At 42.8% G+C, this 144,179-nt stretch overlaps 3 protein-coding genes across 3 annotated transcripts; 1 reads left to right on the plus strand and 2 right to left on the minus strand.

Annotated features, from left to right (window-relative positions):
• Positions 1-13,982: 13,982 nt before the first annotated feature.
• On the minus strand, positions 13,983-74,444 carry Acss1 (acyl-CoA synthetase short chain family member 1). Its single transcript, XM_047539142.1, has 14 exons — positions 74,079-74,444; positions 61,270-61,366; positions 41,909-42,108; positions 33,057-33,232; positions 32,451-32,603; positions 27,823-27,970; positions 26,456-26,593; positions 24,906-24,998; positions 23,478-23,590; positions 23,022-23,148; positions 21,103-21,230; positions 20,894-20,957; positions 17,307-17,425; positions 13,983-15,633 (listed from the first exon to the last, which is right to left on the minus strand). The coding sequence occupies exons 1-14, from the start codon at positions 74,410-74,412 to the stop codon at positions 15,454-15,456; spliced, it is 2,070 nt and encodes a 689-aa protein (XP_047395098.1). The 5' UTR covers positions 74,413-74,444; the 3' UTR covers positions 13,983-15,453.
• Positions 68,554-68,862, plus strand: LOC124976225 (10 kDa heat shock protein, mitochondrial-like). Its single transcript, XM_047539143.1, has one exon. The coding sequence runs from the start codon at positions 68,554-68,556 to the stop codon at positions 68,860-68,862; it is 309 nt and encodes a 102-aa protein (XP_047395099.1).
• A 20,811-nt stretch (positions 74,445-95,255) lies between the features above and the next one.
• Vsx1 (visual system homeobox 1) lies at positions 95,256-101,524 on the minus strand. The gene is made up of 5 exons (XM_047542059.1): positions 101,101-101,524; positions 98,791-98,869; positions 97,708-97,831; positions 96,648-96,828; positions 95,256-95,545 (listed from the first exon to the last, which is right to left on the minus strand). The coding sequence occupies exons 1-5, from the start codon at positions 101,522-101,524 to the stop codon at positions 95,256-95,258; spliced, it is 1,098 nt and encodes a 365-aa protein (XP_047398015.1).
• Positions 101,525-144,179: the final 42,655 nt, after the last annotated feature.

The following is a 144,179-nucleotide window of genomic DNA, read 5'->3' on the forward strand; positions in this document are numbered from 1 at the left end:
CTGCCATTTCTAATTCTATGCCTCTCTTTCCTTATCATATTATTCATTCCTCCTTGTCATACATATTTTTTTACCTCTCCAGACTACCATTCTTATCATTCAGAGCCCACTTCACATATCATTGTTGAAAATCCTTACCCCAATTTCCCAAGTAAACATCTTTCTGTTTCAAAGTACTTTGAACATACCCTGACTGTAGCTATTAGCCTACTGCATCGTAGTTATTTATATTCCACACACAGTGTTAAAATCCAGTAACCAACCAGGAACACATCCACTAAAAAAAGTAAGTTGGGTTTATTGAAATTGCAGTGGCAAAGGAATGCACCAGAGGACATGGGGGTGTTCCTTAAAAGTGGGGAGTTATAGAAGGGTACTTATGGGGCCACAGAGCTTGACTTAGTCATAGTCTTGTCAGAATTCATAAACTAGGAGAGTGAATGGAGGAGCAATGGTCTTATCACTGGAACACATGAGTCCATGCAGAGTAACTGGGAAATGAACTCATGGTCTTATCTCAGAGCACATAGGTCATAATGACTTGGTTTTAAAGTGCTCTTAGATAACTTTTATGTTGAACAACACAGCTTAGTACAGTTTTTCTGTTTTCAAGTCATGCCAAAGTCCACTTTGCTTGTTGTATCTTGTTTCAGTTCTCAGTCTTCCCACCCTACCCTCCAGCCTAGCTGCCCACCAGATCAACTTTGCTTTCTCATCATGCCAGTTATTGGCAGAGGGATGGGACCACTATGAATGGTCACATCAGTTTCTCAAAATAAGCATTATTAGCATTTTGAATTAGATAATCCTTTATTGAGGAGGTGGAAGGGGACCTGTCCTGTCTATTGTAGGATGTTAACAACATCCTGGCCTCTATCCACTAGATGCCAATAGCATCCCACCTGGTTGGGTGCTACAGTTTGGATCTAAAACCCCATAGACCTATGTGGGAAAGGCTTGGTCCCCAGCTTGTGTCAATATTGGGAAGCACTGGAACCTTTAAAAGGTGGGGCCTAGTAGGAGACCTTTTGATTATTAGGAACATGTCCTTGAGGGGCCTCACCCCAGCCTCTTCCCCTTTCTCTTTTTTGTATCCATACCATGATGCAAGTGGTTTGCTGATTTTCTCAGGCATGTTAAGATGACAGAAAGATATCTCATTGTAATAATCAAAAATGCCAGATGCCCCCTAAGGGACAAAATTGCTTGGTTGAGAACCACTAAGAGCTAGATGGGTGTCAAGGGTGGTAGCACATGCTTGTAATTCCAGCTACTCAGGAGGCTGAGGCAGGAGGTTTAGAAGTTCAAAGCCAACCTGGACTGGGCAACTCAGACCCTGTCTCAAAAAAAAAAAAATAGACTGGGATGTAGCTCAGTAGTAGAGCACCCCTGGGTTTAATCCCTAGTATCACAAAAGAGAGAGAGAGAGAGATAGAACCAATAGGTTAGAACACTTTCCACCCTGGGACTCAATATGAGGCTCACTTCCAATGAAACACTGGCCCACAGGACAGCATTTGTCTCAACAAAATCAGAACTTTGCCAGCAAGGAAGAAGGAGCATATGACACTGGGCAGGCCGCCAACAGTGTGCCTTGGAGCTAAAACTAGAAACAAGCCTGACTTCTAGTCCAGTGCTTTATCCTGATCCCATGCTGTTTCAATACTTTGCACAGTTATCTCTGGAAAGCCTGCCAAATACCAAGTGCTGTGACAAACAAAGGGAACTAAGGTGAACCAACCTGCATGGGCGTTATAATCTTGGAGGGTAGTTAAAGAAGCTTAATAGCCATTATAAAACTTTGCTACCGAACAGCAGTGTACCTAGGAGACCTCAAGGGAGAGCAAGTGCCATCAGGTGGGAGTGATCAGAGAAAGCCTCTTGGAGGAAGTGACCTCTACACCAAGTCTTGAATACATAAGATTATAGTGGGCAGGTGGCAGGGGGATAGGGAAGAACAAGAGGCAAGCTAAGTGGGAAGAGTGGGATGCCTGAAGTTGATAAACAAGGAGGTAGACTTCAAGATTACTGAGATCAAGGAAGAATAATCTGTAAGGGGCAAAGAAGGGCAAGAAGTGGGCTGAGCCCTCCTTTCTGCCCAAAAGTTCTGTAACACAGCTACCCTGGGAAAAGATTTCAAGGTAAGTTGTGTCATCGCGGGAAACTGATTTCAATTCAGGTGGGAGAGTAAAGAATGTGAAGTTAGAGAGCATAGAAGAGCTTGTATACAGCAAAGAAAACATCTTAGACATCATGTGGTTGCCAGAGTCAGACACACACAAAAGCCACTTATGACATGGTGGTGGTCATCTATAGTCCCAGTCACTCTGAGGCTGAGGCAGGAGGATCCTTGAGCCCAGGAGTTCCAGGCAGCCTGGACAACGTAGTGAGATACTGTCTCAAAATAAAAGGGTTGTGGTTGTAGCTCAGTGGTAGAGCACCCCTGGGGTTAAATTCCCATATGCATAAAAAAAAAGACAGAGAAAGAGATACAGAATTTCTTGAAAGAAGCTGGGATACCTCATAGAACCAGGAGCAAAGCAAAGTTGCTATCGTCCACACCCCACCCCACCCGCCTCCAGGTGTCTTGCCTCTACATCCTCTCCATGTTCCTTGGCAACCCTTCTGTATGACTGACCCCCGACTCCCACACACACAAACTCCACTATATAACTTGAAAATACAGATTGCACTTTGCCAGTTGATGAAGTTAATGTAGCTACAGGCAAGGTTCTGGCCATGCAATGAAAACAGGAATCTAGTAGTTCTCTTGACTTTTTCTGATATAAAAGACAAATGGAACTGATTGTCCCTCCTTCCCCTGAGTGATCTTGGAGCATACATCTTTGGGGCTAAACAACACACTGAGAGCAGAAAAGCCCAAGTCAGTGGTGCTACAGACCCCACTTCCAACAACCACCTACATCTAGGCTACTTGTTCACTAAGGAAAATAGTCCCTGTATATCTGCCCCTGAGTTTGTGCTGCCCCTAAGTACCTCCTGTCTGACATGTTGGCATCCTCTGCTTGAAGATATGTCCATGGCAAAGGAGCATGACCTCAAACTTAGCTCTTCACTAGAATCCACACCCTATGACTACGTCCTCTTTATCCAAGTCCAGAGTCCTAGGCTAAGATCTGATGTGCCCAGTCAGTAAGGTACTGGGCTAATGTTTTGTGTTAGAGGACAGGATCCTGTGGCCTCCAGGAAACCACAGAGCTGATGAGGATTTGCAGGCGTAGGCAGGGCAGAACTGGCACATTGAATATATGTATTTTTGTCCCCATATGAAGCAGGTGGGTTAGAAGTAGGATTAAAAAATAGGCTGACTGGGAAAATTGACTTAATTGCCCTATTAGGGAAGATTTATAAGTCAGCCCAGACTCAATAGGAAGAGTTACTCAGTAGGAAAGACATTTTAGCAGCCAGCATCTACCAGTGTTGTGGATATCCATATTTGTTATGTTTTATAAAGTGAATTCAGCACCACTGTTCCCTCAATACTGACTTTTCATGATGGGCACAAGTCACTCATTAATCACATCCCAGAAACCATTGCTTGAAAGTAAAGTATCCTTTCCCATTTTGATGATTACCATTCTTTTTTTCTTTGGCTAAACAAACTTACACACACTTGTGGAAGTTCAATGTTTCTTTGACTCTCAATAATAAAAAGACCTGTGGTTTGGGTGAGGTAATGTCCTTTAGGATAGGAATTGGTCCCAGCAGTATTGGTTTATCCAGAAAGCTATGTGGCAGAACTTTGGGTCCAAACTTCTAGAAGTGTGGACTAGGAAACTCAAGATTACCCAATTGGTGACATTCAACATGAAAATTTCACCCTTTTGCAAGAGAAGTTGGTGATGCTCATTACTTCAACTGGTTTTTAAAGTCCTTAGGTTCTTACTGGTTTATTAATAGTGTGCTAAGACTGCCAACATCCAATTCTCTTCTCTACTTCTGGGCTGATTTAGAGTAGGATTCTTGCCCTCCAGCTTGTCATCTTTTTTGGTGTAAGTTGGCACCTTGTAATCAGGGTTCCAGTGGCACTAACCAATGCTTTTTGTAGTATTTGGAAAAAAAAAAAACTGCTACCGATGGGAGCTACAGCTCTTTGTTCAGCAACAGCCGCTGTGACAAAACCAAATGCAAACTTAGAGACTCACTTGTGGCCATGTGGAGGATGACCACATAACCTCTAATCAGGAAAATAGGGAAAGAAGTTCAGAGTGTCCCTAAAGTCTCTCCATATTCTTAAAAGGGAAAACAGGAAGCAGGACAGTTGAGCAAAATGGTGAACCTTCTCCTTACCCCACATGTAGAAATCAGGGTTATTTCTGTTTCCTCACTCCTTGCCCTCCAGAAAGCAGGGTAGGTGAAGACAAATAATTCCCTGCTCTGATATGTGTGAACCAAGATAGCACATATCAGATTTAAGGGCTGTCAACCCACGTGAGACCTGAGGAAGATCTGTGAATAAAAAGGTAGTTTCCAGCAGCAGTCATTTGTTGATGTCATTTGCAGTGTTTACCAGTGTGTGACTGCAAGCACAAGGCAAGCTCTGAACACTCACTTTCATTCCAGCAGGTGCGCTGAGCTCCTAAATCCTTACAGGGAGCAAGTCTGGAGCACAAGGGACTCAGAGGAAAGACCTCCTGAACCCACTGACTGATTTTTAAGTTGTTGCATTTTCCCAAAGGCACAGTTTTCTTGTCCTACTCTTTGTTTTTAACATTCAGATCCCAGAGAGACAGCACTAAATCAAAGATCATCTTCTCCTTCCATTCCCCATGCCCCAGTTCTGCTTTTCCAGTTGGCTTCCTCTGGAGTCCCCTGTGCCAGGTGGGCTGTCTTTGTGGTTAGCCTATAATAAGAGGGCTGCAGCCTTCACAGTGGCAGCTACTGAACTCCAAGGCACTACAGGAAAGGGAAAGGAAATGAGTATGCCAGGCAGCAATGGCCAATGCTCTAGCTGGCAATTGTGAGCTGTGGCTGTGGTTGACTGTTTGACCCCAGAGTGCTGAACTTTAAGAGAATTGTGCTTAACTTTGGACTGTATATGGCCAATGCCTAGCTGGCAATGTGAGCTGTGGCTGTGGTTGACGGTTTGACCCCAGAGTGCTGAACTTTAAGAGAATTGTGCTAACTTTGACGTATATTGGAATCATCTGAAAAGTCGGCATCCCACAGCGTGTGGCTTGGGCTTGGGAGTTTTAAAATTTCCCCGATATTTTTAAAGCCAAAGTGAGCATCACTGCTTAAAGGAAATAAGATACAGAGAAATATATGCAGCATTGCACCTTTAGGAGACTTGAGTCAAGTGTCCCTAAGATCAGAGACCCTAGAGAATCATCACCACCACTCTGCACTCGGGACCTGAGAGACTGCCTGCCTTCAGGTGACACCTAAGAAGCTGCTCAGGGATAGAAGGGACTTCTAGGACTTAAGACCCCAGTAAAGTACCCACCATCTGGGACGGGGCTCTGAAGGGCTGGGATTTGGTAGTGGGAACACAGATTATGATCAAGAATGGATGGGGTGTGGCATCTGACATACTGATAATCATGACCTTGGTGAAGTCAGCTAGTGAGGCACTAAGCAACTCAGTGAGACCCTATCTCTAAATAAATATAAAACAGGGCTTGGGAAGTGACTCAGTGATCAAGTATCCCTGAGTTCAATCCCCAGTACCAAAAATAAAAATAAAGAATTTAAATGAATGGAAAATAATCTATGCAAACACTAACAAAAAGAAAGCAGATATGGCTTATACTAATATCAACAAGATATGTATTGTAGTTTGATGTAAACTATTCCCCAAAGGCTCATGTGTTGAAGGCTTGGTCTCCAACTAGTGGCATATTGGGAGGTGGTGGAAACTTTAGGAGGTAGGGCTTGTTGAAGGAGTAAGTCACGGAGGGGTGTCACCTTGAAGGGTGCATTGAAACCCCAGCCTCTTCTCTCCTTTCTTGTTGCCTTGAGGTGAGCAGCTTTGTTCTACCATGTCCTTCTCACCTTCTGCGTTGTTCTGCCTCAATGCAGGCCCAAAATCAGTGGAACCCAGTGACCATGGATTGAAAACTCTGAAACTCTCAGCCAAATAAATATTTCATCCTCAAGTTGGTTTTCTCAGGTATTTGGTCATGGTGATAGAAAGCTGACTACAGAAAATTGGTACCAAGAAGTGGGACTATTGCTATAACTGTACCCAATCATGTGATTCAGGAACTGGCATGTGGGAGAGTTTGGGTAAGTTTAGATATGCAGGCTAGAGAAGCTCACCATGAGAAGCAGAGCTTAATGGGCAATTCTGGTGGGAGCTCAGAAGACCTGAATGCTGATAGAATGTAGACAGTAAAAACTTTGCTGCCGAGGTTTCCAATGAAAATAAGGACTCTATTGGGAATTGGATTAGAGACAATTTGTGTTACATTCTGGCAAAGAACCTGTCTACATTTTGTCCATGCCTTGAGGTTTGTCTGAGGCAGTTTAAACATGATGACTAATTCATCTGACAGGAAATTTCAAGGCAGCACAGTATTCAAGAATAGCATGGGTATTGCTGACTGCATTTAGCCAGATTTACCTTGAGAATTAGAAGCAAAATCTCGAGCAGATTTTAACAACCTTGCAGTTTGATTAGAAAAGGAGTCCTGTTAAAATTGGAGCCAAGGAGAATGTGGTTGCTGAAGTGATTAACACTATTAAGAAGCCAAATACTTTGTACAAAGACAATAGGAAAGTTGCCTTGAAGACCTTTCAGAATTTGACCAGACCCCACCCATCACAGGCTGAGGGGTGTAAAAGTGTGAACTTGTTTGAAAGTCTTTGAGAGAAAGTTCCTCTGTGCCCTTCTCCCATGGGGCCTACTGCCTAGGAAGTTGTTACCCCAGGATTCATCTCTCCATGTTCAGCCAGGCACTCAAGAGGCCACTGCAGTCATGTTCTAAGCAAGCCCAGTCATTGCTCCCACTGTGGCAGACCTTGGCATCATGGTGCTGGTTTTGTAGGCATTAAGAATATGAGAGTTGTGGAGTCACAGACCTTCCACTGAGTTTCAGAGGAAGGCCTATGAGGACAGGTAGTATGTGATAAGGACTGCAGTGGAGACCTCAGGAAGTTAAAGATGGCAAGAACATGGAATATCTGATAAGGAAAGCTGCAGACAGTGTACAGAGTCAGCCCAAGAGAGTAACCATGGGGCTACTGCTTGCAAGACTCTGGGGGCAGGGCTGCCCAAGCCTTTTGGAGCTCACATCACACCACTGAGTGCCAAAGATGTCAGACATGAAGCTACAGGATTTAATGTTTGCCCTGCTGGCTTTCAGTCTTGCTTTAGTCCAGTTCCTCTTTGCTACTTCTTATCTTCCCTTTTGAATGAGAATGTGTACCATGTACCTTGTCCCACCATTGTATGTTGGAAGTGCATAACTATTTTATAGGGGCTCACAGCTGAGTTGGCCTTCAGTCTCAGAGGAGACTTTGGACTTGAACTTTCAAGCATTGCTGGAACTATTAAAACTGTGAGGACTCTTGGAGATATACCAGATGCATTCTGCATTTAGCAATGGGCCATGAATCTTTGGGGCCAGGGGCAGAATATTAGAGTTTGGATCTGGAATGTTTCCCAGAGACTCATGTGTTGAAGGCATGGTCCCCAGCTGGTAGCACTATTGGAAGAAGGTAGAAACTTTAGGAGGTGGGAACTTTGGAGGAATTAGGTAATCAGGGTATGACTTTGAAAGGTGGTTTTGGGATCCTACTCTTGTTCTCTCTGCTTCTCTGCTTCCTGGCCACCATGAGGTGAACAACTTTGCTCCCTGTTCTGCCTCACCATAGACCCAGAATCAATGGAACCAAGAAACTACAGACTGAAACCTGCGAAATGGAACCAAAAATTAATCTTTTCTTCTCTAAATTGATTTACTCAGGTATTTTGACACAGGGATGAATAACACAGAAAATATACTTTAAGATAAGAAAAAGCATATTTAGAGAAAAGATGCATACCTTTTAAAAATTAAAAGAGTCAATTCATCAAGAAGTTAATGCAATTTTAAAAAGCATCTAATACACAACAATTAGGAAAATATAATTATGTTAGATAAATATATAAATATAGTTGCAGAGCAGACTTACTGAACTAGAAGGCGAACATAGGCAATCCACACCATAGTGAGAGATTTTAACATATGTCACTCAGAAACTGTCAATAAAAGTAAGAATGACACAATCTTGATTTGAACATGATCAGTAAACTTCACCTAGTGGGTATGTGTAGAACATTCCACCCCAGTGATTGCATATTTTTTTCCATCTCAAATGGGATCATTATAAAAATTGGGGATAGAAGTTGGACATGGTAGTACTCAAATGTGGTCCCAGCTCTCAGGATGCTAAGGCAAGAGGATCACTTGAGTTCAGGAGTTAGGGGAAAATCTGGGCAACATAGTGAGAATCCGCCACCCGCCCCCCCGCCATCTCACTGAAAAGTAAATAAATTGGTAGTAGGCTGAGCATGAAGTAAATCTCAACCGATTTTAGGAGGACTTAAATCATAGCAGTATATCCTCTTGTACAGAGGTTCCCTTGATGCTTTGACTATATCCATTGTTACTGTGAAACTTGCATGGTTTTTTCTTTTTCCCAAACTTTTCCCTGATCTTCTTTTCCCTGATCTCCTTCCTGATCTCTCCTCCCTAATTTCATTTTTTCTGAATCACCTCTTTAAAAGTTCCCTGTTCCTGCTGTTTGACAGAATCACAGCCTTTGTGACAGGAGTTCTATGTGTTTCTCCTTGCTAGCAAAGCAATAAACCTTTTTCCTTTTTCTCAAAACTGTGTCCTTGTTATTGGATTGGCATCAGGGACAAGGACCAAGCTATTGGCAACACTCTGATCATCATGTAAATGAGCTAAGCACCAGTTTTTTAAAAAAGAACAAAACAACCTAGAAATACCCACATGGTTGTTGTATGTTTTCTCTCATATGTGGACACTAGAACTAGAGATGAAAAAGGAAAAGAAACATGGGGGAGCTCATGAAAATGAAAGGAGATCAGTAGAGTAGAGGGAAAGAGCAGAAGGGAGGGAAAAGGGAAATACTGGGGAATGATATTGGCCAAATTATATTGTTATATTGTGTGCATGTATGAATATGTAACAACAGATCCTACCATTGTATACAACTGTAATACACCAATAAAAGAATATGGAAAAAAAAAAACAAAGAAAAAAACACCCATATGCTTGGTAATTTTAATAATATGTTCCTTTTCAATCCCTGGGGTAATGAAATCATAATACCAACTAGAAAATCCAGAGCCACACTCCTGCAGGGTCAGGGTACCTCTTGAACAAACCCTGCCACAGGAGGCTGGATGCCCATCATCTGCTTTGCAGCAATTTCTTTGGAGTAGCAGAGAGTATTACATAAATAACAGGTAAAGACAGAAAAGGAATCCTGGAAGCTGGAGAAAGAGGGAGTCTTGCACACAAACCCCAGAGCAACTCTGTTTGTTAGTTATTTCTGTGGTAACCAAGGGAGCATGTAACAGGCCCCAGAGGATAACTGTCAGCAAGCACCAAAGTGGAAAAGCAGACAGCCTGATCGTTTTTTCAGTGTCTTCATCTTTCAGTCCATGTCTATCGTTTGAGGGGGACAACTTATTTCCAGAATTCTGTCAGTTGTGTATCTGGTAGGATAGTTTAGAACCCACTCCCAATCCCCATTTTTTTTCCCAGTACATTGTGAAATAGGGATGTTATTTCAGTTTGAGCAGCTATAACAAAATACCATAGTCTGGGTGACTTAAACAAAAAGATTTATTTGTCAGTTCTAGAGGCTAGAAATTTAAAACTAAGGCACTGGCATATTTGATATCTGGTAAGAACATATTTCCTGGCTTACAACTGTCTGCCTTCTTATGTCCTCACATGGCAGAAAACAGACAAAGGAAGCAGGTTCTTTGGTGTCCTTATTAGGGCACTAATCCCATTCATGAAGGCTCCACCTTCATGTCCATCAACTCCCAAAGGCCCAACTCCTAATACCTTCACTTTGGAGGTCAGAGTTTCAACAAATGAATTTCAGGGGGCAGGAAAAACAAATATTTGGTGCATAGCAAAACTTGTTTCTACTTATCTTCGATAGGATGGTTAAAAAACAACTGGTGACTGGGTGTGGTGACATATGCCTATAATCCTAGCAATTCTAGAGACTCAAGCAGGAGGATTGCAGGTTCAAGGCCAACCTCAGCAAATTAGCCAGACCAGGCCTCAAAAGGGCCTGGGGATATAGCTCAGTAGTAGAGCACCACAGGGTTCAAGCCCCAGTACCAAAAAAATAATAATAATAAAGAATAAGAAAACAAACTGGTGGGGCCTGGGATACAGCATGTGATTAGCATGCACGAGGCCCTGTGTTCAATCTTAGACACAAAACAAAAAAGCAAAGAAAACAACAGAACCCAACTGGTATTTACAGACTCAAATTACATATTTCTTTTGTTTAATCCTGTATGCAGTAGAATTCCCAAATAAAATGAAGCAAAATATTATATAATTCAGAGTGTAACAGTGGTCCACTTATGCTTTGAATATAACCCTTGCTGCTGTGCCACTACAACTTATTTTTTAAATGGACACGTTTCTTTCTCTGCCTCTCTCCCTGCTCTTCCCTAATCTTTCCCCCCTCTCTAATCTCAGGGGAAACAGGATCACCTTTCTTCCCTATCCTAGGCAGAGTTATCTGTCCCTGAGTACATACACGCCCACCATAGGAACGAAGTAATCCCGACATTGGGGATAGTATCAGAAGATCTCAGAAATGTCTGTCTCCCAAATTAACAAATGCATGACAACTCCAGACAGAGAACAGGTAGAATGTAACCTTGAATCACCTCTTTAAAAGCTCCTGTTCCTGCTGATGGGCAGAATCATAGCCTTTGGGAGAGGAATCCCCTGTGTTTCTCCTGTGCTAGCAAATCAATAAGCCTTCTTTTACCTTTTTCTCAAAACTGGCTCATTATTGGATTGGCATCAGGGACAAGGACCCAGCTTTCAGCAATAAGAGTAGAGATTATTAAATTTCAAATTGACACACCTACTACCAAATAAAAAACAAACAAATCATCATCTTCAGGATGGTATTCTCTTGATCTAGATTTAGGTCTCTTCTTTTCCCCATCCAAGATAAGCATTTCAGTCTGCATGATGGCAAATGCCTGTAATCACAGAAAACTCTGGAGGTTGAAGCAGGAAGATTATGAGTTCTAGGCTAGACTCCAACTTGGTGAGTCCTGTCTCAAAAAAACAAACAAACCAAAAAAGGGTTGGGGATACAGCTCAGTGGTAGAGTGCCCGAGTTCAATCCCCAGTGCTAAAAAAAGAAAAAGAAAAAACAAAGATAACCAATTCATAGAGTTTGTCAAAGTTCAAACAGTTAAAGTGCCTTAAAAAAAATACAGGGATGTCAGTATCTTTCAAAAGTTCCCCCAGGAAGGGGCCACACAAAACAGGGATCAAGGGCACAAGCTGTGGGGCCAGATACCTATGCTGTGGTCTGGATCTGGAATGACCCCCCAAACACTCATGTATTGAAAGCATGGTACCCAGTTCAGTAAGTGAGTTTCAGAGGTGAGCTTGTAGCCAATGATTGAATCATGAAGGCTCTGACCTCACCAGTGGATTAATCCACTGATCAAATGGATTAATCCACTATATACTTCCGCCCAAGAGTTGAGCACTTCCTTCTGCCATGCCCTTCCACCATGAAGTTACTGCCTTGGAGCTGGCCAACAACAGACTGAATCCTCTGAAACCATGAGCCAAAATAAATATTTCCTCCTCTAAGTTGTGCTTGTCAGGTATTTTGGTCACAGTAGTGCAAAGCTCACTAACATATACATTCAAATCCAGCTTTTGCAGGAAGTGGAGAGAACAGTGTCTACCTGAGGTACAGGCAGCATGAGGGTAAGACAGGGTCACGGGCTCCACAATCTGTCACAGGGCCTCCCTTGCACACTGTGTTCAATAAATCTAAAAGTTTCTGTCACTGTTCCCTGACGTGGGGTATTATTAGGGCAGGTGATGCAGCACAAGCAGATCAGCTCTCAGAGAACTCCCACACCTCAAAGTAACCTCTACATGTTCCACAGCTAAATCTCCCTCTTCCGTCAGGGGAAATGAGAGGAAATCCATGGCACCTTTTCTTTACCATAAAATGAGATGCTGTGCGTGAACCGGGGATGAATGCACACCTGATGTCATCTCATGATTTACCTTTTGATAAATGTGGGCAGTCAAATCATGAAATGTTAGCCAGGATTTTTTTTTGTTTTATTTAAAATTTAATAGGGACTACTTTCCTTCAAGAATTAGTCATGCCAAAAAGCTGAATTTCCCTTTAAGCACAGCAACTTTTGCTTTAGTTACTTCAAATGGAATTATCTTAGAAGGCACAGACTGCTCCTTCCTAAGTCTGTGATTTGCCTTCCTGGCTCATGGTCATTACAAATGTAATCTAGCAAACTGGCCTGAGGGGCACTTATTGTTCAAACTGACAGTCTTTGAAACCCAGTCTGATGCTTTTCTGTGTGTTTCCACTTCTTAGGTGTCCCATCTCTGCCATCACTGTAGCTGCCTGATCTTCTCTCAGTGTCACAAGTTTGGGTGCTTGTCAGGAAAGAACACCAAAAGCAGGAAGGGAAGTCTGAGGGAAGCGTGGGTCCCAGCACTTTGATGGGGTCTCAGTTCACCCCTCAGGTTCCATTTCCCCTGTGTGGTCCTTTCTCTAACAGGCCCTACCTTTGGTGGCCACATCCTGCCTTATCCAGCAGGGAATGGGCAGTAGTCCCTTTACCCATGGTGTCCTTGTGTTCCTCAGTGGCCCTGATAGTCACATGGCCAGGCCTGAACCTGTCACTTAGGCCAGGGACTGTGATACTGGAAATGACCATCACAAACCCACCCTTGCACTCAGAGTGGGGTCACTGACAGAGTGGAGCGACGATGGCCTCCCACAGAAAATCAGGGATACTTTACCAAGAGACAGTGAGCAGGATAGCCACATGAGGCCCTGACCAGGGAAGGGTATGTGGCTAGACACAGTAGCAAATCCTACTGTGAATTCCCACAGGATTCAGAGGTGCAAAAACATCTTTTCCCAGTGAGTTGCTCTTCTATGCATTCAGAGTCTACCTCAGGCTGGTACCCAGGGGTCCTCCTAGCCTCCCTGCACCCCATCCCTGTGCTCATCCAAACTCAGTGACACGAGTAAATACCCCCTTGGGAATTGTCATTCCAGCTCCTACTTCTGAGGCAGCAGGTGTCCAAGCTTTGCAGAAGATGGCTCAGGTATGTTCTGATAAAAATCCTGCTGCTACATTTGGTGCAGGAGGCAGAAAACCTCACCTGACACACCTAGAGTGGGACCACCCTAGACCTGGGCTGTCCTGCTCATGTTTGCCTTCTGGCTACCCAGGACCTTGCTTCCTTCCTCACTTCCATTACCCTCTGGACCAGCACCACACACTAGACCTTTGTGTGGTGATGGGAACATTTGCTTCCCTGCTATCCAGTGGACATGTTGTAGCTACCGAACATATGAAATGAGGCTACAATAACTGAGGGACTAAAGTTTTATTAGATTTCATTTAATTTATAACTAAATAGCCACATGCAGCTAGTGTGTTGGACAGCACAGTAATCCAGAGCCAAGTAACTTTATCAAATAATAAAGATAGGTAAGCTGTTAGTGTATATTTACTCCCTGTAAGAAAAGAGACTGTTTTGTTTTTATACTCCTGGGGATCAAACTCAGAGCCTCACACTTGCTAGGCAAGCATTCTACCATTGAGCTACACCCCCAGCCTGGATATATTTTTAAGTGTTATCTTTTGAGTGAGTAGGCTCCGTCCAGTTTTGTCTCTAGGGTTACATTCAGCAACAAAGACTAGCCTTAACCAAAAAATCACATAAACAGAGAATGGACAAAATAAAGCTTTATTTGAACACACTTGTACATCATCCTGAGAGTTTACATCAGCAATGTAGAAACCTAAGCCATTTCACAAATAATGTTATAACTATAGTCCACCAAGTCCAGTGTGTGGCTCCTTGTTGCTAATGGTAATAAAGCACCATTACTCAAAGTGTGCGTACTACAGCCAGTGCCACATCTTGGGGTCACAGGGTACTTGCCTGATCACTAAGAGGCCAGCACAGCAAGGGACCATAGAAGGTGTTCAGTACCCCAGACACTCCCTGAACACCCACACAGCTACAAGGCACTGTGGGGCAAAGACAGGATGGCCTTTCCCTGCCTTCAAGGGCCCTGCTCCCTGATGACCTGAACCTGTGAGGAGCTCCTCACATGCTTTGTTACATTTAGCCATGAAATAAGCACTCAGTGGCCTCATGATTTACATCATTTTGCTAATATTCAGAGGACCTAAGGCACACTGATAAAGAGAGAGACTTGATTGGAAGCTCCAAATCTCATCATTGGACCATAGTAGTTATTGCTGCAACCACAGAAAGAAGGGCAGAGTCTGCAGGAACCCCAGTCAGGCATCACTAGTGCTCTAACAAGTCACCTGAGTTTTCACTGGCCTCTCTGAATAACCCTACATATTTGGAGCATGTTCACCAAAAGGCATGATACCAAGAGGCATCAAGGGTGAAAGAAAATCTTTCCAGATCACAGCTTAGAGAAAAAAACCCACAGGAGTAGCTTCAGAAATAAAGGTGAGCATGTTCACCCCGTTGCTTAGGAGTTAATTCTATTTATGACACAAATGAAGTACAGGAGAAACAGACACCAGGAAATGTACATCAAGTTGCAAGCTGGCAAGTTCTCAGGACAGTTGTGTTCAGACAGAGGTACAAACACCTGATTCAGATTTCCAAGCACATTGAAAAACAAAAAGCACATCCTCTGGTTGTCCCCAGGTTTCCCACCATGGAGGCAAAAAGGGAGATTTTTATTAACTGTTACAATGAGTGTATATAAGGAAATCATCACAGTACTTGAGTGCTTGCTCCCAAAATATAAAAGTATAAAAATAAAATCTCTGCCTTTTATATCTAAGAAAATTAGCAGAAAACGATGATTGCTTCCAGCTCTTAAGTCGTGGGAGCTGGTCACTCTACAACTTCTTGCCTCCCTGTGCTGTCTCGAAGCGACATAGATGCGGACGACAATGACTTTCATTCCTGGAAATCAAAGCCAGGATAAGTGGAACAAACACTACCCACATCTGACAGTACTACCTCTTCACAGGTTATATACCTCTGGGGTTCCCCCACATGGAAGAAAGGGGCTTCATCCCGACTTCACTCTCAGGGCAGTACATGTGGACTATGTGCTAGGACAGGAGTAAGCCACCTCAGGAGGACATGAAGGGCCTAGGCGCCGGTTGTAGTCCAAGTGCCCAGGCGGAAGTGTGCCTTCTCACTTGGCAACAGCCTGCTTGTCTTTGTGTTTCTGGAAGGTGCTCAGAATTTCTGTGATGACACTGGGGTCCTCCAGGGTGGTGGTGTCCCCCAAATCCTGGGTTCTGCCAGTGATGATCTTCCTCAGGAGCCGCCGCATGACCTTCCCAGATCGGGTTTTTGGAAGGCGCTTTACCACCTGGTGAGGACAGCAGAAGTGTCAGAATCGGGTATGTCTGGCTGTGCAGAGATAAGGGCTCTGCTTGGGGGAATGACCCCCTCACTGGGGACTTACAGTGGCTCACTGATATATGGGTCCACATCAGAGAAGTATGGGGTCCACACTCTCCTACAACTGTATCTAAACGTGGTGACCCAAAGGACAGCATCAACATGAGAGGCTTTGCTGAAGGCCACACCAGGCCAGGTCAGCTGAGCAATCCCCTCTGTCCTAACAGCTGTACCATGTGAGGCTCCCCAGGTGGCAGCAGATCCAAGCACACATACCTTATCTCCATCCCCAAACTGGGACTTAGTTGGTCTGTTTTACACAAGAGATGAGAGTCATTTAACAGAAAAATATTGTCTTGCAGTGCAAATATTTTAACATTAGCATTTTCAAAATAGCTATGTTCATCAATACAAATGGCAATACAATAAGAACTGTGTTTGGGATTTTTTTCCCCTATAACTTTGGTGCTGAGGAGTGAACTCAGGGCTTCATAAATGTGACATCTTTAATAGCAACCCTGTTTTTGGAAATATTTCTTTTCTTTTCTTTTTTCTTTCTTTTTTTTTTTTTTTTTTTTTTTACTTTTTTAATGGAAACATTTCACTTCACCTAAAAACTCCAGTCTCTAGGTCAGTAGTGTGAACTACCCAAACGAAGCTGGGCCCCTTCTTCCCCAGAGGACAACCAGCAACCCAGGAATCATAGTAGGGGAAAGTTAATGAAGAGAGAAATGAGAAAAGCTGAAGGGGATGAAAAGGTGGCCCACTTCTGACCCCTAGAGCTCTCAGATGAGCGACCTCCCTCCCCGGCACCTGGGGATGTGTTCAGAAAAACTTCACAGCTGGAGAACTCTGTATTCTCCACATATCTCTCTATTTAATATCCCTAATTTAGCTCAGTGGGAGAGCACTTGCCTAGTATGCACAAGGCCCTGAGTTCAATATTGTTATGGTCTGGATCATAAATGTCCCCTGAAGGCCCATGTGTTGAACACTTAGTCCCAATCCTATGGGGTTATTGGAAGGTGTGGAACCTTTAAGAGGTAGGACCTAGTAGAATAAAGTCAGGTCACTGGGGTTGTGCCCTAGAAGGAGATATCAGAACCCTGGCCCCTTTCTCTCTTTCTGCTTCCCAGCTGCCATGACATGAGCAGCTTGGACCCACCATGTGCTCCACACCATGATGTACTGTGCATCACAGACCCAAAAATAACAGAGGCAACCAAATATGAACTGATATCTCTGAAACCAAAATAAGCCTTTCATCTTTCTAAGTTGATTATCTCAGGTATTTTATCACAGCAAAGGAGAGCTAACGCAGATACCCAGCACTGCAAAAAATAAAATTAAACAATAAAATTAAATTCCTGGTTTTCTTCAGTGCCTAGTCCTGCACCTGAAACCAGCCTCCATATGCCAAAGTACAAGAACATTTAATCTTACCCAGAACTCTCCTAAATAGATGAATGCCATAAGCTTTGGGTGCTATAGATCCTCCCTGTCTCTCACCATTCATTTATCATGCAGGAAAAAAAAAATCACTAATGTCAGTTTTAACTTAAAGAAGAAAAATGTTCACAAAGGCATCATTACTTGGTCATCTTGGGAAGCAGGCTTAAAAAAGCAGTGCCATCTACTCACCAGAACCTGATCAGGTACAGCATATTTGGCAATCTTGGTGGCCACTGCAGACTTGAGTTCACTCACCACCATGTCCACATCACCCACATCATCTTTCAACACAATGAAAGCAAATGCAGCTGGAAGGAAAGCAAAGGTTTGAGGGTGTTGGGGGCCACAAGATACCTATCAAGGCACAATGTTATACACAAACTGCATAAATCCAAAAGATCTTTAAACCCTATGGTGGTGACATTATGGCAGCCAGTTTCCTGCAGTCCTAAAGATGTATGTCTGTTGCATGCAAAGTGACAGTGATTCTAACAGCTCCACAAGCATCCTGGAAGGGCAGTCATGTGGTTGAGAGCTTGGCACCACAGATACTGTGCTGACATCTGTTTGTGACTGAGGATATGTGAATTAGGTACTGTTGGCTCATCTGTGAGAGAAACCATGACATAGGCTGATGGACACAGAAATAGTCGGTGGACAATAGCCTCATGGGTATGTGGCCAATATAACATAGCAGCCACTTGCCACAGTGGCGGTTTAAATTTACATTAAATTAAATTATAAATGCATTTCTCTGCTTCATGAGCCACAATTTTAGTGCTAATCAATACCACATGTGACAGGGACTGCTGTGTTGGACAGACAGGTATAGATATAGAACAGTTCCATCAGGGTAAAAAATTACGCTGGGCAGCCCTGGCCAACCCGTATGTTAGTGCAAACACTATATTTTGCTTGTCAATATCCTAGCAAGTTACAGAAAGGATGTACAATGGATTCCACTATCACACAAGGATTTAACCCTATTGTTCTCCCACATGAATAGTCACTTCTCCAAAACAACTTGTGATACAACTTGTGAAACAACTTGTGTCCCTTCCCACCCACTTGTAATGTCCCTTCTCTTATACACTTTCTATATACATATGGGTAGCTCTCCTTATGGTTCATTTGCCTGTTTATTCCTGCACCAATTCCCCTCATCTTAATTCATTCTTCTGCTGGCACATCTTACCTAACATACTATGTAGTTCCCTCATTGACCATGTTTATTTTTGGTTTCTCCCCTCTGACTCCTCCCAGCATGATGGTTCCCTGAGGGTCAAAACTTTGTCTATTTTATCCTTGCTGTGACCCCAGCATCTGACACCATGCATGGAACACAGCAGATGCTTAACAGATGTTGTTAAATACATCAGTGGTGACTATTTCCTGAACAAAGTACAATCTGTAGAGAAGTACAGTTTTTGCCTATGCATATCACCTGGCAAACTTCTGTATACCCCTCAAGACCAGTGGCCCCCGTGCACTCTGTGATGCTTTTCCTGACTCTCCCCCTAAATCTATTCATGGTACATGCTGTGTAAGAGTCATTGTAAGTCCTACCACCCCCACCCCATCAGATTGTGAGATCTTTGCTGGAAAGAATCCCACTTTTGTCATCCTATTAGTTGATATGGGATTGGAAGTGAACCTGGACTATGGAGTACTGATAGAGATGAAGGGAGGAAACCACAAGGAAGGAAGAAACAGTTAAGAGTCAGAAGGAGGTGTACAAGGCCCAGGATGTCAGAGGCCAGAGGGATGAGACCCTGGTCAGAGGCTCACAGGGTCTGGGTCCTAATTAAACTATTCCCAGGGGCTCCCCTCACTCAGACCAAGTACAAAATAGAGGGTGTGTGGATGGATACATAACAGCAGTCACAATCAGATTTGGGGCTAAGAACTATTTTAATGAGTTACTCATGAATTTTAGATAAATAGATGCTCAAATTTGTTAGAAACCAGGGAAATGCATATTATTACACCCATGAAATATATATTTTTCCCCATCAGTCTGGCAGGTATTGACAGGCCAGGCAATACAGACTTGCTCAGGATGAACAAAGGTGCTTAGAGCTGACGGGTATGGGAAGTAGCCCAAGAGCCCCAAGAGCACTGATTCAGGTGCCCTGTAGCCAGGACTCTCTCCTCTGAAAGAGCCTCAGAGACACCTGTGTCCTGGGCAGAGCCACCCCAGGAGAGGACAACCCCAATATGATCTACCAGACCTAAAGCTTCCCTATGAAAGACAGTGACTACCACAGACCCCCACATTTTGCTTCAAGTTTGCTTTCCAATGTGCCTTCCCTAACTTTGCACTTATTTTCTGGGGTTTTTCCAGGGGCTGATGAACCCCCAGGACAGGGCAGAAGGTACCTGGGATCACCAGCCCCTTTCAGCAACACCTTTGTCCTCTCAGGGGCCCAGACCTGAGGAGGAAGCACTGCTCAGCCATGAGACTCAAACACAGTCAGCTCCCACAGCTTCTAAATTCCAGAAATGCACCAGTCCTGAGGATCTCCAGAGGTGAAGTCTAGACTCCTGCCACTGTGAGATCCCTTTAGGAGTTACCCAAGTTGAAAGTGAAGAACTTTCCCACCCGAACCCCCAATTCCTGCCCCAATTATGTCCAGACCGCACCTCTGCAGGGCACTGCCACTCACAGCTCTCTCACATGCCAGTCCTATTAACAAAGCCACAGCAGCCTCATCAGCACATCCGTTTCATGGCAATTGAAAATGCTGTTTTTGAAAGCACTTACATGAATTTTAAATTCTACAATGGGTCAATATGAAGAAAGTACTTGACGGGCTGGGATGTAGCTCAATGGTAAAGCATACACGTAGCATACACAAGGTCCTGGGTTCCGAGCCCAGCGCCAAAACAAATAAAAATAAAATAAAGTGGTTCAGAAAATAATGGAAGAGTGGTACACAAATGTGACAGGGAGGCATATGATATTTGGGGACACGTTGTAACACAGGATGTCCCTGAAAGAAGGAAGGTGAACACTCAATCCCAGGTCACTGGGTAGGGCGATCTGCCTGTCCAGCAGTGCCCTGGCACAGGGTCAGCTTGTGTCTGGGTCACACTACACCAGGTCAGTGTGGCCACTACTGACCTGGCTTCACAACACTCCAGCACTCCTGCCCCTCCCCAGACACAGCCACTTAGGAATCAGATGGCTTTGGAACAAAGTGTGTCCTCTGAGAATACCATTCTGATCACTCATTTTACCTCCCCCAGCATGTCAACACGCAGTGGGAATCACGGGTTAGGTTTCTCCAGAGTCCAGAACAGAAGAGGTCCATGCCAGACACTGTTCCTGCACTATGACATACAGGCATGGAATAGGCAGAGCTGGCACGAACACTGAACAAGCAGGTAAAGAGGGGAGGGCCAATGTGGCTGGACATTTTCTTATGAATGCTCTGTAACAGGACTTGGACAGTGCCCCCCAGCCAGATGCACCAGGCACAGAGCAGGAAATTTCCCAAGACCAGTCAGGGGTCAAGCAGGTCACAGCTTCTTGTGTGAGTGTATCCTTAAAGGTCAGTGAAGCCTGGGTATTTCAGCATTCACCCTAGCCTAACATGCCCAATGTCCAGTTTCCTCACCCAAAATCTTTGCTTGAGAAGAAAAGCAATGGCTTGACCCATTTAAAAAAAAAAAAAACCTATCATCCCACCCTCCAGGTCTACTTCTTTTATCAGGGTGCCTGAGATGGACGTGAGATCAGGAATCAAAGAAGAATGCATCCCGCAGTCACTCACCTTCCCCTTTGATGTCATGAGGATAGCCAATGACGGCAGTTTCCGGCACTGCAGGGTGGTCAGCCTGTGCATGACAGAGAAGAAAAGGGCAAAACGTGGTGACCCCAGGGTACTGAAGGTGACTCAGGTTGTACATTCCCACCCTAATTCAGAGGTCAACAGAGGCATCACAGAGGAACAGTAGCAAAGAAGACCCAGGCCAAGCTTACCATCGCATCCTCGATCTCCGCAGTCCCCAAGCGGTGACCACTGATGTTGATGACATCGTCCATGCGCCCTGTGATCTGGTAATAGCCACCCTTGGTTCTGTGAGCCCCATCTCCTGTGAAGTAGTAGCCTGCACCACACAGGGGGAACAGCACCAGAAACTTGAAACCAGACACCACAGAGCTTCCGGCTTCCACAGGACACACAGCGAGACCTACATCCCAACCTCACTCTACAGACCAAAGCTCTGAAGTTAGTTCTTGGCTGAATTCCTGGCCTCCTGGTTCTATCAATTCCTAATGCAGACACCTCTAAATGGCACCACACTTGACTGTGTGCCAGTGAACAGCAAGCGGCACTAAACAACAGAACATTGATCATGTAAAGACTACAAATGCCCAGGAAGCAGAACACACACAAGCAGCACCTTCAAGAAACTTCCCCAAAATGAGTCTCAGCACCCTAAACTTAAGACTTATTGAGAAAATTATTGGTTCCAAAAATATAGGGAAGATGGCATTTATATATACTTCTGATCCAATAACACAAAAGCAAACTAGGAAAAAATTAAAAGTAAACTGCACCTCAGATAGAGCATTAATCTCCAGGATATATAAAGAACTCAAAAAATTTAACACCAAAAAAAAAAAAAAAAAAAAACAAGTAACCCAATCAATAAATGGACTAAATAATTAAACTGACACTTTACAGAAGAAACACAATCAACAAATACATGAAAAAATGTTCAGAATCTCTAGCAATTACAGAAATGTAAATCAAAACTACTCTAAGATTTCATCTCACTCCAGTCAGAATAGCAATTATCAAGAATACAAGCAATGATAAATGTTGGTGAGGATGTGGGGGAAAAGGTACAGTCATACATTGCTGGTGGGACTGCAAAATTGGTGCAACTACTCTGGAAAAGCAGTACAGAGATTCCTCAGAAAACTTGGAATGGAACCACCATTTGACCCAGTTACCCCACTCCTCGGTGTATACCCAAAGAACCTAAAATTAGTATGCTACAGTGATACAGCCACATCAATGTTTACAGCAGCTCAACTCACAATAACTAAACTATGGAACCAACCTAGATACCCTTCACCAGAAGAATGGATAAAGAAAATGTGGTACCTATATACAACGGAATATTATTCAGCCTTAAAAAAGATAAAATGATGGCATTTGCCGGTAAATGGATGGAGTTGGAGAATATCATGCTACAACAAATAAGCCAATCTCAAAAAAACAAAAGCCAAATGTTTTCTCTGATATGCGGATGCTAATTCACAATGGGTGGGGGCGTTGGGAAGAGTAGAGTTACTTTGGATTAGGCAGTGGGGAAAGGGAAGGGAGCAGTTATGGGGGTAGGAAGGATAGTAGAATGAATCAGACATTAATACCTTATGTTCATATATGACTACACAACTGGTGTGATCCTACATCATGTACAACCAGAAGAAAGAGAGGTTATACTCCATTTATGTATGATGTGTCAAAATGCATTCTACTGTCACATATAACTAATTAGAACAAATTTTTTAAAAAGTAAACTGCAAGAAAACTCCCAGCCTTCTTGACAGTTTTCCAAAATGGTTTCTTCATTCATCTTTCCTAATAGTTAACAGGATGCCCACCACAGGCCAGGTGCTATACTTCCAGGTTTCACACCCATGTCCACCAAGCCCCACAGAGGCCCCTGAGGTGGGACTGACTTGCATGATAGAGATAAGAGAGGTAAGGAAGGTAAAGGGAGAGAAAGCTGGATTTAAATTCATACCTCCAAAGTGCCTATTCTTAACCGCTGTGTTGCAATGCACTCAACAGGTATTAACTTAAAACATTCCAGCAATCCATGGAAATATGATTCCAGCAATCTATGGGATAGGCAGGAGAGGCCCTGCTTCAGCACACTCACCTGGATATGCCTTGAAGTAGGAATCTATGAATCTCTGGTGGTCACCATAGATGGTCCTAGCCATTCCTGGCCAGGCCTGGGAGATGCACAGGGCCCCAGAGACATCGCTGCCCTCCATGATGTTTCCCTGTAGACCCAGGGAGACGTGTGTGAGAAAATGAGACTAAAATGGAACAAGTGAGAAACTAAAAATCAGCTTGGCCCGAGGCAGAAAAATGATAAGCCAGGGTCCAAATGGAACTGCCTCAAGCCTTCCTCCAGAGGGCACCTAGGAAAGCCCTGGGCTCACCCCACCCAGTGATGCCATCAAATGTCTCTCTGAGAGGGGGCTGCAAGGAACGCTGGTCTGTCCTCTGCAGACCAGACCCTGAGTGTGCCCAGTGAGAAGACGGGGCAACAGGAGAATACAGCTAGGTGCATGTGCAGAGGAACAGCCTCTGCAGGAACCTCACACACCTTCTCATCCATGAGAGCAGGGATGATGCCAAAAAAGGGCCTCATTGCCATGCCAGGGAGGATTTCTGCCCCTTCTTCTGAGGGCCGAGGTGCAATGCAGATGCCTCCTGTTTCTGCGGGGACAATGAGAAGAAATGCCAGATTAGCCTGGGAGTCAGTGACAAGTTTGTCCAGAATATATCCTCAAAGGAAATGTGACACATCCTCTGTGCTCTGCACCAAAGTGGGAGGTGGGTGGGACCATCCCTTTCTGGGGAAAGAAAATGGCTCCAGTAGCACAAGGACTTTTGTCTGGGGCAAACTAGGTTTAGGTTGGGTCCCTCCATGGGGACACAAGCAGAACCCTAAGGCAGGGCTCAGTCTGGAAACTCCACATTCTGCAGCTGGGGCAGAGGCCTCCCTCCACTCAGTGACCCTTCTGTGTCAGGTCCTGTGTGAAGTAGGAGAAGGCACAGTCCACTCACACAGCAAGATAGAGGAAAAGAATTGCTCTGGGAGTGTGTCCACTCAACACAGACCCAACGAATAAGAGATGCCCACAAAGCCTGTCCTCATGTCATCTCACCCACTGGCTTCTATTAGCCTGCATAGATGTGTATCCTGAGACTCAGATGTAAAAGGATCTCTATCTGTGCCTTTCTGAATTAACAAGGACTGTGCTATTCAGAACATCTCACTTGCGGCCACTTGAAGAATGATACCTTGGAGAGTTGCATTATTTTATCAGCAGTGACCTCAAACATCCCAGTACATCAGACATCCCAGAGAGGAGGGGACAAATCAAAACAAAATGTCCACAGAAACACTTCCATTTCCCACTAGAATTTAAACTTATGGTCCCTTGAAACACAGAGCCCTGCCCTCATCAGATGTACCAGTGTTAGAAAGGGACAGACCCCTTGGGGCTGGGCATGTAGCTCAGTGATAGAGTGCTTGCCTAGCGTGTGAGAGACCTGGGTTTGATTTCCAGCAACAAGAAAGAAAGAGAGGGTGGAAGGGGAGGAAGGAAGGAAAAGAGGGAAGGAGGGTTGGAAGAAGGGAGGGAAGAAGGAAAGACAAGGAGAAGGAAAAGAAAGTGAGGCAAGGCAAGGCAGGAAGGGGCTTCTACAAAGAGAAGTGAATACTGAGCACTAACTACATGCCAGGCCTTGGCCACATACCCAAGTTGTGTCATCTCATTTCATCCTCACCTAGGGCTTGTGAGGGAGCACTCACTTTACAAGTGAGGAAACTGAGGCTCACAAGATCTTATGGCTGGAAAACAGCAGCCATGTGTTGAAGGAATTCAGGTACATGGTACCCAACACACTTGCTTCTGATGGCTCAGACCTTGGTGTTAGCCTCATCCACTAGACCCTCCAGAATCAAGGCTTAGACTGGAGACCAGCTCCCTAGACCGTGTCTCCTCCTCCTCAGGGACATTCTCACCTGTCTGCCACCAAGTGTCCACCAGTGTACATCTGCTGTCCCCCACCACCTTGTACAGCCACTCCCAAGCTTCATGGTTGATAGGTTCTCCCACTGAAACCACACAAGAAAGAAAAAAGAAATTAACAGACCTCAAATAAACCTGAAACTAAAAGGAAGAGATTGTCAAGGAGGAAAGAGTTCTATAATTTTTCTAAAGGATATCTAGAGAGACCTGAAAAGCTGTTTATGGTCATTGGAGAAATACAAATGACACCAAGGTATTTTCTCTACTAGGGGGTCAAAAAGCAAAAAGTCATCAAGAATGTGAGAGACACAAGTATCACGTACACTGTAGCAGTACAATTTGGTACAGAAATTGGGGGAGAGATTGCATATTTATATTAATATTTAAGAGCAAACATATCCAATACAACTATTTTAGACAACCATTTAGAACCAAATGTTTTAAAGCTAAATATAGGGCTGAGGATGTAGCTGTGGATGTAGAATGCTTGCCTAGGACACATAAGGGCCTGGAATCCAAGCCAAGTACAAAAATAAATAAATAAATAAATAAATAAAATTATAAAATAAATAAAGAAATATATATTTACCCTATCACCCCAAAATTTGACCCTTGACACACTCCCCAATAGTGTAGATACCCACCAAAAATGGACACGTATGGTCCTACTATCTCTGTTCTGAACAGTCAGAAACTATAAACTGCCCCTCAAGAGTAGAATGGATAATTAATTATAGTATATTTGTACAATGGAATATCATAGAGCTGTGAAAATAAACAAACAAACCTCGACTACTCACAATAGCATGCTGTTTGATCCCATTTACACAAAATACAAAACACACAAATTAACCAGGCACAGTGACCCACACCTGCAAACCCAGCAACTGGGGAGGCTAAGGTAGGAAGGTCACAAGTTCAAGGCCAGCTTCAGCAACTCAGTGATACTCTACCTCAAAATAAAAATAAAAAGGGTTAGGGATGTAACTCAGTGGTAAGGTTCTCCTGGATTCAATCTCTAGTACAAAAACCAAACATCAAAACAAACAAACAAACAAAAATTCCACAAAAATTAACTCACTGTGAGAGAGGTCAAATAGCAGTAATGGATGGGGACACTATATGGAGCCTTCTGTATTCTGTTCTATATTCTTCTATTTCTAGAGTTTGGGGTATTGGTCATTGATATAAGTATGTAAGTAAACATTCCTCAAGCGGAGCCCTTGACATTTGTACATTTTACCATGTCTTATACTTCAGTGGGAAGGAAAAACAAAGTGCCTCTGCCCTAGGATTCTGGCACCCAACTTCTCAGTGTGTGCCCTGATAAAACACCCCCAAAGTGCTGGCATTTGGCCTATGCTCACCAGTTTAGGTCCACTGTTGCTAAATACTTGTGAAATACTCTCCTGTTGGCTGCCTCCTGCCTAGAATCACCCCCAGTCCAATGCCCACCCTAGAACCCCCCATGTTGCTGCTGAGCCCATCCTGGTTTTGCTAGCCCACTCAGGCAGACCCTCCTGCCATAGAGCAAGCCACTCACCTGACCCCAGTGTGCGCAGGGAGGAGCGGTCATACTTCTTCACCCAGGTGTCGCCATATTTCAGCAATAGCCGGACAGCTGTTGGGGCGCCATAGAACTGATTGATCTTTAACCTCTGCACTGTCTCCCAATACCGACCTACAAAGGGACCCAAACCCACAGTCAAGAGGAGAATCTACCAAACACCATCTATTTTAAACACATTTGGTGACAAACCCAGAGTGCTGGTTATGTGCAGACATCTGCATGTGGTCACAAAAAAAAGGGACCCACGCCTGTCCCTGACAGAAGGAACTCCATGAGAAAGTGGTCCCAAAGACAGCCTCCTCCAAGTACTCCCCAAATCCAAGGCAGCATGTGTGGGAATGGTCTGCACCTGGTTTTGGATGGCTGCATCCACACAGCATATCCCACATCAACTAGAAGGAATCAGGTCAAAGGGATGTCACTATAAATTTTCAAAAATGACATCAAACTTTGACATAGTCACAAGTAATTCCTAAAGGAGTTAGTGGTCTTCCCCCTGGTAACAGCACAATCTTTGCTACATGTGCCTTAGGGCACAGAGTCATGTACCAAGCATGCCTAGTATGCAGACATCGGACTTCCCTCCCCCACCACCAAAACCAAACTCACACCATTCCTTGAAATGATGCAAAAAAGACCACAGCTGAGCCATGGCTCTCCATTCCTACAGTTGCCCCTACACCCTCTTCCTTAGGTATAGCCAGTCCCATCCAGTAGCAAGAGTAACCAAGAGAGGTAAGGAAGAAGTCCATGCACTGTAGAATGCTCAGGGCAAGAGTCCACAGGTAGAGTCACTATGATTCCATTACATGAAAACAAATTATTTGGGGACAATGTATCATGTGAGAGAAGATGCCAAAGGAAGCAAGATGTGATCATGTTTCAAAGTGATCTCATTTTAACAAATGTGGCCTTGAAAGATCTGGCAGAAGGGCTGGGAAGAATAGAATAGGAGGGCAGCTAACCTGAGATTCAAGGAAAGGATGGATCTGGTCAGGTGAGGTGGCCATAGAGGTGAGAGGGACAATGCTAAGGTGATGGCCCAAGGCAAACAGGTTAAGTTAGACAGATAGGAACACTGTAATGGGTGGTTTTGAGACGAGGCAGCTTCTGACTTCTAATCAGACTCCTTCCTATTGCTCATCTAATCTTCCTGAAGACACTGTGCTGGGTGGCAGTTCACCCAGCGGGGCTCAAGGTCCAGCTGCTCCAGCATCCACCTTGATTTCTTGTCAACCACAAGAACTATCCCTTTCCAGAGCTCAGCCTCTGCTCTTCTGCAGACCTTTTCCCTTCCCTACCACCAGTGCAGGGACCCAAACAGGATCTTCAGTTCTCACCAGCATTGGGGTAAACTGGAGTACTCTCGAAAAGGACACTGGTGGCTCCATTGCAGAGGGGTCCATATACCACATAGCTGTGTCCTGTGATCCAGCCAATGTCAGCCACACAACCAAAGACATCGCCTGGCTGGTAGTCAAACACAAGCTGTGAAAGCAAAAGGAAGACCATTAGGAGCTTGTCCTTCCACCCCACCACATGCCCACATAGTGTGTGCTGTGGTGTATAACTGAGATGCAGTCGCCATGGCCACCAGTGGCAGGATGAGGGAGTGCACTGTGGAGGCTTCATACAGTGCACAGAAGGAGAAATACAAAACATCAGGTATACGGAACAGTCGATGTAAGCTTGTGGTAGCTATCTGGGAGGGACACATGGGAACGCTCCAGAGCTGGCAATGTCGCTTCCCCTGTAACAGGTGTGCACTCAGAGGCAAAACTTCACCTAATTGTCTAAGTCCATTTGGCACCTGGACTGAGGGTGTAGCTCAGTGGTAGAGTACATCTCCAACACACACACACACACACACACACACACACACACACACACGGGCACCTTTCTGCATTACCTTATGCTGCAATTTTTTAAATCCCTTAAAAGTTGCAAAAAAACAAAAGCCAAAAAGGCCCAAAACTGCATTAAGTATCACTAGCTTCTAAGAGTATTAGGAGAGAGATTTGCATTTCCTTCATTCTGACTGAGGGTCCAAACAGAGCCTGGGAGTCTTGGGATCCAACTGCCATCTGCAGGAAACACAGAGGACAGAGGGACACCAGGGACAAATGGCCAGGTGTTACAATGAAGTTTAAGAAAATGAAAGGGATAAAGGGGAACCTATCCTTTTCATTTAAAAAAGACTTAAAAGACATCCAAAAAATTGTAACTGGGGCCAGACTGAGCACAGTGGCACATGCCTGTGATTCCAATGACTCAGGAGGCTGCAGCAGGAGAATCACAAGTACAAGGCCAGCCTCAGCAATTTAGTGAGACCCTACCTCAAAATAAAAAATAAAACAGATTGGAAAAGTAGTTCAGTAATAGAGTTCCTCCAGGTTCAATCCCCAGTATCCCTCCCAAAAAAATCATAGCAGGCAATGTATGTCCAGGTATGAACTTTTGAGAGGGGAAAAAAACTATAAAAAGAAAAACACAGAACAGTTATAATTCAGGACATAGAAGAAAGGGCTGTGGTCATGTTGTAAAAGGGGTTGGGTAGGCTGGCGACATTCCGTTTCTTGACCAAAGTGGCATTTGCCTTGTAACTCATTAATTTGATTTGAATAATTTTCTGTAGCTGTGTTCTAAAAACATGTTTTCAAAACTCTGGTCAAGTTGGCCTCCAGGGTCCTGCTCCTACAAATTACTAGTCAATTTCTCCAGGGTTTGTAGGTAGGTCAGGGGAGTTTACAAGTGGCCTGGTCCCTGTGAAGCTATTTTTCCAGGCCCCACACAAAAGAATGCATTTTCATTCTGCTGGTGAATCAGAATGCCCTCAAACCAAAGCATTCAAAAGTCAAAAGAATTATTAATACAACTTGGACCCAAACTGCCAAGACTGTCATGAGACTGCAGAATTCTCCCCCTGTGGTACATGGAGGAAGATCAGTCTCCTAAGGACTGGTCAGCAGCCAAGCAGCACCCCAACCCCACTACACATGCTGGACATCACTCACACATCCAGCACCCTTCAGAGGCAACCATTTCTAAACCAGGCAAGAAGCACACCTGTAATCCCAGTACCTCAGGAGGCTGAGGCAGGAAGATAGCAAGTTCAAGGCCAGCCTCAGCAATTTAGTGGGGCCCTAAGCAACTTAGTAAGACCCTGTCTCAAAATAAAAAACAGGTATGTAGCTCAGTGGTAAAATGCCCCCAATTCAATCTCCAGTACCAAGAAAAGAAAAAGAAAAAAAAAAAAAAAAAAAACCTTTTCCCTAAAAGCCATAATTCTATAGTATGAACACACATGCATGTGTACACACACAAACACATGTGCACATATATACAGGCAAGCATGCATACACACATATGTACCCACACGCATTTATATGCATGCAAACATGCACTTACATACACACACTGTGCAAGAACCCACATACTAACATCCCAATGATTATGATAAAGGCACCAACCACACACTGTGCCACTGTGTGTGGCTTCACACACCTAATCACTTGAGCACAGTCACCTGAGCTGTAGGACAATCCCAGATGTGAGGACTGTTAACCCCACCCTACAGCCAAGGACACAGAGACTTGGATTAACACGAGCTAATCCAGCCACTGCAGGACAGGGCTGGGGCACACACCTGGTTGGGAGCCCACACTTTTACCTAAACAATCTTTTTTCTATGTGTTGCTACCACTGAGCAGAGAAGATTATATAGTTGCCCACTTTTCTGTGGATGTCTAGGTCTCCTGGCATCCCAAGGCCTAAGCACTGAGCCTGGCATGGGGCAGACCCTAAATACCAAATGGATAAGAAGAAACACACCTCCCTTTCCATTACTATTCATGTTTAGTCTTATCTATAGAAGCCTGGAAATTTCTATTCCTAATGATTCAAAAAATCTTCACATATTGAAAAAACATTCAAAAGATGTCCCCTATACCTATAGCCCCACTTCTTTTGCTCATGTAGACAGGGTCCAGGGAACACTTTGAAAACAAATAGGCTGAGCATGGTAACTGTAATCACAGTAACTTGAGAGGCTGAGGATAGGAGGACCACAAATTCAAGGTCAGGCTGGGCAACTTATCAAGATCCTCAGTAACTGTCCCAGACCCTGATGCAAAATTTAAAAAATAAATAAAATAAAAGGGGTTGAGGATGTTTCTCAGTGTTACAGTTTCCTTAGCTTCAATTCTAGTATAGAAACAAAGGAAACACAAATAACAAAGACACTCACCACATTTACAGCTTCCCTAATGTATATTTTACATTTGATAGAAACAGATCCATTCTGCTTTTCCTGGCATTTGGTATCAGTGGTTATGTTTTCCAAAGCATTTTTACTTACACAATCTGTCAATCTTTGCAACATCCCTACCAGGAACTGAGGAACGGGAGGTTTCAGATGAGTAATCTGAGGTCAAGAAATGTCCCATGACTCATGCGAAGTCAGTCAACAGCTAGAGGCAAAAATGTTAATTACATATTCACGTTCAGTGTGACATATGATCTGCTCAGCCAATCCTGCACCACATCTGTCTTTCTGCCTCACTGTAAATGTCCTTAGTGCCGAGCATGAGTTCTGTGCTCCAGCACCTACTTCTTCTTCCCTCTGTAACTCCCTCTGGGGAACCTCCTCACCTCACTTTCATCCCCAGGAGTTCACTTCCCCATGAGACCCAGCCTGCCCAATTAGAATTTTCCATCCTACCCTTACCCCTACCCATAATGACCAAGTCAGAATTAAACCCTGTACTCCAACCCAGCCATGAATTTTCTGGGACTGTTGAGGGTATCTCTGGCTCCTGGGTCAGCCCAGCTAAGGAACAAAAGCCTGGCTGGGAACCTCATCTGCAATCCAAGAGGGCCAAGACAGGGAAAGATGCCACCAGCCAGGTCAGCATTCAAACTCTGCTCCAGTCAGCTCCCTTCACCACTGCCACCAGCAAAAGCTGAGTTGGCCTTTTGCAACAGAGTCCAGTCCACAGCTGGTAGTTTAAAACTCAAGCCCACGTGGAATGTGTCAGCTACTCCCCAAAGTAACTATGAATACCCTACTAAATCACTATTCCCCACTCATCCACATTTAAATGGGTACTAATTTGCAAATGCATTTATTAGAATAAAGAAAATGCTCTATCAATGCTTTATATCACAAAAAATGTGGCCCACTATAGTGCAATTTCCACATAGTAAATTTGTTTCTTTATAAAAGTTTTTTTTTTTTTTAATTTCACTTTTTAAATAAGTAGGGGATGGAACCTAAGGCCTTGCATGTGCTAGGTAAGTGCTCTGCCATGAGCTACACCCCTTGTCCTTTTTTTATATTTTGAGACAAGGCCTAAGTTGCTCCGCCCAGCATTAAATTTACAATCTTCCTGCCTCAGCTTGAAGTAGCTGGGATTTTTCAGTTCTGGGATGGAATCCAGGACCTCACACATGCTAAGCATGTGCTCTACCACTAAGCCACACCCCTAGTCCTTATAAATTTCTGTTGTTTAAATTCTTGTATTTCCCCAATATAGTTGCAAGATACAACTTTTTACATCTTGTATGGAGTAAGGGACTCATGAAGTCAGAAGTGCCTGGGCCCAGAGCATCAGAACACAGTCCTGCTGATGACCAGCATCAGCCTGGAGTCAGAGTCAAGGAGGTTCTATTTCACAGGCATCAAGCTGATGGAGGGGTGAGGGCAGGGCAGAGGACTGCCGGGTCACAGCCAGGCTTGGTACCTTGTCTCACAAGCACACATCCCTACTCCACTGTCTCAACAGCATGACTCACAATGGCCCTGCTTATGAGCACACTATGACAAAACACCAGCATATCATACCAACACGGCATCATCCTACAGCAGGAGGAGTCCAGTCTTAACTACAGCCCCTCCCGACCCTGCCCAGAGCCTGCCAGGGGCATGGCGGCAACCATCCTGGGCTCTCCTTCCCACACAAGCCTCTACCTTGTGTGTCAGGGCAGCATACAGCAGGTAGCCTGCCTGGGTGTGGACGAGCCCCTTGGGGGTGCCAGTGCTTCCCGAGGTATACAGCATGAAGAGCATGTCCTCGCTGTCCATGATCTCTGGGATGCATACAGGGGCCTCTTTGGCCATTTCCTGGAAGGGAGAAGAAACATCCAGGGCAGTTAGTCTCTCCCCTTCATTCAGCTTCCCTGAGAATACCACTTCCCCAGCTGCAATGACTGAACAGAACAGATTCAGAGCACCTTCTCTGGCCTGCCCAGGTTCAATTCCAAATGCAGAGAAGACACAAAATAAAAAAATGGATCTGGAATGTAGGTGTAGCTCAGAAATTGAGATATGCTTAGCATGCACAAGGACCTGGGTTCCATTCCCAGCAACAACAACAACAAAAAAAATGGTGGCGGGGATGGGGTTGGGGGGTGAGGGGGTGGAGTGTGAACACTACAAAGGAAGCCTGAGCACCTCTGGGGAACCCAGATTGAGAACCACAACCCAACAAACCCCAGACCCTGTTAACCAATTTCTCCTGTTAATTAACCCTATTAATCTCTCCTCCTCAAACTATACAAAGTAAGGTAAACCCACCTGCTCGAGGGGAATGTCCAGATCCCCCATATGGACCTTGTTGTCCGTCCTTTGAGCCACCAGGACATGCTGGACAGTTGGACAATTCTTCATGGCTTCATCCACTATTTTCTTCAGCTCCACCACACGCCCTCCCCGGAGTCCTTGGTTGAAGGTGATAACCACCTTGCATTTGGCTAACAGAAACAATATGGACATGTCTGATCAGTTTCCTCCCTGCTCCAATCCTCATAACCTGACTTGAAACCACACATCCCAGACCTGAGAGTATAATGAAGTTCAATTTTGAATAAAAGAATTAACCAAAAGAGTAAAAGTCTGCTGGCTTTGCTATGCGGCAACACCAGGTCCTCCCAGTTCTGAAGAAGAACAGGAAGGAACCAGAAACAAATGACAATGAAGCTCAAATTCTCCTCCTTCAGGATGGCAGCATAAAGATAGTTTCCCAACCAACTTCCACTCTTCCTCCCACCTGCCCCAGGAGTTTTCTCCAGGTAAGTGGCTATCACACTGCCCACAGCAATCATGGTAGTAGAGCAATATTGAGAGGTAAAGACCAAACCCCACAGTATCCTATGTGGCCAGGTCCAATTCCAGGGGCACTTTCATAACCTTGTAACCTTCACTGTCCAGAAAACAGAGACCTCTCCACCCCAGGTGGCTTCCCAGGTGGCTCCCCTGGTTGCAATTGGTCTTCAATGACTAAGCCTGGGTCAGCCAGACCCAGGACTATATTGGGGAACCTGAGCTTCCAAAGATAATAGGGCAAGGCCCAGAGCAAGAAAAAAGGGACACACACTGGACATGAGGATCATAGGCAAAGGAATTACTTTTTGCACTGTACTCTAATGTGGGATAACCCTAAGGAAAAGCCTGTAACAAATACCCATTGTAGCATTGCCTAGCAAGAGCCTCACACATATCTCTGGGGTCTTTTAATCACTCTGTACCAAGGGTCTATTCTAAAGCCAAGGGCAGAAGTGCTGAGGAATTACCCCCACCCCTGCTGTCCTCAATCAATGACTCTCAACAGATGAAGAATACTTACCTATCAAAATGTATAAATGCATTCTACCGTCATATACAACAAATTAGAACAAATTTTTTTAAAAAGAATAAATACTTCAACTCCCCTACCTGCATGAGGGGTTATCCTGATGCACATAAGCTACATTATCACTCAGGTTTCCCCGTGGATGAAGTTCTGGATGCCCAATGTAGATCCATCTTTCTGAACCCACTTCCCAATGCCTGAGGATCACCTCTCAGATGTACCACTTATACTGGGACTCTTGTCTCAGGATGTCTTCTGTGAGAGCACTAAGTCACTATGTTCCTGAGTCAGTCTGAAATTTTTTTCTTTTCTTTTCTTTCTTTTTTTTTTTTTTTTTTTTGTGGTGGTGGGGATTGAACCCAGGACCTTGTGTATGCAAGACAAGCCCTTTACCAACTGAGCAATATCCCCCCAACCCTGAAAATACTTTAGAGCCACATGTCCATGATCTTTTTCCTCCTAAGAGTCCTAGAGATGTAATGGCCTTGAAGGCTACCTGAGAATTCTCCAGCACAGGACTTTGCAGCCAGATGACCCCAAAGGCCTATCCAGGGATTGGAGAGATATTTCAGACCTGCAGGAGCAGCCACACCTTCACGGGGCACCAGGGCACCCACTTGGGTCTGGTCACATACATTCTTTGCTCTTCAGACATTAGCAATATGTCACCAAGGGAAATTGAGTCAGACATGTGAGGCCTATCAGAAACTCTCCAATCCTATATCCTTGGAGCTGAGTGTGGTCTAAGTGTGCTCCCTGTGGATGAAAAAGGAAGATGACCCAAGCAAGTAGAAATGATGGTGCTCAAGAACATAAGAAACAAAGAAAGCAGTGTCCCTACCCATTTCCCATGCTGAAGTGGCAGCTCCTTCTAAAGCCTCTATGACTCACACCTCATTCCTGGGTTCTCATTTGCCCAGGGCCCCACTGCACAAGCTGTTTTCAAGGTCAGAGTATCAGGGCAGGACAAGGTCATCTCACACACTGGATCCCTTCACAGCTGACTGATGGAGACAGGGCTAGTAACAGCATGCAACACAGGTAGGAGCCATGTGACACTGTCTGAGAGGCCTCAACTGTCCCTTCCTGGTTTGAAACAGGTCTTAGAATCTGTGTTAGTTCTCAATTGCTCCCATGGCAAATGACCACAAACTTGATGGCTTAGGACACCTGTTTTTAGTTCACAGTTCTGCAGAACAGGTAGGCTTGACAGGTGCTCTGGGCACAGTCTCACAAGGCAAAAATGAAGGTATCAGCAGGCTGGGCTCCCCTCTGGAGGTTCTGGGGAAAATTCTGCTCCCTGGCCCAACTGGCTATTGGCAGAACTGAGTTCCATGGGACTACAGGGCCAAGATCTCCATTTCCTTGCTGTCAGCCCTGAGCCATTCTTCTCTTCTAAAACCACCCACATCCCTGGCTCTTGGTCCCCTTTATATTCAAAGCCAGCAATAAGCAAGAGAGAAGATTAAAGAAGAATGGTGACATCCTGGAAACTAGACAGGGAACTAGAACACTAGAATCATGCATATCAACTGAGATGGCTGCCTGGTTCATGGCAAGACCCTGGTAGGCACACTCACAAAACACCCAGTCCTCCCAGTGGCAGACTGAAGATGGCTACAGATTCTTTGATCTAGTCTTATGGAGAAAGATAACCTAGGTCCCTTCCCCTGGTATCTGGACTGGTCAGTGAATGGTTTGACCAATGTATAATAAAAATGATACTCTGTGTATTCTAGGCCTGGCCATGAGGATGATTAGCAATTTCCACTTTCTTCCTCCAGGAACTATGAGCCACCATGTCATAAGTCTGACTGCCTGAGGGTGCCGTGCTATGAGGAAGTCCAAGGCAGTCACACGGAGAAGCCACATGAAAAGAAAAAGATACCAGACCAGCCCCCAACCATTCAAAGTCAACCCAGTTGGTGTCTGGAAATCATGGAGCAAAGAGAAGTCATTCCTACCATGCCCATCTGATTCTTGCCCCACAGTTTGTGAAATATAACAAAATTTATTATGTTCAGTTATTGTTTTAAGCACAAAGTTTTGGTGCAGTTTGTTACACAGGAAAAGATAATCAAGAATGCCACTTGTTGGCCCAAGAGGACCCAAACACTATCTCATCAGTCTTGCCCCCAGAAACTCAATACCAGGAGAGCTGGACACAGAGATCAGAGGGTGTTGGGGCAGGTTTTTCTTAGTGGCAATATCCTGAAGAAAGTTATAGGAGGTCTCCTGCTAAGGCCTTCAGAGGTGGTATGGTATCTGCTTTCCCATGCTGGTGGTTTAGGGGTCCTGAGGTTCTAAGCACTACCCCAGCATCCAGGTACTAAATCCCTAGTCTTCCAAAGTTTTCCAGAGTCAACTGTTATGGCTTGTCTCAAAGCATCTTAAAAAACACACTTAGTGGGGCTGGGGCTGTGGTTCAGTGGTAGAGCGCTGGCCAAGCATGCATGGCACCACATACAAATAAATAAAATAAAGGTATTATAAAAAAAAAAAAACACTTAGTAACCATGACCATGCCAGCAAGAGAGGAAAGGAATAGTCCAGTATAATGCTAAAAGAATAAACTCTGATGGAAAAGCCTGACTCTGACTCTGGATATGTCACTTAAAATCTCTGTGCCTCAGTTTCCTCATCTTTTTAGCGGGAGTACCAGGTATTGAACTCAGAGACACTCGACCACTGAACCACATCCCCAGCCTTTTTTTGTATTTTATTTAGAGACAGGGTCTCACTGAGTTGCTTAGCACCTTGCTTTTGCTGAGGCTGGCTTTGAATTTGCAGTCCTCCTGCTTCAGCCTCCCAAGCTGCTGGGATTACAGGCAAGCACCACTGCCCCCGGCAGTTTCCTCATCTTTAAAAAGGAAAAAATAACCTCCCACCAAAGAAAAGACCAGGACCAGATAATTTCACTGATGAATTGTACCAAACACTTATAGAATAATTAATGCCAATTATTCTCAAGTTCTTACAAAAACTGAAGAGGTGGTGATCCTTTAAAATCCATTTTATGAGGGCAGTATTACTTCAATACCAAAGACACTTTAAGAAAACTGAAGACCAAATATCCCTTATGAAAAATTATGCAAAACCCCTTAATTCAATACCATTGACAGGATTATGCCCCATGATCAAATGGGATTTTGCCCCCAGAAGGCAAAGGTGGTCAAAATGCACAAATCAATCAGTTCAATACAACACACTGACAGAGTGAAGGAAAAGCCAAAAAAGCACTTGAAAAAATTAAATACTCTTTCATGATAAAAGAAAAAAAAACCACTCAACAAACTAGGAATGAGAAGGAACCTATTTAACCTGATAAAAAGCATCTATGAAAATAGCATCACACTCAACATCAAAGACCAAACCAAAGTTCTCCTTCAGTATCAGGATGAGTCCAGGATGCTACTTTCCCCACTGCTATTCAACTTTGTAACAGTAGCACTAGACAGAAAAATGAATTAAAAACATCCAAAGTGGAAAGAAAGAAGTAAAACTATTCTGTATTCCAGTGTGTGGAATTCTGTGGTCCAGTGTGTGGAAAATCCTAAGAAAAACACACATGCACACAAAACCTACTGAAACAAATCAGCAACTTTGTGGTATCCAAAAGCAACATGCAACAATGATTTATGTCTCTCTACATAAGCAAAAGATATTAAGAAAACAATTCCATTTACGAAAACTTCAGGAAGAATAAAATTCTTAGGAAAATGTAACAAAGAATAGGCAAGACTTGTACACTAAACTCTACAAAACATTGTTAGAAGAAAAAAAAATTTTTTTCAGTACTACGGATTGAATCCAGAGATACTCCACCACTGAGTTACACCCCAGTACTTTTTATTTTTATATTAAGACAGGGTCTCATTAAGTTGCCAAGGCTGGCTTTGAACTAGTGATACTCCTGCCTCAGCATGCCCAGTAGCTGGAATTATAGGTATACACCACTGCACCCAGCTGACAGGAGAAATTTTTAAAGACTTAAATTTAAATAAATCCATGTTCTAGGATTATATTGTTAGTATGGCAGTACTTACCAATTCTTCTACAGATTCAATGCAATCCCAATCAAAATCCCAACATCCTTTTGCATGGAAATGGAAAAGCTAATCCTAAAGTTCATATGAAAATGCAAGAGACCCAGAATAACCAAAACAATCTTAAACACATGTACAAAGTTGAAAGACTCACACTTTCTGATTTCAAAATTTGCTGTAAAGCTATGGTATCAAAATGGTTTAAGAACAGACCACCACAGAATAGAAGATAGAGCCCAGAAGAAGCCCATATGGTCAAATTATTTTCAAGAAGGGCAGGTGCACCTCAGTGGTAAAGCACTTGCCTCACATGCACAAGGCTCTGGTTTCCATCCCCAACCCTACAAAGGGTGCCATTCAACAGGTGCCAAAACCACTGAATATCCATAGGACAGAGAATGAAATTGGACCCTGACCTCATACACTATACAATAAATAACCTAAGAGGGCTGGTATATAGCTTTGTGGTAAAGCACCTGCTAAGCTCATGTGGGTTTCTGGGTTTGATCCCCAGCGGGGGGTAAAAAAAAAAAAAAAAAACTCAAAATGAATCAAAGACCTAAATGTAAAAACCAAAACTAGTAAACCCTTAGAAGAAAATATAGGAGCAAATCAATATGATGCCATTTTTTAAATAATACAGCATAAAAACAAGCAACAAGAGAAAAAATAGATAAACTACTTTATCAAAATTAAGAACTTCTGTGCACCAAAGAACACTACTGAGAGAGTAAAAAGACAACCTATAGGATGGTAGAAAAATATGCAAATCATATACAGTATCTGATAAAAGTCTGCCATCCAGCCAGGCTCATTGGTGCACACCTATAATTCCAGTGACTCAGGAGGCTAAAGCAGAAGGATTATTGAAGGACAGCCTGGGCAACTTAGCAAAACCTTGCCTCAAAATAAAAAATAAAAAGAACTGGGGATATAGCTCAATGGTAGAGCATCCCTGGGTTCAATCCCTAGCAGTACAAAAATTTAAAAAAAATAATAAATATTCAGCTTCCAGAATATATATGGAACTCTTAAAATTCAACAACAGGGCTAAGGGTGTAGCTCAGTGGTAGAGCACTTGCCTCACATATATGAGGCACGGGGTTTGATCCTCAGCACCACGTTAAAAATAAATAAATAAAGGTACTGTGTCTATCTACAACTAAAAATATTTTTTAAAAATTCAACAACAAGGGCTGGGGAGATAGCTCAGTCAGTAGAGTGCTTGCCTTGCAAACACAAGGCCCTGGGTTCGATCCCCAGCACCGCAAAAAAAAAAAAAAAATTCAACAACAAATGCACAAATGACCAATTAAAAAAAAAAGGCAAAGGGCTTAAGCAGACATTTCTCCAAAGGAAACATACAAATATGTTTTGTATCACTGTGACCAAAATACCCAACAAGACCAACTTAGAAAAGTTTATTTTGTCTTACAGTTTCAGATATTTAGTTCATGGTGAGCCAATTCCATTACTCTGGGCCCAAGGGAAGGCAGAACATCATGGCAGAAGGGTATGGTCAAGGAGCACTGACTACTCATGAAGGCCGTGAAGCCATGAAAAAAGGGAAGGGTCCACAGAGGAGACAAGCCCTTCCAGGGTATACCACCAATGACTCACCTCCTCCATCCATACCCCACCTGCCTACAGACACCACCCAGTTAGTCCATTCAAAGTAGGATGAATTGACTGTCTTACAGATCTCATAATCCAATCATTTTATCTCTGAATATTCCTGCATTAACACAGGAGCTTTCGGAGGAACACTTTATATACAAACCATAACAATGGCCAAAAGGCACAGAAAAAGATCCTCAACAATATTAGTCATTAGGGAAATGCAAATAAAAACCACAATGAGATACCTCTTCATTATTACTATGACAGCTATAATATTTTAATGGAAATTAACAAGAATTGATGAGGAACCCTCATATATTACTGGTGGGAATGTAAATAGTGCAGCTTTTTTTTGGCACCAATTTTGTAATTTTTCAATGAGGTAAACATGAAATTACCATATGAACCAGCAATTCCACTCCTAAGTCTATACCCTAAAAATTGAAAGCAGGTGTTCTTACATATGAACATTCACAGTAGATTCATTCTCAATATCCAAAAAGTGGAAACACCTCAACTGTCTCTCAACTGCTGACTGGATAAACAAAATATGATATATCCACACAGTGGAATATTAATCAACTACAACAAGAAGTACTGACACATATTACAGCATGGCTGAACTTCAAAAAACAGGTTTAGTGGAAAAAGCCAAACACAAAAGACCATGTATTGTATAATTTCCTATTATCCAGAATAGGCAAATCAAAAAAACAAGTGATTGCTGGAGGTTAGACAGAAGAAGGAAGGGGGAATACCTTTTTTTTTTTTGGCAGAGGCAGTACTGGAGAATAAACCCAGGACACTACCACTGAGCTACATTCCTAGCCCTTTTTACTGTTTATTTTGAGACAAGTTCTCATTAAATTGCCCAACTTGCAATCCTCCCATCTTGGCCTCTAAAACTGCAGATATTACAAGAGTGCACCACCACGCCCAGCTCAGAAAGATCTTCTTAACAGGTATAACGTGTCTGGTTGGGGCCATGAGAAAGTTTTGGACATAAAGTGTCCCTCCAAAAGCTCCCATGTTAATGCAGGAATATTCAGAGATAAAATGATTGGATTATGAGATCTGTAAGACAATCAATTCAACCTACTTTGAATGGACTAACTAGATAGTGATGATGGTTGTACAACACTGCAAATGTACTTACTGCCACTGAGTTTTACTCTTTGAAATGCTCACAGTGATAATTTTAAAGGAGGGGGGAAAAAAGTAAGAGTACAATCTCATACAAATTTATGAGGACTAAGTTAGTTAAAGAAGATAAAGTGCTTGAACAGTGCATGGCACAAAGTAGGTGCTATAAAGTTCTAGAGAGAGGAAGAGAAGAGGTGGCAGCATCAGACGTTGAAAGTAAACAAGAAACCCTGAAATGGAGTGGATGGGTTTCCCAACCTTTTTTTAAAAAGAGAGTCAGCAGGGTCTAAGAATTCAGTCCTTTATCTCTGTTCAACTCACAGTCAAGTCTTCTGTAACACAGGAGAACTCTAAATGGTTCCCAGAAACTGGCATGTTCTTTAGAAAGTCAGCTCAGAGAATTCTGTAAGAAGAGCAGGAGTCAGACTGCACAGACATCTGTACACTGGGCAATGATCCAGACACTCAGCCTTTTGACAACAGCAATAGCAAGGAGACACTATTATTCTGCTCTGTCCAGGAGAGTCTAACCCACATGCAGTGAGAAAGCCTTAAAGATATATTGCATGCCCCCTCCCCAGACTCTAGATCTATGGAGATGATTCACCCTTTTGTTCTTCACAACAGAAAGCTAGCAACTTGCAGTACCTTCCTCATGCACAGCCTCATCTCAATTACCCCACTTTTCCCTTCTGTGCTACAACCAGGCCAACTTCCTCCAGGCCTCCCGCACAAAACTCCTGCCACCATCTAGTCATTTTCTCTACCTAGAACTCTCTCCTCCCTTCTTCACCTGGCTAAATCAAATATGCTCAGATCTCAGCTCACAAAACAAATGCTCATTCACCCATGTATCCTGGTAGCATTGTCATTTGACTGTGTGACTTTTCTAGCTGTACTGTAATGGTCTCCTCCTTGATGACCAGGCCCCATAGGAGCAAGGACCAGGGGATTCCCAGGTTCCTCCCCTCCCCAGTCCATGTGCTCACCATCATTGATCCTCCCAGCCAGGGACTCTGCACTGAATCCAGCAAACACAACTGTGTGGACAGCTCCGATCCTGGCACAGGCCAGCATTGCTGCCACACTCAGTGGAGACACAGGCATATAGATGGCCACACGGTCCCCTCGGTGGACTCCATGCCTTTTCAGCGTGTTGGCCAGGCGGCAGGTGGTCTCCAGCAGTTCTCTGTAGTACAGGAAAAAGAAAGCCATCAAAGATAGGGAAGGGCCAAAAGACAGACTTTTGTTTGGGCTGGAACAATTCACAAATGGCAAGTATCATACATCCAGCCCAGTGCAGAAAAGATAGCAGGTACCAAAATACTAGTTACATAGCAAGTTCGTTTCCAGAAAGAAATAATTTTAACATTTGTACATTCACTGAGAAATTGCGAAGTTGATAAGGCTGTCTTTACCACCATTTCTTGAAGACCACAAGTATCTGAAGCACAGATTATATTTCAGGGACTCCTGAAAACATTCGCCTCCAAAAGTAGGGAAACAGGAGGCCCCAGTTTTCTGAACCACACAGGCCAGAGACACCAAGAAACCCTCTTGCCAGTCAGGGACACAGGCCTAGACAGAAGAGTTCCCAATGCTGCGAAGTTGAAGAGTCTGGAGGGAAGGCAGCACGGAGTCGGTCACCCTGCTGGAAGCCCAGAAAAAAAGAGAGGGCAGATACTGATAAGCACCGGAGGCAGAGATGGGCGCGGTACCCCTTGGTCTAAAGGGCATCAGTGCCCCACCCCTCCAGATCCTATCAGGAGGTTTGGACAGCCAATCAGAACTCTGCCTCTCCCCGGACAGAGATGATTGGGTTATAAGTGACACGCGACCCATCCCAGCCCATCAGAATCCAAAACACTCATCTCCGAGAAAACCCCAAGTACGCGCGAGCTGCCGCCTTTGTACTGTATGGAGAGAAAAGTGAAGAAAAACAAAGTCAATTGCGGAAGCAAGCTGGGGTCTATTGTTCACATCCTTCAGTTTCCTTAACCGTGTTCTAACCTTCTACCTCGCTGAACTTGAACTTGGCGACTGCAGTAACCAGTCGGTTCCCTATTTTTGCTGTACGTGGTTTAATTTCAGTTAATTTTTTAAAAATAAGAAGTACTAGCACAGATAGGATGAGAAGAAACCTCTCTCTCTGAATTTGGGCTCGCCACCATTTGTCACACTCCTGTTTTCTGCATTGCTACTAAGGGACCCTGGAGCCTGGCAGCACGGACCTCCTTGAGCTCCGCAAACCCCTGATAAGTATAGTTCCCCTTTGTTCAAAGAGCTGCCAAAGAAAGGCGAAGCTCATCGAGAGGCCGCCAGGAAACCTCAGTGAAATGAAAATAAAGGTTCCCCATCTCAGGCCGGGACCTCAAGGAGACCTTTGTTTTCTCCCAATGTCATCCTGCTAAGGAGACCAGATGAGAAACAAATCCCAAGTCCAGCCTGCACTTCTCCCAGGCTGGGGAACTCCAGCCCAGCCTGGCTCCAATGCCTCTTGAGGAATTTCATCTTTTCTCCTTAAAGCTTTCAAAGGAGGACAAAGGCACCATTCAGTGGCACTCCACCCACCCCTTGCCTAAGTTCCAATGAAAGAATACCCCCTGACCAAAATCCACAGAATCTAAGGCCCAGAAACACTCTTAAAGAAGGCTGTGATGGCCCCCTACAGTGCTAAAGAAGCAACTATGGTCAACACAAAAGAGCAACTAGGAGCTTTCAATGCAGAATCCATTTTCATAGCTCTGAGGGCTGAAGCCTCTGGCAGTGTAGGGGGAGATGGAGGTTGAAATTCAGCTATTATTCTACAAATCTAAAGCAGCACTTTGAGGTGAAGGACTGTGGACTATTCATATAGAAAGACTTGTGTTAACTTTCTGTAATAGATGCACTGGCATGGCAGCTTGTATTTCTCAGTTGCTTCATAATTGTCAGAGAGTGAGCACCATCTCATTTAACCCATGCAAGTATTAAAGAGAAGAAAGACCCACCCAGGACCCTGCTGAATATTCAATAGGCATTACCTTTCCCAACAGATGGGAATTCCCAGAAATCTTTGAAATCTTTTCTAAAATGACTGAAATCAGCTAACTTACTTGGTGACTTCCAAAGATTAAAAAATCTCATTCTAAGCACCTAGAATCCCATTCAAGGCATCCTCACAAGGGGACATACAAGGTGTTTGGCACTGGACAAGAAAATGAGAAGGATAGTCACTGAGGGTAGCACAGGGAGCTTTCAGGCGGGGGGAAGAAGATTGAACCAGAAAGGAATCAGTGAGTTTTCCCTAGGGTGGGAGAAGTCACCCAACCACTGAAACTGGGCAGCTGAACTATAGCCCAAAGGAGGACCTAGAAACCAGGCTGAGGCTGACCACGTGTTCCCTGGAGGACTAGGGGCTTCAGTATGGACCAAGGAGCTGGAGCAGGATCTGGTGAGGCCTCAACATGGGCCTGTGTGTTCCTCGGGAGATTGAGGACCTCCGTATGCACCCAGGGGCCTGGTGCAAATCTAGGTCTTGAAAAATAAATGCTGTTCAAGTGATTCTGATGTTTCAAGTACTCTGAAACTGTTCAAAAGCATGTTTTTAAATATTTGTGACTTCTCAAATTCTTCCACAAACCAAAATGCTACTGCTTCCATGTCAAAAAATAATGCAGGACTGGGGGGTGTATTCAGAGTGCAGCACTTGCCTAGTATGTGCGAAGACCTGGGTTCTATCCCCAGCACCATGGAAAAAAAACAAAAGAAAAAAAAAAAAAAAAACAGCCACTCAGGAGAGCTTTAGGGCTCAACTTTCCGGAAACCCCAACTTCCTCTTTGTTTCTTTGTTTGCAGAATATTCAATCTTGCACCCCAGTGCACTTTCCAAGGTTCTGCAACATGCAGTTTTCTTAGAAATGATCCCAGTAAAATGAGTTTTAAGTTCAAGGAGTAATATAACACTTGGTCATGTACTGAGCAGGACATTAAAGTTTCTCTGCAATGTAGACTACTCAGGACCCAGTTTTTAGTATAGACCCATGCAAATGATGTATACAAATGTACAAATCTGGCCTTGTATTCCTGGTACTTAACCCCACTAACATTTTTCTGACTGGCCTTCGGGGAACTTTCTACAGACAACTTATAATATCAACTGGGAATAATTTGTGTTCAATATTAAAGATACAATATCTGTCTGCAAGTATCTGTCACCAACATGACACCTGTATGAACTCAGTCTATAAATGCACCCTCTGCTCCCCAGCCTCAGAATCTAATATTAGCCCCAAACAGGAAATAGCTGGAAACAGAAAAGAGAGGAAGAAATGCACTGGTATTTGTTTTTCATACATCTTCCAATCAAAGCTGTTTCTTCACGGTTAATATTTGAAAGTACCTTTCTCTCCTAGCCATTTCCTAATACCAGCCTAAGGAAGTAAGGAAAGTTGTCCCTGCGTGTTGTGTTTGAGAGCTAAGTTTGTTGGTACATACCTGTAAACCCAGCAGCTCAGGAGAGCCAGAGGATCACAAGTTCAAAGCCAGCCTCAGCAATTTAGCAAGGCCCTAAGCAACTTAGTGAAACCTTGTCTCAAAATAAAAAACAAAAAGGACTGGGGCTGTAGCTCAATGCTAAAGAATCCCTGGGTTCAATCCCTAGTAAGAGAGAAAGAGAGAGAGAAATTGAGGGTGCATAATTTGTTCATTTCCTACAATTACTCTGGCTCTCAGTATTCATGAAATAAACACTAGTTGACAGACTTATCTTCTTTATTGTCCCTCTGGAGTACAAGGTCTACTTGGGCAGAGATTTCCGTTTCATTTATTGCTGTCTTCCCAGCATCTAGAATTAAGCCTTGTTCATAAAAGATGTTTAATGAACATTTGTTGAACAAATGAGCACAGGAGGTGAGCATGAAATGAGAGCCTGAGCTCACCCTGCATTCTCCGGCACCTGTGACAGACACAAAGTGTTTCACAGGCATAGTCACTTCAGTCCTCTCTACCCCTGTGCTGAAGCGGAGGGGTCAATTCCCTGTCTAGATGCAGAACTTGACATTCCTGTGCTGTCTCTAGAACTTAATATTTTCTTCAGCATACTGTTTGTGCAAGATAGAGGTGGTTAGAAAAGAAAGGATGGGCTTTAGAGAAGGGGAACATAGCAAGGCAGACCTCTTCTCTCTGGGCAGGCAGAAGTGTCTTCCGAATCACAACTCCTAGAATCAGGCCTGAGGAGCAGACTCCTCTGACCCTGACATTCCACAGCCACTAAATATTAGTTAATGGTGATGAAACTGGCTCACTCTGCTAATTACTACCACTGAAAGTATAGAAGCCCTGGAAATCAGCTGAACAGGCTCATGAACCAAATATGAAACTCTTCACACATTATTTGTTTTTGTGACCCTGACCTTTAGTAAAAAGAAGCTGCTGTGAAAATATAGAGCAGAAACTGCACTTAAACACAAAAAAAGTCCCCAAGCTGCTATATGCCAAGCAAGACCCAAGACACATTGGGGTTCCCAGGAAATAAGAGCCCAGTTGCCAGTGGTCAACCAGTCTCTCAAGCAGTATGTTTTCTGAATTCCTTGCAGAAAATAGATATGTTTTCTTTTTGTTTGGGTTTTTTTGTTTGTTAGTGCTTTGTTTTTGCATCAGGGTCTCAATCTGTTGCACAGGCTGATCTCCAACTCCTGGGTTCAAGTGATCCTCCTACCTCAACCTTAAGTAGCTGGGACTGTACCAGTGCCTACCACTATACACAGTTCTTTTCCCTAAGGTTTTGGTGTACTCTATGGAAAATACTGAACTTAGAGAGTTTCCAGAGATGTCTTCCTCCAGTTGTCTATACCCCTGGAGCCTTGTCTGTCTTATCTACAAGATGGCCTGACAACAGGGTCTACTCCTAATGGTGCTTAAGGCACAAATATGAAGTCTCAGGCACCTTTAAGGTTTTTGTTTTGTTTGGTTTGGTTTGGGGTTTCTTTGTTTGTTTGTTTTTGTTTGTTTTTGGTTTTTTTACCATGCTGGGAATTGAACTCAGAACTTGAGCTGCTAGGCAGTTGCTCTACTACTGAGCAGTACCCCCAGCCCCTCCCAAGGGCCTTTAAAGATGCCCTATACATGGCATAATCACTGCAGAAAATGAGAGACTATGAAATGGGAGGAAAAAGGTAGTGAGCACTGATGATTCCTAACAGAGCTGGGCACCTCAAGTGCCTCTTCCCCTGGAAGGAGAACAGTTTGCTTTGTACAATCCATGTCCCTCACACAGAGTCAGTGTGACACAAGCATGTGCAGGTGCCTTGCAGTCCAACTGCTCTGTGCCCTGGTGGCAGGTACTAACAGCAGGAGTGGTTCTGAGAAGGATACAGAGTGACCCACAGTCAGAGTTGCTGCCAGCTCTAGGATTCAGACTCTCAGCTGGGGCCTGGGACTCTGAGAGGCCAGAGGGAAGGCAGGCCCACTGTGCACTTTCTGAGCAACCCATCTACCACCTGCTGTGCATCACCCCACCTTCTCCAGTCATACTCACCTCCCACTGTGAGCAGAGGGAACCTTTTCCCCAGGCTACCATCAGGCACACTATCTTCCTCAGTCTCCAGGGGCTGGTTCCCTCCCCAATTCCCTCCTCTGGCCTTCCTTTACCTTCACCCCCAATTCCCACTTCCTTCCCTTGAAATGACAAACAGTAACAGCTATGGGGTGACTGTTCCAAATAGTTCACACAAAAGCACAGCTTTTCATCCCTGTGTCAAAATGCCTAAAATAATCAACTTGATAAAGTAAAAGGTTTATTTTATTTGGTTCACAGTTTCAGAGATTTTAGTCCATGGTCACTTATCCTTGTTGCTTTGGGCCTGTGGCAGCATAGTACATATGGCACAGTATATGCTCTAGGAGGCTCCTCTCCTATGGCAACCAGGAAGCAAAAGAGAGAGACAGGAGGGGGCTGGAGTCCCATTGTTCCCTTCAAGGGTGTGCCTACAGTGGCCTAGCTTCGTTCCAGTGGGCACCACCTTCTAAAGGTTCCACCACCTCCCCATAGCCCAACAGGTTGGTGACCAAGCCTTTAACACATGGGTCTTCAGGAGGCATTAAAATCCAAACAATAGCACCATTCAACTGTCAACCAGCCTATGGGCACTGAGGTCTCATTCCCCTCCATTTTCCAGATGAGGAAACTGAGACACAGAGAAGTTAAACCACTTTCTCAAGGCTGCCAATTGAATGGGTCAGAGTAGGATTCCAGGTCTAGACTCCCCTTGGAGTCCCATCTCACACCCAGTTCTTCTCATAAGTTTCAACATCAGAACACTTGTTTTTGTTTCCCAGGCTTCCCAAGCATCATGATTTTTACCAGCAGCCAATACTCTTGTTATTTAAATGTACCATTTTTCCTTGGGTTAGTTTACATTTTTAATAAAAATTTAAGAATGAACCAGGCTGGGGGTACAGCTTAGTAGTGAAGTATGTGCTTAGAATGTGCCACACAAGGCCCTGGATTCAGTTCCCATCCCCAACCCTAACAAAGAAAGGAACCAAAGGCTCTGCACCTAAGACTGACTCCTGTTTAAGAAGGAAATTACCACCAGGCTCAGTGGCGCACATCTGTAATCCCAGCAGCTCAGGAGGCTGAGGCAGGAGAATCTCAAGTTCAAAGCCAGCCTTAAGTTAGCAAGGCCCTAAGCAACTCAGTGAGACCTTGTCTCCAAATAAAATACAAAAATGGGCTGTGTCTCAGTGGTTAAGTACCCCTGAGTTCAATCCCCAGTAAAAGGAGGAGGAAGAGGAAGGGGAGGAGGAAATTACCAAGAGAAGTGCTAAAAACCTGCTCTTATCCATAAATATTAAATTGAGCCTTTCTTCCATCAGGAATGCAGAACAGGGGAGAGAGTAGGGATGGCTCCATATTCGAGATCCCCTACTTCGCGGTGTCTCCCTAGACATGTCCAGGTCAAATCTCACATCCTAAGTTTTTTTCTTCCATGACCATAGTCAGTATGCAGTTGACCATTAGGACACCCTTGTCAAATAGAAGTAACCATTAATGCCTGATTTCCTCTTGGACCTCTCAGCAGTTGGCCTTGGCCAGAATCTTGTCTCCGGAAAAGAAGTTCTTTCCCTTCCAGCTGCAAAATACACTCACTTCACTGAGAAAACCAAGTGCAAAAACATTAAGAATCCCAGGGGCTCCTGCAGGCTCATGACCCTGGACAAGCACACTCTGGTGCACTCCAAGCCTGGAAGACAGCCCTGAAAACAGCTAGGCCCTGGCAGAACATTCACCTACTGGCTGGACAGACTTGTTTACCTCCCAATCCACATAATTAAGTCCTTTCACTAGTGGGATTTGGAAGAGGATGTAGGTTTTAACTTCCTAAAAGCATCCACTTTTCCTTTGGTTAAAAAGAAAAAAAAAAAAAAAAAAAAAAAAAAGCCACAGGGTGGTTTTTCAGGTCCCACTCCCGGTTTACATGTCCCCTGTGCCATCTGTCTCTCAAGATTGCCCTATACAAGTTCATTTGTCTGCAGCAGCAATGACAAAACACAGGGAAGCTGATGAGTTCACATAGAAAGTTCCAGACCATGTGCAAATTAGGAGTCATTCTATTTCTAGGCTTTTCTGTGAGTCCACAGAATATTGCAAATTAATACCTGGGGGGAAAGTCAGCAGGAGGGTGACACAGTCAGCAGCAGGTAACATTTAAAGGGCACCAAAAAAATAAAAAAATAAAAAATAAATAAAAATAAAAATAAAGGGCACCAAGCCTGCTGTAACTGCCTGGGACCTGAGTTGGTAGCAGGTTGGAGAACTTAACAACTAAAAAGAAAAGCCCTGCTTTATAGAATTTGCTGTTTATACCAGAGTATAAACATTAACCAGAGTAAATTTTCCACCTACAGCTGATTTCAAACCATGAATGTGATTCATGTGAATGAGGTGTTGGGACGCTATATACACAATCACTCTGAGGAGCACTTGATGCCACCAACCCCATAAGACTTGGAACCACTAACTAAACTTGCCTTACTCCAGGGGCAGCCTTCTCATCTTTCTTAGCAGCCACACCCAAAAATCTTCCTGTGACACCCACCTACCCCACCGCTTGAGAATGTCCTTAAAGTTCACATAAACTTTCCTTCATGAAACAATAATTGCTAGTCATTTATTTATTTCATTCCTCTTATTATTCATTTGATAATAAGTAATTGCTAACAGAAGCTTAAATTGTAACTTTGAAAGAAAGAGAAGAGCAAATGCTTGCCTCTTTTTTATTCCAAGCCATATCACCTCCCTTTTAAGGCCACAGTCTCTCTGACCCTGAGCTTCAGATGGAGTTAAGTTCTGTATAAGCTCAGAGGTTGGACTTCCAGACTCCACTTCCTTCCTCGGCATGGGGTCAATAACAGGGAGTATGCTCACATATTTTCCCTGAACAGCCCTTGATACCAGGGCCACTGCACATATTCATGCATCTCGTCTCTGCTGGAACCCACAAGAGGCCATGTAGCACTTCAGAAGTAGTATGTGAGCTTCTGCAATTTCACAAAAGCATCCCTATTTGCAACAGTGAAAACATGCCAAAAACCTCACACAAATTCCAAGGCTAGAAAACAATCACGATTTAGTTTCAACTACCAGAAAACTAATGAGTTTACATTGTCAAAATAGAAGATGGTTCTTTTGAAAAGGGGCTGGCCTGCCATGAATCTGCATCCATATGAGCCTGCCCTGGATGGAATAAATAAGTTAGGGGTCAAGATCAGAGCCTGTTAGTTGCAGCAGACCTTAAGCAGCTGTGGCAACCAAAGGCCTTGGCACAATGGGAATTAATCTGAGAGTTTGTTCACCTGCATGAAGTGGAGGGATCAGCAAGGCCATGCCTGTGGCCTGGGATCTGGGAAGCAACAGGTCGGCTCCTCATCCTGTAATAATCAACACCCCACCCCATTACCAGAATCAGGTCCCCTCCCACACTGGGTTGCACCTGACTGGTCTTCACCTGTTTCTCCACAGCATCTACTCCAGCCTCCCCAGGGGCATCCTTCCCTTGAGACATCTTTGCACATGAGATCTCTGTAGGTAAATAAGAACTGCACACACACCGGAGAGGCTGCAAGGCACACTGCTGTTTGCTGGGTTTTTCAGGAGTACTCCCCCTACCTCTGAGGGTGGTGAGAAGTAGCTGACCTGGCAACAGTGGTGGTTTCCCAACCCCTGGAGTCTGCCTGAGTTACTTTGGGATTGTGCCACAGGTGAGGGCTGAATGTCCACCCTAGAGCTGCTCCTCCCTCTTCAGTGATTTGGTAAGCCCCCTGTGGAAACTCCCTTTCTGCTTAAAAGAGTCCCAGTAAATCTGCTTTCTGCATCTGAACAGATACATTTCCCAACTTCATTAACAAAGGTGCATTTTCAAAGGCAGATTCCCAAACCTCCTTCTGCCAGCGAGGTCTGTAACAACATTCTAATGAGGTATGTACAGCCACAGGAGAATCAGGAAAAGAAATGAAGGTGAGGCGAGTGGCCACTCTTCTGAGAAGCAGCCAATACCCAAGCTGTCCCCTTCTCCTAGCACCCTGTGCTCTCTGGTCCTCCAAGCAAGCAGCACAACCAGTGCCCAGCACACAGGGATGTGGGGACACCCTCGCTCATCTCCCTTTCCTCTCCTCCAGTGGCTGCATCTTCATTCCCAAGCTCCCCTTCACTTCCTTCTCCCATGATAAGGGTCACAACCTACACCTGCAGCCCTGTCCAGTTTTTAGGACTTTACAACCTTCAGCCCCACTTTTTCCTACTTCCTACACTCAAGCTCTGTCCAGACCTTCACAATGGTCCTGGAGCTTTCTGGCACCGATGAGCCCCTTCTGGGATTTATGAGTGTCTGTTTGTCCTCCACTGCCCCAGCCATCTGGAAGATAATCACCTTATCAGTAAGAAAGCACATTGTCTGCACACAGCCCTTGTATACACCACCAGGAACAATGCTTATTGAAAGGTTTGTGGGAAATATCAACAAAGGGAAAACAAACTATTAGGCTGGATGGTCACCTGAATAACAGTGTTATTGTTAAAAACTTTTTACCTCTTGATTGGTTTGCATCTTCTGTTCATAGTATTAATTTTATACCAAAATGCTGTATGTTTATGAGTTTTGCTCTTATATAGCAAAATAATTAGTGAGTTTTTTCAAAATCTAAGATTTCTGGGGTGGGATTGTTGCCCCAGTGGTTAGCGCTTGCCTAGCATGCAATCCTCAGCACCACATAAAAATAAATAAATAAAATAAAGGTATTGTGTCTACTTACAACTAAAAAAATACTTAAAATTTTTAAAAATCTAAGATTTCCAACAAACAACTTAAAAATTGTCAGAAAAAGAAGAAGAAGAAGAAGAAGAAGAAGAAGAAGAAGAAGAAGAAGAAGAAGAGGAGGAGGAGGAGGAGGAGGAGGAGGAGGAGGAGGAGGAGGAGGAGGAGGAGGAGGAGGAGGAGAAGGAGGAGGAGGAGGAGAAGGAGGAGGAGGAGGAGGAGAGGAAGAGGAAGAGGCAGAGGAAGAAGAAGGGAAGAAAAGAAGATTTTGTGAGCCTGGGGCAGTGGCACGAACCTATAACCCCAGCTCCCAGCAGAGGCAGAGGCAGGAGGATTGCAAGTTCCTGGCCAGCCTCAGCAAACTTAATGAGGCCCTGTCTCAAAATAGAAAATAAAAAGGATTGGGGATGTAGCTCAGTGGTAAAGTGCCCCATCTTGCCTCTTCCATCCACAGGACCTGAGCCTCAGATTCCTCAGTGAATTACCCCAGCCAAAGCTAAGTTCAAATTCTAATTCTGGTTTTTCCAGCTGGGTAAACGCCCAGTTCCTGAGGCTTTCTGGGTCAGAAATAGGAACTAGAATCACCCATTTCAGCACTTGCCCCATAGATGGGGAGAAGGGCAGCACCCTAAGGCAGTAGGGTAAGGGTGGGTGACTTTAGGAGGAATGAGCAGGGACGCCCACACACAGTCCATCCGCATCCTTCTGAGTACTCTGAGTGCTGTGCTTCCCCTAGCATGGGAGGAGGAAATGAAGAGGGCAAGAGAATAAAGATTCAACCCCTGTGGGAAGGTATAGGGAGATGAACCAGGGCAATTCGCATTTTCAAGGCAGTGTAGAAGGGTAAAATTTTCAACCTTCTGGTCCCTTCTGGGATTGTAGGTTTGTGCCACTGCCCCAAGCTCACAAAATCTTCTTTTCTTCTGTGCTGTTCTGTTGGAGACCCCATGCCTTCTGGCCTCAGGACATCACAGCCACAACCTACAACAAAGCTGTAAGTCAGACTAACCCAATGGTCAAGAGCCTGCAAAAACAGGAGGAAAAAACACAAAATGCAACAACAAAGCCCTGGCCTCCTACTCACAGACTCCTACACCAGAGACCTCCCTGCCCCCTCTCCAGGAGCCAGCACCCCTCCTCCTCCCACAACCTCTTCCCTCCCCACCAGCTACTACATGGCAAAAAGGGGATTCACAGGAGGGGCACCAGCTCTCAGGGAAGCACATGTGTGTCCTGGAATTAAACTTCTGCCAGGCTTTGCCCCCAGAGAATTCTCAGAAATGTCTTCATCAAGGTTTCTTGAAACATCCAGATGTGAGGTCATTGCTGCTGCAGTCTGAAGATGCAGCTATTCTAAAATATGAAATCTGAGGACCTTAACAGTGCCCTGAAACAGTGGTCATATATAGAAAGAACAGAACAGTGGTCACATATAGAAAGATAAAAACCATTTCCCAGCTTCAACATCTGGAGCCAAAATCTTAAAGGCAAGGTAGATGCTGACTTAAAAACTTGTGCGTAACAAGTAACAGAGTTTCTATTAGATTCCCACTGCCAGCATGCAGATTCCAGATCAACCTTCTCAAATGGAGTTATTCAGATGTCCACCAGGGTGCCACCTCCTCTTAGGTGGGGAACCCAGGCCTAAACATCACCTATGGTCCAGGAGGCACTGGCCTCTCTCCCCAACACTGGGGTCCCCTGAATACACCAAATCTGCCTTGAGAGAGGATTGTTTCACCCATTCCATCTCACTGCACGCATCAGCCTCAGTCAGTTAATGAACCTCCCTCGACTGCCCCAATGTTTTAATAAAGGAGTTTATTCTCTAAAGCAAGTAATATGGGGTGATAAGGAAGAGGTGGCAGGCATGTGGAGGGAGGGGGCTGCCTTTCACTAATGCATTCAAGGTGGAATCACGCTGTGTGTCCTCACCCACTCATTCCTGAGCCTAGCAGACACATACATCCACAGACTGCTCTTCTGAAATCCTCTGCTAACCTGCCTTCGATTGACCCCAATCTGCAGCAAACATAGACCCTTCCTGTCCAGACATAGGTCTGGGCTTTCATCCCATGTGGTCCAGGCAATGCTTAGCAGGCCAGGGAAGGAGAAGCATGATTCCATTGTGCAGATAAGAAAACTGAGGGTCAAAAAGGTGATTTGCTCTGGGTTACACATAGCCAGGGGACGGAGCAGTCACCAGGCACCAGGCAGCTTGGTGAAGACACACCCTGCAACATGCTTACCTCTCATGGCCCCTCCTGCCTTCATCTTCATGCTTCCCTCCTCTGCCTCTCAAAATTCAACCCTCCTGGAAGCCTTCTCCAACCAGGTGTTGTGTACAGTATGACTTCCTGTTTCCTGCCACTTGAATCCACAGACACCAGCCACTTCTGTGACCTTCCTAAGTGACTATGCTAAGACACCCTGGACAGAGGTTAGGGAGGCAGCTCCAGGATAAAGGTTCCCCACCCCATCCCCACCAGGCTGACGCTCATGGTTTATAGCAGTTCCCTCTCCCCCAAATAGAAGGGTGCCACACACGACAGGTCCCATCTTGTGCTTCCCTTGTGGGCCCTCCACATTAGGCACTAGCTATGTGAATTCTTGATGATGTCCAATGTTCCTCTCAAAGATAAAGCCATTGCCCTCAGTACCCACTGAGGGGTTTGTGGCAGGCAGAGTCAGGGGAGGCCTGACATCCCCTCTGCTCCTCTGGACAGGGCTTTCTAACTAAACCCAACTCCCACCCAATAAAAAGGCCCAGAATGGAACCCCAGGAAATCAGTCCTATGGAAATCACTCAGCCACAGTGCAAGTACTTGATGCTGTCCTTCCCAGTACACAGAGGGAGCCCACAATGCTCCACTATGTTTCGCAATGATGATTAGAACCCGCCTTCCTGGCACAAGTTCATCAGTGTTAAACAGTGCCTGGAGTTATCTAATCTCTGCTTTTACAGATGAGGATGCTGAGGCCCAGAGGGATGGCCCCAAAGCCACAGGATGGTCAGAGATAAAACCTGGTTTTATGGCTTAATTACAACACTCTCATTTGGCCTCAAGTTAATTTCAAATCCTCTATCCAGAGCCTCAGATGAAAGAACACTGGTTCTGACTTGGTAAACACTCACTCTGGCACTCACAACCTGCCCTCTCCTATTTCAGGTCACACCCCACAGGCTGAGCAGATGTGAGACCAGCTGCAAGGCCTCAGTCAGCTCTTGAGGGCCTTTGTCCACTCCTAGCTTGGAAATCCCTGGCCTAGACCCCAGACAGGTAGCAGATCTGAAGCCTCATTAGTCTCCCCAAGATCAATATCATCTTGCTAAAGAAAAAGCACTTGAGTTTTTCTGCACATCTACTCTCAAGAGTCTGTACAATCTTTGCATCTGAACTAAGATGAGAAGGACTATCTTCTAAAAGAGGTACATGTGGATGGTAAGAAGCAGCTGCCTAGAGTGCTCTCTTGCCACCCTGCCTCAAGGAACATGCAAATTATCTATGCCTAGCCTAGTGGCCTCCAGGGACCCTGTGCCAAAGGGCCTGCTAGGTCTTTGGCTTTGGGCAAAAGAATATTAGAAAGGGGCTGGGTTCAACCTCAAGTCACACATGTCCCTCTTCCTGGAAAGTGGGCACAGATAATCCCAAGCTGAGTCCCAGTCTCATTGCCCTCTGGTAGGATATGTCCAGGAATTGGTTTCTGCTGCGGCTACTCATAGCTTTGGGATACTGGCACCCCCTCCAAGTTGTTAAAGTGAATCCCCCCAGAACTCCCTACCACTTGGCCACAGGAAAGGCCTCTGACCAAGTGAAGTAGAGTTTAGATGCCAGTATGCAAAACAACATACACCACAGGCAATGGTTAAGTAACCCAGGGCATGTCTATCAAGAGGTGTGACACAGCCATCACAAAGCATGAAGCAGAGCTGTACCAGTGCTGTGGAAACAAGTTTAAAAGATGTGTATATAGCTAGGCATGGTGGCTCTTGCCTGAAATCCCAGAGACTTGGGAGACGGATTGCAAGTTTGAAGCCAGCCTCAGTAATTTAACAAGATCCTCTGTAACTTAGCCAGATCATGTCTTAAAGGGAACTTTAGATTATGTAGAAGGAAATGAGAGGGAGGAGGGATATGAAAAATTGTGGAATGAGACAGACATCATTATCCTATGTACATGTATGATTACACGAATAGTATGAATCTACATCATGTATAACCATAGAAACAAAATGATGTACCCCATTTGTGTACAATGAATCAAAAGGCAGTCTGTAAAAAATTTAAAAATAAATATTTTTTTAAATTAAAAAATAAAATATATAAATAAAAAAGGCCAGGGATGTAGCTTGGTGGTAGAGCACTCCTGGGTTCAACCCCCAATAACAAAAATTTTTTTTAAAGTGCATGTGTTAGGGGTGTGTGTGTGTGTGTGTGTGTGTGTGTGTGTGTGTCTGCCTGCATATACGCAATGGTGGAGATTCTGGTGAATTCTCAGCACGTAGGTGTTGTTAAAGGCTGAGCCCCACAGTTTGGGGGGAATGAGCTGTTGGTTCATGACATGAGAAGCATGACAGTGATTCTTCAGAAACGAGCCTATCTAAAGAATTTAGCAGATCCAGGAGTGAGAGGCTCTGGGCACCTGAGGAAGGAAACACGTTACTGACCAATCCCTACCATCCCCCATAAGCAAAGTCCCAGACAGAGGATGCTGACATAGCCCATTTTGAAGGGCTTCATCTTAGGATGGATCGGGCCCCATCCAGGTCTGCTGACATGGCCTGTAGCATGTGATGTGGGTTCATGGCTCTGAACTTGCTGACTTGGAATCAAGTCACAGCTTCCCCCACCAGGCAGTTGCACCAGTCAAACAATTTCACCTGACTCTGTCTCCTTTTCTGAAAGTTTGGATTAGAAAGATACCCATTCAGAAAAAACATCAGACTGGAAGTTCATTGCTGGGGGAGGGGTGGTGATTAACTGAGAAGGGACACAAGAACTTTCTGAAGCAATGATTGTTCTGTCTCTTAAAATACAAGTTTGAGTTCCACAGGTGTATGCATGGGTCAAAATGCAACAAATATACACTTACACATTTCATTGCAGGTAAATTTCACATCAAAAGAGAAAAATAAAACATAGTGTCCTCAGTTAATCATGTGCATGATGGAGTTCTTGTGGAAAGTACACTGATGTCTGGAACTTACTTAGAGGGATGAATAGATGGACCACACATGTCAAAACTGTAAAATCTAGGTAGTGGGCAGATGGTATGTGCACTGTTCCAATTTTTTTTTTTTGATAAAATATTGGAAGTAATAATAATAATTAGCAGTATTATTCTTTTCTAATCAAATTGTGGTCTTTAAAATAAGGCAGTTATGGTGTTTAAAATAGAACTGGAACTTAGTAAGTACACAATAAATAGTGGCTACTATCGTAATCATCATTCTTTTTACTTGATAGTTTTGTTGGTTTGTTTTTGTTTGTTTTTTTTTTTTCTTGTTTTGTTTTATTTTCGGGGGTGGGGGTTGGTGGTAGAGATTGAACCAAGGGGTGTTCTACCACTGAGCTATATCCCTGGCCTTTTGTATTTTTTATTTTGTGACATGGTCTCCCTAAGTTACTGAGGCTAGCCTCAAACTTTCGATCCTCCTGCCTCAGCCTCCCAAGTAGCTGGGATTACAGGCATGTACCACCACTCCTAGTTAGTATTTACACTTCAATGTATTCCGCCATCTCCTTGTTCCAATGCTGTAGTCATATTGGTTATAATTATTACCCCCATTTTACAGATGGCAAAATTGTTCCCTAGTTGACTATGTGATTTCCCAAATTCATCAAACCAACAGAGGATGGCTCTAAACCAGAATTTGCCTTTTTCTGTTGACTCTGGGTCTCATGAGAACCAGAGAAAAATCAGGCTGCAAATTCCTCCAGGGCAAAGTTCACTGTGCCTATCCCAGGGTGAACCTGCAGGTACTGACAGTCATCTGCTGTGCCTGAGGTCAAAGTAAGGGGTAAGAATGAGGGAATTTCTTCCTCCCTGGTCACTGTCCAAGGGGCCTGTTAGCATGCAGACTTTTAAACTTCCTGAACCAGGAAACTGCCTTGCACCAACATCCCAACCTATGGGAAGTACAGTGTCATGGGGTTGCTTTAAAGGGCCTGAAAACTGGGGCTAGAAGCTCAGTGGTGGCACAAGTGCTTGCCTGGCAAGTACAAGGTCCTGAGTTCCATCCCCAGCACCACAAGAAGAAAGGAAGGAAGGAAGGAAGACACTATGACTTTGGAAGTTGATCTTTGAACCCAGGAAGGTTGTGGCTATTCTGAGGCTCCTTTGGTACCACTGCACAGGACATCAGGGCAGGAAAGCACTTCGTTTCAGTGACTAAGCGTGCGCATGTGTGTGTGCGCGTGTGCACACACGTGCTCCATCATGCTGGTAGGACAGCCAGAAGCAAGTGTGGGAGGACAGGAAGAAAATCTCATGCAAACACCTAAAATTACCAGGAAGATGATTAACCAGAGTCCTTCAAGGACTTGCTGCAATTACAGATAACTTGCATGTACACTTTTCACTCAAAAAGCAAATGGAAAGAGCCACCTGGTTCCAAGCCTGGTTAAAATCAGCAAACAATTTTGGACTAAGTCTGCTTATTCTTAGAGAGAATAATAAACACTTTGTCACTTTGTGAATAAATTTGACAAATTTATTAATAAATTTGTCTCTGGCCCAGGGCTACTTCTTTGCCATGGAACTGAAGTTGCCCTTGGTTTTAACATTGACTACAGTCCAAACATTCCACATGGTTTACATTTAACCACACATCTCAGGGGCCCATGGAATCCAGTTTACAGACTGCTGAAGATTGCAGCATGCAGCTAGGGGTAGGAGGGGGTGTAACCCATGGCCCACCCACCCCCAGGGCCCAGGCACACATGCAACACAGATGGAAGGAGATTAGTTCTCCAGGGAATGTCAGGACTGGACTGCTCACAGTTGGCATCCAGTTAGCACCTCTGGCCCCACAGCTGTTTCTTATCTTTTATGGAAGGATAACTCCCAAGGAAACTACTTCAAGGCCCTTTTCAGAAAAAAAGTTTGTTCACAGACAAATAGAGCTGAGTCAATAAACATTAAAGCAGTCACAGCAGCCTATTTATTTGATCAGCACCCCAAAAATGTCCCCTGTACACAACTGCATGGGGTTTACTCCCTGGGTCCAGTGGCAAGGGTCTCAGCAGCAAGATGCTGCTGGCCTGTAGGCCATATGGAGACTGCAGCCAGGAAACAGAAATAAGAAACCAACACAGGCCCAGAGCTCAGCCCTGTGAGGGAAAGAAGCACAGGATCCACAGCTGTGAAGCTCTGATGGGTCTGAGGGCTGTGAGGTAGGGGTACAAGCAGGCCAGTTCCATTGGGAGCTAAAGCAGATTAACAAATGTCACCACTGCTGCTTGAAAAAGTCAATTCGAACACAGTATTACCAGGCTTGGTGAATTTGATCTGGGATAAAACTGAAATTTGAGAAACAAATGCAAAGCAATGAGCAAGGGCCCAGTTGCTCCCAAGTCACCCAAGTAGCCAGGGAGTTACTGTCAATCTCAGATCTTCAGGCTAAACCTGTTTCTCCGAACACTCCTCCTGTGTCGCTCTCACTCCCAGGTACCAGCTACAGGCACTCTTTTTCTGTTCCCAGGGCAAACTGTTCCCCTTGACAATTAGACCTCAGTCTAAATGAAATACATGGGGAGCTTTCTACCTCCTTTTCGGAGAGGCCTTCCTTGACTATTCAGTCAAAAGTGACCCCTCTACCAGGAATTTGGGATTGTTTGTTATTATAACTTTATCTATCCTGTCCTGACAGACACAAAAGCACTCAATGAAGACTTGCTAAATGATTAGACAAGGAAAGTTTGAAGCCACCTCCAGGATAGTAATCACAGCAGAAGACCTGATGAGGTGAGGGGTGGAAAGATATGTGAACAAAGGACACACAATTTAGGCACATTGTTGTAAAGGTAAATTATGGAAAAGTATGCCTTAAGGTTTTGGGTTTTTGCTTTTTGCTTTATTGTTGTTTTGCTTTGTCCAGTGCTGGGGATGAAACCAAGGGCCTTGTACATCCTAGGCAACTGTTCTACCTGTGAACTACATCCCCAGTCCCAAGTCAAGGAGGCTTTAATGGCAAACCAATATTCCACACTGACCAATCACAAAGACTTTGGGCTCCTATAGGAAACAATTTTAGGAAGGCCCATTACCCATGAGCATAGCTACCCTCCCCACCCCCCACCAATGCACATGTGCTTGGAATCTGCTTAAGGAATCCAAGAATAAAATTACCACATTTTGCCACATAATTGTTGCAGATTTCATGCCAATTTTTTTTTTTTTTGCAAAAAAAGGGTGTGACCATTATGTGAAGCAATTTTTTAAAACCATGCCAGTATTACTTTAAAATCATTTATGACTAAATTACTTTTGATGCAAATTTGGGATGCATGGAACACTCATGAATATACATAAATGTGGTGGTGATGATTATGTGGCAAAATATGGTATCGTTTGTTTTAAAAAAATACTCTTTCAAAGGCTATAATATGTATTATCCTGCACTCACAAGGGTGTTGAGAGTAAAAGGCTGAGTAACTGACTTCTATGACTCCAGTGTGTATTTTATTCAGTTTGTGCTCATGCTTCCTTTTCCTGGAATAAAAGGACATTTCCAAAGCTGAAATGTGTTCTCTGATACTCAGTCACCCACCTCCCAGAGCCAGACACCAGCAGCAGGCCCCTGTACCTTGAATATTTGCCATGTTTGCTTGTTTCAGAAAACCCAGTTGCACTTACGGGAATCTAAAGATATTAAATCGCCAAAGTGAACAAGGACGTCGGGGCTCCTGCCAAGCTAGGGAATCCTTCCCTGTTAAATGGTACAGCAGGGGTGTTCGATGCTGGCAGTCATGACTGTCATTCATGCATGCCAACAAACAGGAAACCCAGATCACCCTGCTGGATACGGAGATCTAAGAACGGACAGACAGTACCTGTAGGTGATCCTCACTTCAGTTCCAGGCTCATCTCGCTCCCAGATCAAAGCGACACTCTCGGGGGACTTCTGAACATGTTGATCCAAGCAGTTGACTGTACAGAAACAGGTGTACAGACATTAATCTTGATGTCTTTAGAGGGAGGAAGTGGGCAGGGATCTACTTTGCTGTGGCTTGCTCTATTTCTGCAGAGATGGACCCTACCCTCATTCATGGTAAGTTTTCTACCTCCCTGCAAGGAACGGGTGATTGTCAGAGCTGCAAAAATGGAGATGCCACCAAGCAAACATTATGCCAAAGGTAAGAGATGACTTCCCAAAACTATTCTTTTTTTAAAATTTTTATTTATTTTTATTTTTACAGACTGCATTTTGATTCACTGTACACAAATGGAGTACAACTTTTCATGTCTATGGTTGTACATGATGTAGATACACACTATTCATGTAATCATACATGTACCTCATTCCACTATCTTTCCTTCTCCCATTCTCTCACCTCCTCTTATTTCCCTCTACACAATCCAAAGTTCCTCCATTCTTCCCTCACCCCCTCCCCACCCCATTATGTATCATCATCCACTTATCAGAGAAAACATTCGGCCTTTGGTTTTTTGGGATTGGCTTATTTCACTTAGCATGATATTCTCCAGCTCCATCCATTTACCTGCAAATTCCATAATTTTATCTTTCTTTATGGCTGAATAATATCCCATTGTGTATATATTTCACAGTTTCTTCATCCATTCATCTATTGAAGGGCATCTAGATTGGTTCCACAATCTAGCTATTTGAATCACAAATATTCTTTATTCTCAAAATATTACTGGGACCACAAACACCAGTGGTCCCAACCCTGGAGACCAGTTGCCATCACCTAGACCTCCCCTGGACACCTTACCCAGTAGTCCCCGGGCTGGACCTCATGGTTTTCAAAGCTCCTTGGATGGTTTTAGGTGTAATTTGCACTGGGCACTGCAGCCAGAGCTGCAGGAAAGAATACTTAATGCAAATAGAACATTCCTGTTGCAACACGGCTTATGGAGCACGCTCCCTTGTGCAGGGTAGAGGTGCCAGCCAAGACAGGGATCCAAATCCTCTCCCAGGTATCCAATGGGTACCCTATAAACTAGTCTCTGTTCCAAGAAGTGACTCAATGATGGGAAAATGCCATCCTAGTTTTCCAGGAAGTTCTGCTCCCCTCCCCCTCTATTACCTAAGCTCAGATCACATGACTTGCCTGCAAAAAACAGTTTACTGTAAACCTGAGGATTAGTATGATCTGTTCATTTGCTTACATCCTGTTCACTATTCATTTGATTTCAAAGGTGAGCTTAACTCAGACCAATTACTTCAACCAACACTCAAAGCCAGCTCCTCCTTACTCAGTTTCCTAACAATGGTACCCAAGTATTTGGAGGAAATGAGTACTCTGAATAGCTTTGGGGGTCAGTGATTGCATGTCCTCCTGGTCTTTCAGGGTCACCTCAGTGTCCCATATGTAATTTGTACCTCAAAAATTTTAATAAATGTAGATGCAGGGGGGAAATTTCCAGTACTGCTAATTGATACAGAAAATTTCTTTGAAGTACTAGAAAATAAAAGAGAAGATAGGCCCAAAAACTAAAAGAGAGGAAAAGCAAGAAGTTGAACTAAGAAGGGGTTTAGTGAAGCCAGGTGCAGTGACTCACACCTGTAATCCCAACTAGTTGGGAGGTTAAGGCAGGAGAATCCAAGTTCAAGGCCAACCTAGGCAACTTAGCAAAACCTTATTTCAAAATTCAAAATTAAAAGGGTTGGGGATGTAGCTCAATGACTGAGTATGCTGGGTTCAATTCCCATTACCAAAAAAAGGGAGAGAAGAAGGGGCTTAGTGGCAGACCTGGAGTTGTACAATCAGTAGACATAGTGTGTGTGCATACATTTGTTCAGATGCCATGTATACACAGCAAAGCCAGGCTACACTCTACATTCTGTTCAGTGAAGTTGTCACCACTCACCCACCCAAACACACACACAACACCACAACACACACACACACACACACACACCATCAACAAGCGTTTTTTATTATGTTTTTTTTGTTTGTTTCTGTTTTTGTGGTACTGGAGATTGAACCCAAGGGTGCTTTACCACTGAGCTACATCTCCAAACCTTTTTACTTTTTATTTTGAGACAGGTTCTCATTGAATTGCAGAGACTGACCTTGAACTTATGATCCTCCTGCCTCAGCCTCCCAAGTAGTTGGGATTATTGTGTGCAACACTGTGCCTGGGATCATCACGGCTCTCTGATGCTATTTTCAGCTTTAGCCCTGGAGCACCCAGGCATAGAGACCTCAGATAAAATCAAGCAGAATGCAGGGTGTCTGTGTTTCAGCATGAAATGATTTATAATTTTAAAAACACTAGAATTTCACCCACTGGAAGCCACTTTCCCCAAGTGCTTTTCTGAATGGGAGTGGGTCTCTTGGGAGCACAGAAAAGAGAGGCATATAAAACCTGAGATAGTTTAATTCAACCAGTGTCCTGGCCACCAATTCTGATCAAGACACAATGCTAAGTACAAAAGGAAATGCAAGGAGAGATATTCAGTCCCACTGGTACAGGTTAACAAATACAAACATAAGAAACATGTAAGTAACCAAAACACAAAGTAGGCTGTGGCAGATATCGTAACATTTGTCCGAAAAGAACAATGAAGCTGAATTTACCCAGACAAGGCAAACCCATGGAAGTTAAGAGCAACCCCAGACTGAAACAGTACAAGAGCCTCTACAGGGACAGCACCCTCTGTAAATCAGGAGTAAGAAGTACCAGCATCCCATTAGGAATGGGAAATGAAGCAGGTAACAGGTAGAAGTTAAGTGGTCCGCCAAGGTCACACAGTAGGAGAACTGGCTTTAATGCAGGCAGATGAGCTTCAGAGTCTCGCTACCTTGCTCTTCACAGTCACTCTGTGATGGTCGCAACGGGGAGCCAAGAACAACTTTATGCAAGAGGTGAAAGAAAGGTGAGCCCTGTCTGTGGTGAAGGAAAAAGGAGATGTGAACAGGATGTGGTTTTACAAGTAGGTGAGGCTTAGAATAGTCTAGAACAGTGAAGGGTAATTCAGGCAGGCAAGAGAAACAAGCAAACCCTGATTTTGATGGAAAAACAAGGCTGTTAGGGAAAAAATGAGCAAACTAGTTTGGTAAATATTGGTCAACTAGGCCCCAGCCTAAGTCGAGCTTACAGATGTGCTGTTTCTCTGACTGGTTGTTTCTCTGACAGGTGTGTGTGTGTGTGTGTGTGTGGGAGAGAGAGAGAGAGAGAGAGAGAGAGAGAGAGAGAGAGAGAATTCAGTCTATAAATCAAGACTTTTCACACTAATACCATGGATTTCTGGCTTCTGAGCAATCAGCAGAGAGGCCACCCTTTAGACAGGACCCTTTCCCCAGTTGCCTGGCCCTGGGTGCAAGTCTGGGCAGGTCATGACAAGCTGGGAAGGCTCAGCTCAGGAACGGTGATGCAGAAAGTCCTGGAGGATAATCAGAAATGGACTGGATGAAAGCCATGGACCCTAAAGGCAGGTTGGCAGGGAACATGCTGCTCACATAAGACATGGGTTCCTTTTAGCCCTGGGCTGCTGCAGCTATCAGCTGGGTGCTGGTGACAAATCCTCCAACCACTCAGACCTGCTGAGAAGATTCCAGGAGATGTGTGCCTAGGTTCTCATCTGAGAAGTTCTGCTCAGACATACTTTGACCCTTGATAACTCTGAAGATGCAGTCTGGCCAGATGCAGTTAGGAAACAGCCTCAGAGACTTCCTAGTGGTCCAGTGACCTGCCTAAACTCCCAGCCAGGAAGCTGTAGGAAGGGTTCAAATCACACTTTTTCACTTGGGTTCATCTCACTGCATCCCATGACAGCCACAATGCTGGCACATTCTTCTTTCCCAGAGAGTGACTGGATGACTATAAGCTGAGACCCCTACCTCCTCTAAGCCCAGCAAGTCATCCTACACCAATTTTATGCCAAACAGGAAATCAAAGCTAAGAAAAGTGGAGGGGAAAAGCCTACACTAGAGTGCAGCCAGGTGACCACTGAGATCAGCTACATGTCCATCTCTTCCCAGATACTGATAGATGGCAGGAATTCAGGCAGGTCAGAATGAATCCCCAAGTGCAGTGTTTCCTCGGTGCCTTCTCCACACACAAAGGGCACTCAACCAGTGACTGCAGAGGCTTAGAAAGATAGGTCTTCCTGCTGGCCATGCAGAGTTCAGGGAGCTCCTCCTGCCCTAGGGTCTTTGTACTCCGCCTGCCTGATGCTGCCCCACACCTTCCTACCCATGCTTCAGGTCTCAGCTTAGCCCTTCTCACTCACATTGCACATCGTTCTTCCCTTGGACCCATGCCTCCCTCTAATTGCTTGAGATGTTTACTACTTGCTGTGCCACTTTGGGCAGGGGCCAGATGTCCTGTTTATGTTTGTACATGGACAGCCTAATCCAGAGCACAGAGCTAAGCATGCACCAAAACTCTGGATGATGGACACATGAACCATTCAAGTCCTTGAGCTAGAAGAGTACCCTGGCACCAGGGGAGGAAACAGAGTTCTTATCTTTGTGACTTTATCCCTTAAAGTTCTCATTTGTGGCCAAAAATCAGTGCTGCTCAACATTGAGGGATGTCAGAATCCCTCAAAGGGCTTGTGGCCGGGCCCCATTCCAGCCCCTATTTCCATTTTAACTAGATGATTCTCATGCTGCAACCTTTGTCTCAGGGCCACACAATGACAGATGTTCATGTGTCTACATGCACACCTATTTTATATGTAGATTTTAGATTTCATGGGTTTGGGGAGGTTTTGTTGTTGTTGTTTTGTTTTGTTTTGTTTTCCTTTTGGAAGGAGAGTAACTAATCACACTTGCCCTGTATGTCATCTGACCATGCCCAGCTGGCAGTCTGGAGTCACAGCTAAAAATCCTTGGTCTCAAGTCCAAGCCCTGGCCAACTGCTCACTAACCACTGATGTTCTAAATCTCAGCCTTCTGATCCATATGGTGGTTTAATGTCTCTGGGTGGGACTGTAGGAATTAGGCATCATTTGAGTTTCCTGATGTAGGGTCAGAGGTTGTCATAGTGTTCCCATGGGAAACACAAACAGAATAACTCATCTTTGCTCACAACTACCACAGTGTGAGACCTGGGGGACAGTAGTTCTAAAATGCTGTGGGCATTTTGGTTCTTACTTATGGTTTCTGCCAGTGCCTCAAATCCAGGGGGAAAAAAATAAGGAAGGAAAAGGGGGAGGGGCAGGAAGAGAAGGGAAAAAACAGGGAAGGAAAAAAGGAAAGAGGAGGGAGGAGGGAGGAGTGAGGAAAAGAAGGAAGGAAGAAAGGAAATAGGGAGGGAAGGAAATTAGGAAGGGAAGATGGAAATCCTACATTTAAACACATACACACACACACAACATAAGAAAGAAAGAAAGAAAAAGAAAAAGAAAGAAAGAAAAAGAAAGAAAGAAAGAAAGAAAGAAAGAAAGAAAGAAAGAAAGAAAGAAAGAAAGAAAGAAACCAGAAAACCTCAATCCAAAGAACTGGGCAGTGGGACAAGAAAATTCCATTTCCAAGCGTTTCCAAGAAGAGTTGGGCAAGGGCCTAGAGCAATCTAAGGCACAGTCCCACCTACTTAAATCTTTTCCAAATTTCTCAGCACACTAAGGTCTTTACTTCCATCGGGCGATGAACCCACAACACTTAACACTTCCTCATTCTGGTCTCCATTCTGGGACACTATGCTGAACCAGTCTTCCCATATTTCAAAAGTCTCTGAGGACAGGGACCCCAGATTCCTTTATCATAAGAACTGAAGAGAGGAGTGACATAACAATTTTCCCTCTAACAACTGCAAAAACAAAAACAAAAACAACTTGAGCAAGTTACCCCAGTATGGACTTGTTCATCACAACAATGATAAAAATTATCATTGTTTTGGGCCATTGTTTCGGATCAAGCTCCTACGCAGATCAGGCTAAAACTTTTTTTTTTTTTTTTTTTTGTGGTGCTGGGGATCGAACCCAGGGCCTTGTGCTTGCAAGGCAAGCACTCTACCAACAGAGCTATCTCCCCAGCCCAGGCTAAAATTAAAATGGAGTCACTCCTGTTAAAATTCAAGGTCACCAAACTGAAACTAGGCTGTTTATCTACCCTTTGGAGAAATCAGAACTAGTGGGGTAACAGCCAAACTTCTCCAATAGACCTGTTTCAATTGGTACGGTCATAAAGTTCCCTTTGCCTTAATCCTTACACACACAATCCAGTGTAATCTGAAATAAACTGATGTAAACTTGTCAGTTATTTTTCTATTGTTCTGTCTCCCTGTCCTTGCCTTACAAGGAAAATAACTGAAATATCCAAAATAGTTTTTTGTTCTTTGTTTCTTCTTTCTTCAACCCTTCACTATCCACAAAATCAACTTCTTCTAAGCTTGGCCCATTGGAACACTGGATCTACTTTACAAAATAGAAGTGTTGCCTAATCCTAGAATCAGAAAAAAAAATTGTGATTGTTAAACTAAATTGTTGATCTTGTTCTTTGACAACTGATTGTTCTTTCTTTCTCTTGTTTAGAATGCAGGTCTGTGGCATCTGGTGTTTTCTAGATTACTCACCACTGTACATGAATTGGGGCATTTTTGCCATACCTGGACTATGAGACCACCAACCGCTTCATGTTGACTTCATAAGGAGGAGATGGGGCCCCTGGGAGCAGAGTGTTGGCTCAAGTTCACTGGAGCATAGGCCCAACCCCAAACCCAACACAGCTTCCCAGCAGTTAAACTAATGCCTGGGTCATGGGTTTTTAGTTTCACTAACCAAAAAAAAATTACAAGTGTTATCATTTCCAGTATAAAAATGAAACATACTAATGTAGGAATTTTCAAAAACTCTTATTATTTTTCCTTGCAGTGCTGGGGACCAAACCCAAGGCATCTCACATACCCTAGGTAATACTTTACCACTGAGCTACACCCTCAGCCCAAAATCTCTGGTTAGTTGTTTAAATATATCTCTTGCACGCACACCCCACAATGTGAAGTGAACCCAGCACACAAAAAAATAATTTTAGCCAGGCACAGTGGCGCACACCTGTAATCCCAGCTACTCAGGACACTAAAGCAGGAGGATGGCAAGTTTGAAGTCAGCCTCAGAAATTTAGTGAGACCCTGTCTCAAAATAAAAAGGGTCTTGGTGGCTGCAACAGGAGAACCAAGTCCTAGCTGTGGTAGTGTGAGTCATGGCTGGACAAGCAATTAGAAAATTCCTTCTACTCTTTAACAGTGTATTGGTCAAAAGGAGTGAAGAAGAAACTGTAACCAAAGGAGGCATTATGATTCCAGAAAAATCTCAAGGCAAAGTATTACAAGCAACAGTAGTAGCTTTGGGATCAGGCTCTAAAGGAAAGGGTGGAGAGATTCAGTCAGTTAGCATGAAAGTTGGAGATAAAGTTCTTCTCCCAGAGTATGGAGCTATCAAGGTGGTTCTAGATGACAAGGATTATTTCTTATTTAGAGATGGTGACATTTTTGGAAAATATGTAGACTGAAACAAATCAGAGTTGAAATGGCATTGTACGAAGCTGCCCATTCCACTGAAGTTCTGAAATCTTTCATCATGTAAATAATTTCCATGTCTCTTTTATAATAAACTGATGATAATCTAATAACATCCACTGTCTCAAAAATTTAGTTTCCCTGTACTTGTGTAAACATTTCCAAATAAAATATGTAAATGAAAAAAATAAATAAAAATAAAAAGAACTGGGGATCTGGCTCAATAATAGAGCACCCCTGGGTTCAATCTTTAATACCGCCCCCCAAAAATAATTTTAATCAAAAGAAACTAGGGAGTTAATATCCACAAAAAGGATTCACAATGGTTTTCTTTAAATAGCAAACCTCCTTGGCACATATTGGGATATTACATCAGTCACAAAAATTTTATTTGCCAACTTTCCAGAAGCACCTGCTATTTAAAGTAAGTCATGCCTCTGACAACTGGGAAGAATTCAGATTCTTCCAGAGGATATGCCTCCTAAGTTTGGAGTCACATTTTCATTTAGAGTTAAAAAAAAAAAACACTTAAACAAGTTATTTTAATCACTGAGAGAAAAATGAAGCAAAACTGTGCAACGAGGTAGTATCTTACAGACATCAACGTATCTGTCTTCTGGATTGTTGGAGGAGGTATGTAATAGAGGAGAAAGTGACAGTAAATGATTTCTGTTCTTGCGATTCATGTATAGCTTAGTGGTACAACACTTGCCCAGCCCGTGAGGTCCTGGGTTCCATCCACAGCATCACACACATTTAAAAAAGAAAGAAAAGGAAAGAAAATCTCTCAGTGTTTGGGCTGGGAATGTGACTCAGCCCAAATTGACCTGACATGTGTGACGCCCTAGGTTTGATCCCCAGCACCACAGAGGGGTGGGGGGATCAATGCTTGATTTAAAAATGTTTATTTACATTCTTGCCTATGCATGAATACGCACCTCTTTAAAATAAATCAGACTCCAACTTTAGGGTTTAGAAATTAGAGCCCAGTTGTGTGTTTTGAAAGCCAACACATCATTACACTGTGGTTCTGTATTTGCAACTTCCTGGCTTCTTCAGTTTATATACCACAGGGCAAAAATACCTGTGTGCTCTACAAAAAAAAAAAAAAATTCAAAGATGGGAAGGAATCCCTTTTAGAACATGTCTTTCCAAAGAACCTTCTGCAAAGCAGTCCTATAAAGGCAATATAGACAAGTCATTGAACAATGTGGAGAATCTACCTAGTCCACTGGTGTCCTTTGACATCCTTATCCCACCTGGCTATCAAAGCTTTGAATGGGCAGGGTACTGAGATGCTCTGGGAGCAATTTGGGTGCCTGTGTGTTTTCCAAAGCCAGCCTCTCACCTATCCTGGGCTGATCAGATACAAACCCATATATAGTCTTGTTCAGATGAAATACTGTACTCGGCAGTTGCTGAAAGCCAAATTCAAGGTCACAGTCCCCCCAAATGTTTCATTAATAATTAACACTGGTCAGTGATTGGGGCTATAATACATTAAAGATAGTGCTGAGTGCTTTATAAGTCTTATCTAATCCTAAGGAGAGCCCTAGGATGTGGGTGCTGATAAACCCCATCAATAAGGAAACTTGGACAAACAGGTAACCGTCCCAGGCCAAATAGGCTTATTGGTCTAACAATTTTTGCATTGATCTCTTGGACCTCTGGCCACAAAACATTACTTGGACCTATATATCACACTGTGAGAAATTCTATGTATAATCTTGGGTATAAGAAGCTGTATAGTTTTCCAGGTGAGCCCAACCTGCATTCAACTCATCCAAACTGTATTAGTACATTTTCTATGACTATAATAAAATATCCATGGAAAAATAACTTAACAAAGAAAATAGGTTTATTTAGTCCACAATTCTAGAGGTTAAAGGGCTTGTCTTGAAGAACATCTGGTAATGTCCTTCTCATTGACAGTCTCAAGATGGCACAAGGTGGCACATGGCAGGATAAAGGGACCTTGTCTGTGTGTCTTCTGGTCTTTGTCCTCTTCTTATAAAGTTACCAGGATTCAATCATGAAGGCTCCACCCCGATGACTTTTGTCTAATCCTAATCACCTTCCAAAGTCTCACCTCTGAATACCATGGTTGGATTGAGTTTCCATCTTCTTAATATCTCACAGTGGGGATTAAACTCCAGCACAAGTTTTGAAGGGATGAACCATAGTCTCACTATAGTACCAACCAGCCTCAGACTTAGGAGTGAGAAGTAGGCAGATGCTCTCCCAAGTATAGGGGAGAAGCAAGTCATCCCCACGGGCCATGTCCAGAATTTTGACCCACAGGATATATGAGCATAGTAAAAAGGTGGTTATCCTGTGCCACTAAATTTTGGGTTGGCTTGGTATGCAACAGTGGTAACTAGAATAGAATACAGTTACAATCTATTCCTATTTTACAGATGAGGAAATAAGCAAAGTATAGTAAAAGGAAAGCAAGGATTCCAATATACGTGTAACTCAAATGACCCACCTGGAAGACTAAAGTGTACTGTGACACCTACATGCCATTGTTTGTTTGGTTAGTAGGGCTATTTCCAGCACATGTAAACCAATTCTGCTTATTTTAAAAAGCCTTTAATCTGCCCCTGTTTGGGGCATACGTGTCAGTGATTCTTAGACCTGGGTGCACATCCTTATGCATGGAGAGTTTGTTAATCCCGAATGAAAGGTCCCTATCCCTAGGGTTCCTGACTCTGGAAATCTAGTATGGACTCCAGAAATTGCATGTCCAAAAAGTCCCAGGTAAGGAAATACTGCTGATTGGGACTGTTTTGAGAACTGCTGCTGGTCTAGATCTAGGTACCCCTGAAGGGATAACACAAGTTTCAAAAGGGATTATGCTGGTTTTAAAACACACACACACACACACACACACACACACACACACACAAAATTAGGCCAAAATATCCCTCCCACAATTTTCTAGGTAGCTCCTAGTGAAGCCATAGCCTGGTTTGGTCCTTTTTCATATTCTTACATTCTGATCCACAGACACTGCTCTGCAATGGGCAAGGATGTGACTGACTGATGCGTGGCTAGGAATGCCCATTTGAGATGAGAAAGCTGCAGTAAAGCTGCTTTTCTACAAGTCAGTTTTCTGAAGCTCAATATCTGGCTAAGGTAACTATAAAGATAACTATAAAGGTAAACTATATCTTCAGGAGAATTAAATGAAAGAAAAAGGATTCAAAATTTCTTTCTGACCACCCCTGACCCTGGCTCATGGGATCCTTGCTGTCAGCCCCATGAGGTACATTCCACTGTCTTATCGGTTGCAACTAATCAGGAGCCAACCATAAATATTCCCAGAGTCCAGAGGCCTTGGCCTCCAGAGTCCAGAGGCAGTCTATAAAGAAGCTGCATACTTTCTGGCCTCTTGCTTCTGCATGTTGCTTGACCAACTCCTCAAGGGCACATTCCATCAACTCTGCAAACCTAAGGATCCCCCCCCACACACACATACCTCCACTAGTTCAAGGACATTTGCTGCTGACTCAGTTTCATAGAAAACACTTATCTAGTAAGTGACTCATTTTGATTAAACCTGTAAATAATATGAAATGTGGGGAGAAATATTGACCCAAAGTGCCTTTATGTTTGTTTGAAAAATAGACACTACCTATAATTTCATGGCTATTTTTTAATATAATACATTGAAATTGCTACTGCTCACTGATCATCAATAAGCAAAGAGCTTGTTCCATACCTTCCAGCACTCTGTCCTCACAGCCAGCCTAAAAGGTGAGCATTATTACAAATGAAGAGACTGAGTCTGACATAATGGCCCACACCTGTAATCCCAGTAACTTGGGACCCTGAGGCAGGAAGATTGCAAATTTGAAGCCAGCCTCAGCAACTTAGTGAAACTCTGTCTCAAAAACCAAACCAAACAAAATCTGTTTTAAAAGGACTGGGGATGTAGCTCAGTTGTAAAGCACTCCTGGATCCTATTTCCAGTAGCAAAAGTAAGAGAGAGAGAGAGAGGAGAGAGAGAGAGAGAGAAGGAAAGAAAGAAAGAAAGAAAGAAAGAAAGAAAGAAAGAAAGAAAGAAAGAAAGAAAGAAAGAAAGAAAGAAAGAATCCAAAACACCAACAACCAAATGAGGAGACTGAGACTCAGAGGAGTAGAATAACTAGGATGGTGAGGTTGAAGAGTCACAGATTCCACCTCAAAGAGATCCCACCTCAAAGTCGGGTCTTGAGAAGAGCATGATCTGCAGTTCTTTTCTTAAATATCTGGCAGATCACCAAATCCATTATCCCCATCCCACAGGACAGCAGTCCTTCACCATGTGTCCAGTCAGGGCCGCAGTTCCAGGACCTTATCTTTCTACCTCCTCAGTGCCTTAGATTGGGGTGAGGGTGCCACATATACCTCCCCCACCCCCAAATAGCAGAACAGTAATAGATTCAAGCTCGGCAAAAATCAGAGGACTGGTTGACTGCTGGAGCTGGTTTCTGAAACCGGACTCTCCCATCAGTTCCAAAGCTGGATTTGTGTCTTTGAGGTGCAGCTCTCTGGGGTAAGAGAGAACTTCCCACCCACAAACCCTCGGAGGAAGGAGATAACGGATTCCAGCCTCTGAGCGGGGGTGTAAGAGTGTGTTTCTGCTCCCCAGGCCACCTGTCACGACTGTTTGTTGACGCAACAGGGTCTGTCCCCAGGCAAGCAGCCGCACAGCAGCCATAGGTGAAACCACTACAGGCTTTCCATTTTTCTCTCCCTCCCTCCCCGGTACTGAGCAAGCAAGTCCAGGTTCCTTGCGCACGGTGCTCTGCACCGTAGCCTGGCACAATTGTCGCCCGATGCTCCGGACAGGCTTGTGCTCTGAGGCATTGTGGACCCCGGTAATTAAACTTGGGAGACGGTCGACTGAGAAGCTGCGATGAGACAAGGCCAAGCTGACGTGGGGCAGAGACTCCACAGCCGCTGTCTGGAGCCGGACTTGTGGATTCCCGGCGCGCAGCTGGCTGGGCTAGGGCTGCAGTCTCTGGGATCGAGTGGGATGCGGGACCCGGGTGACGTGGCTTAGGGTTGAAAGAGTGGAGCGGAATACTAGAAGGGATTTCTGTAAGGCAGCCGAGACGCCAGCTGCGATTCGCCCAGGAACAGCTGCTGCCGTCTGAGGTTCCTTGAGTCTCCTAGGGACTCGTGAGTTGGGGGCGTCCGGGGTCCCCCGCAGCCCACTCACCAGACACATTTAACTGGCCTCCCAGGAACCAGCCGATCTTGCCACTGCTGAAGTCGCAGTCCCAGACAGTGTGGTAGGGGGTATCCCACACAAGTGTGTCTCGCGCCAGCTGTCCCCAAAAGGCAGCAGGCTCTTGAGCAGCCTGCGCGCTCAGAGCTGGGTACGAACCCGGCAGCGCGGCGGCGGGGGCGAGGGTGGGGGCGCTTCCAGAGAACTGGGAGGTTGCCCAGCCGGGCGTGCTCAGTCCGCGCAGCGGCCGCACCGCCTGCCCAGGGCATCTGTACAGGCTGCCCAACATCCGCCCGACGCCGCGGCCCACACTGCGCGCCGCCATCTCGCCAGACGCCCCAAGGCGGGTGCGTAAAGTCGGGGCTCCACTTGGAGTTTCCTCGAGCCCCGCCCCTGCTCCGCCCTCCCGCCACCACCCACTCCTCGCTGTTCGGAAGCTGCTTGTTTGAGCGCGCCGGGTCCCCACCCCTTTCCTCCTGCTCTGGAGCAGAGGCCTGAGAAGGAAGAGGGAGTAGCCTGAGCAAGGGGTGCTAGAAGGAAGCACAGAGCTGAGTTGGCTCCCGGACCCAGAGGTGTCCGCTCTGCGCCCAACTGGTCTGCGCTTCCTCCCCGACGCTTCTGGGCGTCGGACTGTTTTGGTTTCTGTTTAAAGCCGGACAGCTTCTCCAAGCCGGCAATAGCAGGGCCAAGTGCATAGGGAGAGCAAGCTCAGGGCCTGGAGAGCAGGGAGCCTTCTGGGTGGGTATTAGCTGGCATGGAATGTAAGTCATTGGTGAATGGAGCGACCAAAACGCACAGGTGAGTCCAAGGGCCAAAGTTTGGTCAGTTCAGCATCCGCGAAGGCGAAGCCAAAGTTTCAATCGCTCTTTGCGCCCCTGAAAATGAACACTTAACCGGGCGGTGCTGGCCTGTGCCCCAACCCCAAGTACACTTAAGCGCCCTGGGGTAAGGAGCTGAATGAGTTGGCACAAACCCTCAAGTCAGAGAGAGAGCTGTGGAGGACTGGGTCCGTGGTCTGAGGGCCTTATGTTCAAATCACCACCTGCCGGCCTCAATCCTGATAGGGTCACTTCCTGCCCAGGGCAAAAGTTGTAACTGGGAAACAAACGCTTGCTCCTGCAAACCTCGGCTGATTGGGGTGATGGAGATTTTCTCCGAAATCTCTAGCGTCTGTGACCTGGGTTGAAACCCTGTCATTTCTAGTTCTGGGCCCTTGGGCAAGTTCCTTAACGTCTCTGTTTCATTTTCCTTTTCTGGAAAACTGGAGTAATACCTCTTTCCCAGAGGTTGTGGTAAAGAATAAACTAGATAATGTCTGTAAAATGTCTACCAGTGGTTGGCATGAGGCAAAGTAAGCTCAATAGAGCTGCTGGTGCTTTTGTTGTTGAGGAGCCAAGAAGGATAGAAAGGAACTTGTCTCTACCAGGTCCTTGACTATTTCAACACTCAAGAAGTAAACACATAATAAAGAAGGTAAACACAGTGGAAGGGGATTTTGGAAACCTGTTTGTTGAGTTCTTTGGGCGGGAAAGAATTCCTTCTGGTTAGTTGTGACAGCTTCAGAGGAAAGGAGCCTGCCTTCAGAGGGGCTTCTTCTACCTCAGTCTCCAGCTCTGCAGAATGCAGCTTCCTGCCAGAGAATAGAGATTTATAAGGCAGTTAAAATAGCTAGCACAACATGTACCCTAGACTATGCCAAGCTTGACCTGCATTTTCTATTTAGTTTTAGAATTATCTAAGACAGGTGTGGTGGCCCATGGCTGTAGTCCCAGCTACTCTAGCTACTCTGGAGGCTGAGGTGGGAGGATCAGTTGATTCCAGACAAGTCTGGACAACATAGGGAGACCCTGTCTCAAACAAACAGACAAGCAAACAAAAGCAAACAAAAAAACTGGCCAGAAACTGCAAGCCTTAAAAAAAAAAAAAAAAAAAAAAAAAAACAGCTATTTAGTGCTACCATTCCCCTCTGATTGTTAATCCTGTAGTGGACCAAATAAGGAAACAGAGCCTAAGCAAATAAAATAACTTACTAAAGAATACATGGTTGAGCCAGGTGCTGCAATGCATGCCTATAATCCAGCAACTTAGTAGGTTGAGGCAGGAGGATCATCAGCTTGAGGCCAACCTCAGCAACTTAGCAAGACTCTGTCTCAAAAAAAATAAATAATAAAATTGAAAAGGGCAAAAGTTCTGGGGTGTAGCTTAGTAGTAGAGTGGCCCAGTATTCAACCCCCAATACCACAAAAAAAAAAAAAGAAAGAAAGAAGAGAAAAAGAAAAAAGCTTTTGGTTGACTAAAGGAAAAAGAAAACTACCAGCATCTCCAGTTATACCACTTGCCCTAAATTATTGGTTTCAATCAAATATATAAAATTATGAATAGAGGAAGTATCATAACATGGCATGTGGTCCCAGAGATAATCACCAATACTTCCTTCCCTTGTGTACACAGGATGACTTGCTGCTCCAGCAAAACAAGAAACCTGGAGTGGGGTGTAACTCAGTGGTAGAGAAAGAGCATATGCTTAGCATGTGAGAGACCCTGGGTTTGATCCCCAGCACCTCCTCACCGCCCCCCCTACCAACTGTATATATATATATATATATATATATATATATATATATATATATAGAGAGAGAGAGAGAGAGAGAGAGAGAGAGAGAGAGAGAGGGAGAGAGAGAGAGAGAGAGAGAGAGAGAGAGAGAGAGAGAGAGAACGAACCTGGTTTCTTGGCCTGAGTCTGGGCTAGCCTCAATGCTTTGACCAATAGGACCTGGCAGACAGAAGTGATGCTCTGGAGTTCTGGGCTTAGGTCCTGAGAGGCCCAGCAGCTCCAGCTGCTGTCACCCAGCTACCATGCAGTGAGGAAACTGATCTCACCTTCTGGAGGTAGAGACTTCACCAAGAGAACAGAGCTGCCTTCTCCTACAACCAGGACCATTAATTTTCCAGACACAATGAACCCATCTTGGATGTTCTAGTACCAGGTACTAGTGGCACAAATGATCCTCCCAGTCAATTCACAAGATGGTAAGAAATAGTAAAATATTGTTTAAGCCACTAAATGGCTGGGGGTAGGGGCTTTGTTTCTCAGTCATAGATAGCTGATAAAACAACTAGGACCAAAAATGCATGGGTCTTTTCTTCCTCACTGGCCTCTGCTTCTCGGTTTCCTTTATTGGTTACTTTTCATATCCTTGACCTCAAAGTGTTGGAATGACCCTGGGCTTAGCCCTCAAACCTCCCCACTGCACTCCCACCCGCCTAAGAGATAACTGCCAGCTCTCTGTTCTCTGACTCTCCAAGTTGGCATCTATAGCCAGGATCTTTCCTCCAAATTTCAGACCCATATTCAAATGTCCAATTAACACTGTATCTGTCAGGTCAGAAAATGGAAAACACACATTTTCTCTTTTTTCAGAGTATACCCTGGTCACCCTAGATTTCTTCCTCTCACACACCATGCCCAATCAGTCAGCAAAACCCTGTGATTGCCTGCAAAATATCTGCAGCTTCTGGCCCCTCCCCCCTTCCCCTCTCCTATCCAAATCACACACAGTGCTTGTACTCTCCCCTTCACCCCCTTTCCTTTGATTATTCAGTGGGCTTCTAATGGCTTCTACCCTTGCCCTCTAGAGCCTAACCAACAGCCAGTGCAATTGCTTGAAAACAACAGTCAAGGTCTGGGGATGTATCTCAGAGGTAGAACACTTGCCTAGAATGTGCTAGACCCTGGGTTCCACCCCCAACAAAACACACACACACACACACACACACACACACACACACACACACAGGTCTGATAAAATTGCTTTGCAACTTGAAACCATAATTCAAAGGCTTCTTAGTTCCCTCAGAGGACAGGTTAAATTCTTACCCTGGCATGCAAAGCTGCATCCTTGCTACACAGCACAGAGTGGTCCACAGGAGCATAAGGATTACCAAGGCACATTTTAGAAATGCAGACTGCCACACCCCAGTCCAGATCTGCATCAGAACCTGCAATTTTAACACATTCCCAGGTGATCTGTGTGCACATTAAAGTTTGGGAAGTGCTGTCCTATCAGATTCAGCCTCATAAACCCCTTCAGGATCCTATCTCTTCCTCCTCTTTCCTGGCTCAGTCAAGTTACAACTACAGTGGCCTCCTTCTGTCTCCCAACCACAAACCATGCTCCCTCCTCAGGACTTTTCATGTGCTGACCCTTTTTCCCTAGATGTCTACATAGACCATTCTCCCAAGTTCCTTTAGGTCTCCTCTAACATTCCTTATCCAGGAAATCTTCATCACCTTCACAAAATCACATCCTCAACCCCTCATGCCTGAGTCCTAATTCCTGACTTTATTATTTTTTTTCTGTAGTGCACATATATTAGTTCTTTGTTTATTTTTTTCTCTCCTTTTAATAGGAGGGAGTACTTAGGGAGAAGAAATACTAGTTATCTTGCTGGGTCCCCAGACCTACAACCATCCTAGCACATAGTAAAAACTCAGTAGATTGTTGTTGAATAAATGAGAAAGATGAAATAGAAAACACTTATATGGTAGCCATGGGGGTGCATGGGTGATAACTCTATCACCTTCACTCTCTAACTTGCTATACTTCTACAGTGATAAAAGTATATCAAATGAACTCCGCCCACTCTGGACCCCAGTGCTGGGAATGGAATGCAGGACTTCTCACAGGTTAAGCAAATACCCTGCCACTGAGCTATAACCCCAGACCAAAAGCAAAACAAAATAGAGAGGTATGTAATTTCTGTTTCCTCTTCAGGTTGGATAAAGAGAAGTGATTATGTGTAAATAAAGCGTTTCAGAACTAACCAGATGGTGCAAAATTGCACTTCCTGCTGTCCAATTTACCCTAGCAGCCATGTGGGGACCTTTCTTCTGACTGTTATAGCCCAAGGCCAAGGTTGTCCCTGTTGCCTCCCAGATGGCAGCCAATAATCAACTCTCTCAGAATTAGAAGAGGGGTGAGCCCCATCAGGTCCTGTGTCTACACAGCTGTCTTCCTGGGGCTCTCAACTGTGGCATGGCATAGTGATACATGCCTGTGATCCCAGTAGCTCCAGGGGCTGAGGCAGAAAGATGCAAGTTCAAGGACAGCCTCAGCAACTTAGCAAGACCCTGACTCAAAATAAAAAATAAAATGGGCTAGAGATGTAACTCAGTGGTGAAGCACCCCTGGGTTCAATCCCTAGTAGTGGTGGGGAAAAACAGGAAGGAAGGAAGGATGGGAGGGTGATCTGAGATGACTGCAGACCATCTGGGCAACACAGGTGACATTTTTCTCCTCCAAGACACTCTTCAATTTAACTTTAGTGGGACACCTGTACACTGCCACACCCATGCTGCAAGCCAGTGGCATGGGCTGTGGAAGTAGGATGGGCTTGGGGAGTTTCTGTGGGAATCTGGAACTTGTCTTCTATCTCAGGACTGATGTTTAAGTCAGAGATGATTCCTGACTCTCACAACCCCCAGAGATGGATGCTGTGGTCCTCAATCTACCGGTGAACCAATGAGCTCAGAGAGGATAGAAGTGCACTGAGATTAGGCAGCTGGTGAGTGGAGGAGCCACAGGCCTTAACCCCCAGAGCTTATTGGTTGAACAGCTTTGGGGTACAGCAACCAAGACCCCTTTGCCATTTGCCTTCATAGCTCCTACCAGCCACATTACTGGGTGAATTGGAACACTCAGTGCTCCCAAGTGTCAAATGACAAAATTACAGCAATTTAAAAACCACAATTGACATGAAAAGAGAGCCTACAGAATGGGAGAAAATCTTTGCCACCTGCACCTCAAATAGAGCATTATTAATCTCCAGGATATATAAAGAACTCAAAAATATAACACCAGAAAAAAAAACCCAAATAACCCATTCAATAAATAGGCAAAGGAAATGAATAGACACTTCACAGAAGAAATACAATCCATCAACAAATAGATGAAAAAATATTCAAAATCACTAGCAATTAGACAAATGCAAATTAAAACTACACTGAGATTTCATCCTACTCCAGTCAGAATGGCAATTTTCAAGACTACAAGTAACAATGTTGGCAAGGATGTGGGGGAAAAGGTACACTCAATAAACTGCTGGTGGGACTGCAAATTGATGAAACCACTCTGGAAAGCAGTTTTGGGATTCCTCAGAACACCTGGAATGAAACCACTATTTGACTCAGTTATCCTCTTCAGCATATAACCCAAAGACTTAAAATCAGCCTACTACAGCAATATAGCCACGTCAATGTTTATGGCAGCTCAACTCACAATAAGCTATGGAACTAACATAGATGCCCTTCAACAGATGAATGAATAAAGAAAACGTGGTACATATGCACAATGGAATATTACTCAGCCATAAAGAAGAATGAAATCATGGCATTTGCTGATAAATGGATGGAACTGGAGATTCATGCTAAATGAAATAAACCAATCCCAAAAAACCAAAGGCTGAATGTTCTCTCTGATATGTGGATGCTGCTCATAATGGGGGTGAGGGTTGTTCACCAGATTGGACAGAGGGGAGTCGGGGGAAGAGAGGAGGAATGGAAATGGGAAAGACAGTAGAATGAATCAGACATAACTTTCCTATATTCATATGTAAATACACATCATATACAAACCACAAAAATGGGAAGTTCTACTCCACGTATATATGATATGTTGAAATTCATTCTACTGTCACGTATAACTAAAAAGAACAAATTTTTAAAAAAATTTAAAAACTAAAATGTCATTTGGCTTTATTTTCAACTCTAGAATCAGGCAACACTGCATCCCATAAAATAAAATAAGTGTTCTGATGGATGGAGCAGAGGAGTTTGGTTTTATAGACAGAGAAAGACCAAAGAGAATGAAAGCAAAGAATAAAGATAAAGACTGGTCATTTCAAAGTTATTTTCCTTGAAAAGTGAGGATAGGGAGACAGAAAAATAGAGAAATAACTGGTTCACATTAGGATGCTCATTGGGGACTTTAAGGTGGAGAGAACTTCATTATCAGGCCAACTGAAATTCCTGTTTTGGGGAGATTTGGATATTATTTCTTTAATCTTGATTTCTTGGAAGGTCAACTAAAGAGCTTAGTTTCAATTTGGTCTCAAATTTTAGCATGAGTGACTCCATTTTTACTTTTAGTCTGGTCCACTGGGGCCCAATGGAGGAGATCAGTCCAAAGCCTTGGCCTCCTGAAATTTTCTTTAACCTAAGAAACAGCCTTGATTGAGGAGATGCTCTGGAGATTCCTCCCCCAGTCAACAAGGCCTGGGGTGGAGCCACCAAATCCAGTCACTGTGAGGTCAGTGGCCTCCAAAGGAACTACACAGCTCCCAACCACTCTTCTTTCCCACATCTCCTCCAGTCCTTTTCACCCCTCACTTCCCCCACCCTGTACATTTCTCTCCATGACTCAGGATATCTGAGAGGCCATCCAGTGCACAACACCCAGAGCTGAGGGCCTTTGGCATAACAAAGATGGACTGGCTTTAATCCCTGCACTCAATGATGTCACAATCTGTAGGGAGGTCAGGGTGGGGATAGAGCAGACACCAGTTCAAATAACCGGAATGCAAGGCGAAACCATGAAGGGTGGGGAATCTGTATGAACATCCACTTCCACCGTCAGGGCCCAACACAGTTGCAACATGCCCAGGACCTCACCATACAACACTACTCCAGTCCCAGTGGGTGAGCAGAAATCACTCTCTACTCTGCAGTTAAGCCACAGCTGTACACAGTTCAGGAGAGATTTACCATCAAGAGTAGGAAGAAACAGGAAATGAAAACCAGGACCAACTCCAGTGACCACCAAGTGTCCTTCCTGAAGCTATGGGACATCCTGTCATGCAGTTTTACTCTATGATGTTCTGAGGGCACTGAAGGATGCAGAGCAGTCAGATTCTACAGTGGCATCAGTTCTAGAAACATGCTAACTAAATGCCATCAACACCAGATCCTGGTACTTTTTTTGTAGGTCTATGGATCCAACCTAGGGCATTGCCTATGCTTAGCATGCATTCTACCACTGAACTATACCCCAGGCCCCTGGCAACTCTTACTAACCCACTCTAGCTCTCCATAAGTGTTTTAAAAAGCTGCGCCCCTATCTTGGACACTTGAGCTGCCTCCCTGAGTGAATCTTTCACTCTAGTAGCAACACAACCTGCTCTCAGTTAAGGCCCTTGAGGTTTTGTACCGTGGGTGCATTGTCCAGCAGCCCATACTAGCCCATTCATTCTAAACCAAAGGTCCTGTGCTCACTGATGCCCCCCACCTGTCACTTATGTGGACTTGGAGCCAGATGAACTGTCTTAACCTTCAAGCAGATATCACTTGGAGGCTTGTTTTGCAATAATTACCTTGGTTTCTTTGTTCCTCCATAATAAGAGGCACAAGGGCAGCCAAGTGTGGTGTAGTATGCCCAAAATCCCAGCAACTCAGTAGGAGGCTGAGACAGGAGGATTTCAAGTTCCAGGCCAGCCTGGGCAACTTAGAGAGCCCCTTAGCACCTTAGAGAGACCCTGTCTCAAAATAGCAAATAAAAAAGACTGGGGTAAAGCTCAGTGGTAAAGAAACCAGAAAACAGTGTTTGGGTGTTTGGGTAGATATGAGCTGTAGCCCCACCGCCCTCCCAGAAGAGGCAAAGGCAACTGAAACTGCAATCACCATATCTTCCTGTGGCCTCAGGAACTTCCATATGGGCCTCCCAGCCTCTCAGCTCAAACCCAAGGTGAGGATTTATGATATACGTTAGTCAGAAACCACTAAGGCAGTTAAGCTTGTGCTGATCCCCAGCACTGGATTGCTCTCTGGGGTCAATCATGTTTATGAGAATAAGCATGCCCTTACTTTCAAGACACCAGGTGGGGACCCAAGAGGGTGTTTATTTATTGATCAGGAGCTAATATCATCAACCAAATTCCTTGCAGTAATTTTAAGAAAACGTTAAATTGGCCAACACTTCCACCTGGTGGTGAAGTTTTGTATTTGACATCAAATGTTACTTTTTTTTTTTTTTTTAATGGTACTGAGGATTGAACCCAGAGCTTCCTGAATGCTAGGCAAGCACTCTACCTCCAAGCTACAGCCCCAGCCCCAAAGCTACTGTTTTTTTGTCCCCTTAAATCTTATTTTTACCCCACATTGTTTAAATTGGTGCATTGCAGTTGTACACAGTGTTGAATTTGTTGTTACATATTCAAACAAGGATACAATACACAATGTAAAATAATTTGTTCAATATCACTCCCAGCACTTCTTCCCTCCATCCCATCTCCCACCCCTTGGGCCCTTTCCTCTACTGATCTGCCTTTGATTTTCATGAGACCCACCCCCATCTTTCTTTTCTTTTTTCCTCTCTAGTATCTGTATATGAGAAAAAACATACAACTCAACTTTTTGACTTTTTTTTTGCTTAACATAATGGTCTCTAGATCCATTAATTTTCCTGTAAATGACAAAAATGAAATTATTTTCTTTATGGCTGAATAAAATTCCATTGCGAATATATACCACATTTTCTTTATCTGTTCATCTATTGATGGACACCTAGATTGGTTCCATAGTTTGGCTACTGAGAATTGTGCTGCTTATAAACATGTGTATACATGCATTATTATAGCATGATGACTTTAATTCTTTAGGATAAATATTGAGAAGTAGTACTGTTGGGTCATATTGTGGTCCCATGCCTAGCCTTTCAAGGAACCTCCACACTGATTTCCATAGCGGTTATACTAATTTACAGGTCTCACCAACAGTGTAAAAGTGTTCCTTTTTCTCCATATCCTCTTCAGCATTTTTATGATTTCTATTCTTGATGACTGCCATTCTCACTGGTATAAAATGGAATCTCAGTGCAGTTTTGATTTGCATTTCCCTAATTGCTAATGATGTTGAACATTTTTCATGTATTTGTTGGTTGTTTATATTTCTTCTTTTGAGAAATGTCTATTTAATTCATTTTCCCATTTATTAATTGGGTTATTTGATTTTTAGGTATAAAGTTTTCTGAGTTCTTTATGCATTCTAGATATTAATCTTCTGTCAGAAGAGTAGCTAGTAAAGATTTTCTCCCACTCTGTAGGTTCTCTCTTCACATTCCTAATTGTTTTCTTTGGTATGCAGAAGATTTTAATTTGATGTCCATTCCATTTATTAACCCTTGGCATTATTTCCTGAGTTTTAGGGGTCCTTTTGAGAAAATCGTTGTCTGTGCTTATCTGCTGGAATGTTGACCCTATATTTTCTTCTAGGAGTTGCATCTAAAGCTACTTTTTTGTGTGGGAGAAATACAGATAGAGCAAAACTATGCAAAATCTCTCACCTGGATGGAGGAATGATAAAAATGCTGTGTAACCCTAGGTGTTGGTAGAAACATATGCTTATGTATGTAGTTTAAAATTTATGCACAATTCTTAGAAAACACAAAAGGGTATATAACTCTCAAACCATTTGTGAAAGAAATGGAACAAAAGTTGATCAAATAAAAAAGGAAAAAGACCAGAGGCTAAGGCAGGAGGATCACGAGTTCAAAGTCAGCCTCAGCAACTCAACAACTTAGGGAGGCACTAAACAACTGTCTCTTTAAAAAAAAAAAAAAAAAAAGGAAAAAGAAAAAGAGCATAGCCATTTACTCAGGAGATGGAGGCAGGAGGATCAATTGAGCCCAAGAGTTCAATGCCAGGCTGGACCACATAGTGAGCCCCTGTCTCAAAAAAAAAGAAAATATACTGGGGAATAATATTAGCCAAATTATATTGTTGTATTTTGTGCATGTATGAATATGCAACAACAAATCCCACCATTCTTTATGAAACTATATTGCACCAATAAAAAATATGGGAAAAATATATCTGGATACTCTCAGGAACACTGGTCCCACTTGGTCTTGGTGTTCAGTCTCTTTGCAATGACTTTCATTTACAAATAAATAAATAAACATGAAAGGAGAAAATAAAGGCAAAGGAGGAGAAGAGGAATGGATGGGGTGCATAAGGAATAAACAAGGATGATAAGTTGGAAAATATAAAATAAGATCATTGGATGTGTTTCTACTTTGCCTTATTTAATAACTATGAATAAATTTCCCACTAAAGAGAAAATATAGCACAGAGTTAAAAGGATAGAAAATTTGGAAAAGAGGATGCAAGACATTTGGTATAGAACACACACATACACATATTTGGAGCTTAAGGAGGAGAGACTGCAGAGAGGCAATATTCAATGAGTTAAAAGTTGCAAATTTTCCACAATTAATAAGACAACACTCAAACTCAGAAAGTACATGAGTTCCAAGCAAATTAAATAAAAATTAAATTGTCACCTGTACATATCCTAGTGAATCTGTCAAAAACTGCACATGAGCTTTAGGTCTTAAAAACAAAGAGAGGAGACAGATTACCCAAGAATAGGGATTAGACTGATAGCTGAAGATGAGACATAACTTCAAAGTTTTCCAGAAAAATAATTTTCAATCTTGAGTTTATTTACTGAAATTATCTCCCCCAGAAGAAGTACAAAATACATTTTCAGAAGAAAACTTAGTAGGGTTCCTCACTCTAGAGCTTCACTGAAGAATTACTTCAGCTGAGCATGATAATAAAAGCCTATAATCTCTGCAATTTGGGAGGCTGAGGAAGGAGGGTCACAAGTTCAAGGCCAGTCTCAGAAAATTAGTAAGACTCTCAGAAACTTAGCAAGACCCTGCCTCAAAATAAGAAATAAAAAGACCTGGGATGTAGCTCACTAGTAGAGCACCCTGGGGTTCAGTCCTCAGTACTGAAAAACAAAATTACTTCAGAAGGAAGAGAAATGATCACCAAACAAAGACATGAGATGGAAGAAGGACAATGAGCAAGGAAATCACTATAATGGGTGAGTTTAAACAAACACTAATAGGAGAAAATTATAGCAATAATGAATGCTTGTATCATGGGGTTCAGAGAAACAAGATATAGGCAAAATCCCAAACAAGAGCATAGGTGATGAGAGAATCAAAAGAAGTGTCCTATAATCTTTTTAATATTTAGGACAGTTTTTAACTTTTTTCAGTGTGGGGGATTCACAAAAGTGACTGATTGGATTTTTGGTCTACAAAACAGAATTCAGTAAAACCAGTTTCTGTGTGCAGATGGAATTTTAGGTCATTAAGATAGTCATTTCAGATTCCACTATACTTTCTATCATGGGTAGGATTATGGATCCTCCTACCATTTACCCTCTACCCCATTTGCACCCTTCTTCCCATCCCCTAGCCCATCTTTGTCTGAGATGTGTCTTTGGGGCAGGTGGCTTGGCTTGGGAGGTGAACCAGGGAAAGGATTCAGGAACTGAGGAGTGTAAAACAGGAAGGAACACTAACTAGGGACTCATTTTCCAGTTTGTCACCTCCATGGGCAACTAGGGCTGGGACCCACCAGAACCTTTATGTTGTTTGTACAGAATGATTTTAGAGTTCTCCATCATGGGGGTAGAGAGGGGACCGTTTATTACAGGAATTTACCCTGCTATTCATGAGTCTCTCATGTGCTGCGGACTCCCTGCAAGGAAGTTTTCCTATATCATTCAGACAAGCTCCCATGGCATCCATATCTCAAAGTCAGAGAAACCCTGGTCAGGAAGAGGACTGGTCATTGTAAGCAATGGCTGGAGTAAAAGATGTCCGAGAAGATGTGACATGGGGCACAGGAATGTCCCCACCAGAAATTTCTAGAGGGACTTCTCATTATATTACTTGGAGAATAAATGAATACAAGCACACTCTCTTGCAATACTGGGCTTAACTGATAATTATTATGAAATCCTTGGTCCTCCAAGAGCTTCCTATCAATGACATTAAAAGAGATCCCAGATGATCTCCCCACTGCATGCATGTATGTGCGAGTGCACACACACACAGACATACTCAACAGCATCCCAGTTCCTTTGCTCAGGATCGAGTGAAATTTTAGCCATTGTACAAAATTGGAAGTGTGTTGAAGAGAGAAATAGAAGGGAAATGGTGTGGCTGATAGAAGGATAGCAAATATCAGTGAGATCACAGGAATGAGTTTAAGAGATCCATTATACAACATAGTGATCACAGCCAATAACAACATATAATAATAGAGATTTTGTTTCTGAAAATCTCTAAGGTTAGATTACAAGTGTTCTCACTACAAGAAAAAAAATGATTAAGTATGGGAGATGATGCATATGTTAGTTTCATTTAGCCATTCCAGAATATATACATATTTTTAAACCTCTCATTGTACACCATAAACATAAATACTCTGTGAATTAAAATTGTAATCAATTTTTAATTTTAATTTTATTTATTTTTTTTTTTTGGCACTAGGGATAGAAACCAGGGTTACTTTGTCATTGAGCTACATCCTCAGTCCTTTTCATTTTTTATTCATTTTGAGACGGATCTCACTAAGTGCTGAGGTTGACCTCAAACTTGTGATCCACCTGTTTCAGCCTCCCAAGTAACTGAGATTACAGTGCCCAGCAATTAATTGTTTTTTAAAAGAAAAGGTGTAGTGTAGGTGATCCTTGAAAGAAGAGCCCTAAAATGTCAGTGAGACCGAACAAACTGCAAAACCTGGAAGGATGGAAAACCAGACAATTATGTGACCGAAGACATCAAGGTCTGGGTTGAGATCAGGGCTCAGAGAGGAAATTACCATGACTGATGATTCTGAGAGTGAGTTAGAATACCTGACTTAGAAAAACATAGAAATTCCTCTAAGGGGGCTGGGGAGATAGCTCAGTTGGTAGAGTGCTTGCCTGGCAAGCACAAGGCCCTGGGTTCAAACCCCAGCACCGCAAAAAAAAAAAAAAAAGAAAGAAATTCCTCTAAGGACAAGAATACTGGTAAATTTAAACGGATAGTAAGTCGAATCAAGGTAAGCGCATATTAACCGTGCTTGTCAGCAGGTGGCGCCAATTGACATTTAAGATGGAAAGAAGGAAAAAGAGGCCTTGGATGGACTTATTACCAGTTGGTAATCAGAAAGTACAGAAAAGTTGGAACATACGCCAAGGATTTATAGTTCCCTTTTCTTATTGAGTGGAAGCAGTTCAGAATAATAATAAGGGGAGGTGTTTCTGTACAAGTAGCTCTCTGCTTCTGTTACTTGGACCTAGTTGTCATGAATGTGGTTTTATTCTCTTAACTAGATAACAAACATGAGAAAGAATATAATAAACTGTGAAGTCAGTGTTTTCAGTTCTAAGGTTGTTGAATTCTTTGCATTCTGTGAGCCCTACAAGGAGGAGACTGGTAATTGTGACCATCAAAGATCACAAAGGAAAATTGGCATGCTTATTTCAGCAGATCAAAGCTATGTGAAAAATTCTCCAGAGAAACAAACTTGAGCAGCATTAGAGGATTTCACTGAAGATGACTGTGATAGTCAACTTTCTGTTGCTGTGACAAAATACCTGGAATAATCAACTCACAAAAAGGAAAGATTTATTTTGGCTCATGGTTTCAGAGGTTTCATTCTGAGGCTGCTTGTCCCCATTGCTTTGGGCCTGTAGCAACACAGTGCATCATGGCAGAAGCACATGGTGGAGGAGGCCTATTTACCTCATGGTAGCCTGGAAGCAAAAAGAGAGAGAGGAAGGGGCCAGACTCCCAATAACCCCTTCATGGCCATGCCCCCAGTGACCTAACTTACTTCCTCTAGGCCCCATATCCTAAAGGATTCACCATCTCTGAATAGCACCACAAACTGGTGACCACGCCTTTAACACAGGTGCCTTTGGGGGACACTCAGATCCGAAACTTAGTAATCCTACACCACAACAGGGTGTGGTGGAGTTGGTGTGCACTCTGATAAAATCAATAATCAGTCAAAAATTGGTACTGTAAATATGCTCCTCAAAGAGCAGAAGTTTAAATTAGAAAATAGGAAGAGTATTGGCTGGGGTTGTGGCTCTGTGATAGAGTACTCACCTAGCATGTGTGAGGCACTGAGTTCGATTCTCAGCACTGCATACAAATAAATAAAAATAAAGGTCCATCAACAACTTAAAAAATATTTAAAAGAATAAGAAAATAGGGAGAGTATTCCATGACAGGTCTCTGCTATAACAGCAGGGAAATCGCTGTACTCAGGACAAAGCCTTGCTCCCATCCCCAGGACTCTGAAAACCTTTTCAACCCCTGAGGAATCTTACTCAGCTTCCAAAGTGAGGTCCCAAGAATTTCGACAGCAGCTGCAGCAGTGGATTGGGAAGAGTCTGGACATGCTCAGCATGAGCTCAGCAACAGGGAACATAGAGCAGAAAGATTAGGACTGTGGACTCTGGGGCTAGGAACATAGCTCAGTGGTGGAGCACTTGCCTAGCATGTGTGGGGCCCTGGGTTCAATCCCTAGCACTTTTTTTTTTAAGTGAATGCTTACAACACCAAGTTGCTAAATGCCTGAATAGGTGGAGAGTGATTAGATGTCCTAGACAGAAATGATTCTTTCCAAAACCATGCATAGCCTTTCCAAATTCTTGGCCCACTCAATGGAGTTGAAAAACAATTGGAAAGCCTGCTTACTTCCAAAATATACGCCAATTAATTCCCTTCATTTTAAAAAAGACTATATCAAATCATTATATGAAATCCCCCTGCCTCAACCTTCTGAGTAGCTGGGATTAAGGAATGCACCTCCATGCCTGGCCATCAATCTTTGTTTTACTTTATTTTATTTATTCTAGAGTGCTGGGGATGGAACCCAAGTCCTTATGCATGCAATGAAAGCTCTCTACCTGTGAGTTACCACCCAGTCCAGAGTCAATCTTTTTAAACCCTTTAGCTGCTCACTTCAGTGGCATTCCCACCAAAAATGTACAACCATGAATAAACATTATACAGCCCTAAAATGAAGGGACATTCTATGAAAGACTGGCTTGTGTTTTTCAAAAATTCATTGCTAGCCAGGTGCAGTGGCACACATCTTGAATCCCAGTGACTTGGGAAGCTCAGGCAGGAAGATCAAAAATTCAAGGCCAGCCTCAGTAACTTAGCACTGTGAGAACCAAGCAGGAGACACAGGTGAAGTACAGATATTTTATCTGAAAAGATTTCACACTATGCCCTCCTCCCCACACCACACACACAACCTCACCCTGACCAACACCAGGGTCTTACTGGGCCTGCATTACCCACGAGCTACACCCCAAGTTCCAGCACACTGCACTTAGAAAAGCCTTTATTTAAAGAAAATTTTTTTGGTCCTGTGTGATCAAACTTGATCCTAATTGAGAAAGTAGTATTAATATTTAAATAATATTAAGATTATTATTTTATTATTTCACCTACTAATTTTTCAAAACATACAAATTATGAAAACAAAGACAAAAAGTATCCCTTTATTCACCATCCCAAGATAAATGCAGGAATATTTTAAAGGATTTTCATCTATATTCTAGTGTTTATATACAGGTTTCTTTTTTTCTTTTGTTAATACAGCATACTCTTATTTTACCTCCAGCATGTAACAAACCTGTTGGACCAGTCACTCCCACTTTCTACTTGCAGTAGGGAGTCCAAATATATTTAGTTATTGTTTAACAGGGGCCTTGATGAGGGGGCCGAGTCACACCCAGTCCCAGAAGTGAGTTTTGACTGGACTAAACCAAACATGGAATTCTGCTTACTTGGCTGGTAATTGGTTTAGACCTGAACACGACATGCTGATCTAACCAATGAGGAGTATAAGGAGGCTTGCCGGGGTGGGGTTACTCAGAGAATGAAGTGGAGGTGATATATGGCCATCCTTGTGATGTCTGGTCTTTCAGGTGTGTCCAGTGACTTTGCAGGGACAAGTTTGAGGGACAAAGTCTAGGAATGTCAGACAGAAGGACAGAACTACCTAGGTTGCTGATGATGTTCCTGAGCTCCTGAAGGTCTCCACCTCCAGGAGAAGAGCAGGCCCCACACACCTGGTCTTTTGTTTGTTTATTTGTTTTGTATTAGAGGTTAAACCAGGGGTCCTTTACAACTGAATTACATCTCCAGACTTATTTAATTAATTAATCAATTTTTGAGACAGGATCTCTTTAAGTTACTTAGGGCCTCTCTAAGTTGCTGAGGCTGGTCTCAAACTTGGCATTCTTCCTGCCTCAGCCTCCTGAGTTACTGTGATTACAGGCTTGCACCACTGCACCCCAGTCCTACTCTTAAGGTGGATTTGCTGTGTTTCTACGACTCTTCTTAAATGTTATTCATGTAGACCATTCCAACAAATTATAGGTTCATAATTTACTTAGTCCCATATAGTTAAACAATATAATGGTAACAAGCTTGTTTATTTGATCCTTAATATTAATAGAAATAATAGTAGTAGTAATAATTGTTAGTATTTACTTTGCTTTTTGTTACAAAAGAAACTGAGTCAGGTACTTTACTCCTGTCATCTCATTTAAACTTCATAAAAATGAGTGTTATATTATCATTTCTATTTTACAGTTGAAAAACTGAGAGACTAGATAAGATAGGCCATGTAACTCATCCAAGGTCGCATAGCTGGAAGGTGATAGAGCCACCTCAAACACTATGCTCTTATGTCATATTTATGCATCACACTTGCATATATATATATATATATATATATATATATACATATATATATTATAAAATATTAAGACACTGTTTTAAAATAAATTCTCTTAAGAAAGGGTCCTTCTAAAGCAGTATGGAGATTCCTCAGAAAACTTGGACTGGAACCACCATTTGACCCAGCTATCCCACTCCCCAGCATATACCCAAAGGACTTAAAATCAGCATCCTATAGTGACATGGCCACATCAATGTTCATGTCAGCTCAATTCACAATAGCTAAGCTATGAAACCAACCTAGGTGCCCTTCAACAGATGAATGGATAAAAAAAATGTGATACATATACACAATGGAATATTATTCAGCTATAAAGAAGAATGAAATCATGGCATTTGCTGGTAAATGGATGGAACTGAAGAATATCATGCTAAGTGAAATAAGTCAATCCCAAAAAACCAAAGACTGGATGTTCTCTCTAATATGTGGGTGCTGACTCACAATAGCGGGGAGGGGTGTGGAGGGTTACCAGATTGGACAGGGTGGGGTGTGGGGAAGGGAAGGGGGATGAGAATGGGAAAGACAGTAGAATGAATCAGATAACTTTCCTATGTTCATATATGAACAGTGGAACTCCTTATCATGTACAACCACAAGAATGGGAAGTTATACTCCATGTATGTATGATATGTTGAAATACATTTTACCGTCGTGTATAACTAAAAAGAACAATAAAAAAGAAAGGATCCTTCTTACATTTTAAAGGATTTTTTTAAAAGAAATAGGGATTTAATTTATTAAATGCTTTTCTTTTTTTTTCTTCCCCTCTCCTCCCTCCTTTTTTCTGTTGATAATGTTTTTAAACGTCTATTAAGATAAGCTTATTTTTCTATTTGACCTATTAATAACTATAATTTCCTTTCACAATATTAAATCTTTGCATTCTTGTGGTAGATCTTTGTATTCCTGGGATAGATAATCAAGATAGTTTTTAATATACTGTTGAATTCCAAATATTGATAGCTATTTAGGAATTTCATATTTTTATTAATGGAATAGATAGAGTTTGGGGTGGAGGAAATGTGCTTTCTTTGTTGGGCTTTGGAATCAGGGTTATGTTAGAGTTAGAAATCTGTCTATCCTTTCTGGTTCATGAATAACTTACATACATAAAAATGATCTTTTCCTTAACTTTCAAGACTTCACATATAAGTCCATCTAGATCCAGGGTCATTTTATGGTATAATGGTTTTATGACTTTCTTGGTTACTAATCTTTACTATTTCATGCTCCTTTTGGAGACAATGTGAGCAATGTGTAATTTTCCAGAATATATCCATTTGTGTATTTTATCTTTGTAATAGAATATCTGTGGATTGGAACACAAGAGATTTTTAAAGCTTTTTAATGAATATCTCAGTGATTAATGGTGAGGTTTTTTGTTTGTTTTGTTTTGTTTGCATTTTTGCAGTACTGGGGATTGAACCCAGGGGTCAATACCCTGAGCCACACTCCAAAAAAACACACTTTTTTTTACTTTTATTTCAAGGCAGGACCTGGCTAAGTTTCTAAGTTGCTGAGAATGGCCTCAAACTACTTGTGATCCTCCTGCCTCAGCCTCCCAAGTAGCTAGAATTATAAGCATGGGTCACTACACTTGGTATAGGGTTTTCTTATACATTCAAAATAGTCTTAGGGAACACAGAGGGCATATGTCTGTAATCCAAGCTACTCAGGAAGCTGAGGCAAAATGATTGCTTGGGCCCAAAAGTTTGAGACAAGCCTGGATGACACAGCAACACCCTAATTTTTTTTTAATCTGTATTAGTGGTTCTACCCCTATTCTTTTGTCACTTTATGTTTTCTCCTTTTTCTTTATAATGTTGCCTAGAAATCTGTCCATTGTTTGTATTTTTTTGTGTGTGTGCAGAACCAGGCATTATTTATTTTATTTTCATTCTGCTTTTATGTATTTACTTCTGGTGCCTTCCGTACATCCGCTTAGATCTTTTTTCTTTTATTTAGGACTTTTCTCACTTACCAATATTTTGTGCACAGATTTTCACATAAATAAATGTGGTTTATTCTTATAATTTCCAGTGGTTGCACAATACTTTGTCTTATGAATGGCTCCCTTCTCAAACTCAACCCTAGATAAACCAAAGACCAGGAACAGGAGCAAGAATCCGAAGAGAGAACATAAAGAGACGTGTGCACACCTGCCAGAAGGCAGAAGTATGCTACAGAGCTCCGATTCCGGGCAGTAGTCTCTAGACAGCAAAGATGAAACTTCTAGAGTTTCCTTTACCATCTGCTCCTCAGAAGTTGTCTGGGACTTTAGCCATGATTTCTGTTAGCCAGAATTAATATAAAAAAAAAATAGACAGGGCTATTGTTTCTACAATAAGTAATTAGTGATATTTAATTTTCACAATAGTATGGAACTAGCATGACAGAAATAAATCAAAAGAGACAATGTTTTCCTCTCAAGAGAAGGAATTGCCAAACCCAGCCTGATAGATTCCTGTACCAGAGAAAGCCCTCAAAAGCAGTACTTCCCCAATCCCTTCCTCTGCTCTGCCTTCTTCATGAAGCTCTGCATTTTCTCAATTAGATGGAACCTCTCTCAGGGCTCTGAACTCCAAACGGTGAATTACATATGGCTTCTGCACCATAGTGGTTTACAAAGCAACCCAGAGTAAGTGCTGCAGTCTGAAGGATAAAATGCTTTGGTTGTTATGAGATTGAAAAAGGACAAGTGGGGAGAGACAGTTCATCCAGGAATCAGCAATAGTGAAGATAAGCACGTGCGTAATAGAAGAAGAACCTTAAGAATCAAACACACCACACAATGTTTATTTTAAAATAATAAATAAGGGGCAACGGAAATTTAGGAAAGGAAATGTCCATGAAATCCAAGTCACTAAAGTGCTTTTAAACATAAATTTAAGAAGATCAAGAAGCCTGGTCCGAACTTTGGAAACCGTTTCCAGATATTCAGCTGTTTCAATATCATCCCAGGTACTTCAGAAGAGTAAGGGAAGAATGGCTTTCTTTGTTGTTTATGACTTCCAATATGCATAGCCTACCAAATGACACTTGGAACACAAAATTATTGCCTAACATGAACGTCATAATGTCCAAACACCGATTTTAAGGAAAAAATACCATGTAACTCATTCATATGTTCCTCTAGAGTCTTCTTTGTAAAGACATCTGATCTTCTGGAAGTTAAAAAAAAATTGTTTTCTAATTTAGAGTGAGGACCTACCCTATTTATCTACCTAGTATCCTGAACCACATCTCAAATGATGCACAGCAAGCAGTAAATTCTTTTGAGTTTTCAATCTTGCCTGCTCATGTTCCATGAAAGAGAATCAAACTTTTACACCAAATTAATTGGTTCAAGTACCTTTAAGAAATGGTTTCCATTCTAGAACGAAATGGAATTTTCCGTAAATCATCCATTTGTCCTCTCAAAATGGTCCTGCATTTTATCCTGACACAATAAGAAGAAAATCAAACTGAAAGTATTTGTCTTGGACCACTTTTGTCTTTTGAAAAATGCCAGTGAGAAATAAGCACAATTTCAGCCTCTGTGGGTTGGACCTGTAGGTCTCATAAGTCTCCCACCTTCCCTGGCTGGAGCCCCTCCAGCCCAGTGGAGTCAGAGCATCCTTGAGTACTGGCCCCCTGGTGTGTTTTCTTGGTCTCCTGCCTGGCAGAGCTGGAGAGATCGATGGCCACATCTTCCAAGACATTCTCAGGGCTGGCTTTGTCCGAGCCTCTCTGGGGTCCTGCCTGACTATCACTAGAACCTTCCTTGAGGTGGTCAGAACCCCAGAGTCCTTGCAACTTGTCTTCACTTTCTGGTTTCCTTATTATTCCTGTGGATTTTTTATGCATTCCTGGCAAAAAAAAAAAGTAATAGTATTTTTAACATTCAGTGTAAAATTTATGTTTAAAAATCATTGTTTTGTAAATTCCATTAGAATTATGCTTGTCAGTATCTTTCTCTGGAGCCTACAGGAGAGACAGGTAGGTGACTCCCACCGTTAGGGGTTGAAAACTGGTATCTGCCAACTGAAACATCTGCAAAGGTGCTTTGTTTGGATGACACAGTGACTTGGTCTTTACTTGGATAACATGATAAATGAACCCATTTTCTTTTACTGAGGATACCAGCAAGCACCCTCCCCTGCCTGCATTTGTGATTTTAGATGACTGGACTTGGTTCCCTGATAGTCTCTCTAGCCCTGAAGGCAAAATCAAGACTATATTAATCATTGGTTCTCCAGCTAGTACCTGGCAAGTGGGTATTCAGAAAGTCCTTGCTGAAAAAAGACAACTCCTTCACAACCTACAATACCACCACGATCCCCCTAACTACTCTGACCCCAGTTGCTTATCTTGTGATTCATTATTCCAAGCTGTGACCCATGTCTCTTCCTCTCCGGCTACAGTAGAGTAATCAGGTTTGGTCTCCTGAGACCACCCAGCCTCAAAGTTTGAACATCTCTAGTAGAGACTATTTCAGAGGTGGTGGTGTGGAGGTGGGAGGAACAGAAAAGCTACATGGCAGGTTGTTAAAAGCAGAATTAGGATCAGGGACCCAAACCCCTGACTCCACTATTGATTGTCTCTAGCTTTTCACTGCTTTGAGCTGTCCTATTTTCAACTACCATGTGCCCTAAACTGTATGTTTACTAAAAATTTTAATAGCATTCAATACTTGAAAACATAATGGAAGTATATTAGTCCACTCTAAAATCCAAAATACATGGTTTACCAAGGCAAACAGACCAATGGAATCTTTCCACACACTGCCTCCACAGTTTCTATGTAAAATAAGACAATCTTCCAGGCCCTGAGCCTTGTAATTAAATAGAAATTAGATAGAAGAGTCTGACCCTTAATCTGATCATGTGTTTGATGCTTCGTTCGCAAATATCTGACCTTATGGGAACCCCCGCCCAGCATCTCTGCCACAGGTGAGCTTCTCCTGCTTACCCAGGAGCCAGGGCGCACAGGAGCCCCGCAGGCCACCGTCCGTGGAGTTGAGCACTGAGTCCGGCAGCGGGATGCAGTGTCTCACCATCGCGCCGTACAGACCATACTCAGCCATCACGCTGCTGCCGCCCCAGCGCTTCTCTCGCTTGCGCCACTTGGCCCTCCGGTTTTGAAACCAGACCTGGATGGAGGCAGGAAAGGAGACAGAAGGGCATACAAGAAGAGAGAGTGAAGAGAGACACTTGGAGAAGCCGAAGCGTGTCCCTGAACTAAAAAGAGCCAACGCTCCTCCATAATGCAACGCTTCCGGAACTTCTTAGGAGTATGTCCTCTTTCCCTCCAACCCCACAGAAATTCAGCATGGTGGGGATAACGCGTGACTCACTTCCACTCAGGTTTTCCAATGAGTCAGTAATGATAAAAACAATAGCAAAGTACTTTTTCCCACATTGTGTAAACAGGTTGACTACAGCATTTTCTAAATGTTTGTGATGAATTGGAAAGAGTCCACTGGGGAGTGACCCAATCTAATCTTAAGTTATTGTATAACTGCTGATATTTATCATGAAGAATATTTTGTTAATAACAGGATACTCTTGAATATAGTCTGTTAAAAAAGTTAGTGCCAAATCTGACAAAACAAAGAACAAAATTCTCTGTGTAAATGTGAGTGCACATATGAGTACATATAAATACATACACATGAATATTCAAGGATATATATATATATATATATATATATATATGACATGAGACAACACAAAGTATAGAACAATCACATGGGGCTATATATGTTGATTTCTTTGAGGATATAAGGTGGAGAGTTTGTTTCTTTGTTTAGCCATGTGTCTTCAGGTAGGTTCTAGTTTCAGTACACATTTTGAGAAAAAGCATGAGTGTCAGAGGGAACCTTACTGTGCCTTTAGCTAAATGATCCTCAGTGTTGGAGCCAAGGGGACTGTGTTGGGCTATTTAGAAGTGGCTATGGGTTGGCTCACTGTGTGTGGGAATGACATGTTCACTCGGTATCTTTGGGAAGGAGAAAGGGGATGCCAGATACCTGAATTCGGTCTTCAGGGAGTTCAGTTTTTACAGCCAGCATTTCCCGAGCATACACATCAGGGTAGTGGGCCTCACTGAATGCCTTCTCCAGCTCTTCCAGCTGGTGAGCCGTGAAAACTGTCCTGTGGGGAGCCCCAAAATATGTGTATGAGCATGTGTCCACAGGGGAAATTAGGTTTCTCTGCCTTAACCCTTCCAGTCCTCACCTTAAAAACCACCTCATGCTGTGCAGTGGTGGAGTACACCTTTTATTCCAGGGACTCTGGAGGCTGAGGCAGAAGGATCAAAAATTTGAAGCCAGCCTCTGCAACTTGGTGAGACGCTAAGTGACTTACTGGAGACCCTGACTCAAACTAAAAAATAAAAAGGGGCTAGAAGTGTAACTTAGTGGTAGAATGCTCCCAGGTTCAATCCCCTGTATTCTTCCCCCCACCCACAAAAAAAAAAAAAGCCCCCTCATTCCACAGCTGAATGATTAGCCTCTGCAAAGTCTTGGTTCAAAGATAGCAGAATTCTTCAGCTGTTTGTTTTACTTGCTTGTTTTTTATTAGCTTTTTGTTTTTTGTTTTTTGGGTTTTTTTGTTTGTTTGTTTGGTTGGTTTTGGTTTTTGTTTTTTGTGTGTGCTGGTGTTTGAATCCAAGACCTTGTGGGTTTATTCCCCCCCCCCCCCCGAGTACTGGGATTGAACCCAAAGGAACTATCCCCCCATTCTTTTTTTTTAAACAGGGTCTTGCTAAGTTTGAGCTAATCTCAAACTTGGGATCCTCTGGCCTCAACCACCTGGGAGTACAGGCCTGCACCATTGCATCTGTTTTTTTTTAACTCTTTCTTAATGAATTCCATCAACTCTTCTGAGAAGACCCATTTTACAGACCCACAAAATCATGTCTTTAAAGTGGTTCAAAGATTGTTCTGTAGCCTCCTGGGAATTGCAGAATTATCTGCAAATGGTTGCTATGCCCTTTTTATTGCCAACCAGGAGATCACTGGGCCTGCTATAATTCAGAGTCATAAATTTTCAGGTGCTGGTCCCATACACATTAGGGGAAGATGATCAGAAAGGACACCCTGACCCTATACCTGTGCCGCCGCTTCTTCCTCTTTCCTGGAGTGGGAGATGCCTTCAGGTCACTCCTGTCTTCAGAGGGACTTTCCTCATCTGCTGGCAAAAAAAAGAGGACTCAAAAGCTGATCATATTTTTCACTTTATTTCCTAGATTTTAATGTGAGAGTTGAAGTTATGAACCTGTGGGAATGTATTTAACAATATGAGCTAGCATTTTTACCACTTCCCAGATTCTAGGCATTGTCGCTATCCATACATTATCTCAATTATTCTTCATAAAAATTTTAAAATGCATAGTAGCTACTATTATTATCCTATTTTTACATATGAAGAAACAAAGGCAAAGAGGTCTTAAATAATTTGCTCCAGATCACATACAAAGAAAATGGTATGAGATTCAAATCTCAGATTGTATGGAAATCAAAGCTACTTGGTCATGAACTGCATATTCTATTCCCCCATAGCCTCTAAATTCATATACCTTCCTCTGCTTCCCACCTTCTCATCTTAACCTCTACAGCAAGATTTCACAAAAGAAGTTTTGAGGTTTGTGACATAAAAATACTTGTGGATTCTGCAACCTTAGCCTGATGTACCAATTTAGAATCTCTAAAGTTGGAATCCAGGAAACTTATTCTTAACAAGTAGGCCCAAATGATTTGTAGATGCATTTGAAATTTCAAGTGACTCTATTGTGCCTTATCTTTTTATATCCATTGTATCAAAAGATCTAGATGGAAAGGAAATTTGTAAAATTCATCCTGAAAAAAACATAATTATTCAAAAAACAAATAAAGTCAAAAATAATAAAATAATAATAGTTTTGCTCCTACATCAATTAGCTCATCAGAAAATTTTATGCTTCGGTTATAGCATTTAGGTTGTGTTGTCCCATCTGGTCACCATTAGACACATAAGATTATATTTAGTTATATTTAGACCTGCTGTAAACATAAAATACTCAGTGGATTTAGAAGATTTAGTGCCCAAAAATAAAAGTTTTGTGTCAATTACGTTGAAATGATAAAATATGTATATATTGGATTAAAATATAGTATTTAAATTAATTTCACCTGTTTTTCCTTTTAAGGTGATAGAATTTTATATTGAACATATAATCATAATCCATTGGACAGTTCTGCTCTAGATCTTCCTGAAATGCTTTCACAGGATAGGATGTATTTTGCCTTTTGTTTTTATCAGAGCCCATAGAAGAAAAAAAAATCCTGGATTTTTTTAGAGGGCCCTGGAAATTGAACCTGGGGATAGATACCACTGAGCTATGTTCCTATTCCACACCCCCTTTTAATTTTGAGGTGTTGCTAAATTGCACAGCTGTAGTCCAGGCTGTGCTACCATGCTTCAGCCTCCCAAGTAACTGGAATTACAGGTGTGTGTCACCACATCTGACTGGCCTTTGAATTTTTAATGAAACAACCAATAGAGAGCTTCATTTTTATTTTACAAAGAGAGTCAAGAAATAAGGTCCTTTTAAGGACTGAGTGCTCGTCGGCCCGCTTATCTGGCATGCTTCCTTTTATTATTTGTGAGACACAATGTACTCTTTTCGACTTGGCTGCCTGGATGCTCTAGGTTCTCCAAATAGTTTCCACTAGGCTTACATTTTCTTATGTAATTATCTTTTTCCTTCCCCCAACACCCCAATTCTTTGCTCTCGTTGTTTATGGAATTTGATTCCTTTTCTTTCCCCCAATGCATCTCTACTTCTTTGAGGAAGCAGGTGGGCTCCGAACAAAACGCTGTGAAATCAGCGAGGTTGTTTTCTTTCTTACTGGGATTAGGAGCTGAGCAGCGGGATAGCCAGGACTCCCTTTATTCAGCACCTCGAAAAGGCGGACAGTTCCAGGTCTCCTGACCCAACTCACTTCAAGCACCCGTAATTAGTTTCAATCAACCCCAGCAAATGTTTGCCCACCCTCAGAATACCAGGTTCTATACTGCTGGTGAACAAGACAGGCTTAGCCTTCCCGGCCCACGCCGGTCCCAGACGCCAAGTAAAAAGCCGTCGGAAGACCGCTCCTGCGGCGCCAAGACCCTTTTGGTCTCATTATAAGGTTCAATCTGGCACCGATGTGGCCGTCCCTGCAGCAACTCAGGGATTAGATTCCGGAGGAGAGGCAGGGATTTGGGGTTCAGCAAAGGGTAGTTGTAGCTGCGCGAATACGCCTCTCCCAGCAGGGCTTCCCTTTGGGATCCCAAATTCACTGAAATCTGGGGCCTTAGTGGGGCTAGGGTGTGTTATCCTTGCGCGGTTCAAAGCTACCAGTATCAGGGGCAGGGGCAGGAAGCGCGGGCCTGATTACCGGACGTCGAGACACTCTCACTGCGCTTCTGGCGGCTGAGCGCAGGCGGTGGGCGGCCAGGGACTTGCGGGGCAGCAGACTCAGGTCCCCCGGGTGGCAGGAACGGCATGTCAGCTAGGAGCAGGCAGGGCGCCCGAGCAGCAGCGGGTGGCTGCGCACTGAAGCCGCAGAGGAGGCCCAGCCCCAGTGGGAGAGCCCCGCGCGCTAAGCAGGAGCCACCGATCCCGGGGCCCGGGCACGGGGTTGTCGCTGGGCCTTCGCAGCCTGATCCTGGCCCGGGGCCGGCGGGTGCCGGCAGGTCGGCCTCCAAGCCCAACAGGTCCGTGATGGCGAAACCCCGGGAGCGCGATCCCGTAGAGGAACCGCCCGGCACCAGTGCCCTACTGCCGGTGCGCCCGTCCGAATGCGCGTCCCGTCCGGTCATGGCTTTTCAGCCTGCGAGGTGAGATCCTCTGTAGATTACCTTTACAGAGAAGGCTCAGCTCAGAAGATGCTTTCTATACCTGGGCTGCCCGTCGGGCACGAGGGCCTGGAGGGCTCCAATCAGCGTCACCGTTTGGATCTTGCGAAGTGGGGACGCCACCAGGTCCCCTCCCCTTGTCGCCGCCCTCCCAGCTGCAGTCCCTTCCATCACTCCCTTCTCATTTCTTCTCTACAGCTGTCCCCTAACCCACCCCACCCCCAATCCCGGGAGGAGGGAAAGGGAAACAACAAGGACTCTGTAGTGTCTGCCTGTCCCTCCAAAAGCCGCAAGCTCCACAACCTAGTGCCATCTCCTTTTCAGACTCTTCTAGTAGAGGCTCCACTCCTGGCCGCCACGAAACCTCCCCGACAGGACCAAATCACGCAATAAGATCTAGGGTCCCATTCCTATACACATCCCCACCACTACTGCTAAAATGATCTCTTCCAGCCCTCCAACTCCACTGCCCGAGCTCAGAAGACCCTCTCTGGAAATCCCCAAGAGGAAAGGGGATTGGCACTTTATCTAATCCATTGGCACTCTACCTCCAGCCACCCCGCACTCTAATGACTAGGCTGTAGGTGGTCGCAAACTCACTAGAAATGGGGCAAGAGCGAGAAATACAGACCTGAAGTGGACTAAAATGACGGGACAAGTACTGGGTTTAAAAAATAAAAACATGCGAGGCCCAGTGAAATTTGAATTTCAATTGAACAGTGAATATTGTTTTGATGTATGTACCGGTATTTTCTCAAACGGCCCTAAATTGGGGTGGTTATAATAAAATCGAGTGCACAGCATTGGGACACACCCCTTCATGGAAAATAACAAATTATTGTCCGATTATATGATTATTCAAAGTCAGCATAATTTTCACGTGAAACTACCATGTTTGTTAAAATTGGCGCCAAAGCACGTGGGCAAGCCACTTCTGGCTCAGCTTTGGGCCCACACAACCTTCAGCATTCGGAGCTTACCCTTCCGAAACATAGAATCCAGAAACCTCAATGCGACTTGGAGAGGGCCAGACAGTCCGAGGTCGTTCAGCTAGAGAGGGGCAACTCCCTGAGCCCTGTAAGGACGCTCGCTGCTCTGCTTCTTGCGTGCACCAGAGAGCCCACGCTCCGCAAGTGGGTCTCCCGCTCCATGTGCGTTTGAGTGGGGCCTCTGCTAAACATACAGATTAAACAAGGGGCTTGCGATAAAGATAATTACAAGAGGCTGCGCATTAACTTTCCATTATTAAAGGAAGACCCAAATCTCCCCTTGCAAGCTGTTCCCGGGATTAGCAAAACAATAACTTTCCTTTGGGATAATTGTCCTTTGAATCGCTCCGGGTTGGGGTCGGCTTTAGACGCGGGCGTCCTTTTTGGCTCCGCCAGGAATTTTTCCCAATTTTATCTCTGGATTTAGGGGAAGGCGTTGAAGATACAGAATCCCGCCAAGTGCTCCTGCTCTTCGCCCAGCAGCGTGGTCATTTATAAATTTGAATTTAAGGGTCGCAGTTAAGAAAGATACTTACGATTCCTTATATTGGGTAGCCCTCCACCACGATGGGCAGGTGGGACAGAAGGCTGTAAGGTGGTTCAACCAGGGTAACCCGCAAGGGGAGTCTTAAAGGCTACGGTTGATGTGCGCGCCTAACCCGCAGCCAGAGGTGCAAACGCCACAACTTCACCTGGTCCAGGGGCTTGGGACCTTCCCTCCCTAGCTTCTACCTGGGGAGGCAGGTAGTCACCAAGAGGATAGACCCCAAGTATATGGCAAGGTATCCAGAGGTACCAAAAGGCAGGGGATGGGAAAGGGGCCGAAACTTAGCAACTCCTTATTGTGATTTGGACGCAGTGCCAAGAGCAGAACGTTTTCCAACCTCTTGGGAAAGATCTTACCAAACCCATTTTGCCGGTGAAAGAAAGTGACACTTATTAACCTGGTAACATTGGACTCAGAGAAAGAAATGGAGATGGGGAAGTAGAGCAAGAGACCCAAGAAAAGGAGCCCTACTTGGAGCTGTAAGGGAACTCAGAAACCATGAAGACGCGTGTCTCCAAGGGGTCCTGCAATTCCTGACTGCGGCATCCCTAATGCTTTCTTTCTACTGTTTCACCATCAGGAGGAGGCCCGCTGGACCCCGACAGAGGCTAGTTGGATCCTCGGGCACTTTCTTGTCCCAACCTGAAGGCCGCGGGAACATCACACCAAAAAACCACTTTCAAGACCTGCTCTCTAGTAAGAATCATCTCCCATGCTGGGTCGCTCTAACCCGCACCGCCCCTCTCCCAGCCCCCACCGTAGCTGTAGCAGAGGATCGTCCCCTCTGACTGGGGAATCAGTTCAGTGCCAAAGGATCGGGACGCAGTAGCGAGAAGGAGTAAGTTCCAAGATGGAGGAAGAGCTTCTCGTGGTTTAGGAGACGTGGACTAGAGAAACCTAACTGGTCCCCGAACCCACTCACTCTCCTCTTCTACCCGGGCATCCTGGCAGATGCGGAGTCTGTGTGGGCGACGGCCTTTGGAACATAGCTTCACACCCTGGCAGGCTGGAGTGTGGGCTTCTCCCACCCCTTGCAGATCTGCAGCCAGAGGCGTGGCCCTCGTGAGTGTCCCCGCCCCGAGACACCCCCAGAGTCATTTTGGAACCCTAAATCCGTTAAGGGGTCCGGATCTGCCTTCATCAGCCACGATTATCACGATTTAACTAATCAGTAAAGATTTCTCCTCTCGTTATTTTTCAGGGAAACTTTCCAACCCCTCTCTGCTGCATTTCACTTCCCAGACCTAGCAATCCTCAGCTTGCCCAACCTGGGTGTCACTGGGCTCTTCACTGTGCCAAACTGAGACTGCACCAACAGATACCCTTCTTGGGCCTTTCAGAGCCATTATTGGATAGGTTGGTGTTATAAAGTACTCGAATACAACAGAAGTGGGATGCACAGATTGGGTTCATGTGTCACAAATCATTCCCATGACTCTTGCTTTGTTTTTCTGATTTTCTCTCACCTTCCTTTCCCTTTGCCCCCACCACACCACCACCCAAAATTAAACCCAGGGGCACTCCATCACTGAACTACATCCCCAGAGCACTCCCCCTGCTTTTAAAATTTTGAGACGGGATCTCCCTAAATTGCCAAGGCTAGCCTCAAACTTGTCATTCTCCTGCCTTAGCCTCTGGAGAAGCTGGGATTACAGGTGAATGACAACCTCCCTCCCACCTCTTTGGCTGTTCCCTCCTGGTTGTTTTTGTGCCCCACCTTAAAGGAGCCACTGTTGTTGACGGGGACCCTATTTTGCCTTGTCCACATCTCCTGCCCTGCACAGCTACCCAGGCTCCAGCACCCACACCTGCACATTTTCCCGAGGTTTTTCTCTGCTCTGAGTCAATTTTGCCCACTAGCCAAAGGTGCCAAGAATTAATATGTCCTGAAAAGTTCTAGTTCACAGACTAACGGGAGTTGGAATATAAATACCCTGCCCCTCCCCAATCTGGGATGCATTCTACTCTGTCTCCCAGCGATTCTTAGCAGGACAGATCCCATTTTGCCAGCTAATGATCACGTTCCACATTGCTTCCTTCTTCAGTACTGTTGGTGCCCCACCTAGATCCCTTTACTGGACTCTTGCACCTACCAAGCTGAGCATAGGCTGCTAACAGCTCACCAGGCTCCCTTATTAGGAGAATTCCTTCTGTACAAAGGTCCCTTACCCCAAAACACATACCTGCACACATGCCATGACTCTGCAGAGTCATATCTGCTCCAAAACCCTCCCCTTTTGTGGATCAAGTCAGTTGCATGCTTGCTGAGCTCCTTCCCCTCCCTCCCTGGGCTCCCTCACTCCTGAGATTCTCCCCTAAAGACATTGTCTCCAGTTTTGCTTCTAGGGACCCTAACCTCAGATTTTCCATCTTGCTTTTCCATCTTGCTTCCTCACTGGAATTCACCTTCAGATACCTGACCTCTTCTATAATGCATGACTCAGAGTCTACCTGGGCAACTCTCTCCCTTACCTAAGCACCCACAACACAATCACCATCTCCCTGTCAAGAATTTTTAAATCTGTCTTCAGCCTGGGACTTGCTCCTAAAGCCAGGCCCCATCTCCCAAGGCCACTTACACATGGGTCCCAGAATCTCCTGAGAGCATAGAAACACAGCCCACCTGGAGCTAAAGTCGGCATTTTCCCCTCCAAGCCTGTACCTCCTCAAGTCCTCATCTCTCTCCCCAGGAACCCAGACAAACCCTGAGCTTAGTCCTTGATTCCCCACTATCCCCATCTTGCTCACCTCCAATTTCTGACAGTAATGAGGATAGCTAATCTCTCTTGGCTTTTTGCAATAGGCATTTATTATAAATACCTTGTCAGGATAATCATGTTTCATCCTGATCACAACTCTATGGGTAAATAATATCATTGTCCACATTTTTCACGTGAGGAAACAAAGATTCCTATTAGTCAAATAATTATCTAAATTACCCAAGGTCACTGAGAGCCAGGATTTGAACCCAAACTGTGAGCTAACAGCTTGACTCTGGGATAGCCTGTGTCCCTCAAGGGTGTGTCTTGTCTCCCTCCCCTTTGCCACACCTTGGATCAGGTCAATCTCATGCTTATGGAGTGGAATGTGTGTGTGTGTGTTTGGTGCTAGGGACTGAACCAGCTAAGCACACAATCTACCAAAGCCCCAACACCAAATAACTTTCTTTCCTTTTTTTTTTTTTTCTGTGCTAGGGATTAAATCCAGGGCCTCCTGTATGCTAAACAAGCACTCTACCACTAAGGTACACCTCCAGGCTACAATTCAAAGGTTTTACCTGGGACCTTGACCCAGGGACTGAATGAGAGGAAATGTTTTCCACAGCAACTTCAGGGGACTGTTCAATGGTTCCTTTGCATACCACACTGTATCCCCCGGCATGATTTGACCTTGTTCACGATGCAACAACTCTAACCTTCAATAAACCTGGAAAAATAAAATGATGTCATTCAGTAATCTTTTCTGCATAAATTTGCTAGACATTCTCCCTGTGGTTTGTATCCAAGAAATCTCTCTACTGACTACAGATCAGGCTCCATCCTTTGTTGTCTCCTCCCACATTTTCTAAGCCTTTCCTACAGCCCCACTACTACAATCTCTGTTCCACCACCTGTGATCTTTGTGATGCCCTATTGCTCCTGACTTCAAATTCCTCACCATCTCCCCATCATCATCCACACAGCACTAATTTATGACTCTTTTCTTCCAGTATCTGAAGAGACAATCACTCACAGGCCTGGCTCATCAGTGCACAAGTGGGCTATCAAGAGTTCACAAACCAGTATGTCATAAAATTCACCCCAGAGTGCAGCCAGTGCTGGGATCAGGAACCATGGATCTATTGTCATTCCCTTAAGAACACCAGTCTCTGAACCCTTCCTTGACTGAATGTTCTGACTACTATTTTGGCATAGCAAATTATCCCAAAACTTAGCCACTAGCATGGTCAAGGTACTGGATTTGATTGCCAGCACCACAAAATACAAAAACAAAAACAAATCTTAGCCACTGACAACAAGGCATTTTATTTAAGTCATGAGTTTTTGGACCAGAAATCTGGGAGAACTGAGTCATACTAGTCTCACTTGGAACTCCTCACATAGTTGCTTTTGGGGCTGCAGTCACCCAAGGATTCTACCAGGCTGGATTCCAAGGTAGTTTGATTACTGGTCATAGCTGATGGGCCTCATGGGATCTCAAAGGAAATGGGAGCCACCCAAGAGAGCAAGGCCAATGATGCATGGGCTTAGCAGGCTCACGTCAGGAGCCAGAACATCGTTTCCAACATATTCAATTGGCAGAGCCATATCATGACTTTTGGGGGGGCCTTAGGCATATTCATCTTCATGGGTCCTTTCTTCCATGAAATATGTTGTTAGACTATGTTGGTAAAACGGCAAATATAATCAAGTGTGGATTGATGACTATATGTTCATTATTATCATATTCATCTTTCCTTTTGATTTTAAGATAAATTTAAATATATTCATTAGCCCTAAAAATATGAGCCCCGTGCACTCTGCCAACTGGATAAGTTTACCTTGTTGACTGCTCTAAGTAGCCACGAACCCACCCAGATCCAACGATAGGACATAAATCCCAACTCTCCATGACAGTACTATATGCTTCAAGAGCACCACACAATATCTGTAGGGCCAGCAGTTGAGCAGAGATTTCCCCTGCCACAAAGATCCATCCCAAATGACTCCTTAATATGAGCCTTCTCAGATTTCCCTGCCTGGCTAGAAAACTCTCTTCCAAACTCTTGTAGTTCTTGATATTCCCTATACCATCTCTTATTGCACTCATCTCCAGGTGGCTTCAGTTGTCTTGAACCAAGTCTTCCTCATCACTGAATCCCTCTTCCAAAGCAGTGTTTCTCCAAGTGTGGTCCCTGGATGCATCAGCATCACCTAGGAACTGGCTGGAAAGAACAAACTGTGGACCCTCCAAAGTTAGAAACCAGAAACCCTGGGGAAGGGCCTGACACTAGCATGTTTACAAGACCCCAAGTACTCTGATGACCACCCAAGTTTGAGAACCAAGGTTTTCTATTAATGCTACATGAACCATGTGTCCTAATTTGTTTAACAAATATGTTCTGGGTACAGAAACATCCAGTTGTTCCCAAATGCTCTGAGGAGCTATGAGGAATGCTCAAGTTCAGTGCTAGGATAATAGTCAGCAATCAGACAGGAGCATAGAGAACTAGCAAACCAGAGCATCAAAAAATAATAAAAATGAATAAATAAATAAAAAAAAATAATAATATTATATTCCAAAACATATAACATTGATAAAATGAATGCCATCAGTGCAGCACTCACTCACTCTGTGCCAGAGTGATTCTCCCGGTCCTGTCTTCTCCTTCCTCTTCCCTGCCCTCCTCTTCTTCAGCTCCTCTCCCATCCTAGCCCACTGAAAAGAGCTCATGGTCACCCTCTTTGTTAAGTCCCATCTGTAAATCAAATGAACCCCAGAGCCAAGTCAAACACAGAATAGGACACAATGACCAGAACCTGCCCTGGGACCTCCAAGGCACAGAATATCATGAGCAGAGACCACAAAAAGATCTTCAAGGGTTAGGCATGGTGAAACAAGCTTGTATACCTGCTACTAAATTGACTGAAGCAGGAGGATCACAAATTCGAAAGCAGCCTGGGCAAATTAGCGAGAATCTGTATCAAAATAAATAAAAAGGTCTGGGGATGTGTAGTTCAGTGATAAAATGCTTTACCAGGCATGTGTGAATGCCTGGGTCTGATTCCCAGCACTGCTGTGATCAGTGAAGGAGTAGGGGAGGAAGAGTCAGAAAAGGAGAGGATTTGACAGTACAGATCCACCACTGCAGACACTGGCTGCCATGTGCCTTTAAGTTGTCCTTCCTGGGCATGGTAAAGATGCCTCTACTTAAAGTGTAGCTGCATAGAGAGAGGAAATGGCAAATGCTGAGACATTTTATTCTTTCAGCGACAATTCTAGTACAGTTGTTCATCTTCCCCAAAGGATAATGAATTGGTTTATGTTCTTGGTCATCTTGTGCTTAAGGGAACTTTCATCACATACTCCTCAAATTTCTGGAGCTCTTTGTGGTTTCTGGGCCTGAAGATTCCTGTCTTTCATTTGTTCTAAGAAATTATCAGATTTTATCTTTTCTGATATTGCTGCTCTCCCCTTTCTTCTATTCTCTCTTATTGAACTTGTTATTTTTAGATGCGATTTTCTTATCTTGTTCTTCGTGCTCTTAAACCTTTTTCATATATTCTTTTAAAAAAAATCTCTGTGCAGCAGGTCTAACTTGACTTCCCAAATTCTCTCTTAAATGGTATCTAATCTGCTTTTCAAATCATCTATGGTGTTTTTAAATTCAGTGGCTATATTTTTTATTGCTGTCTGATTTAAACACACCCATTTTAGGACTGACATCAAACAATTTTTGCCATCAAAATTTGATGTGGAGATCAAATGTTGCTGTTTAGGTTTCTGTTGATTCCTGCTCACAGTAGCTTTTCCTATACTCTGTAACAATCAAGGATTACCCTCGTGTTCCATCAGACTTTATCTATGATCATGTTATATAGGTTCTTCTGAGCTCTGCTCCTCCATTTGTGTTTACTTCTAGGTTTATTTCTAGATCCTCCATTTGTGTTTATCATTCAGGGACCATTTTTTTTCTTTTTTCTTTTTTTCTTTTGGGGGTGGTGAGTGTGGGGTATGGGAGGGAGGATCCTAAACCCGGGATCAGGGATCACTTATTAATTTTTGACTTGGGGGTTCCTATGTCAATCCATTGGTATAAATTAGAACCCCAGGTTCACATACTGGCAGGCTTGTCACTCCCAAATTTTGATCTTAGTCTGCTCAGGTTGCACTAACAAAATGCCTTAGTCTGGGTAACCTATAAATAATATAAATTTATTTCTCACAGTTCTGTAGTCTGGGAAGTCCAAGATCAGATTCCACGTCTGGTGAAAGCTTGCTCTCTGCTTCATGAAATGTCACTCTTTTTGTATCCTCACATAGCAGAAGGGACAAGGCAACTCCCTTCAATCTCTCCCTTCCTTTCTCTTTCTCTCTTTCTCCCTCTCTCTCTCTCTCTCTCTCTCTCTCTCTCTCTCTCTCTCTCTCTCTCTCTCTCTCTCCCCCCCCCCCCTTGCTTGCTTGCTTGCTTCCTTCCTTCCTTCCTTCCTTCTTGGTGCTAGGGATTGAATCCAAGGCCTCATGCATGCTAAGTGGGTGTTCTACCACTGAGCCGCATCCCAGTCCTTCAATCTCTTTGATAAGGGAACTAATTCCATTTATGAAGGTAGAGCTCTCATGACTTAATCACTTTCCCAAAGACCCCACCTCTTAATACTATTACATTGGGTATTAGGTTTCAACATGAGCTTTGAGGGAACATCAACATTCAGACCATAGACCTGGCGAAGCCTGCTTCAATACAGAGGCAAGCCCAAGATAAATAATCCCTCTATGACCTCCGTGGTCTTTCACAGAGGGTGCTATTTTCAAGAGTGTCAACTTATTTATTTATTTTGTGTGTGTATGTGGTACTGGGGATTGAACCCAGGGACACTCTACTGCTGAGCTCATCTCCCTTTTTGTTTTGAGACAGGTTCTCACTAAGTTACCAAAGCTGGCCTTGAATTTGTGATTTTCCTGCTTGAAATTCCTGAGTATATGGGATTTCAGGTGTGCACCACAGCACCCAGGTAAGGGTATCAGAGGATTTGGTTCTAAATATTTGCTATTGGAGAAATAAAAATATGGCCAACAGAGATATTTCTCCATATCAACACAGAAAGAAAGGTAACTGGTTAATTATTTGATGAGCATAAGAGAACACATGAATATAGGTAGCCCACAAGAGACAATCAAGTCACAGTAAGATTCCACACAGTTTGTACAACAAAGCAGGAACAACGTTCACTTGGGAATTGAGGTAGCTATTTGTGTAGCTAATTTACCTCCTCTAAAAGAATAACAAAATTTCTCTCCAAAGGACAAATGGGTATATCGTGATCTGGGCTGCTAGGTTATACTGGTTTGGATGTGAGGTGTCCCCAAAACTCCCATGTGAGACAATGTAAGGAGGTTCAGAGGAAAAATGATTGGGTTTTGAGAGTCTTAACCTAATCAATGAATTAATCCCTAATGGGATCAACTGAGTGGTAACTGGAGGCAGGTAGGGTGTGGCTGGAGGAGGTGGGAATTGGAGCATTGCTTTAGGGTATATATTTTTGAATCTGGCAAATAGAGTCTCTCTATGCTTTCTGATCATGATGATGTAAGCTGCTTCCCTCCATCACCCTCTCCTGCCATGATGTTCAGCCTCACCTTGAGCCTGGAGAAATGCAGTGGCCTTCTATGGAATAAGACCTCTGAAACTAAGAGTTATCAAATAAACTTCTCCTCCTCCACAGTTGTACTGATTGGGTCATTTAGTCACAGTAGCGAAATAGCTGACTAAAACATAGGTTAACTCCACATTTCAAGGATCTCATAGATCTCTGTCCCAGAAGAAATAGCTGCATTGTAAGACTAAGAATAAGGATTTTTCTATTCCCTGGAAAGATTTATCTATCTTCCAAAGGTTAGGAAAAAGAACTCAGACTCCCTTTGCTTCCCAAATAAATACTCTAAGAAGAGAAGAGAAATTAGATGACTCCTTTCCCCTTTATTCACTTCTCTTTATCTTTATGTAAGAAAGACTTGAACTCTTCAATTTAGCCTGCAAGTGTCCAATCAGTGGCTAAAAGCAGGATTAAAGACTTGGCATCTTTGCCTCCATTTTACATCTGTCTCCTTTGCTCTGAGTCACCTTGAAGTCCAGGATCAAGGTCTGATGGACAAACATCTTGTGATGAGCCTAGGCTACTCACAAGGCAAGAGGAGCTTTTCTATCTGGAACAAGGTCCCATTGACCAATCCTGAGATCATGATGGGGAAGACCACACCTGATCAAGATCACCTGCTTTGTCAACTGTAAGAAGCCTCCAGCTAAGCAAACCACTGGCTCTTGCCCTCATTCCCCTCTATAAAATCTCAAAGTCATTGTCAACCCCTTGAACACAAGACTAAGCACATGGATCCCCTTGTCTTCCCAGTGTAGCTACATTGATTAAAGTTCCTTTCATGCTTTCTGTTTGAATTTTGCTGGTGAGAATGCAAAATGATACAGCTGCTTTAGAAGCCAGTGTGTCAGTTTATTAGAAAGCTGAACATGATATTTCCATGTGATCCAGCAATCACACTCCTCGGTATTTAGTCAATTGCATTGATAATTTATGCCCTCACAAAACCTGAAAATGAATGCTTATAGAAGTTTTCTCACAATAGCCAAATATTGGAAGCAATCAAGACAGTCCTTCCATGGAAAATATGCAAATAAACTGTGGTGCATCCAGATAATGAGATATTATTTGGAGATAAAAAGAAATTAGCAGGGCTGGGGTTTTAACTCAGTGGTAGAGTGCTTGCCTAGCATGTGTGAGGCACTGGGTTCAATTCTCAGCACCACACAAAAATAAAATAAATAAAATAAAGGTCCATCAACAACTAAAAAATGTTTTTTAAATAAAATGAAAGAAATTAGCTAATCAAGCCATGAAAAGACATGGAGGGACCTTAAATGCATATTACTGAGTGAAATAAATCAATCTGAAAAGGCTATATACCATATGATTCCAAGTATATGACATTGTAGAAAAGGCAAAACTAGAGAGACAGTAGAAGTATCAGTGATTGCCAGGTACTAGGGGAAAGGGAAATATAAATAGGCAGAGTATAGAGGATTTGGAGTCACAGTGAAACTATTCAATAAGATACCATAGTGGTTGATACATAACATTATATATTTGTCCAAACCCATAGCATGTACAACACAATGAACCCTAATGCATACTGTGGACTTCAGTTAATAACAAGTGTACCAATATTGGTTCATCAATTATAACAAATTGCTACACTCATGAAAGACCTTAACATAAGGTTAAATTATGGAGGAGGAGGACTGTCTATTGGAACTCTCTGTACTTTCTGCTCAACTTTAAAAAAGAAAAATTTGGGTTCCTAAAGCTGAAAGAACCACAAAGAAGAGGCTACTCTCAGTTCCTTTCACCACCCTGGTTTTCACCTTAATTTTTGGCTCCTGAAAATTCCCCTTAAATGCTTTAAAGATAAACTCTGACTTTATAAAGGACATGTGATATTTTTTACTCAGCATTTCTAGGTTTTCAATTTAGTCAATTCACAATGATTGCTAACAATGGAAATCAAATATTCTCCAGGCAAAATTTTCAACATATGTCTGGCTGTGAGTGACAAAACCAACCTGAACCAACTTAGGCAGAAGGGAACCTACTAGCTTAAGGAATAAGACAACAAATGGGTACAACTGGACCCACAGAAACAGCTATCAGGATCCGGGCACCTCTGTCTTTTCCTTACCATGGTGCTGCAACCACCTACCTCTGGAGTAAGAGAACATTTGGAGGAAGACATGCCATTGCAGGCACAGTGTATTGTGTACTTGTTTCTTAAGCTTTTCCCTCCCTCTTTGTCGAAGGATGGGATGAAATTGTCCAGAGGAGAGGAGGGAAAGAGGAAGATTTCATTAGAGTCCTGCAAAACTCAACTACTGCAATTAGTAATAAAAAAAAGAATGCAGGGAAGAATACAGGAGGCAAAATGGAAGGAAGGGCAGATGCTCCATGTGCAGAAGGAAAGACTCTGGGATCACTCTGAGTGCAGAACCTAATGTAGGCTCTGCAAGGCAAATTCTGTTGACCACCTATGTCTTGGATTTCCTCTCAGAGGCTGTGATAGGGCATGGGACACTTGGGTCAGCAGCTCTACCAAGACACCTGGGAAGGAGGGCACATCACAAAGGCAGACTCAAAAGGAGGAGGAAGGATTGCTGGGCTGGCAAAATGATGGGCAGAAGTCTTGGAAGGATAGAGGTCACTGCAAGGGTTATGGATTAGGCAAGAGAAGGACTATTCCCCCGTTATAAAACTAGAGGAGATGAGATGTGTACACTTCTTAGAAAAACCAGCAAGGAAGTAAACTGAAGCTGTCCTGGAGGGACAATGAAACTAATAAGGATTATAACAGGCAAGAGCCCACCTCCCCAATCCCCAGTCATAAGCCAGAGCCCACCTCCTCCTTCTCTAATCATGGGACCACTGTCCACCTCCTTCTTCTCTAGTAATGACACCACAGCTCACCCTTCTCCTTCCCCACAGAACAGACCCCACCTCCTCCATCTTCTCCAGTCCATGGGTAGGAGGTATTGCATTGCACCACCAACACTGGAGTCAACAGAGCCTGATTAAATAAAATATCCTTTGTATCCAGTTGGTGCTGGAGGTTGGCAAAACCCTAGAAGGAGCACATCTGTCACCTGCAGAACTAAGGAAAATGGAAGTTTCTGAGCTGGTGGAGACTGAGCTAGGGGTTTCAGAGATTGCAAGAACTGGGTAGAAGTGGAGAGAGAAGCACTTCTTTTGGACTCACTCTGTCCTTTCTATCTCAAGCAGCTGGCCTGAAGCACTTCTGACTTGTGGATGAAGGGTTTCATACTCCTCATGGGACACAGGTCAGGAGAGTGCTTGGGTAGCACATGCATGAGGGTGGGGCACAGGAACAAATGAGGTCAGAAGGACACTGAACTTGAGGACCATCCAGTCCCTTGGGGATCGGCCTAGGACCCACCTATAGAGGATCTCACCAGGTTGGAGACTAAAAACCTTCTCCTTTAGGGTTAGCAGGAAAAAGAAACTCTGACACTTCCCATTACAAAGTCACTACTGTTACCCTGTTACCCTGTTACCCTGAGAGCACACACAAGGAAAGATTCTGGGAGGGAGGAACCAGGATCTGGAGAAAACCCATCACATGTTTTTCTGCATCCCACCTTCACACCACTGGCAGAGGGTCTGCACCTGGTCTCCTGGGCTCCAGACAAACACTCAGAACCAGAGGAGTTTAACCACTGAGCCACATCTCCAGTCCCTTTTTATATTTTTTTAGAGACAGGGTCTTGCTGAATTGCTTAGTACTTCACTAAGTTGCTGAAGCTGGCTTTAAACATGCGATCCTCTTGCCTCAGCCTCCTGAGCTGCTGGAATTACAGGCGCGGTCGACTGGGGGCAAACTCTTGATCACCGCCCTACTAGAGATTGGACACAGGCCCCGCTCATTGTTCTTTCTGCAGTCTGGTTGCAGGTGGCAGATTTCTGATGAGTAAGATAGATGCTCTGGACTTCCAGAAGTCACATGACAAGTGAAGCCTGGCTCTGGGACTAATCCAGATGTCCCTCTCCTGGGGCTGTGTTCTCTCCATAATATTTGACTGCTCCTATCTACCCATCTGAGGATCAGTGCACAGTAGGGCTGCATCAGATGTCTACCTGAGTTCTCACAGAAGGAAACTAAGGATAAACGTGTTGAAGGCACCATGGTCTGGAGCAGCTTTTGTGTGTGTGTGTGTGTGTGTGTGTGTGTGTGTGTGTGTGTTTTAAATCTTTTTTTTTTTTACTTTATTGTAAACAAATGGGATACATGTTGTTTCTCTGTTTGTACATGGCGTAAAGGCATACCATTTGTGTAATCATAAATTTACATAGGGTAATGTTGTTTGATTCATTCTGTTATTTTTTCCCTTCCCCCCACCCCTCCCACCCCTCCCACCCCTCTTTTCCCTCTATACAGTCCTTTCTTCCTCCATTCTTGCCCCCCTCCCTAACCCTAACTCTAACCCTAACACTAACCCCTCCCACCCCCCATTATGTGTCATCATCCACTTATTAGCGATATCATTCGTCCTTTGTTTTTCTGAGATTGGCTTATCTCACTTAGCATGATATTCTCCAGTTTCATCCATTTGCCTGCAAATGCCATAATTTTATCTTTCTTTATGGCTGAGTAATATTCCATTGTGTATATATATACCACAGTTTCTTTATCCATTCATCAATTGAAGGACATCTAGGTTGGTTCCACAATCTGGCTATTGTGAATTGAGCAGCTATGAACATTGATGTGGCTGTATCTCTGTAGTATGCTGATTTTAAGTCCTTTGGGTATAGGCCAAGGAGTGGGATAGCTGGGTCAAATGGTGGTTCCATTCCAAGTTTTCTAAGGAGTCTCCACACTGCTTTCCAGAGTGGCTGCACTAATTTGCAGCCCCACCAGCAATGTAAGAGTGTACCTTTCTCCCCACATCCTCGCCAACACCTGTTGTTGCTTGTATTCTTGATAATCGCCATTCTAATTGGGGTGAGATGGAATCTTAGGGTGGTTTTGATTTGCATTTCTCTTATTACTAGAGATGTTGAACATTTTTCCATATGTTTGTTGATTGCTTGTAGATCTTCTTCTGTGAAGTGTCTGTTCATTTCCTTAGCCCTTTTGTCGATTGGATTATTTGCATTCTTGGTGTAGAGTTTTTTGAGTTCTTTATAGATTCTGGAGATTAGTGCTCTATCTGAAGTATGATTGGCAAGGATTTTCTCCCACTCTGTAGGCTCTTTCTTCGCATTGCTGATAGTTTCCTTTGCTGAGAGAAAGCTTTTTCATTTGAATCTACCCCAGTTATTGATTCTTGCTTTTATTTCTTGTGCTATGGGAGTCCTGTTGAGGAAGTCTGGTCCTAAGCCGACATATTGAAGCTCTGGACCTACTTTTTCTTCTATAAGATGCACGGTCTCTGGTCTGATTCCGAGGTCCTTAATCCATTTTGAGTTTAGTTTCGTGCATGGTGAGAGATATGGGTTTAGTTTCATTCTGTTGCATATGGATTTCGAATTCTCCCAGCACCATTTGTTGAAGAGGCTATCTTTTCTCCATTGCATATTTTTGGCCCCTTTGTCAAGTATGAGATAATTGTATTTATTTGGGTTTGTGTCTGTGTCCTCTATTCTGTACCATTGATCCACCTTTCTATTTTGGTACCAATACCATGCCATTTTTGTTACTATTGCTTTGTAGTAGAGTTGAAGATCTGGTATTGTGATACCCCTGCTTCACTCTTTCTACTGAAGATTGCTTTAGCTATTCTGGGTTTTTTATTCTTCCAGATGAATTTCATAATTTCTTGCTCTATTTCTGTAAGGTACATCATTGGGATTTTTTTTTTTTTTTTTTGGGTGCTGGGGATCGAACCCAGGGCCTTGTGCTTATAAGGCAAGCACTCTACCAACCAAGCTATCTCCCTAGCCCCTCATTGGGATTTTAATTGGAATTGCATTGAATCTGTATAGCACTTTTGGTAGTATGGCCATTTTGACAGTATTAATTCTTCCTATCTAAGAACATGGGAGATCTTTCCATCTTCTGAGGTTTTCTTTAATTTCTTTCTTTAGTGTTCTGTAGTTCTCACTGTAGAGGTCTTTCACCTCTTTTGTGAGATTGATTCCCAAGTAATTTATTTTTTTCGATGCTATTGTGAATGGGGTAGTTTTCCTAATTTCTCTTTCTGAAGATTCATCACTTATGTACAGAAAGGCCTTAGATTTATGTGCATTGATCTTATATCCCGCTACTTTACTGAATTCACTTATGAGATCTAAAAGTTTTCTGGTGGAATTTCCTGGTTCCTCTAAGTATATAATCATATCATCAGCAAATAGGGATAGTTTGATTTCTTCTTTTCCTATTCGTATCCCTTTAATTTCTTTGGTCTGTCTAATTGCTCTGGCTAGAGTTTCAAGGACGATATTGAAAAGAAGTGGTGAAAGAGGGCATCCCTGCCTTGTTCCAGTTTTAAGGGGGAATGCTTTCAGTTTTTCACCATTTAGAATGATATTAGCCATGGGTTTAGCATAGATGGCCTTTACAATGTTAAGGAATGTTCCCACTATCCCTATTTTTTCTAGTGTTTTGAGCATGAAGGGGTTGGAGCAGCTTTTTATGTGACCATAGGCCACTGAAACAGTTGGTGTTTAATTTTTTCCACTAAATCTGTAAATAGTCACAAAAAATAATTCCATCATACTGCACATATCAATGTCTCTAAAATTATTATAGCACTCTTGAAACTATTATAACTTTCAGTATTATGTAAATTAAAGGGAATCCAATCCCCATGGTCATTCATTTTTTTAAAAATGCATTAACCTGCATTTCTTACCAGTCAGAAATTTAATTTGTTCCTTCTACTCCTTGAATTTGTATTTTCAACCCAGTTCTCTCATAGAATTTAATTCAATGTTATATGTGTTGTGCTTGAAGATCTCTTATTGAGTATTGTCATATCTCTGGAACAAAAATACATCACCTTATTCTAGTTTTTAAAAATTTCCTGCCACCATATGATTGTGTTTGAAAATGTCATTGGGGTCGAATTATAACAACTATTATTAGTGCACAATTAAACAATACATCATAAATATACTTAATATTTAAAGAATCATTACATTAAAAAAAAAAACTTGCATTCTACTGAGAAAATTTATGTCCTATTGAAATAGAGCTCCTAGAGGGTTGGTTCATGTATGCCTGGGTCAACACTACATAGTATTGGCAGCATCCATTTAATCTTATTTCTCATTTTTTATATATGGGACATTGAGATCTCCTGTTCACAAAAGAAGTAGATAGGACTGGAAGCAGTTTTGTTATGGCAGCATCATTCAAGTATTTGTGTCCTCTCTTGATTACATGACTCAAATTCAAGTTATGATTAGTTATCTATCAGCTGACAACCTAATAATCATATAGCCATTCAATTTGTTAGAACAAAAAGCAACAGAACAGCTGACATGCAAAGTATTTCTTAACGTACTTTTAGAACCTACCACTTGTTCACTTTTTGGAACTTTACTTAAATCTATTAAGTGACTGCTAATTGTACCATTTTTTCCTAACTTAGAGACTCCTTATTTATCACCATATCTGAGATATTAGAGATACCTTGTTTAAGGAACAAAACTATGGAACTAAAGATGAGATAACATCTGAAACTGTACATTTTAGAAATGTTCCTGGCAGCTCTGAGCAAAAACTAATGTATTCAATCTATTTCCATTTTATATGACATCTTTAAATGCCTGAGAAATAAAATGCATGACAGATGGACAGAGAAAGATACACCCCTATATGCGTGTACATAGGAACTGATTTTCTAGTTATGTTTCTGACAGATTTAGCACAACCTCTCCCCATCTGAAAGGGTGGGGGGAATAATCCTACTAAATGAAGCCGGTTTTCTCAAATTCAGGGAATTGATTCCTAGATTATGTTTTGGGAAGATGTTTATCCTGCACATGTATGCATATATGTTTCACTAGTAGGAGTGCACTTTAATCTAGGCTTACAGAATGGATGTTAATGATTGCTGTTAAATGAGTTATTTGCAGTACATTCTCCCACACATATCCACAGTGTGAAAGAGCAGAGAAATAGCACATGAGTAACAATAGGATGTTTGCACCCAAGTATAAATTTTTATTTATTTTGTATTGGGGGTATTATTTTAGGAATTGAACTCATGGTTTCAGGCAGGATAAGCATACTCTCTACCACTGAGCTATGCCCCCACCCTCACCCTAAATTTTTCTTTGGTATTTTATATTTTATGGATTTCCAGTAACCTTTTTGCAAAAGTCAAGGAAAGTATTTCTCCTATAAGTCTCAAAGACTGTTTAAAAATATATAAGATGGGGCTGGGCTATGGTTCAGTGGTAGAGTACATGCTTAACATGCACAAGGCCCTGGATTCAACCCCCAACATCAGGATAGATGTTGGAAGATAGGTAGACAGATAGTCATCTGATAGATCTAAGTAAAATATTTTTTGTTACATTTTTTCAAAAATGCATAAGTGGTAGCCTATATACATATGATAGGAACTTTTTTGTGTTTCGTACATTCATGTTCTTTCCACGTGCAAATGTAATGATGCTCAATCAGAAATAAAAGGGATAACTTTCACTTCCTTTGCCTTGAAGCCAAACTATGCAGCAGAGACACAGGTTGTGCCCTGGGTGAGCTTTTTCCCACTGCTGAGAAGTTCAAGAGACAGAGCTGGCATCCTAGCAGGTTGACTGGCATTTCCCAGGATATCTTTTGTGAGTGTCAAATATTCTAGCTCTCAGAAAGTATAGCTGTAGAATTGGTGTTACCCAAATGTCTTTTCCTGGCTGATGCTGCCATCCACCTGCTGCTGTGGGAGTTGGCAGCTACAGGCTCATGGGCATCTTCCCTGGAGAACAGCCTGAACCTGGCACAGACACCTGACTGTACAGTGCATGGAGGTCCCAGCCTTCCCCAGTTGGATGACTGAAGGAGCCTTCAGCAGTGCCCCTTCTTGCAGTGGTACAAGTTGCCTACTTCCTTGCTTGGCTCCTTGCCCTTGCCCAATCAAGCTTGACTCACTCACACCTCCTCAATAAGCCACAGACAACAAATCCTTGCCTCAAGCTCTGCTTCCAACAAACCACCTGAGCCAAATGGCTCTGGATGAATGAACCTCTAAGATTGGTTGTTACTAGATTATAACTTGTAGAGCTATCCATTAAAAAGGACACATTTTACTGATTTTTAATTATACCTCAAAATTTTTCCTTAAAAGAAGATGAGGGGCTCAGTAAACTCAGTGGCAGAGTACTTGCTTAGCATGTGTGAGGCCCTGGTTTTCATCCATTCTAGTACAGAAAAAGAAAAAAGGAGGAGGAGGAAGAGGAGAAGAGAACCACCATGGAAAATAGTACCTGCTGTTACTAGGAAAGAAGATCTCTATTTATAACATGCTAATCAAAGATAAACTTCAAAAGACCCAAAAGGAAACATCAACTTTTTTATGTGTGTGTGTACTGAGGGGGATTGAACCCAGGGCCTCAAACATACTAAGCATGCATTCTACCACAGAGCTACACCCTAGGTGTGAAATGCATTTAAAATATTCTCCTGATTGATAGCATCAGGTCTACAGCATCCCATAATTGGAGAAACTGAGCTATGGGGTGTCGCAGATGGACTGAAGGGTAAATGTGATTAATGTCTCTTTGGGAGAAGGGGTCTGGGGTTGTGGCTCAGTGGTAGAGCACTTGCCTGCTACATGAAAGGTGCTGGGTTCCATCCTCAGAACCACATAAAAGTCATCTAATGAAAAAAAAGTTTAAGGAGAAGAAGAGGAAGAAAGAGACAGGGGAGAGCAGAGAGAAAGGGACAAACCCAGGGCCTTGTTGGGACACGGCTGTGGTTTCTGCTGTGGTTTTCAAAGTGTAGCTCAGATCCCTAAAGCTGTCCTCTCTTCTGCCTGATTGTCCTATGTTCAGAGGGCCAACGTGTGTATTTGGGATCTGGCTTAGGTTTTCTCTTTGTTTTATTCTTCACTTACCAGCTGCGTGTTAATAGAAAGTCTCCCTCGCTGAAGGATTTGCCTGGGATTTCTGTAATAAAATAGAAGGATTTGCAACAAATGCTGGAAGAACCCTCTGCAAAAGTGGTATTTTTCAAGTGATTATGAGGCCCAGAACATATTGTCATCCTAGGGCTGCAAGCCTGGCCTCCTCGCTGAGAGGTGGTGACAGATGTCCCCTGTTAATGTCCAGTGATTAAATCTCACTGCACAGGCCCCTCCTTGTTCACACAACCTGTTTCTTTCTGCAGCCACTGTGTCACTGCTGGCCACAAAACCCCACATTTCTTCCAAGTTGTGGGACTTCTCCAGCAGTGAGCCCCATGCCAACCACAGCCCTCACATGCCCCATCCTTGGCCCCATCCCAGAGGACTTTAGGATACAACTAATACCGTGCTGCCAACTGAGAATAAAATCTGTCATGGGCACCTTCTCAGGCCAGGGCAGCCACAGGCAAAGTAAGAAAAATAGAAAAAAAAAAAAAAAAAAACCCACCAAGATGTCAGAATAATAATCCCCTCCTGGCAATTTATATCAAGGAAACAATTTCACAGAAATGAAAACATGTATTTATTTGTTTGTTTGTTTGATTGATTGTTTGGCAGTATTGGGAATTGAATTCAGGGGCACTCTACCACTGAGCCACATTTCCAGCCCCCTTTTAAATTTTATTTTGAGAAAGGGTCTCACTAAGTTACCCAGACTGATTTTGAACTTGCGATCCTCCTACCTCAGCCCCAGTCACTAAGCTTATAGGCCTGTGCCACAATGGTTGACTGAAAGTGGAAGCCCATTTAAACATTTGCTATAGATGGGATCCAAGATGACAGACTAGAGGGAGACTGCATTCCTTGTCGCTCCGTAACTCGGGTTTAAAGCAGAGGATATCTGTTTCTTGGTGAGGCAGTCTTTGCTGCTTATTGATTACCTGCTGTTTACCCCATTGTCCACTGTGATCACCTGCAGTCTGCCAGCACACCAACTACTTTTTGAGTGCAGATTGCTCACTGACTTATGCGTATCATCCACCATTTGCCTGCCTCTTGCCTGCCCATTGCCTGCCTTTCACCTACCCATCACCCACCACCCAAGGTTCACCTGCCAATCGTCCAACAGTAGCCAGCAGATCAACCGCAGACTGCCAGTGAATCACCAGTTGCCTGCTGTTGCCTGGAAGTCCACTGTCACAGAACCTGCAGGTTTAGTTACATGTAGCTGCTGTCATTTTAAGACAATAGCCTGGACCCCCAGCCAGACTGACTAAGTTCCACTGCCAGGACCCCAGGAGTGACAGCAGCCCACCTCCAGGATCCCTACATGACCAACTGCACCCCACCTCCAGGAATCCCAGTCAACCATGCCCACACACCCCACAAGCTGCAGCTCCCCATTTGCCAACACATTTGGAAGTCAGAGCAGCCATCTTGGATTATCCTGGAAGTGGTAACTCCCATCTTTAGGTGGGGCAAATCCCATCCTGAGATGCCTGCTGGAGAATGGAAAGTTCATTGTCAAGTACCTCTCATGCATCAGGCTCCTAAAGACTGGGAGGTTTGAATACTATATGACTGTTATAGTATAGATTTCTTTTTCTTTTTTTTTTTCTCCTTTTTGAAAATTTTTAAGTTTTTATTTCTTTACTTTTCTTGCTCTATTTTCCTTTTGTTTACCTGTTTTCTCAGAGTCTCTTTCTCCCTTTTCTCATGTTAACAACCAACTTCTTTTGATTACACTTTCACTCTTTCTATGATCTAGAACTTCTATATACTCTTTTTGTATCCCACTAACAGTTACATCCTACACCCCTCCCCATCCTCTTTGTACTCCATTAGAAACTGCAGACCTTACTGCAAATCTATTTGTTATACTGTAGATAATAATCAAACTCATTCTGTGTATTATGACAATATTGTTAATGTCTTCATAGAGGCTATTTGGTTTAGGGCTGCATATTGTCTGTACTGGGCACTGCTAATATTGATCTCACCCTTAAAGAAGAGGTTTTGGAAACCAACAGGGTCACTATAAACCTATAGGGGGGAAACTGCAATACCCCAGATCCGCACTGCTAGAGTGGAAGGTACATGAACAATATGAAAAAACAAGGAAAGAAAATGATCCAAACAAACCTAGATTCTATATTAATAGAATCCTGTGATAGCATGGTAGAAGAAATATCAGAAAAGGAGTTCATAAATATACACAATAAAATGATTCATGAAACAAAGAGATAAGAGAACAAATGCAGGCAATGAATGATCACTCCAATAAGCAGTTGAAAGAGCAACTGAAGGAAGCAAAAGATCACTTCAACAAAGAGATAGAGAGTCTCAAAAAAAAAAAAAAACAAATCCTTGAAATGAAGAAAACAATAAACCAAATAAAAAACTCAATGGAAAGCATCACCAACAGACTAGATCACTTGGAAGATAGAACCTTGGACAATGAAGACAAAATATTTAATCTTGAAAATAAAGTTGACCAAATAGAGAAGATGGTAAGAAATCATGAAGGAAGCCTCTAAGAATTATGGGACACCATGAAAAGACCAAATTTAAGAATTATCAGGATTGAGGAAGGCACAAAGATACAAACCAAAGGGATGGACAACCTACTAAATGAAATAATATCAGAAAATTTCCCAAACCTGAAGAATGAAATGGAAAAATAAAAGAGGCTTACAGAACACCAAATGCACAAAATCATAACAGATCCACACCAAGGCACATTATAATGAAAATGCCTAACATACAAATTAAAGATAGAATTTTGACGAGTGCAAGAGAAAAACATCAGATTACACATGGGGGGAAACCAATACGGATATCAGCAGATTTCTCAGTCCAGACCCTAAAAGCTAGAAGGGCCTGAAACAACATATTTCAAGCTCTGAAAGAACATGGTTGCCAGTCAAGAATCCTATACCCAGCAAAACTAACCTTCAGATATGAAGACAAAATAAAATCCTTCCATGATAAACAAAAGTTAAAAGAAGAGTTCCAGCCAAGAGAGTGGAGAGAAACAGAGTGCAGCCTGCTCTCCCGGGTCCTCTGGGGCCCTCCGGCCTCAGGCTCGCAGGTGAGCTGGGGGTCCAGGGACAGGCCATGGCCTCTTCCCTGCAAACCTCCAGAGCTCCCGCTGTGACTGCCCACTGACTGGCCCTGCCTGTGAAGGACCTGCGAACCTCTTCCCCTGGCTGGATGACCTGATGGTGGCGGCAACCTGTCAGATCCCAGCCCTCGGATCCCAGCCCCCAGATCCCATGAGCAACTGGGTCTCGGGGCCCATCTTGTCCATCCCTGCCAAAACCTCCTCAGAGCTCATGGTGTCTTTGGGTGGCGGCGGGCTTGGCAGGGTGAGAAGAATGGCAGTTGCCCAAATGCCGTGGAGGTCGGCAGGGGCTTTGAGGGCCCTCAGAGGAGAATGGAGGCCGGAAAGCTTGGCCATGCATTGGACAGAGGAGCCCCACAGAGTCGGGCCCTCTGTGACTGTGCAGTGTGGCTCCTTGAGACCGTGCCTTGTTGGGACAGGCAAACAAAGTCCTTAACCATCCTGGAAGGTGAGCGAAGCCCCCCAGAGACACTGACGGGTGGAATGGTCAGTGACCTTGAGCAGTTGGTGTTCGTTCTCCGGGAGAGAAACGGTAGAGTCACAAGCCGAGGCCACCACCCTTGGAAGATTTCCTGGCCGTGTGTAGAAGGCCTGTGTATATAATATGAAAAAGCTGCTCTCAACTTGCCCCCAACCTGTTAGAATGTGTGCTACGTCTGGACATTCTCAATGTGAAGAGGTTGCTGAGTCTGATAGTTAGAAAATAACATCTTGTAAATGGTCTTTTGTTTTAAAAAATTGGAAATGTCTTCTGCAAGTGACTTTGGAAGGGATTTGTTAGACCATCTCTAGGAGCAGCACTTGACCACATTTGTTAAGTGGGTTAGAGGACGTGGAGAAGACTTTGACCATGAGAAGGAGGAGGTCCTGTGCAGACTGGTTCTATGTAAAAGACATTTTCCTATTGTAACCATTGTTTTGTGTGTGCATTTTATTCCTCATTACTGTATAGATAGTTGAAAATGCTAAGTTCTTTTGAAAATAACTTTCTAGATGTTCTAAAGTGCCTGGTATATGTTAAAAGTAGAAGTGGTAACATACAACACATTTTGTACATTTCTTTTTGTTAAAATTCTTATGAATTTTTTTTTGGGGGGGGCAGTAACCAAACCCCCTTTTGAGTCATACAGAGTTGTGTGCTGGTCCTTGGGTGTGCCTACTGTGAGCTAAGACTTGTACCTTATGTCTATGGGTTTTGTTTTACTTTGCTGTGTATATAGTGTATAAAAAGGACAAATGAATCCTAATCTGCAGCTAGTCTATCTAGATGTTAAAGAGGTTGCCAGTGTATGACAAAAGTAGAATTTGTAAACAAATTTTGTGTGTTTTGTGTTAAAATTCCTAGGAAGGATTGTCTTCTGAAAATTTTGAGCATTATAGCCCACTGGGTCGGTGACAGGCCAGAATGCTCATCTTTTGAAGACATTTTTGAATTAGAATTCTTGTTACATGTGTGCAGTTTATTTAAGACTGTTTTGTACATAGTGGACAAACTGAGTCCTTCCTTGAAACATCTAATCTGGCTAGATGTTTAGAAGTGTCCAATGTATGTTAAATGTAGAGGCAGTAAAATATCACTTTGTAAATATCTTTTTGCTAAAATTCATACATAATAGTCTTGGGGAATGGAACTGTTAAACCACCTCTGTGAGTAGTATAGTACTGTATGCACTTGTTCAGTGATGTGGAGGAGGTGGGAGGGAAGCAATTGCAAAAGGTAATATGTTAGTGTGTTCATACTTGGGACATTTTCAGACGTCAATTTTCTTTGTTTTGTACATTTTGTTTTGCTGCATATATAATGAGCAAATGAGTCCCAGTTTTGCAACATCTAGTCTCTAGATGTTAAAGAGGTTGCCAGTGTATGACCAAGTAGTTAGTAAAATTAGCACATTTTGTACATTTTGTGTTGAAATGCATAGGAAAGCTTTTCCTCTGTAAATGACTTTTGAATATGAATTTGTTCAGCCATCTCTAAGTGTTACATATGCCTATAATTGTCCACTGGACTGAAAGTAGAGAGAAGGACATGAGGAGGGAAAGGTTCAAGGACAAAATGGCCATATTAGAAAATACCTCAGTTTATAACCATTGCTACATGTGCAATTTTATTTACCAGTGCTGTGTACATAGTGGACAGGTTCTTATGTGGAATATCTAGTCCTTCTATATATTTAGAAGTGCTTGATATATTTAAAAGTAGAAGTGGTAGAATTAAAACTTTGTAAATAGCTTTTTAAAAGTGATTAGAAATACTGTTTGGAATTGTTAAGCCACCTCTGAACAGAATACTGTCTGTACTTGTTCACTGGGTTGAGGGAGGTAGGAGGAAAGAAGTTGAAAGGGTGTTTTAAGAGTGTGCTAGAAAACTTCAGCTTACCCATTGCCCTGTGATGTGCATTTCATTTACCTTTGCTGTGTTGTATATACTGTATATATACTGGACAAAGGAGTCCTAATTTTATAATATCTAGTCTCTAGATATTAAAGAGGTTGCCAACGTATGACAAAAGTACAGTTAGTAAATTAACACATTTTGTACACTTTGTGTTAAAATTCATAGGAAGGCCATCTTCTGAAAAGGACTTTTGGAAGTGAAATTATAACATCATATCATGTGACACTCAGATGTGGCACATGTGACACGGGAGAAAGAAGTGGAGGAAATGAAGGATTCTAGGCCATAGTGATCCTACTTAGAAGACACTTTCATATGTAACCATTATTACATGTGTGTAGTTTATTTAACACTACTATGTAAATAGTGGACAAACTTAAGTCCTTATTTGAAACATCTAGTCTTTCTGGATGTTTGGAAGGGCACAAAGTATGTTAAAAGTAGAGGTAATAAGTAAAACATTTTGCAGATATCTTTTTGTTAAAATACATAATGAAATAACTCTCTTTTAGAAATGGAATGATCAAAACAGTTCTCTGAGCAGTACACATTGTATTTGTGCTTGTTCAGGGAGGAAGAAGAAAAAGAAAATGCAAAGGGCTTTATACCAACGTATTTTCTGTGAAGCAAGATTGACCATTATCTCTTATATCTGAGTTTTGTTTTACTATGTAAATAGTGTATATAAAGGACACAAGTCCTAATTTACATCTAGTCTATCTAGATGTTAAAGAGGTTGCCAGTGTATGACAGGTAGAGTTAGTAAACTAACACATTGAGTATGCTTCATGTTAAATTCATAGAAAAGACTGTTCTTAAAACCATGTAGGAAGTGAAATTGTTAGTCATCTCTCAGCATTACAGATGCATATATCTGACCCCTGGGTTGATAAGAGACTAGAAGGGGAAAGGTTCTAGGCCAGAATGTTCTTGTTTGGAAGACATTTTCAAATTCTATTCTTTAAAAAAGGGAGTTTTGCTTCAGAGTATAGCCTTGTTCAGTAAGTGTTGCAGTTTATTCAATGCTCTGTATGTATAGTTTAAAACTTAAGTCCTTGTTGAAAACATCTAGTGTTTCTCAATGTTTAAAAGTTAACAACACATGGTAAAAGTAGAGGACTAAAGTAATGCCTTTTAAGTATTTTTTGTTGCTACATAGGAATGGTTGCCATTTGGGAGAATGGAATTGTTGAACTTGATGTCTTAGAAAATACATGGAAGATTCACTGGGTGGTAGGTGGGGGAATGAGAAAGTATGCATAGAGAAGCACTCTGTGCCCTTAGATTAGTTCTGATTGTCTAGCCATTGTTATATGTGCATTTTAGTTAATATTGCTGGGTATTAAAGGATAAGTCCTAATGCCCAAAGTTTGTTAGAAGTAGCAAAATAATCCCTATATAAATATCCTTTTGTTAGTTTTTAGGAAGAACTGTCTTCTGGGAATGACCCTTGTTAATCCACCTCTTGGAGCTGGGGGAAGTCCTGAATTTAGTCACTGGAATGGTGCTGAGAGAGAAGAGGAAGGGTGAGGGGACGTGCTCTTTGCTAGTAGCTCCATATCTGGAAGGCAGGTTTAGATTATAACTGTAGATCTATATGCATTTTTGGTAAAGTACTCGTGTTTATTGTGCACAAAGTTCATACCTTATTTCACAACATCTAAGTTTTCTAGATGTCCTGAGGTGAGAGCGAATCATAAAAAGTAGAGCTAGTGAATTAGCCAATTTGTAAATAACTTTTTGTTATAATTGATAGAAAAGATGAATCTGGGACATGGAATTGCTTTGCCTCTGGGCAGTGTGTATTAGGACTTGCTCGTTAGGCTGGCAGCAGAGGAGCACAGGGGTGCACACAGGGAAAGGCGGGAGCAAGTGCTCAAGGATTGACATTTCCATGTGAGCCACTGGTGTGTGCATCTTCTGGTTGTACTATAGGAATACTTTAACTCACTGGGAACATGCATTCTTGCTAATACTTTAGTAGTAGAAATCTGGTAATGAAACAAGCTTGGTGTATCCTGTTGCTTTGTCTCATTTTAAATTGAGCATTAAGGGAATGCATTATTTTAGTTGTAACTCTGTCAATATGTCTATCTAGAGGCCTGTTGCCATTTCTGTATTCAGTGAAATTTTTGTCCCCAAGAAAGGATAACAGATTGAGTTGGTAGAGTGTATTCTTGGTTATCAAAAATACTCTTGTAGCTTTGAGATATTGAATTGGTGAATATTCATGATGTGTGGGAAAGCATGATACACACTACAATGTCAATCACACAAAATGGGATATTGTGTATGTATTCGCACGACCTGGAGGGACACGTCCAACTAAGCTGCTTGTGACTGGTTGACTTTGTTCTTTGCTTGTGTTTTTATTTTTCCTGTAATGCACACATTAACATTTAAAAAATAAATGCTATTTTAAAAACAAAGACAAAAGCAAAAAAAACTTAAAAGAATTTACAAATCGAAAGCCTATACTACAGAACATTCTCAGCAAACTATTCCATGAGGAGGAAATGAAAAACAACAAAGTAGGTCAGCAAAGGAAGGAACTACCTTAAAGAAAAAACAATCAAAGGAGAAACCAAGGCAAGTTAAAAACCAAAAATAAGCCCAAATGACTGGGAATACAAATCATATCTCAATAATAACCCTGAATGTTAATGGCCTAAACTCATCAATCAAAAGACATAGACTGGCAGAATGGATTAAAAAGAAAGACTCAACAATATGCTGCCTTCAAGAGACTCATCTCATAGATAAGGACATGCACGACTAAAGGTGAAAGGATGGAAAAAAACCTACCACACACATGGACTCAGTAAAAAAGTGGGAATTTCCATCCTTATATCAGATAAAGTGGACTTCAAAGTTAGTCAGAAGGGATAAAGGACATTTCATACTGCTTAAGGGAAACATAAATCAGGAAGACATAATAATTGTAAATATTTATGCCCCAAACAATGGTGCATCCATGTATATCAAACAAATCCTTCTCAATTCCAGGAACCAAATAGACCACAGCACAATAATACTGGGTGAATTTAACACACCACTGCCACCACTGGATAGAACTTCCAAACAAAAACTAAACAAAAAAACCATAGAACTGAATAACACAATCAATAACTTGGACTTAACAGACACATACAGAATATTCCATCCATCAATGAAGGAATACACTTTCTTCTCAGCAGCACATGGATCCTTCTTTAAAATGGACCATATATTAGGCCACAAAGCAGTCCTTAGTAAATGCAAAAAATAGAGATACTACCTTGTATTCTATCAAATCATAATGGAATGAAATTAGAAATCAATGACAAAATAAAACACATAAATTACTTGAACTAAATAATATGCTATTGAATGAAGCATGGATAACAGACAACATCAGGGAGGAGAAAAAAAAATTCTTAGAGATAAATGAGAATGATGATACAACATATCAAAATCTCTGGGACACTATGAAAGCAGTACTAAGAGGAAAATTCATTGCATGGAGCACATTCAAGAAAAGAATAAAAAGTCAGCAACTAAACATTTGCTATAATAACAAAAAAATGAGAATAACTTGGAAATACTTTTATAGGCCAATTAAATATATGATAGCAAATGCATTTGATTGGTTATGATGGAACACTTGGTTAAATGTATAACTATGGGAAGGTGGGGAGTGGCTAAAAGAGGCGAGTCACTTGGGGGCGGGTAACTTTGGGGTTTGTATTTTGTCCCTGATGATGGGAGCTTTTTCTGCATCCTGATTGCCATCTCCCTACCTTCCCATAGTTATAGCCCAGTTAATTAATATCAGTGGGTTAATTCACCCATTAAGTCTCTTGTAATTCAATAATTTCAACTCTAAACTTTCTTGCATTATCTTACACATGAACTTTTGGGGGAACACCTCATATTTAAACCATAACAGTCAGCTGCTTTTCTCCTTCACACCCTTCTACCTTGAGTTCTACCTCACTGTATGTTGGTTTAGAGATATGAAGTTGGCTGTCTATGGAATGAGACCTCTGAAACCATAAGAACCAAATAACTTTTCCTCCTCTAAAATTCTTCTCGTCAGGTGTTTTGGTCACAATGATGAAAAAGCTGACTAAAACACTAACAAAACTGTCTTTCAAAAGTGAAGGATAAATTAAAACATGCCCAGATGGATAAATAGCTGAGGGATTAATTAATACTAGACCTGCTCTGCAAGAAACACTCATGGGAGTCTTATAAGTTCAGATAAAATGACACTAGATAAAAACTCAAATCCATATAAAGAAACATATATCTGAACAGACTAATACTTTTTAAAAAATTATTAGTCTAAAAGTTAATCTTATTGTAACATCTTGCTTTCTACATAGTTTTAAAATGTAAAACATCTAAAAGAATTACTAATTAATTTTGAGGGGCAGATAGTGTTTAAAGATGTAATTTTGGAACATTAGCAACTGAAAAGGGAGGGGACAAAGTTATTAAAGAAGTAGAATTTTGTATGATATTAAAGTTAAGCTGGCGTAAATTCAAAGTAGAATGTTATAACCTTAGGATGTTCAGTGTAATCCCCATGGCAACTAAAAATAAAATAGCTATATAAAAATAAAACTACCATATCATACAATAATCCCACTTCTGGTAATGTATCCAAAAGGAGTGAAATTAGTATCTAAAGAGATATATGCACTCCTATATTCATTACATTATTCACAATAGTCATACAGGAAGAAACTAAATGTCCATGAACAGATGAATAGATGCAGAAAATGTGACATACACACATATAATGAAATCTAAACTAATGATGGACTGCATATATCATGATATCCCATAAGACTGTTGCCTAGTGACATCATAGTCATCTTCATTTGTATAAGTATACTCCATAAGATTTGTGCAATAACATCCCTGGATCCTTCCTGACTCCTGGCCAAGAGAAATTGCCCTCTCCACCCTGGCAGAAGACTGATGGAGATGAGACAAAAGTTCAAAATTTCTGGGAGTACCAAGGATCTCCTAGGAGGAATACCCCAGGTGTCTTCCCACTGGCAGCAAGACCATACTCCCAAAGGCAAGAAATTAAAAGAGGCTTCTTTGGAGAATCTAACTCCAAAAGAAAGACTTGGAGATACTGACTTCAATGTTTCTCCAATATATGTTCTATGGAATCACACTACAGTAAAATTCAAACTTCATGAGTCTGCACTCATTCCAGGGGTTCTAATCATCTTTTTAATCCCTCCTCTCTAAACCATGAACCAGATATAGCTGAAAATGTGAGACACCTCTAGCATGGAAGACAGAGATGAAATGGTAAGTGTCACCTGGATGAAACAGATACCAGATGGAGGAGGAGAGAAGAATGGATTCATGAAACAAGAACAGGGTGCTACAAAAAAGGAACTCTTGGCACTTGAAAACTTGGTAGCAAAAATTTTAAATGCAATATTAGGGTTGGAAAGATAAAAATGATGAAGTATCACTCCATAAAGTAGACTAAAAAGAATTATAAAATAGGAGAAAAACAGTAGAAAAATTGGAGAATCAGACCAAGAAGTTTCACCATTCAATAAAAGGAATTCTGGAAAAAGAACAGGAAAATCAGAGAAAAATAAATGGAAATCAGCCCACTCACTTGAAAGCCTTCTCAATATTAAACGTATTAAGTGAACCACCTTAGAAATGGCACAGATAAGATCAAGCTGAATGTCAGTGAAGTTATCTAAATGGTGGAAATAGGGTTACAAATTCAAAAGCATAAACATCACAACTAAACAAAATGCACAGTCTTTGACTAAATCCTTGATTACAAAAAGAACAAATAAATCATTACCAGGGGCATTATTGTCACAAAGGAGAAAGTCTGAATTTCCTAATAATAATATCATCTGAATACTAGATATTACCAGTGTGGTAATGGTATTGGGGTTCTGTAGGATGTTCCCCTCCTTGGAAACATTGATTGAGATGTCAAAATGTCTGCAAATGCTTTCAGAGAGTGAGAGAGAGAGCTCACAAGCACACATGTGTGGCAAAATGTGATTGGGGTGAATACTAATGGTTGTTTATACAAGTGTTCAATATAGAACTTTCAATTTTTCTCTAAGTTTAAAATTTTTTAAAAAGTGATGGAGAAAATAAAGTATCCCTTTCTCTCAACTTTTAGAACAACCATAGGTTATTATCTTATTTTGAGTCTTTGTGCAGCATCTTAGATGTTGTAGGCTGTGTTTTTCTCTCAAAATAGATCCTGAGATGGAGTTTGTGGTAAAAGTTTATTGAGGTATGATACCTGTTAAAGGAAGTGGAGCCAGTAGGATTGAGTAGAGGAGAGAGGTTAATTTTGATGAAGCCTCAACCAACCCAGCTCAGAGCTCTGAGGCAAAGATACCTCATGAGTATTCCACATTGGGTGCAAATAGCTGGGTTGAATCAGTCAGTCATTGGATATTAGCTTCCCTGGGAAGAGCAAGGTGGCAATTTTGTGACTGATGCAGAAGAAGCCCCATATCCTGTTGGCCACTCTCCCACAGCTGTACAGTAAGTCCCTCTCAAGGGGATCTAGGTGCTACATCTACTTCCACATCAGAGAAGATTGCCAGGGTTTTCTCTTTTGACACAGGAAGTTCCACATGTGTGAAATTACTATATTCTAAGTTTCAATACAGTTGTCCCTCCGTGTATGAAGGGATTGGTTCCAGGACCCCTGTGGATACTTAATCCATGGATACTTGAGTCCCTTATACAAAATGGCATAGTATTTGCATATGACTTATACACATCCTCTTGCATACTCTAAATCATTTCTAGATTACTTACACCACTTAATACAATGACAATGCTACACAAATAGTTGAAAACAAGTTCCTGTTAATTATTGATTTTTCTCCAGAGAATACGTGTTAGGAAAGAATTAATGTCATTGTTTTAGAACAAATACTGCCCAAATACTGTCTTTAGTAGGATTGTAATCAGCTTTACCCACTTTCCATCTAATCTGATTGAAGCAGATTTTCTACAAAATCTTTTTTTATTCTGTTGCTATTAAAAGATCACCTATTTGGATCTGCCTCGAGCTCTAAGTTCCTGGGATCAATTCATAATTATAAGTTCACAGATGACCTAACCATGGACTGAATTGCTCTACTTCTAATTAAAATAGAAAAGTAGGAAAGAGAGAGGGAGAGAAAAAGAAGGGGAGAGAAAGAACTGATTTTCATATATAGTGGAATTTATGAGAGAAATGTTAGGTACTGCATTATTGAATATATTTTAGCCTATTTTTCCCAGCTCTGTGTTATAAGTCTGTTCATCATAATGCCTTTTGACCCTCTGCACTTACTCCATCATAATTATCCTTTAATACTCTTATAAATGAACTTTTAGCTTATCTTCCATTAATTCTCCAGAACAAGCAAAGCCATCTACATAAAGTGTTTAACCCTTTCATGGCCTTCCCTTTCACAGGAGGAAGGTGGAAAGTTCCTAAATGGGAATTTCATTACATTGCTCTATAGCTGTGAACTTAAATCACAGTCACCTGCCTCTTCTCCCAATTCCAAGGGGGAGATTCACAACAACTTGCAGGTGGAGTGACATGGGAAGGCCACCTGGCATCAGGAATGGGCAGGCACAGCCTGGGGAAATGGGATGGATGCTCAATTTGGAGCAGAGCCACTGCAAGTCTGTGTGTGCCACAGAAGCAGGTGTCTGCCTTCATCTTCATAATATGTGGGAAGGCTCTGACTTAGATACCACACATCTCAGTAGTAGTAGGATAAAAGTCCTTGGACAGGTTAACTTTATCTCAAATCCACACCCTGCCATTTGGTAGCTGTGCATCCCAGGGCAACAGATTTGGCCTTCTCAGATAGTTTCCTGGTCTGAAAAATGGAAATGGTTGTAACATTCTACAGGGTTGTGGTGAGAATCAAAGGAGTCAGGGAAGGTAGTGTGCTCCACACAATACCAGTAAAATTCACTGTGCAGGCAGCATCTGCACACCATATGCACCTGTACATGCAGACAGTGCTTCCTACAAACACCCACAACAGAATTTTGTCTGACCTGGGAGCTCACTCTGTCCAGAAGTGCCAGAAAGTGAATGTCCCAGAAACAGTCCTCAACCAATGAGGGCAGGGAACTGCTGGGTGGTTGTTCCAGCTTTCTGGCCCTCAAGTGAGATCCCCTCAGGTGTGGGTTCAAGAGCTGCATTGCTCACAGAGTAACTCTCAGGGTGATGCACTGATTTGGTCTCCTCCCTCCTGCCTCACTTCTCCACTTCCCTTCTGGAGATCCCTAGAATCATCAAGAATCAGTTAGCCACAACTGCTTTGCCCTGGCCCCATCTCCCCTGGGCATGAAAGTTGAACCATTGCGAGTTGCCTCCATTCTATTTTCCAGCATCACATTTAGATTGCATCTCCTTCCCAGTTACCAGTCACCATCTCTGATCTAACTGCACCTGTAGGTGAGTTGCTCTGCATACAGAAATGCTAGAAATATCATCTATGAATTTATTCTGGTGGCTTTCTCCAAGTAGTTGCAGCCACTGTGTAACCCATTTCTACACTGTCTCTAAACTCCACAGTTTTTACACTGTGCTTGACCCATAGGAATATATAAAAAAAAAAAAGAATAGTACATAGTCACATTTTTTCTCCCAGGAAGGTAGTAGGGACTTCAACCTGTTATGGTTTGGATGTGAGGTGTCTCCCAAAAGTTCACATGTGAGACAATGCAAGAAGGTTTAGAGGAGAAATGATTGGGTTATGAGAGTCTTTTTTGGGGGGTGGTTATGAGAGTCTTAATGCAGTCAGTGAATTAATTCCCTGATGGGATTAACTGGGTGGTAACTAAAGGCGGATACAGTGTGGCTGAAGAAGGTGGGTCCCTATTGGCATGCCTTTGGAATATATATTTTGCATCTGGTCTGTGGAGTCTCTCTGTGCTTCCCGATCATGATACGACCCACTTCCCTCTACCATACTCTCCTGCCATGATGTTCAGCCTCACCTCAAGCCCTGAGGAATGGAGCTAGCTTTCTGTGGACTGAAACCTCTGAAATTGTGAGTCCCCAAATAAATTTTTCATTTTCATCTTCTATAATTGTTTTTGTCAGGTCCTTTAGTCATAGCAGTGAAAAAGTTGACTAAAATAGTACCCTACCTCATCCATATCCCAGTCTCTGAATGCCAGGAGAGTGCAGGCAATTGCTCTAGGAAAGGCAACTTCAGCTCCCCACAGAGGTCCAGGAGCAGGTAGCAGAAGTGAGAACTGAGCCCTCACAGCAGCCTGGGAGGATATACATTTTGAAGGGTAAAACAATCCCTAGGAACTCTGGCCATCTGCTTAAAAGTTTAGTCAATTTCTGCTGCTATTTAAAAAATACCTTAGTCTGGGACTAATTTATAAACAGAAAATCACTGTTCACAGTTCTGGAGACTGGGAAGTCCAAGATCTGCTACAGATGCAATGTCTGGTGAAAGCCTGTTCCACACAGATGATACTTCTAAGTGTCCTAAGAGAGTGCAAGTTGGGGGAGGTCAAACACTCTGTACTTACATAGAAGAAGGGACCAGGAGACTACCCTAAACCTCCTTTATAAGAGCAACAATCCCACTGGGCACAGTGGTGAACTCCAGTAACCTCAGTGACTTGGGAGCCTGAGGTAAGAGGATCACAACTTCAAAACCAGCATCAGCAACTTAGTGAGGACTTAAGCAACTTTACAGAGACCTTGTCTCAAAATAAATAAAAAGGACTGGGGATGTGGTTCAGTGGCTAAGTGCCCCTGAGTTCAATTCGTGAGTGGTACAAGAAAAAAAAAAAAAGAAGAAGAAGCATTAATCCCATTCATTCATGAAGACCCCTCATGACCTAATCACATGCTAAAGACCCCCTCCCCTCTTAATAGCATCACACTGAGCATTAGGATCCAAGATGCAAGTTGAGGGATGCATTAACACTCAGATGATAGAAGAGCATAAGAGAAAGCTCATCCAGAAACTCTAGTGCTAGACATCCAGAAGAATCCAGAATATCCAGAAAGATCAAGATCAAAGCCTAATCTAGCAAGGGGGGTTTCTGCTTCAATCATTTTTGTTAATCCAAAAACATGGTGTACAAAGGGTCACATCTAAATAAATCCCACTGGGTTATAGTGAGATTTATAATTATAAATATAAATATATAGTGGAATCCTACTGCAATTTCATGAAAGTAGGGCTGTCCCAGGAAACCCAGAACGTCTGTATAGCACGTGTACTTGTGAGGTATAGAAAGGGAGGTCTCGCTGAAGGGACTCAAGAGGTTTTTTTGTTTTTGTTTTTTTTTTGTTTTGTTTTGTTTTGTTTTTGTATTGGTACTAGGGATTGAACCCAGGGGCACTTAACCACTGATTCACATTCCCAGCCCTTTTTATTTGTTCTTTTAAATAGGGTCTCCCTAAGTTGCTAAGGCTGGCCTCAAACTTTCAATCTTCCTGCCTCAGCCTTCCAAGTTACTGGGATTACAGGTATGCACTAACACTAATGAGATTTTTATTATGGTTGCCTCCCAACATGGGGAGTTGGATCATCAGGTTAGAGGAAACCAGCTCCAGCTGCCCCACCCTCTGTCTTCTCCCATCCAGGCCATGCTTGATGAGAAGTCTGGTCTCCTCAGGGTCAGTTTTTCTTTGTTTATACCACAGGAGAGCCAAACAGAACTGTCTGCATATGCCTTAGAACAAGAGGACTTCCAGCCAGCACTGGATGCCCTCCCTCTGGAGTCGGAGGTCCATACCCTAGGACAGACCATGGGTATGGGTAGGGAAATGACCATGAGGTCAACCACAAGTCACTTCTGAGTCCACATCTGAAGTTAGGTCTCCATTGGGTCTTGACTTGTGTGAAAGAGGCTATTGAGGATGCACGGGGTGTTCTCCTCCCTCTTTCCTCCCTTCTCTCAGCATCAGAACATGCTGAGTGCATTTCAGTTCCTGAATAAGTAGAGCCTCTCATGGCCTTGGGTCCCTCCCTGGCCACACACTTTCCTTCCTCAACAGATACCTGCTTCCAAGGGCAATCACCGTTGCTCTCCCCTTCTGTCTTTGGCTTCTGCAAGTTGCTCACAGTTGAAACTTGATGAGGTTGCAGATTGATAGGTGCTATCTGGCCCTGCCCCAGGCTTGTTTCTCTTCTCATTCTGTAAACACTCACTTGAAAATATCGATCCCTTCCCAAAGGTTCGAGTGCCCTCAATATATCTGCACTAATTCCTCAATCCATACCAGCAGCCCAGATTTCTGTCCTGAGTCCCAAGTTGATCCTAGATGCCTTCTTGCCACAGGCCCCTCTTCCCAACAAGTGGAGCTTGCCCACCATATCTGCTGGGTTACTTCTTCCCATCAACACCAGAATATGGGTGCCAACCTAAGCCTTGCATCCTTCCTGAACCCCAGGTGCTATAGGCTACCACATCCTCTTCTAACCAGTTCCTAAGACACTGCCTTCTCTGCACCCACAGCCATGCCCATTTCAAAATCCATAAGTTTTCACAGGGTGAGTGTCCCCTCCATGGTCTCCCAACCCTGACTCATTACTAGGTGGATGAGCTCAAGACCAGCTAACCCCATCATACTCCCACTCCAACATCTCCAGTGGTTCCCATCATCTGTGGATGAAATGCAAACTTTTTAGCTCCCCTCTTGATCATTTCCCACCACTTCTACCTTTGCCCTGCTCCCTTTCTTGCCTCAAGCCTTAGACTCACTATAAAACATCCAGATTTCTCTTTTCTTCCTGCCCAACTGATAGGTATGGTTCTAGACTTAGCCAAGAATCCTCTCCTGAAGCAAACCCTCTGCAGCTTGACTGAGATAGGCACCTTCTTTTGGAAATGTCTTGCAACTTCAAGTGTCTCTGGTCAGATGCTTATGAAAAAAAAAAGGAACATTCTGTGGAACACTAGCTGGAGTAATGATTGTGACCATGACAACCATGGTTTATTCTCTGTACAAGCTGTGTGTACCTGATCAAATTACTCAACCTTTCTGAGCTTCATTTTCCTTCTCTGTAACATGGAAATGACAAATGTGCTTTCTAAATTGGGTTTTCATTAGCATGTTAAGTGCCCAATCATAACAAATGACCAATAAATATTATGGAATGGAGGAATGAACAGCAGTAAAAAATACCTAAAACTTCTATTTTTGCAAAAGTTGAAGACAGGACTGGGGATAAGCTCAGTTGGTAAAGTGCTTGCCTCACGTACCCAAGGCCCTGTGTTTAATCCCCAGCACCACAAAAAAAGAAAAAGAAAAAAAAAAGTAAAGACATAGACCAGAGAAGGGTGTTGTTAGAAAAGTTTTTGTAGGTGCAGTTAACTATAGTTCAAGTAGTTAATCATATTATAGTTTTTTTATTCATCCCTAACTACTACCCTGTAATTATTTCCTGTTTTGCATGCCAGGTGGATGATGGCTTTAAAGAAGGCAGAGGTCTAGAGGGAAAGACTAGAGGACCACGCTGATGACCAAAGAAACAGAACCAAGTAATTTTCAGTAATAAGCATCACTTGGTTCAGTAATGACAACAGCATCAGGATAATGATTACTTAATACAAGCAAGAAAATAATGAAAAAGCACAGAAATAGTAACACAGAATCATTTGGGTTCCAAAATTATACCACACATAGAACAGTTAGATTTAACTTCTAAATATTCTGGTATATTACTATCCCTGAATAAATCTTTGTGGGTGAAATAACTCAGAACCTAGCCAGATGCAATGGCACATGCCTGTAATTCCAGCTACTGGTGAGACTGAGGCTGGAGCAATGTAACAAGACTGTTTCAAAAAAACAGTCAGAACATGAGTTTCACCAAATGTCATGCTGTTCGGTTAATTATGCAGCTCTTAGATGTATAACTACTATTTGTATTTGCCTTGTTTTCTCCTTTTTTTTTTTTTTTTTGATTAAAAGTGTCAGTGTTTCTCAAGCTGACTGTGAACTCCTGGGCTCACATAATCTCCCTGCCCTGGCCTCCTGAGTAACTGGGACTACAGGTGTGTACTACCACACCTGGCTCATTTTCCCCTGTTCTTAGTATTAGAGATTGGTCCACAGGGATGCTCAATAATGTTAGAGTTTATGCAAAATAATATGTGTTTAAGCCATGTCATAGAATAAAAGAGATAACAGTTTACCAGAATTCTCAATAGGCTTTATAAATGAAAAAAAAAAATACTTGGATGGAGTTTTAAAGAGTGAATAAGAGTTAGAAATCAGAGAAAGAGCATTCTTAGTGGAAAATAGTGTAGAAATAAACCATATCATTCAAGACTTCATGAATCTTTCAGAGTCTAGAAAGATGAACCATTGTGACCAAAAATAAACAGATGGCATTGTATTTATGGTAAAAGTAGACAGTGGGGATGTTATGTATTTGTAACATCATTCACTTTATTGACAGAAACATCTGTTCACCAACCTGGCGTTTTTCACTCAAAAACCTTGGATATTGTCCTGCATCTACTCATAGATTCTGTCTCTATGATTCTGTCTGTTTCTTTATCTTAAACCTGCAGAGACTTCCATGCAATGGAGGCACTAAAATGCTGGGTGGCTTCTCAGGTCCCTCATGGCTCTGAAACTCCAAGTTATGCATTCACAGTTGCCTTGTGGCCTGCCTGTCATGGGCTGAGAATGGGTACCCCTTCCCCACAGGAGGTCTTGCACCAGGGCAGACTTTCCCCACCCCCGGCCCCGCAAAAAAAACACATTCATTCCAAAAAATGCCTAACTTGAAAGGACTGTCTTGTCTGGCCCCTTTTAGGAAGGCCTTCCCACCAGGTTGGTTCATCCCTTAGAAGAGAGAAAAAAGAATTAGGCCTTGAAAACAAAGCAGGCTGTATCCTCATTGGAACTTCTTGTACAACTACAAAGTAACACTAAGATTGACCTACAACATTAAGATTGGTCCTGGCTGTGACAGTGCCCAAGGTCAAGATCTCACACTTGACGATGACCCTCTTTATCTAACCACTTCACCTCCTTATCCTAGAAAGAATCCAGGGAGAGCTGGGGATGGGGGGGAGGAGAGAAAAGAAGAGAGTGCTCAAAGAGAGCTGGAAAGAGAAGTAGGCAAAGAGGTGGAAGCGGACTGAACAACATCAAAGAATCAATGATAGTGAATGCTAGATGCTAAGTGGAAGAATGGAGATTTCAAAGATTGCTAAAATGGTTAAATGCCTATGAATAGAAGGTGATGGGCAGCATGCCCAAGATATGAAAAATAATGAAATAAAAGGATCTTCCCAACAAAGGGTGGTATTTTAGATATCTAGCACTACATAACAAAGTATCCACACAATTTAATTGTTTAAAACAATAATAATTACGTACCATCTCTCTTTGTTTCTGTGGATCAAGATTTGAAAATAATTCTGCTGGACAGTTCTTGCTTAGAGTCTGCTGTGATTTGAATTTTTTCCCCAAAAAGCATGTGCTGGAAATTTAATCCCTAATCTAAAAGTACTGGGAGGTAAGGATCTAATGAGAGGTGATTAGGCCCTAATGAATGATCCTTGTCTTTTCTTTGCTTTCCACCTTAGGATGTTGTAACAAGAACATCCTCACTAGATGGCAGCCCCTCAATCTTGGCCTTCCCAGCCTCCAGAACCATGAGATCATTATAAATTATTCAGTCTGTAGTGTTCTGTTAGAGTAGCAAAACATGGAAGAAGACAGGGTCTCTCAAGAGGCTGTATTCAAACATCAGTGGGAGTTACCATCATCAGAAGGTTTGTCTGGGGTGGAGAATCCACTTCCAAGGCAGCTCCCTCACATAGCTGTTGTGTTGGTGCTTGTTTTGTGGGGGAGTCTCCTCCTTCTGTGGTCTCCTCCACAGGGCTACTTGGGCATTCTTAAGACATGGTGGCTGGTTTCCCTCAGCACAAGTCATCCAAAAAAGTAAGATAAAATCTGCATTACTTTTTATGTTCTATTCTTGGACAGAGGCCAATCCTGACTCAGTGTGAGAAGGATTGCACAGGAGTGTGACTCCCAGAAGAGGAAGAACAATGACCACTGTCTTGAGAACTTGGAGATCACAAAGAGAGAAAATAGTCTATGGAAATCTAAAACCATTAGTGGCCACATCAAGTTTATGATATTCTATAAACATTGGTAAAGGAGTGTTAAGATGAAAAATTAGCAAGGAAAGAGGAAAATACTTTTTAAAACTTCTTGTCCTTCCATTGGACAGTGGTACCCAAAACTTTTTCTTTCTCACCTTTCTGTTATTTTAAATGACTTTAAATGCCAGTAATATATGAGACGAGAAAAGCCCTTCTTAGTCAAAAGTCTTGAATTCCAGACCCTTCCTAGAGGCAATTTCTATTACCACATTGATGTAATATATCAGGATTATCCATTACCATTTCCCCTTTGGATATATTTTATGTATGTGTGGTAAGAAATGGATTTCATTTCTTGAGAAATGTAATTTCATTTTGTGTTTTTGTACATAAATGGTATCACTCAATATATCATTTATCTTTACTTTTTTACTTATCAATACATCTTGGACATCATTCATTGCTTCTGCATATTAGCCACTTCATTCGTTTTACATGCTGCATGGAATTCCATAGGGTAGATGTGCCATGGCTTCAACTCTTCCCCTAGTAAAGGAGATTTTGGTAGTTTGCATTTTTTTTCTATTACTAACATCTTTGTATGTGTATACATCTTTGTACATTTACTAAATGATCATTCCTTAGTGTGTGTATTATCTTCAGTTGTCAATTCTTCATTTTATTGTATTATGATCATAAGTATGCTCTAAAACATGATCGCTATTTTTGAGAATTTGTTGATAATTTCTTTATGACAACATATGGCCAATTCTTTTGACTATGTTACATATGGCTGAAAACAATGTATATTCTCTAATGGATAAAAAGACCTAATATCTGTTATATGATGTCATCCGTGTTAATCAAGATGTGATTTTTATCTTCTTGATAAAAGAATAGGAGATGTAGAGATAAAACTACACACCAACAGTCATCTGATTCTTGACAAAAGTGCCAAAAACAGACTGTGAAGAAAAGACTCTTTTAACAAATGGTGCTATGAAAACTGAATGCCCATATGTAGAAGATTAAAACTAGATCTCTATCTCTTTTTCTGTACAAAATCAACTCAACATGTATTAAAAAAACCCTAAACATAAGATCTGGGAGCTTGAAACCACTATAAGAAAACAAAGGAAACACTTCAAGGTATTGACATAGGCAAAAACTTCCTACGTAGGACTCCTACAGTTCAGGAAATAATAGCAAGAATCAACAAATGGAATTTCATCATATTAAAAAGCTTCTGCACAGCAAAGAAAAAATTAAAATCATGGAGAGACAACCTAGAGAAAATCTTTGCCAGCTACTCTTTCAACAGAATATCCCAAATATCTAAAGAATTAATATCCAGAATATACAAGAAACTCAAAAAAAACTTATCAGAAAACAAATACCAACATTGATAAATGAACAAATGAACTGAATAGACATTTCTCAAAAGAATACATATGGCCAATAATTACATTTTTAAAATGTTCAACATCTTTACCCATCAGGAAAATACAAATTAAAACCACATTGAGATTCTCTCTCATCTCTTTGAAGATAGAATGACTATCATCAAGAATGAAAAAAAAAAAAAAAAACCCCAATAATACTAGTGAAGATGTGGGTGAAAAAAGAATCCTTATACACTGTTAGTGGGAATGTAAATTAGTACAGCCACTGTGGAAATTGGTATGAAGGCTCCTCAAAAAACTAAAAATAGAATTACCATGTGATCCAGCTATACCACTCCTGGGTATATACCTGAAGGAATCAAAGTCAGCATACTAGAGAGATTCCTACATACAAATGTCTATGAGGGCCTGGGGATGTAGCTCAGTAGTAGAGCTCTTGCCTAGCATGTGTGAGGCACTGGGTTCAATTCTCAGTTCCACATATAAATAAATAAAATAAAAAATCCGCTGACGACTAAAAAATATTTTTAAAAAATGTTTATGAGGACACAATTCATAATAGCCAAGTTATGGAATCGGTCTAGGTACCCATTGATGGATGAATGAATAAAGAAAACGTGATGTGTATATATATACACACACTTTTCAGTCATAAAGGAGAACAAAATTATGTCATTTTCAGG

The sequence above is a fragment of the Sciurus carolinensis genome, chromosome 2, assembly GCF_902686445.1.
Source record: "Sciurus carolinensis chromosome 2, mSciCar1.2, whole genome shotgun sequence".
NCBI lineage: Eukaryota > Metazoa > Chordata > Mammalia > Rodentia > Sciuridae > Sciurus > Sciurus carolinensis.

Excerpts from the sequence above, each read along its gene's own strand:
- LOC124976225 (XM_047539143.1), top strand. The coding sequence starts at position 68,554 with ATGGCTGGACAAGCAATTAGAAAATTCCTTCTACTCTTTAACAGTGTA.
- Acss1 (XM_047539142.1), bottom strand. The coding sequence starts at position 74,412 with ATGGCGGCGCGCAGTGTGGGCCGCGGCGTCGGGCGGATGTTGGGCAGC. Across the intron at positions 42,109-61,269 it reads GAAGTGAGGATCACCTACAG|AGAACTGCTGGAGACCACCT; the intron begins GTACTGTCTGTC and ends CCTGTACTACAG. Across the intron at positions 17,426-20,893 it reads TCATGACATCAAAGGGGAAG|CTGCATTTGCTTTCATTGTG; the intron begins GTGAGTGACTGC and ends CTTTCCTTCCAG.
- Vsx1 (XM_047542059.1), bottom strand. The coding sequence starts at position 101,524 with ATGACCGGACGGGACGCGCATTCGGACGGGCGCACCGGCAGTAGGGCA. Across the intron at positions 98,870-101,100 it reads TGAGAGTGTCTCGACGTCCG|ATGAGGAAAGTCCCTCTGAA; the intron begins GTAATCAGGCCC and ends TTTTGCCAGCAG. Across the intron at positions 96,829-97,707 it reads TCCCTGAAGACCGAATTCAG|GTCTGGTTTCAAAACCGGAG; the intron begins GTATCTGGCATC and ends GCCTCCATCCAG.